The sequence below is a fragment of the Amphiprion ocellaris genome, chromosome 12, assembly GCF_022539595.1.
Source record: "Amphiprion ocellaris isolate individual 3 ecotype Okinawa chromosome 12, ASM2253959v1, whole genome shotgun sequence".
In the NCBI taxonomy this organism is placed as follows: domain Eukaryota; kingdom Metazoa; phylum Chordata; class Actinopteri; family Pomacentridae; genus Amphiprion; species Amphiprion ocellaris.
This window is the reverse complement of record NC_072777.1, coordinates 4287825-4408442: the sequence shown is the minus strand read 5'-3', so window position 1 is coordinate 4408442 and position 120618 is coordinate 4287825. Positions and strand designations below refer to the sequence as shown.

Here is a 120618-nt window from a genome sequence, read left to right as displayed (position 1 = left end):
ATGGATAATAACGCCCAACTATTTAACGTTACTCACTTGTTTGATAGATTCATTATTAATGGTTCGGTCAAACTTTGGATTAGTAGGTAAAAGGTAAAGGGTTACTGTGACATTTTTCAGTGACCGTATGTGAATCTTGATACCCTTTGAGTCATGATAAACACATATTTGTGTTTCATCAGAGCTAATGTGAAGGAGTTAGGAGTTTGGTCAGATAACACACGTGCAGCACACATATCCTGACGATCAATAAAGAGCCTGAGTTAAGAGGCTATTAATGTTGTTCAGTCTTTAACATGGGTTAAATAAATACCGTGTCTACCTGACGATATTTAGCTGCAGCATTTTTCCATCTAGACCCTCCATAAACATTCACTAGTTTAAAATTTAATGCAATCCAATAGAGAAGCTCTACTATAAATTCTACTTTTACAAAGCGTCTACATTTTTCATTTCTGTCACCTTGCTAATCTGTTCTCACAACTTACATTTAATGTTTGCCTTTCTTAACAGACGGTAATTGATGTATTGAATTTATTTGAATTATTTTATCTTGGTTATATGTTAAGGTCAGTTTTTACTACTTTTATTATATGCTTTCATTGTGAAGCACTTTCTAAGTTGGATTTAGAAAGGTGCTATATAAAAAACATTTATTAATATTAGGGTAGACCTGGGAAAGATGCCCCCCTTAAGAACAACGTCTTTAGCTTTTTAAAAATATTAATACATTCTGTACACAAGCAATATGCTTAAGTAAACATATTTAGAAGGTACTTAAATTGTAACAGAGGGGAGCCTTGTATTGTATTATTGCATTGTAATGTATTGGGGAAAATCTAACCTCACAAGTATACAAACTTCTCACTTATGCTTGAAATAACTACATTCTTGATTTTAATATTGCTCTGACTTTAACTGCAACCTGAATCCTAGATAACACATACAGAAATTCTGTTTGACTTTTTTAAAAAACGATTTGACTATTGCCAATTAATTTATAATTGAAGGGCCTGGGGCAAAAATGATGACTTTATTATCAAGATATAATAATAACGTCAAATCAGCTGGTATGTTGAGCCAGTGGTAATGTTAAATTCAAGCTAAATGGCTAGTACTAAAGCAAGCTAATACTGTATAGCATAACATTATTAGCTTAGTATGCTAGTTAGCCTTTTTGACAGATAAAAATAAATTTTTACTGCTGGTTAGCGACTATACTACTGTCATATTTTACACTTTCACTTGATACAGAACATGTTTTGGTAATTTCTGTTAAAATTAATAGATAAACTAAGAAAAAAGTTTGTATATGCATTTTTTAAATAAATAGCCACAGGGGCCTATACTGTACACTTAGAATATTGCATCGTTTTACCTCAAACTCACTTTGTTTGTTTTCCTCAGAGCAGTAAAATGATTTCAATACTATGTAAAGATTAGTATTATCCAGGAAAAAAGAAATTAAAACTGACTAGGAAAGGAAATATGCTGGGTAGCTTCTTACCCCAGTCAACCCTATTCATAGTAATTACAGCAGTTAAACACACACAAAACAAAGGAGCAAATACATTAAAACATTATAAGTATTTTATTTTTTACTCTTTTAAATAACCCTCGTGTTGTCCTGTGGGTCATATTGACCCATCTTAAAGGTTGAAAATGCAGAAAAAAATATATATTTTCACAGTGAAAACTTTTTAACATTTTTGGGAGATTTTTAAACATTTTTTTAGTGGGAAAAAAGAAATGTAAAAAAAATGTTTCTTTACAAATATTCAGCAATTTTTTTTATGAATGTTCTTAAAGAAAATATTAGAAGTTTTACATAGTTTTTATATATATATATATACATATATATATATATATATATATACATATATATATATATATATATATATATATATATATGATTTTTTTTTCTCAAACTTTTAAGGGAAACTTTTAAGGAATTATTGGAAGTTTCTTCCTGAAGTTTTTGCAAATTTTCAGAAATTTTGGGAATTTTTTTTCCGAATTTTTTGATTTTTTTGTCAGAAAAAGGAACAATATTTTGGTGCCCATAAATGAAGACAGCAGGAGGGTTAACATTCTTTTGGGATTTTTTTTTTTTTTTTTTTTTTAAAAGAAATGAGCGTCTTTTATGTGCAGTGTCACACCGGAGCCACTGAGCAGAAAATGGCGCTTGTATTGCCAGCGCTGGTTGCTAAGAAACAAGAAGACGGAAATAGACTTTGAGCGCATGCGTGTGCTTTGACCTCCATATTTGTAGGCGGAATCATGACAGGAAGCGGATTTTGACATTGCAGTTGCGGTTCGGTTAAAGAGGAAGCGGCGGCGGCGGCGGAGAAGACACCAAGAGGCCGCAGGTGGATACCGGCTTCAGTAGCTGATGTGGGAGCGGCCGAGGAAGCGGAGAGGCTGTAAAAACACCGTCAGCGTTAGCTGGTGGTGATGAAGGCAGGTTGTCGGGCTAATTTAACACACTGTCGTATCTCTGTCAGTTCCCTGTTCCGTTGTGTCGAGTCACCCGGGTTAGCTAAGCGCTGCAGACACTCAGGTCACAGCCATGTATTATTTATCCCACGTGGAGCTGTGGAGAACATACTGGGAGTGTGTTTCCAGGCCTTACACGGTGTTCATCTGCTCCCTCACGGCCGCACTGTACTATCTGTGGGGCCGGAAGTGTCAGGTCAGTGGCTGTGGTCAAGACTAGCCGATGACTGCACGTTCATCCGTCTTATCTCACGTTTTTTTAATTTATTTTTTCAATTTTTTTAATGATCATTTTCACTGTATCTGATTCTACACTATTCATTTTTTTCTGACTTCGATTAATTAAATTTTTATATTGCAGAAATTTCTTATTCTACCCCACTTTAATCGTATTTTGCTTTATTTTACTTGTTCAAAATTGTTTTATTTGTCCTTATTTTCCACTATTATTTATCGGATTTAATAAATTACTTTTTATTTTTATCCATTTAATTTTTTAATTCTTAAATTCTTTTTTCTTATTTCGATTAATTAAATTTTTAAACTGCAAAAATTTCTTTTTCTACCCCACTTTTAATCATATTTTGCTTTATTTTGCTTGTTAAAATTTCTTTTATTTGTCCTTATTCTTCACAGTTACTTATTTCATTTAATAAATTTAATAAATTATTTTTTATCCCCCTTTTAAGTACAAAGATCAATATTTTTAAGATACTGATCTTTGTGATTTTTTTTCCTACAAACTCCTAACGTGAGCTTTACTGACTATGTTTAAAAATAATGCTAATAATGTTGTATTATTTATGTAGTTCATATATGAAATGTGACTGCACTTCATCCTACCTAATTAAGGCCTCTCTAATGCTGATTTAAGTCAAAAGAATTAAAAAGATTATGTTTACGACTGCAACTAATAGTCTAACAATCAGTAGATGGTGTACAATATATTATAATGCAGTCGTTAGAAGATTTCCCCGGAAAATTTCCCCTGACATGGGGAGTAATAAAGGATTATCTTGTCTTATTTTTTCTTTGTTGTATTTGTCAAAAACTGCAGCTTTGGAAATAATAATGACAGTTTTCTTTGCAAACTTTGCACAACAGACCTTCAGTGTATGTAATGTTTCATTCACAATTTCATTGTAGTGGTCAAATAATTACAACATTTTCTAAAAGACATGAAAAAAGTTAATAATAATCTAGTACATACAATAAATTATGTTAAAAGTATGATGTATTAAGAAACTGTTAAAATTTAAAAAAATGGCCAAATGATGGTCACAGTGGTCTAATAATTATTTCCAAAGCTGGATGAATATAGTACTAAGCAAAAATTTATGCTCTAAAACTAAAATGAGGATTAATTTCACACAAAGTGCAGAAGAATCTTAAATCAATCATCCAAAATGCTTTAAGCTTCTGCTTACAACTGATCTGCTCTTCAAACGGGTGACAGATGCTTGACATGCTTCCTCGTCTGTCACTTTATTTCAAAAACCCCTGTGCTTTCCGGCATTTCATTTTGTCTCTTCTTCCTCCTCAGATGCCAGCTCTGGTTTGCAGCGAGGCTTTTAGCACATTCCTGCACAAACACTGTCCCGTGGTGGCCGAGCGCTTCAGCCCCACTCCCTGGTGCTGGGGAGGCCGGCTCCAAACCCTGGTCTGTGCCCTCATCAAGTCCAGACCTCCCGTCGCTTATCGCAAGTAGGAAGAAACCCTCTGTCCTTTCACTTTCCAGCTGATAAAACACTACCTGTGATTGTAGTATACAAAGTTACAGTATTCATTTATCTAATTCTAAAGAATGAAATAACCCCAAAACTCACTGACAGTTTGAAAGGCTTGTTGTCTTTACAAAATCGCCAAAATTACACCATTTGTCAGAGGTAGAAACTGTAAAAACACAGATTATGAAGTTTGTGACCAAATCTAAGCTTGAATTCAGATTTATTCATAATCTCTTTATTCTACATGCCTCATACAAAGATTTGCAAAAAATACAATATTTGCTCTATCAGTTAAATGAAACTCGTAATGAAATTATTATTGTTTTTTTATGTTTACGTATCAATGTCCCGTCCTCTTCTTCTCTCAGTGAGCTGATCCGTACAGTTGATGGTGGTCAGATCTCTCTGGACTGGGTGGACAATCAGGCCAGCCACAGCTACCCAGAATCCTCCACCCGCCCCACCGTGCTGATCCTCCCGGGTCTGACGGGGAACAGCCAGCAGCCATACGTGCTTCACGCCATTAACCAGGCCACTCGCCACGGCTACAGGTCAGCGCTGCTCCTCACACGGTTTCTGTCCGGTAATTAAATTAGAAGTTGTCCTCAAGCAGTTATGGAAAAGTTTGGAGAAAGTCTTTTCACCGTAATTTTATTTCCTAGATGTGTGGTCTTCAACAACAGAGGCCTTGGAGGGGAAGAGTTGTTGGTAAGTGTTACGATCACGTAAAGAATGATGAAATTCTCACTGTTAATTCTAAAGTTTCCTTTTCAACAGACTTAATGTACATTCACATTCCAGAGGCTGTTTGTTTTTGGAGATTTTCTTTTTTTTTTTTTTTTTTTTACCAAGTAGATTGATTGAATCTCGACAGAAAACAAAGTGGTCTAACCCACAACCCAAATATAGCGTTACAGTGGTGCTTGGAATGTTAGACTGTTCTTGAAAATACAAAACTTTTAACGCATTTTTCTCAAAAATTAAGAAAGTGGATTAAACCACTCTGCTTCCAAACCCTTCAACTGATCCTCATAGCAACTATTGTCTGTGTAGCGGAAGTCTTGTTTAGTTTATTCCTTTAATAGTGCTCCATTGTTAAAAATATTTAAAGCACATCACTGTACTGGGCGACATGTTGTTTTATTATAATGAATTTGAGCTGACTTGAACGTAATCCAACTACCGTTCCACTATAAATACTTACTGGAGCAACATGTGTATTCATCCACAGCTGAAAATAGTCCCCAACAAATGCACTGTTCCACTCTGTTTTCAGAAATGTTTGTTAAAAACTACTACGCCCAGCTACTATAGAATACTACATTAATTTTGAAGGTACTGAACTGATGCTTTTGGCTTTCAAATGCTAAATCCACTCTGGACAAGTTGGAAAGCACTGAGAGACCCACTAAGGCATTGTTGGTTTTTGGTGTTTTTGTTGACAGAAAGATGAGTATGGACTAAGATCAGCTGTTGTATAAGAGTTCACAGTAACACAAAATGCAGTACTTCATGTAACATACCTCATCTGTCTCTGCTTGCTTGAGACGCCGGTGACCTACTGCGCTGCCAATACCTCTGATCTGGAACGAGTGGTGACCCATGTCAAAGGACTTTACCCCCATGCCCCTGTGCTTGGTGCTGGTGTATCCCTGGGAGGGTGAGTGTAATGGTTTCCACTGGCGAGCTGGGAAAATAGGTCTAGTTTATGCCCAATTTATTTACTTCTATTTTCTCCTCTCTCCTCCCTTGGATTGTCCTCCATCTTTGACACCTTTTCTGTTTATCTCGTGCTCTTCTTTCACCTTCTGCAGCATGGTGTTGTTAAACTATCTGGCCCGTAAGCGCTCAGAGTCGGGGATGGTGGCTGGTATCACCATCTCCGTCCCCTGGGATGCTCAGAAATCATCCGACTCAATGGAAGAACCTCTCAACTGGCTGCTCTTTAACAAGTACCTCACGAGTGGCCTGTGCCGTGCTGTTACCAGGTCAGACGAGTTGCAGTTTCATGACTACGCTTACTTCAGCTAATCGTGGTAGAAGTTTTTTAACATCTCTGTTTCTCACAGGCACAGAAAGATTCTGGAGAAGGTGGTGGATGTTGACTACGTCCTGAAGGTACGACACAGTTTTGTTATTATTATTATGACCACCTGCCTAGTATTGTGTTGGTCCCTGTTATGTCATCAAGAATGCTCTAAATCATTGGGTCTGGACCAGAGGACCTCTCAGGGTGTCCATGGGGTCTGGCAGTGGATCCTTTGGGATCTCTGGCTTGTGCAGTGGGGCCTCTGGGAATCAAACTTGTTCCACTGCATCCTGTTGATGTTTGATCAGAATGGGGTCTAGGAAGTGTGGAGGTCAAATCAACATCTTGGGTGATTGTCATGTTCCTCAAGATGTTCCTGATTGTTTGAGGTTTTTGTGATGTGGTGGGGTGCATTTTCCTGCAGTGACATTTAGGATTTCCATTTGTATGAAGGAGTGTGTTTGTTCTGGGACAATGTTTATTTGAGTATCTAAGTCTCATCAACACAGACGCCAAAATCCAAGGTGTTCCAGCAGAACACCTCATAGTACCAATATCATCAATGTTGTTCACTTCACCAGTCAGTGGTCATAATGTTGTCGCTGATCGGTTTAAATTTGCCTTTTCACTTCGTTGTCAACTCATTTCATGTCCTCTTCTAGGCGCGGACTATCCGTGAGTTTGACGAACGCTTCACGTCTCTGCTGTTTGGTTATAAATCTTGTACGGATTACTACCGTGATGCCAGTCCAGATAAAAAACTCCCCAGAACAGCTGTACCCATCTTGTGTCTAAACGCCGCTGATGACCCCTTCTCTCCCCAAACTGGTGAGTAGATAACAGGAGACATTCAGCATTCTGTTAGACTGTTAACTTTCTATCTGTGGCAGTGTATGCACCACGTGTTAGTCAATGCTTATGAAATCAGTGTCTTGACTATATCTGTTCCTGCTTACTATACAGAATAATGTTTGTTATGTAAAGCTGCATTTTTACATTTGACTGAACAGGGCACTGGTTTCACCTCCTTGCTATGCTATTTTCCTTTTAATGTACAAATCTTTGCATTCAAATCAGATTTCTTCACTTGAATTCATTGCAAAATATGAATGAAATTGTACACAAACTCTTGCTGAACATCTGCTCATCAATAGATAGTTCAAGGTACAGATCTTCTATAAACACTACACATGGGGTGCACAGGGAAGCCTCTAGTCTCCACTCACACAGGTGGGTGACCAAAATTTACTTTGAAGAGTGAAAAAATGGCAGATTTAGTCAATTTGAAAGCCATTAGTTGTATCTACATGGGCTGTATTTTATATACAAAATTTTTCTTCTGTGTGGATAAGCGACACATGCATTTGAAACACAAATATTGCTCTCAATCATGTTTATTTACCTATAAGAAACCAAAATTGTGATTAATATTTGATTAAATGTACAGCCCTAATTTCTGCTAAAACGCAGTGCTGATCATCATGGTGCCAAAGCAGTGTACAGATGGTTTCTTTCATGTAACTGGTTGGGGGAAAAAGACTTATTTTCTTAAGTTTTTTCATACTTTGTACCATATTTTTGGGACTAACTGGTGTGGAAGTAGGGTACCACAGTGGCTTGGTGGTTAGCACTTTTGCCTTGCGGCTAGAAGATTCCCGCTTCACGTCCCAGCCTTTCTGAGCTCTTTCTGCATGGAGTTTGCATGTTCTCCCTATACATGCGTGGGTTTTCTCTGGGTACTCCGGCTTCATGCATTTATTCATGCATTTGTCCATGATATCCTCAGGACAGACAAGAGAACAAATGCATCTGTACTCAAGGAGCTAGGAGTTGAAAAAACACTGGGGGCTAGCATCATCGCAAGGAAACTCAGTAACTATTGGTCATGTTGGACATCACTGCCTTGAGAAAACAGTCATTCAAGGGATGGTTAACAGAAAGAGAATGAGAGGTAGACCCGCAGCGAGTTGGCTTGACCACATCAAAGAGATCACAGAAACTGGAATTGCAGAGGCTACTAGAGCTGCTGCTGACTGTAGACGATGATGCTCTCTCATTCAAACACACTAGCATTTATTTATGCTACATATGCTGTTTGTCCCTATATGTAACCCTGTGATAGACTGCTGACCTGTCCAGGGTGTCCCCTGCCTTCACTGTAAGTCAGCTGGGATAGACTCAAGCCCCCCACGACCCTGATGAGGATTAAGCTGTGTATAAATAATGGATGGATTTATCTCCTATCTGTTCTGTGAAAACACAGCCTGCAGTTCATCCTGGTTCAACCAAAAACGTCCCTGAATTGCAACTGTTTGTTGCAGCTCAGTCACTAACGGCTTCTTGGTTGCACAGAGGAGCACAGAAATTTTGGTTTTCTCAAGGTTTCTTAAGGTAGACTATATGGTTTATTTGAGTGATTTCTTAATCAATTGGCTTCCATAACAGATGAGTAGTTTAAGAATGAGGATTACGCATTGTATAGATGATGGATGGATGGATGGATGGATGGATGGATGGATGGGAGTAATGACTTGTGTTGACCACGTTAATGTTTCCTTATAGAAGAGATTGGATCGACATGGATTTTTGGTCAAAATTCTACTTTAAATGTGATTGGATGAAAAAGAAGTGGCCACAGAGTCTTTAGTTTTTGAGTATTTGGCTAATGTTGGGTGGTAAAGTCGGATTTTTTTGTTGTTTTTTCTATGCTTTTGCTAATATTTCAGTCTCCATAAGCGGTCTTCTGCCTGAGACGGTTCAGCTTTCTGTCTTAATGGTTTGTCGATGCTTATTAAATCTGATTGTTGCTCAATTCCTGCCTTCACAGCCTTCCCAGTGAACATCGTGCAGAACCTGCCTAACGTCGCCCTGCTGCTGACGGCCCACGGCGGACACATCGCCTTCTTGCAGGGTCTGTTTCCGCGAGGTGAGAGCTACATGGAGCGCCTGTTCGGCCAGTTCGTCCAAGCCGTCTTCGAATACCCAAAAGACATCGAGAAAGCCTGCAGCATCAAAGAGGAGCAGACGGGCGAATAGTGCAAAGACCGTAAGCCGCAAAACATACGAAGCCACTGACATTATAGCAGTAGAACAGCAGTTCACGAGAATGCAGTGCTTAGCTTTGCATGCAGTTACCCCAACACGGCAGTCCTGTGTCTTCCTCATGTTTGCAGGGAGATGACCAACTGTATTGTGCAACTCTGCTAATCTACCTCATCATCTCAGGTTCTCTTTAAATAAGCAATCGAAGAAGTAGAAGAAAAAGAAATTAAGCTGTGGAAGCTATGTTGAAGCTATATGTATTTAAGAAACCTTGGAGCATCTGAAAAGCTCAAGACACAATAAGAAAATATAGTATTTTTAAATTATTTATCCCCCCCAAAAACAAAAAACGCTTTTAATTGTATTATTTCCCCCACATTAGCCAGCCGTCCCAGCTGCACATGAAGCACTGTTGTGTGTATAGAAAACAAAACTCATTCCTTGAATACTACACCTTTTTGCTGTTGGAAAAAAAAGAACCAATGAACTGAATGTAAAAACTAGAGCAGTAGTATTGTTGTTGTCCTCTTGATAAAAGTGTGCTATTTCTTTTGCCTCACGCACTACTTTGGTTTTGCCAGATATATTTTCTTTGAGGTGTGTCACTGAAGGTTCAACCTTGCATGCTTTTTCAGTATGCTTCAGTGCAACACTACATAAACAGCACATCGGAGGTAAAAAAGCTGACAATGTTAAAAAAAAAAACTGCAAAGCGTACTGTAGTATTTCAGATATTTGTAAAAATTGTAATATCTGTTGGTTTTTAATTTATCGTCATCTGCCTTTTTTTGTCATCTGTGCACAATGTTTAGGGACCAGATGAAGGAATGTTTATCATGTCAAGATTGTAGCTACTTGATAATGGTTTATTGTGTTTGCAGGAATTTGACTTGAATTTAATCCCATTATTGCACGATCAATTAGAAAATATCTAGTTTATGTGGCTGCTCTAAAGCAGAGGTGTCAAAGTCATCTTGGTTCAGGGGCCACATTCAGCCCAGTTTGATGTCTAGTGGGCTGCACCAGTAAAATCAGAGCATAGTAACCTATGAATAACCATAACTCCAAATTTTCCTTTGTTTTAGTGCAAAAAATTGCATTCTGAAAATGTCCACATGAAAGGAATTATCTTTTCACAAAACATCATGAACAAACTGAAGTTTCTGAAGAAAAATAAGTTCAATTTCAACATTATTATGCCTCAGTTTATCATTTACACATTAAGACTTGTAGATCACAGAGTGTCTATAAGACACAAAACATTTAACTGAATAATACAGCATTTTATTTTATGGTCCATATGACAAGTCAGACAAAAAAAAAGACCAAAAACAAGACAAAAATGTTACAAAAATGAGACACAAAACAACAAAAGCAAGAAACAAAATGACAAAAGAATGAGACAAACGACATGAAACAAAACAAAAAATGAGACAACAAAGTTACAAAGCGACAAAAAAACAACAAAAACAAGACAAAATGTTACAAAAATGAGACACAAAATGACAAAAAAATGGATACACGACACACACGAGACAGAAAAAAGACACAAAACAACAAAAACGAGACAAAAAAACAATTAAGTGAAACAAAATGAGAGAAGTAAGACAAAAAACACAAGTGAGACAAAAAGGAAACACAAATCGACAAAAGCGAGAAAGAAAACGACAAAAGTCAGACAAAAAAACAGGACAAAATATTCCACAAATAAGGCACAAAAGAACAATGAGCAATCTCGTTTTTTACTTGATGGTGAAAACAACTTGTCATGGTCTAGAAATTATTTAAAATTTATAGTTTAAAAATTTACAATTTGCAGTTGGTGTCTTCTCTGTAATTTTTACACTTTACGAAGTCGTCCCACGGGCCGTTTTGGACCCTCTGGAGGGCCGGTTTTGGCCCGTGGGCCGCATGTTTGACACCCCTGTTCTAAAGCTTCTAATCCAACTCTTCTTTTTTTGCCATCTGCGCACATTGTTTAGGGAACAGATGAAGGAATGTTTATCATGTCAAGATTGTAGCGACTTGATAGTATTTTATTGTGTTTGCAGGAGTTTGACTTGACCTGGTCCTTGTGTTTCACCAAGGACCAGGTCAGTATGATGTTGGTGCACTGATGATAAACCCATTTTATGGTGCTATTACCAAATATTATTTTAAAATTCATGTGAATTTTTTTAGCAGAAGCTACTGTTTTAATTGACTCTAAGTGGCTCCACATTAAGAGTCAATTATTAGAATTCTTTTAAAGACCATAGCAGCTAATGTTGCTTATTGTTGGCTTTTAATTAGCAGCATGACTTTTCAGTATAATCAGCTGGTTGTTTACCACATTCACATGCCTTTAGTTGCTCTGTTGGCTGACGTTTTTGTAATCACGGTGCTTTTGCAATATCAATCGAGGTTGTAATTATTTGGGCATTATTCATTGTATCTTTTGGTCATGTTTTATTTAATTGCACTTGAATTAAAGAATGACGGTGATATGACTTAAAATTTCTGCTGGTGACTTTGTATGGTGAGTAAAACACCTGTGCAGATCCACATGAACTCGGTGACACCAGACCGTGATCCGTAGCGATGCCTGGATCACTGGGTTGCTCCTTAATGGAAAAATGCCACGACCCCTCATGCCACTGAGTCTGAGTAAAAATCAGAGGGGGCCTTTTTATCTCGGAGCGGTGGGGTCATTAATGTCGCTGATTAACCAGGAGGATATCAATAATTAACCGTGAACAATAAAAGCCCACGCCCTCTGTCACAATTCTAACCCTCTAACCTCATTTACATTCATTTGCAGCCTGGAAAACATTCAGTGGCGTTTAAGTCTGTGGGGAAAAAATAGAAATCTGCATTTTCCGACTCGGGTAGATAGAATCTGAGTTGACCTGGTTGCCCTCGGTAACTCCAAATAGCTGTTATGTGAATGCAGAGGAAAGAATGTGGGTGCTTTTCTCAGTTTACAGACATATAAAGGTGGAAAAATTCACAAATCTCTCAAAAAACATACACATGGAATATGGATAGGCCTACTGTCATCCTGCTGGGGCAAAAATATGTCCTCGGGTGTCAGTAAAACACCACACTGAGCATGATTTTTACAGTTTTCTCCCCACTCCATCCTGGATTCATCTACCTGGTGTGATGGGAGGAGCCTCAGGTGATGGTTAATGATTCAACACAGCTGCTGAGATTGACAGATACAGAAAGAGGAAGGAGGAAAGATTGAGTGAGAGAGAGAGAGAGAGAGAGAGAGTTAGAGCTGGAGAGAAGTAAAAATAGTAAACCTGAAGACATGGCAGTGTAAGAGGAGAAAGTGCAGCAGCAGAAGAAGAAGGAGAAGGAGAAGAAACAGCAGCAGAAGAAGTAATGCTGGAGAGGTTGCAGAGTGCATGCTTTGTGTCTGCTCGGGTGTTTCCAGACCATCTGCGGGTCAAGCAGAAATTCTATGCAAAGCGAATACTTCTCTACAACTGAAAGTGGATTTGTGAGCAGTTTAGGGTGATTTTTTTATTTATTTTTTTTTGCTTCCTCTGATCCATGCGGCCTTTTTAGGCTGGACTCTTCTTCTCTCCTGATCACACACTGCCTGCAGGTGAGTCCATGCCCCTGTTCAACACAATAGTGTCTCTTATAGTGTGTTTAAAGCACATGTTTGCAGCTTTTGTGTAACATTACAGCATTACACTTGCATATAAAGATGAGGATTTGCAGCTCAGGGTAAGTGTGCATCTTAAACACACCAGTCTAGACTCCTGTTCTCTCCCAGTTTCTATTACAGTACGCCTGATGAGAATTCAGCTGTAGTTACACATGGCCATGAATTAATAATGAAGCAGTATGAAGTGTACGGTACGCTGGCTGTATCAGTGTTAGGGCAGCTAGCATCATGTTCAGCTGAACAGCAGACACAAATACATGTTTTTGTTTTTCGCTAATTTCCCATTTCCTGGCTTCTCCCAGAATCATTCGCTGGATGCTTTTATAATTGTTTGTTCTTGTTACAGTTGATCTAATATGGCTGAAAACATCTCATTGTACTGTTGCTCATAAATAACAAAACGGCGACTACACACCAAGCAGTGCAAACCTGCTTCACCCTTCCCCTCGCCCCAGGCTCAACACTCGGACTAACAGAGGTTTTCCTTCATTAAATGTTCACCGCTAAAGGTTATCATTTCAATCCGCCCAGTTTGTTTTTCCTTTTTGCTGCAAGTTCCTAGAAAGCTCACAAATTGTGTTTGTGCGCAGCTCTGTGTGCTTTGGTGGCAGGTTAATAAAACACCCCCGAGGCAGATCTCACTTCCTCTTGCAGCATGTATGGATCTTTTTTTTCTCCTTTTGGTCTCGGTTATATTCCCTGTAAACCCTCAAAGACCATTAAGCCTTGTCTTTCTTGCAGGACAAGCTTGTTAACACTTAGCACTGCAGTTACATGATCAAAGAAAAAATCAAATTTACATGAACGCTCTAAAGCAGAGGTGTCAAATTCATCTTAGTTCAGGGACAACATTTAGCCCAATTTGATCTCAACTGGGCTGGACCAGTAAAATCAGAGCAAAATAACCGATAAATAACGAAAATTCCACATTTTTCCTTTTTTTAGTGCAAAAGTACAATTCTGAAAATGTATGAAATTATCTTTTTGCAAAACATCATGAACAACCTGAAATTTCTGAAGAAAAATAAGTTGAATTTTAACATTATGCCTCAGTTTATCATTTACACATTACGACTTCCAGATCAGAGTGTCTACAAAGACACAAAACATTTAGTCTCAGGTATCTGGGACTGAATGATACAGTATTTTACTTTATGAGCAAAATGACCAAAGTCAGACCAAAAAAAGACACAAAGTGACAAAAACTGGACAAACAACACAAGCGAGACAAAAACAAGACACAAAACAAGAAAAACGAGAAACAAAATGACAAAACATGAGACAAACGACAAAAGTCAGACAAAAAAGACAAAAAACCCCAAAAACAAGACAAAATATTACAAAAACGAGACACAGAGCGACAAAAAAATGGACAAAAAACACAAGCGAGACAAAAAAAGACACGAAACGAGAAATCGAGACAATAAACAATGAGTAAAGCGAAACACAATATGACAAAAACGAGACAAAAAACACAAGCAAGACAAAAAGGAAACACAACAAAAGACAAAAAAACAACAAAACAAGACAAAATATTACAAAACAAAACAAGACGACAAATGCAAGAAATAAATTGACAAAAAATGGATAAACGACAGAAACAAAACAAAAAAAGAGAAAAATTTGACAAAAAAGTTACAAACCGACACTTATATGGACAAACGACACAAGTGAGACAAAAAAAACCAAAACAACAAAAACGACGAATAAAGTGAAACACAAAATGACAAAAATCAGACAAAAAACACAAGCGAGACAAAAAGGAAACACAAAATGACAAAAACATGAGACAAATGACAAAAGTCAGACAAAAAGCAAGACAAAACATGACAAAAATGAGACACAAAACAACAAGACAATGGACAAACAACACAAGCGACACAAAAACCCCCACAAAATGACAAAAACAAGACAAAAAACTAATAAAGTGAAACACAAAATGACAAAAATAAGACAAAAAAACAACAAAACAAGACAAAATATTACAAAAATGAGACACAAAATGACAAAAGAACAGTGAACAATCTAATATTTTACTTTATAATCAAAACAACTTGTCATTGTCTACAAATGATTTCAAATTTATAGTTTCACAACTTTACAATATGAAGTTAATGTCTTCTCTGTAATTTTTAAACTTTACAAGTCGTCCTGCGGGCCGGATTGGACCCTCTGGAGGGCCGCTTTTGGCCCCCGGGCCGCATGTTTGACAGCCCTGCTCTAAAGCTGCTAATCCAACTCTTTATTCTGCCGTTTTAGGTTCCACTCCCACAGTTTCTGCTCGTCTGCTGTGACTTTATGATTCAGTTTGACATCAGGTCTAATCTCCGTCCAATGTTCAGGGTGAGGCGGCAGTAATAGGGGTCACGTGATTCGTGGCTGATCATCACAAGCAAACAGCTCGTCCGGCTCAGGTTGATTGGATGCATGTGTGTGTGTTAAATAACCTTGTGTTTGTATTGATTGCAGTGTTTTGCCTGTCAACGGAGGCATAAACACGTTTCCAATGGCAGTGAAGGGAAAACATTAAAGAGCTTTTGTAAACCTCAGCGAGGAGAGGCTTTAGATCTGACATGCGGTTAACCTCGTTGTAAATCTCCTGCAGCAGCTAATGAATCTGTCAGTTAACTCCAGTTAGACACACAAGCTTTTGTAGTAGAGGTTGTCTCACATTGTGGTAGCAGCACACAAGTTCAAAGAAGGAAAGTAATAAGCTCACGGGCTGCAAAAACCCAACTGCTAATGAAGGTTTTTACACTTGTTTGACTGGTTTTGTGCCGTTGCATGCTATAGGAACAGCAGCAGATCTTTAGTAAGAGCCTGCAGGGTGTGATGGCATTCAGAAAGCAGCCTGCTGACTGTCCATCATTAGTCTGCATTATTCAGCGGGACTCTTGCTGTGTGCAGGCAGCAGAGTGGAGCTGTGGAAAAAAAGCACAGTTCCAGTTTAAATATGATGTTTGGGGGCTGCTGTATGTAAGTCTTCACACATATCGCCATGTATGCTCGGTGCTCAGATGCATAATTTAAGCTTCATCTCTTCTTCTTGTTGCATCTCCTCCCGTATATCTTCATTTTGAAATCTTCTCTCATGCAGCTATGGAGAAGCAACTGGAGGAGCTGAAGCAGCAGCTGGAGAAGCAATGTTTGATCAACCAGGAGCTGCAGAGGCAAAACAAAGACCTGGGTGAGTACAGCATTATATCACCATAAAGAGTCCTTCTGTTTTATGCCTTATGGCTTCGGTTGGGTGAAATGTGTGAACCGCTGATGACACTCGTGGATGAGGTCCAGCTGTGATGTGACAACACCCAGCTGTCATGAAGCACTGCAATGATTACTGCACCGAAGTACAGACGTAGTTGTACTTATGCACTGTAGTACATGTTAGTAGACTTTTGAAGTGTCCTGGAGGTAACAAGACCAGTCAAAAGTTTGGACACACTTTCTCATTCATTTGAATTATTTCCTACATTGTAGATTAATACTAAAGATGTCAAAACTATAAAAGAATACACATGGAATTATGTAGTAAACTAAAAAGTGTTAAACATTATTAATAAATAAGAACAATAATTAAAATATACAAAAACCGTTGAATGAGGTGTGTCCAAACTTTTGACTGGTAGCGTACATAGACTGTGGAGTAGCTCAGCATGTTTAATAGAACAGAAATAATGTTTTTAATTTTAAAATATAAGCTTATGTTTAGCCAATTCTATTAAGTCTATGTGTGCTGAGTGCATTGGAAAGTGCATAAAAATGCAACAGGCAGCTAATAATACTTAATATTATCGGTCATTCCAGAACTGGAGGACATTTGGGCTTCAAAATTTTTGAAAAATAAACCTTGTCTTTTCCAGTTTTCTGCTCCATATTCATCAATAATAGGTAATAAACTATCTAAGGCTTGATTGGCTCATCTTACACATCAATGGCAGCATTTTTATTCCATGTTTTCTGTGTTGTTTGCTAACCCTACTCTAATCACAGTAACAGGGTTGCTAATCCATGCTAATGTGATCTTTTTCTCAGCAGTAGAAGCTAGATATTTAGCTGCTGTTACTGCTGACCAAGAGGACAAACTGACTGATGGAAAAAAAAGTCAAGAAAAAAATCAAACAAATTTGCCTTCTCTTGATAATATGCATAACAGGGTTGCATGAGGTAGAGTGAGACATCCAGTCAAGGCTGACAATGTTCTGAAAATAAAAGAGAGGACACAGATTTGCTCTACCCATTCTTTTTGAAAACAAGAGATTATTCTCTTGGGACAAGAGACAAATGCCATTTTAGGAAGAACTCCAGACTTCTTTAATGTTTTAAAAAATATTTTCAAACATTCTTTTCTCCTAGTTTTTTTTCCCGATTTGGTCTCAGGACAAATACATTTACACAACAACTGCATGTTTTAGTATTTTGTTCATGGATTATTTGAAATCTGATTGGTGGGACGTAAAATGTCCTCAGCTCTGGAATGACCCTTAATTCTTGGTGGCATACTTTCAACAAGGTTTTGGAAACATTCCTCAGAGACTTTGGTCCTCTAATTCTGGAATGACCCTTATATACTTATGGTGAAATATATGGTAAGAAGAAAAAAATGTGTTTTGTGGTTTTCATGCACTTGAAAAGGTGAAGTTGATTGTTTGCATGCACTCCCACCATAGTAGTAACCATAGTAACTAAAGACTGTAGTGGATTACTGTCATTATTGATGACAATGTCACCAAAACAACAGAAAAATTCTTAGTGCTTGCAAGTTGTGCAGCTAATGTAGCTAACATTTTATTCATGTGCTAACATAACTGCACAAGGGTTTTCTAATCATCAATGAGCCTTTCAACACCATTAGCTAACACAATGTAGCATTAGAACACAGGAGTGATGGTTGCTGGAAATGTTCCTCTGTACCTCTATGGAGATATTCCATTAAAAATCAGCTGTTTCCAGCTACAATAGTCATTTACCACATTAACAATGTCTAGACTGGATCTATCATTCATTTAATGTTATCTTCATTGAAAAAAAACTGCTTTTCTTTCAACAATAAGGACATTTCTAAGTGACCCCAAACTTTTGAACAGTCATGTACATGATATGATAGACAATAGCAAATGTAATGCATTTTTCAGGGGCAACGTTCCAATTTCACGTGTGCTATTTTATTATCATGTGTGATATTGCTTTACTATCTCAGTGTCATTGCCAGTAGTATTTCTCACTTTTCTGTTCTTGTCTTACTTGTTTTATTTTCAGTAATGTATCTGACTTTTCTACTAGGCACTGCATTGTTCAGGTTACGTACTTTCTGAGCAATATCTTGGAAAAGAATTTCCTTGGGGATTAATGAAGTCTCAACTTATTTCAGTCTATCTTGCCTTAGCTTAGCATATGTTTGAGCTGGAAACCAATTCTGAAGAGGAATGATGCAACAGAAAGCCCCACCATCGGATTGATTCCTTTGTTTTGTTACGTCTGAAACCCTGACTGCTTATTGCTCTCATAATACGTTTTGTAGCGTATAAAAAACACCACATGAACATTTATAAGATAAAACACATGATTAGGGTGTTTAAGTTTTGTTATCATTTTCTCTTCACTTTCACATTTACTCACCGTGTCATTAGGTTCAGGCACCAAAACTAAGTGGTTGAATTTATGCAAATGTCACACCTCGAGTTAAAACTAACCCTTTCACTACATTTATGACAAAATGTGACAGAAAAATGCAGTTTAGTTGTGTAGAAATGGAATTTTTGTGAGACTACATTCGTCTTGCTCATACATTTCCTATCGACGCCTGCTATAAAGGGTCCTTGCACTAAATGGCATGTTTTTTGTGATGTTTTGTACGTTGAATTTGTTTCCCCGCTTTTATGTCCACAGAACAACGACTGCAGGAAAAAGAAAAACTTCTGCAAGAGCTGCACAGCCAGTATCATGATCTGGGTAACACGGGCACCAGGAGCAGGGACTCACCTTTCTACATATGCTGTGTGAACTCTAATGGCCATCTTTAACCATCTATTTGTTTTTGTGTGTTTGCCACTGCAGAGTTTCCCTCTCAGAGCGGTAATGAGATTGAACCGGAGGTCAGGAAGAGCCGAGCTGCTGTCATTGCCCCCGAACCAATCCCTGAGACCCTGGAGATTACACGCACCAGGGTCAAGAAGACTGTCAGGTCAGGAACTAATTGCCTCTTGTGTGCATGAGTTATGGATCTGTATGTTGCGTGGGAGCGCCTCGAAATTTCAATGACCTTTACATCAAGATGACTTCTTCCACCTCTTGTCTCTAGCGAGACGAGTCTGATTGTCAAAGCGATCCAGAAGAACGATTTCCTGAGCCGCCTGGACGACGAGCAGATAGCCATGATGGTGGATCTTCTAATGGTTTCCAACTCCAAACCTGGAGACGAAATCATTAAAGAAGGTTCTGAAGGAGACACGATGTACATAGTGGCAGGTGGGACGCGCCTAACCTCTGTGATGGTTGTGTTTGGAGACTTTTATTTAAAAATTCAACATTCTTTTAAAATGTATATGTGGAAAATTTATACCACAGAAAGGATTTTCAAAAGATATTTGCTTCTCTTTTCAGCTGGTGAACTCCTCGTCACGCAGGCCGGCCGAGACCTCCGAACTCTAACCAGTGGTGATATTTTCGGAGAGTTGGCCATTTTGTACAACTGCAAACGGACCGCAACAGTCAAAGGTCAGCCTATGATAACGCCTTCTAGAGGTATTTGCAGATATGGGACATTCCAGAATTGGAGGACGTTTAGGCTTCAAAATTTTTCAAAAATAAACCTTGTCTTCATTTGGATGATGTTCATTTTGTCGTTGACTATCATAGGTTAACGTTATTTCTTTTACACCGACAATCAAAGAAAGGATGGTTTTACGTTAGCTGACATGTTTCAACTGCAGCTGCAGTCTTCTTCAGAGCGTCATCTGACGTGTGCTGACGTGTCCTTTTTATCAGGTGGCTGGTCTGACAGATCTGTCAGAATCTGTCAGATAGGCCACGCCCCCCACCCTCCGGTGGTCTCTGGAGGATGGAGTCCCAGGTATTAGAGGGTGTAGGTCCCCTCGTCCCGCTAAGCAGGCAAGCTGCTAAATGAACCATTATCTCCTGATAATATGAAGTAGAGTGAGACGTTCAATCAAGGCTGACAATGTTCTGAAAATATGAAAATAAGAGAGAACATAGATTTGCTCTGCCCATTCTTTTGGAAAACTGTTTGATAATGTCATTTCCATCATATCATGTGATTCACTGTTTTCTTCTTCTTCTAGCAGATAAAAAGGTTACGCTAATAACGTTGTTGTGGGACACACATTCCATGCATAATAATTATTATTGAAAATATTATGTTGATTATTTTTTTTTTTACCACAATCAGAAGAGACAAAAAAATTGAAAAAAATTATGCAAAAAAAGGAAATCTAAATTTCATTTTAACTGTTTTATGTGATTCAATTTGGTCATCAGGGGGTGGAACAAGAGAAAAATACCATTTTAGGGGGAACTCCAGATTTATTTGGTATTTTTAGAAATATTTTCAAACATTCTTCATTCAGAGTTTTTTTTGTTTGTTTGTTTGTTTGTTTTTTTAGATTTGGCCAAATAAATTTACACAACAACTGCATGTTTTAGTATTTTGTACATGAATTATTTGAAATTTGATCGGTGGGACGTAAAATGACCTCCAATTCTGGAATGACCCATATAGTGGACTTTAGTTTTTAGCATTGATTGATGGGTTGACTTGGGGGTTTTGTGTGTATGGAGGTTTTCTACACATTTCACCATGATGGAAGTATTCAGTGCCTTTACTTTAGCAAAAGTATTTGTTTAAAGTAAAAATACCGCATGGAAAGTCCTACATGAGTAAAAGTACCACCGGTTCACTCTGTTCTCAGCAATAAATTCAGAATTCATCAGAGTTGTTCTTCATTGTCAGGACGATGCATCCACTGTGGTCGTCCTGACCTGGTAGATTTGTGGTCATAGAGCATTTTTTGTGACTGTTTTGTGTCACTGTTGTAATTTAGCCTAATTGTGTAGATGTTCTATGTCTTTGTGGTTGTTTTGCATCTTTTCGTACTATTTTTTGATTCTTTTTGAGCTTCTTTTGGGTTTTTTATGGTCATTCCATGTCTTTTTGTGGTTATTTCATATCTCTTTATGGTTATTTTGTGTTTTTGCGGTCATTTTCTCTCTGTTTGTAATTATTTTGTGTCTTTTTGTGGTGATTATTTTGTGTCTTTTTGTGTCATTTTGACAGTTTTTAATCTTTTTTTGTGGTCATTTAGCCTAATTGTGTTTTATGTCTTTGTGACTGTTTTGCAAATTTTCTTTTTTTTAACTTCTTTTTGAGCCTATTTTGTTTTTTTGTGGTCATTTCGTATTTTTTGTGGTTATTTCATATCTATTTGTGGTCACTTTCTATCATTTTGTGTTCATTTTTGCTTTTCCTTGTGTTAGTTTTTGCCTTTGTTGCAACTTTTTGTCCTCATTTTATGTCGTTTGTAGCTATGTGAGGTGCCATGTACATCCTTTTTGATTCTTTCTGCTTATTTGACTAGCTAGATTTAAACTTATTCTAATACTGACCTCCTCTGGTTAGCTAAAGTGGTAGCATCCTGACACCAATGACCTGAGTCAACCAAGTGTTAAAGGTTTTAACTGAGAACTAAAAGTGGCTCAACTAATGTGAGTATCTTATGAGTAAAAAAATGTTCAATGTGAATTAGACATGGGTGATCATATCTAATTATATGCTCAGTACTGTTTTCTGTTAATTTCAGTCTCTAATCTCATGTTGTAGCAAAGACAGCGGTGCATCTGTGGTTCATGGAGCGACAAACCTACAGAACCATCATCACCAACAAGTCCAAGAAGAAACGAGAGCAACTCATGGGCTTCCTGAAGACGTGAGTTATAACACTCTGAGTTTAATATCCAATCCATTATATCTTTCCTGCTGCTTCTTTTAATGTAACCCTATCGTAGCAGGGTGGGATCACATGTCCCCTTATTCCCAACTAAACTTGGATTTTCTGTCACAGGTCTCGCACCCTGAAGGACCTGAATGACGTCCAGTTGTCCAAAATCATTGACTCCATGGAGGAGGTGAGTACCTGTAATCGTTGTCTCACAGTCACAATAAGAATCCAGTTTGTAGCACACACAAATTCCAACAGTCAGGTCCATCAGTATTTGTACAGCTGCATAATGTTTGTAATTTTGCCTCTGTACACCACCACAGTGGTTTAGAAATGAAGCAATCATGATGAAGTGGAGATTTTCAGCTTTAAGTCGAGGGGTTTAACAGAAATATTGCGTTAACATGAAGGTGTCTCTTGATTGTACACTTTGGCATTGATACACACACCTACTCGATGACTTGACTCAGTGTTGGGAAGTCGTTCTTCCACTGTCTATCAGGCCATTTGGTGCTGCTGATGTCGCTATTACATTCCATCCATCCATCCATCCATCCATTTTCTTCCGCTTATCTGGGGTCAGGTCGTGGTGTCAGCAGACGAAGCAGGTCATTCCAGATGTCCCTCCCCCTGGAGATGTTTTCCAGCTCTTCCTGGGGGATCGCAAAGTGTTCCCAGGCCAGACGAGCTGCATAATCCTTCCAGGGGTTTCTGGGTCTATCCCAGGATCTCCTCCCAGACGGACATGCTCAGAAAACCTCCAGAGGAAGTCTCCCCAGAGGCATCCGAATCAGATGTCCAAACCACGTCAACTGGTTCCTTTCGACAGAAAGGAGCACTGGCTCTACTCCGAGCTCTCTCTGGATGTCTGAGCTCCTCACCCTATCTCTAAGGCTGAGCCCAGCCACCCTACGGAGGAAGCTCATTTCAGCCGCTTGTACCCTTGATTTCATTCTTTTGGTCACTACTCAGAGCTCATGACACTAGGTGAGGGTTGGAACATAGATGGACTGGTAAATCGAGAGCTTTGCCTTGTGGCTCAGCTCACTCTTCACTGCGACAGTTCGGTACAACGCCTGCATTACTGCTGACGCCGCACCAAGCCACCTGCCCATGTCTCGCTCCATTTTCCCATCACTCGTGAACAAGATCCTGATATACGTGAACTCCTTCACTTGGGGAAGCAACTCTCCTCCAACCCTGAGGGAGCAATCCACCGGTTTCTGGCAGAGAGTCATGACCTCGGACTTGGAGGTGTGGCTCCACATCCCGACCGCTTCGCACTCACCTGCAAACCTGCAAACCGCTCCATTGCCGCTGACAGTCATGGTCAGAGGACGCCAACAGAACCACACCATCTGGAAAAAGCAGAGACGTGCATTCTTTCTTTTTTAATAATGTGCCAAATTGGTAATTTGGAGACAACTTTGAGTCTAGTGCTTGACTGCTTCACTTGCTTTGACACCACTTTGAACTGCATGTCAAGGTCTGCCATGATCAACGATTAACACAACATTAATATAATATTAACTCAACAATTAGGTCTCATCTTGATGGCTTCATTTCTGATCCATTGTGGTGGTGCACAGAGGCAGAATTACGAAGGACAGCATCATTGTCTGAATACTGATCTGACTATAGATGGTCACTGAGCCACTGTTGGCATTTTGAATTGTAGTAGCGAGGATCAGAGAGTTTTTGACAGGCTTTTTTAATAAATTCCAGAAAGTAAATCGATGTTTTTACAAACATATTGTGTATCAGTATATGAACCTGACTCATAATGCTCTTGTCTTTAAATTTGTTCCTTTCCAGGTGAAATACCAGGACAAAGACGTTATAGTTCGAGAAGGAGCAGAAGCAAACACTTTCTACATCATCCTCAAAGGAGAGGTAATGTGGTGTCATAATGTGCATAAACCTCTATTTAAATCTGAGGGAGCTCTGTTGTGTGTTTTTACTGTATGTGGATTTATTCTCTGCTTGTGTTTCTCCCTCAGGTCCTGGTGACAAAGAACGTGAATGGGCATCAGAAGCAGATCCGCAGGATGGGAAAAGGGGAGCATTTCGGGGAACAGGCCCTCATACGGTAACCATGGAAACACAACACATGCCTGAGGACATTTGTGAGAAGCTTGTGCAACACCCAGCGCTCGTTACACCTTCCTCAGCCGCTGTCATCTTTCACATTTTGGTTGCAAAACCTGCCAATTATCACTCGCTGCTACTGGAGAAAATCCAAGCCTCTCCACGAAATACAGCAGAAATGCAAATTTTTTAAAAATAATTGCACATTGATACTGAAATAGTCTTTAGTAAGTATGTTGTCTGCCTTCGAATTGTTGAATATGAGGCAGCTTTGCTGTTTTAATAGCAGAATTGTGCAGCTTAGAGAATATATATATCTTTGGAAAACTTATACTCTGTATAACTCTTCTTAATGTGCATATCAGAATTAGCTAAAAATTAAAATTTTACAACAATTTTTAACTCAAATGTTTTTAAACTGTTTACTGTAATTTCACACATTTTTACTATTTGTTAAACTGCATATAAAATCTAGTTTAAAAAAGTATTGATTTTCATGTTAACCCTAAAAAGAAGGCTAAAACTGTAAATTATGTCAATCTGTAGTTTTACAAATTACAAGTTGTTCTGTTGCAATGTTTGATCTTAAAATGACACTATTTTTTAGTGTATTTAAATCAGCAGAAAATATAATTTTTTTACAGATATTTGCTGTAATTTGAAAGAAAAATTCTAATACTAAGAACTGAATGACTGTATTTCTTTAAATGTTATTTAACAGATTTTCCAGTTTTGTCAAAATACCAGTAATATAACAGAAATCAATCATCAATTTACATATTGACTGTAAAAAAGAGAGAAAAGATAGGAAAACAAAACAAAACCAGGCCAAAACAATGTTTGACCTGAAAATTGCACCATTTTACTGTATTTAAATCAGCAAAAAATAGGTTCTAAACATTTTGTCATTTGAAATTTAGAAATATGTATATCAAGTAATAAAAATGGCATTTGTTTTGCCTACCATTTTATAGATTTTCCCTATTTTGTCAAATTACAGATCTATAAAGTATTTATTCCCAACTTGCCTATAAAAACAGAAAACAAACACAATCTGTACTTTAACAATTAGTAATTCGTTCTTGTACAATGTGTGACCATAAAATTAGACTGTTTAAATCAGCTGTAAAATCATTGTTTTACAGATATTTGTTGTTATGTAAACTCCTTTTCCCCCCAGTTTTTAAAAATGACATCACACTTATTTAACATATTTTTTCATATTTACAGTTATTTTATATATAATATTTACAGTGTAATGTGTGTATCCTTTCATATACTGTATTCCTGCTGCAGTATAACTAAATAGTGTATTAAACATGAAGATGTAATTAATTTTAGGGACCTATATTTAGCCCTACTTCATTTTTATGCAGCCAGAAATCTCCTCTTTCCACACATATACAGCAGCTTGGTTGAAAGTGTAACTTCTGCACTGTTTATCCTCTTGCAGGGAGGTCTTGAGAACTGCCACCTGTGCTGCTGATGGCCCTGTCACCTGCTTCTCCATCGACAAGGAGTGAGTCTGACTCTTGACTGTAAATCAAGGCGATATTCTGTTCAGTGAAGCTCTGCACTGACAGCTGCCACTTCCCAGAGAAATCATTCCTCCAGTGGATTTACTTTCTCTCACTGTTGCTTCTGCGCTGTGCTTGCTGTCTGTTGTGTATCGCCACTTGCTGACTCTCGCAGTTTGACAAATGATGCCTTTTGTTTAGGGTGTTTGAAGAGACAATCCCCATTGAGCACCTGGAGCTGTTTGATGAGTACGTATCGCCCAACACTGCTGACTTCTTAACAGTAAATCTTTTACTTGATTTCACTCAGAGCATCCTGACGTCTTTGTTGTTTCCACTTGCAGCTCTAAAGTGATGCAGGAGGCTCAAGCTCCTGAAAAATCAAGGTGAGTGGCTGTTGAAGGGGATGAACGCAAGATAAAAGATGTAACACAATCAACACTAAATAGGAATAAGAACTTTATATTGCACCTTTTACAAAGCGTAGCTACAAAGGCCTTTACAATAAAAACAGTTACGGCAAGAAAAAGAGATCCAAAAGATAAAATATCACACAATGTAATAAGTAAATACAAAAATAGAAGCCATGTACGACAAGTGACTCCTAAGAAGAGATTTAAAGGAGGATACTGAGGTTTTCCACCGCTGAGGGGCCTGAACAGTAAAGACCCAGTAACCTTTTGTGACAAGTTGAGACTTTTGAACTCTTAGTATTGCCCTGTTGGATGATCTCAGACGGAAATAAAGCTCATAGGGATTCAGCAGGTCACAGATATTAAAGAAGCCTGACCAGTCAAGGCTTTGAAAACAAGCAGTAAGATCTTAAAAAAGCAGAAAAACCTCTAGGATTGGGGTAATATGGTCACTTCAGTTGGTGCACGTAAATACCAGGCAGCAGAATTTAGAATCTGCTGTACTTTTTAAATCTTTTGCCCATTGATAGCAGATTGAAGTGCATTATAACAGTCAAGTACAATCTTGACTGTTATAATGTAAGGAAGTGAAAGCATGGATAACCTTTTCTAAGTCTGGTCAGCAGAGAGGAACCTGATCTGGGTTAAATGTCTTATTTGGGCAACTCAAGACTGTACCACTTTGGTCGCCTGAGCATTAAAAGGGAACTCAGGTCAAAAATAACACCTACATTGCATGCCTTTTATCAAACATTACTAATAAAAGGACACAAACGAGAAGAGAGATTGTTAAAACTGGTCTACTTTGATCACTTTACAGCTGCATGAAATCCTTGAACATACAATTTAAGTTCAGCAACTCCTTTTAACATATGGTGGCATCAGACTAACATACATAGAAATGGGTGTCATCTGCATAGCGGTGGGTATCAGTGCCATGTCTACATATGACATGATATGGCCTTGGGGATGCATATACATTGTGAACAAGAGGGGATCCAAAATAGATCCCTGAGGGCCTCCACAGGACTAAGGAGCACAAAAAGAGGAAGAATCTCTAAGTATTACCAAGAAGGAGATGAACCAATAGCATGAATGAGATCCTTGAAATGGTGTGGCTATGAATGACAACTTCTGTCTTTCTCAGTCCCATCTCCACCCTGAGGTTTAAGGATCTGGTTCCTGTCTTATATCAAGAGGGTCGCTACCAAGGAGATCCCGTCACACTTGGAGTTGGAGGATTTGGTCGCGTGGAGCTGGTGGGTCATTTGTTTCGTCTGTATTTCATTTGCTGGAATTGAAATATAAGCATTTATTTGAGATCGAGGTAAAAGCCTAAATTTTTCCTGGTTGAAATACATAAAGATAGCTAACATGAAGGGACTATACACACATTATTGAAAAACATCACTCTTCTTTGGGTTATTTATATTGTCTTTTTACCTTTTCCTTGCTTGGAAAATACAGCAACACCCTCACCCATACATACCAATACACACGTTAATTATAGCAGAAAAAGTTTCCGAGTGATCGTTGTTCTTGTTATTTGAAGATGACCACCATGAATCACGGGAAATATTACGCCATGAAGAAAGTCAGCAAGAAGCACATTGTCGCCAAAAGACAGGAGGAGCACATGCTGTTTGAGAAGAAGATCCTCAAAGCTATTCAGTGCGACTTCATTGTCAGGTATCTACCAACAAAGACACACCGACTGCAGTGTTCTATTAACATTAGACAACAGATGGATGCACAGAGATCTTTGAAATGTTTTCCACTTTCACTGTTTCTAGACTTCACGGAGCTTTCAAAGACACGCGATACATCTACATGGTCATGGAGTTCTGTGGCGGCGGAGAGATCTGGACCAAACTCAAAGAAGTGTGAGAAAAACACTGTGGAGAAAATTACATTTAAGAGTCTCATGTCCTCATTTAGGTGTTTTATCCAATATGACCTGAAATTGTCCAAAAACGATATAAAAACCATCCAAAAAGCTATAAAAATGTTCCAAAATGACAGAAAATAACCCAATATGGCTTGAAATTGTCCAAAAATTTGTAAAAAAAAAATCATCAAAAAAGCTTCTAAAATGGTCCAAAATGACAGAAAAGGATCCAGTATGGCTTGAAATTGTCCAAAAAATGAGTTAAAAAAACATCAAAAAGGCTTTAAAAATGGTCCAAAATGACAGAAAAGTATCCAATATGACTTGAATTTGTCCAAAAATTGTTAAAAACCATCGAGAAAGCTTTAAAATGGTCCAAATTAACAGAAAATGACCCAATATGGCTTGAAATTGTCCAAAAAATTAGTTAAAATCCATCAAGAAAGCCTTAAAAATGGTCCAAAACGACAGAAAATGGTCCAATATGGCTTGACATTGTCTACAAATGAGTTAAAAACCATCAAAAAGGCTTTAAAAATGGTCCATATTGACAAAAAATAATTAAATATGACTTAAAGTTGTCCATAAATGAGTTAAAAATCATCAAAAATGCTTTAAAATGGTCCAGAATGACAGAAAATGGTCCAATATGACTTGAAATTGATATCCACGATATTTAGTAATAATAAATATTCCAGTGCCTGTAACTATCTGGTTGACGTGCCAACACAGGAACAGCATACAGTATAGTCGTGAACTTTTATTTTGAAGGTAATTTATTATTCAAAAAGAGACAAAACACCACATTCTCAACACACACCAGTAGCAATAAAATATTCTTCCATAATATATAAATAAATAAATATGTGTAGTGACATTCTGACATCATGACAGCCACAGTTGGAAGCATATTTTATTGCAGTTGGTGCATGTTGAGATCGGCATTTTAAACACATTAAACAGTAGCTGCCACTATATATGTCGCCAGTAACTCATAGTTTTTAGGAGCTGTTTCTGCTCGAATAAATTAAAAATGGGATAAAAAAAAAAAAAAGACAGAAGGTAATACATTTTTTCAAGTTAAAGCCAGCAGGAGAGGATGTTTATGACTGCAGTAGTTGAACCTCTGACATGTCTGTGATTATTAGTGGACGTTTTGACGAGAACATCGTGGTGTTCTGCACTGCCTGTGTGGTGGAGGCCTACGCTTACCTACATAAGAAGAGCATCATGTACAGAGACCTGAAGCCCGAGAACCTGATGCTGGACGTGAAGGGTTACGTCAAACTGGTGGGTTCTTATCTGGGATGAAACACTGCTTCTTCTGGTACATTACTAAACTGACTTGAGGATCTGTAATCATGATTGGACATTATTTTTCTTTGTCTCAATGAAACCAAAACAGAGATTGTTGTTTTTCCAGGTCAGTCAGTTGACTGCGTTGGTGCTCTTGGCCCTCTGGAAATCTATAATCGACCCTCCTCAAAAAGCTGGGTTTGATTTTTGACAACGCTTTTACATTTGACAAACAAACCAGTTCTGTTGTCAAAACCAGATTCTTTCAGTTGAGGCTGTTGGCCAAAGTAAAGCCCTGTCTGTCCCACAGCAACTTTGAGAGTCATACATGCCTTCATCACATCTAGGCTAGACTACTGCAGCTCTCTGTTTGTGGGTCTTGATCAGACGTCTATTTGTCGCCTCCAGTTGGTACAAAACACTGCTGCCGAACTTCTAGCAGGGACAAAGAAATGGGAGCACATCACTCCAGTTTTAGCCTCACTCCACTGGCTTCCTGTCTGCTTCAGAATTGCTTTTAAGATTGTATTGTTTGTTGTTAAGGTCTTAAATGGGTTGGCACCTTCTTATTTATCTGAGCTTTTACATGTCCATGTTTTATCGCTGAGGTCGACCAATCAGATGGCCCTTGAAGTTCCCAGATCAAGACTCAGAAACCGAGGCAACCAACCCCTTTCTGTGGCTCCGCCCAGTTTGTGGAACCACTTACCTGTTCAAATTAGAACGGCGTTTCTAATGTGAACAAGTAAGTGGTCTCTTGATACCCTCCAGTTCCTACTGAGGCACCCAGATAGCTTAGCTGGTTGAACAGGTGACCCATGAACAGGGGCTATAGTCTCTGCTGCAGCGGCATGGGTTCGATTCCAGCTCACAGCTCTTTGCTGCAGGTCTCCCCTCCATTCTTTTCCCTACTTTCCTGTCTGACTCTATACTAACCTGTCAAATAAAGCCAAACAAAAAACAAAAAAAAAAAGGCCAAGTGCCTACTGAAGAGACATATGTGCTCTCTGGCTTTTAATTGTAGTTGAGTGTTGACATCCTGGTATACATCACTGTCTATCTTGCTCTGTACATTTCCTCACAGATTATGTCTTGTTTTCTATTTTGAGCCTGTAAAGCACTTTTGTCAGCCTTGGTTGTTTTTTAAATGTGCTATATAAATAAAGCTGACTTGACTTTTGCTCCACTTCTTTAGCTCCAAGTACAGATTATATATTCCAGAAGTACAGCGGGGGATGTTTTTCTGTCTGTTTCCATTTATGGGGACTTAATCAGCAGGGTTTCTATACCTACAGGGTGACTTACATGTGATGTGTGTGGGTGTCTGTTTTTGCACAGGTCGACTTTGGTTTTGCTAAGGAGTTGGTACGCGGTGAGAAAACCTACTCGTTTGTTGGCACTCCTGAGTACATGGCGCCAGAGATCATCAAGAACCAGGGACATGACTTTGCAGTCGATTTTTGGTCTCTTGGCATCCTGATCTTTGAGCTGTTGGTGGGAAGGTAATGATGCTAACACTATCCCCAATCCTAATAATATCTTTTATGTTGATAGCTCACAAATTTACATAAATAGACTGAGGTGTTCAATTTCTTTTTATTCTGCAAAAAGCATTTTGTAATAATGGAGCCACATAAATAGCTTTAAAATTAACCAGCAGATGGCAGCAGGGAAGTATGACTGACATCTGCATGTTCAGGTTCCCCAGCAAGAAGTAACTGACTGATACAGTTTTTTTTTTTATTTTTTTATGCCAAACACTCAAAGGATTTATTAACTTCCATCTATTCTCTCTTTTCCAATTTCCTAGCCCTCCCTTTTCCAGCTCAGAGCCCCAGAAGATTTATGCCAAAATTCTGGACGGGGTGCTCAAGTATCCACCTTACTTGAATGAAGCATCCAAGTCCATAATCAGTAAACTGTGCAGGTATGAAAAATATCACCTACTGATGGCAAACAGATGACAATTTTTGATTCTGATAATGCTGCAATGTGTATTCAAATTTACCTCAGTGTGCTGCCTGATATATTTTCTACATTAAGTGGAGGTTTGGGCCTTTCATACAGCATGAATTGTGGAGCAGGTTAATCCACCGTACTATAAGATGCAAATGGATTCTGATGGTTTTTGAATGCACACTTGGAAGGAAGGTGGAAGCTCATGATGAGACTGAATTGTCTGAATGTTTTTGCAGGCCTCGGCCGGGTCAGAGGTTAGGAAACACCAAGAACGGAATCAAAGATGTCCGGCATCACAGGTAACCAATGACAATGTGTCATCCTATACGAGTCCAAAATCATGCTATTGTCTAAGTTGTTTCCTCCTGAGATACAAGGCGTTAACTAATCATCAACACTGTTTGTTGCATTGAGCATTTTTGAATCTGTTTCTATTGCCATACATTAAATGTCTGAGAACACGCAGCCATTCAGTGAAAAGGAAAAGGTAGCACTCTGCAGCCGGCATATATTATGTTTCTTATAAATGTATGCACTACTGTTCAAAAGTTTGGGGTCGCCCAGATAATTTCATGTTTTCCATGAAAACTCACCTTTTATTAATGTACTAACATAACTGCACAAGGGTTTTCTAATCATCAATGAGCCTTTCAACACCATTAGCTAACACAATGTAGCATTAGAACACAGGAGTGATGGTTGCTGGAAATGTTCCTCTGTACCCCTATGGAGATATTCCATTAAAAACCAGCTGTTTCCAGCTAGAATAGTCATTTACCACATTAACAATGTCTAGATTGTATTTCTAATTCATTTCATGTTGTCTTGATTGAAAATAACTACTTTTATTTCAAAAATAAGGACATTTCTAAGTGACCCCAAACCTTTGAACGACAGTGTAAATCTTTACTTGTGGTCATATTCTCTTGTATTCTGTCCCTCAATGTTCCCCCAATTCTGAAAGAGCTTTTCACCTACAGTACTACTAAAAATCATGTTATTTTTGATTCTGTATGTTGGACCTGTAATCCCCATCCTCTCCTCCCTTCAGGTGGTTCAGCAGCATGAACTGGCACAAGCTGCGAGTGGGTCAGCTGGACGCCCCCACACTTCGGCTCATCCGCAAGGCAAGTCCAAACCGGCAGCCGAGGGTTTTTAATGTTACATGAAACTTTTATTGTGACTTAAAGAGAAGAAATCAAAAGAAGACGGCAGTTACAGTGGTAGAGACGATTTTGTGGAGTAGATGTTAAGACTGTGATGGTGTTTGCAAATCTCTAGGTTTTTTAATATTCAAAACAAATTTTGCAAATTCCAATTTAATTTAAAATTAAAAACTTTAGCTATTGTGCCTCACTGGGACTGTGAGGTTTTGCAGAAATATCTCACATCAAACTAGCCAAAAATTGTCCAAAAATGAATTTAAAACCATCAAAAAAGCTTTAAGAATAGTCCAGAATCACAGAAAATGATCTAATATGGCATGAAATTGTCCAAAAAAGAGTTAAAAACCCTCAGAACAGCTTTAAAAAATGATCCAAAATGACACAAAATAGCCCAGTATGGCTTTAAATTGTCTAAAAATGAGTTAAAAATGAGTTAAAACCATCCAGAAAGCTTTAAAAATGGTCCAAAGTGACAGAAAATGATCCAATATGGCTTGAAATTGTCCAAAAATCTGTTAAAAACCATCAAAAAAGCTTTACAAATGGTCCAAAATGTCTAAAATTTAATATATTGACAGCAATGACACAAACTGTTGTTGGAAATAAGTTAAGGGACAGGCTTGACGCTTGATCAGTTATTCTATATTTAGCAGCACTTTTCCCTCCTTCAGGGTCCCTGCTACATCAACTTCGATCGATTCCCTCATGACCAGACGAAGGCTGATGAGGAGTTCTCTGACTGGGATCGTGACTTCTGATTCTGACGTCTCGGTTAAGAGATCGAAGGCCACAGCAGCTGCCTATATCGCATAAATATGGAGCCGAAACAGGGTTAACGCCGTATGATGGTAGAAGGAGCTTCTTAATGAAAAACAAAAACAAAAAAAACAGTCGATTTTATACCGATTTGATTATTAAATCTGCATCTGGAGCTGCAGGGAATCAGCATTTCCTAAATATGTATTGAGGTTCTCCTGTTGCAAAACTGAAACGACCATGTGGATGGATAAGGACCAAAAATATGTAGAGGTGTTAAGACGAGATGTTCTGCCTTCAGATTCAGTGCGAAGGAGATTCGGTGCCTCATAACATTCATGCATATAACACTAATTAGAATATAACCACCCGTCCAACTGCTAATAAAGGCTTTGTCCTACAAAAGGCCAGCTCAGATCAGCACTGATGTCATATTAATAGCCTACTTGTCGGCCATGTTTATTGTTCTTTTAGATCTGTGCTGTTTTAGAGATAAAATGTGCTTATCTGCTCATAGCAAAGCTGTCTAATGCTTTAATATTGATAAAGTTCTTTGCTATACAGTTGCCTCGTGGAGTCATTGTTTGGATGAAAAGATTACAGGACATCCTGATTGGATTTGAGTAAACAAAAGTGTGCTTAAACGCTTGAATCGGCTGAATTTGTATTTACCCAACAACAGATTAGCATCAGATCCCCGGTGTGGAACGGTGCACATGTGTTTTTGCTGCTGTGGACAAATCAGTCTGCAGTATTTGGAGATTAGAGGTGTGATATTGAGCAATACATGAGGGAAATATTGTGCTCATAGTGAGGAAAATGGCCCGTTGCCGCCTGAGGGTTTTACAGGTTTAATCCTACGTGTCTGTCGGCGGCTGCAGCTGATTGTTTGGCTCTGGAAGGTTACAGCTGTTTGGCAGGCAGCAGGTTTTTAAGGCAGGAGGAAGGAGTCATCCTGTTCCCTCCTGTCAGTGCTTGCTGAGATCACTTTTCCACATCAGAAAACAAACTTAACATGAAAGTATTCATATCTTCCAGTGGGAAAAGACACCATGCCAGATGTTTCCTTCCTGCACAAAAAGATAAAACACCTCAAAGTCCAAAATTTAACACATTGACGGCAGTGACAGCAGCGGCTCAGAGGATGCGCAGCATTGGACAAATGTGTTCGCAGCGGTGACTTCCTGCTCTGCTGCATGGAGGATCTAGATTTGTCTGTCTGACAAGTTCATTCTGTATCTTTTGTCAAAAAAGTCCAAAAAAACCTAACAATATATCACGTCATGTGGCAAAATGTAACTTCCTACATACTTCTGTTCTGTCTGTGGCACTCTGGCCCAAGTTTGTTCCTACTGAAGATCAAAAAATTTTAAAAAAAATGTTTCACTAATGTATAATTTAATTTTAAAAAGCCTAAATTATTTCCTCAAGCAGTTTGGCACTGTGGTTTTAAGCAAATATTACTCAAAGATCAATTTTCAGTCTGTAGGGAACTATTTTCAGCTGGATGTTAATATACATTTGTTGCTCCTGTAAGTTTCCATTGTGCAGTATGACGCACTATAATAATAAACTAGAATGCTCGTTTGTTTTTAACAGTTTTTGGACACCAACATACCTTAAACACATGCATGTGTATGGATAAACAGGTCAAACTAACTGACACCAATTTGTCATTAGTTTTGGGATTTTTATGGGAGTTTTTTTGACAAGAACAAAAATATTGATTATATCCAGCTTGTTTTGCTGAATACAAAGAGCAACATGTATGTGTTTGTCTAATACATTTTTCTAAATCAGGTCATTCAGATAGATGTTGCAAATAACAACTGCTACAAATAGGCATGTGTGAGCTGGAAAGCATGAGAACTCGGAGGTAAATGAAAAACGGGGTTTTTATTTCACCCAAAAAATGACAGTTACAAAAATCAATACTAAATTCAGGCCCAAAAAAGCAGTCAAAAGAGCAGAACTTAATTAACCCTCTGATGCACGACATGCGTCAAAAGTGACCCAAATCCAATGGAAAATGAGTATCTCCTGACCCACACTGCACATCAAAGGGTTAAAGCTACTAGCAACAAAATATTTCAGCACCAAATGTACTTATCAAATAACACTGAACAGAAGAGGACATACAACCACTGGCCACTTTATTAGGTACACCCTGTTAGTGAAAGGTTGGTCCCCCTTCTACCTTCAGAACTGCTTTAATTCTTGTTGTCATACTTTCAACAAAGCGTTGGAAACATTCCTCAGAGATTCTGCTCCATATTGACATGATAGCATCACACAGTTGCTGCAGATTTGTCGGCTGAACATCCATGATGCCAATCTCCCGTTCCACCAGATCCCAAAGGTTCTATTGGATTGAGATCTGGTGACTGTGGAGGTCATTGGAGTACAGTGAACTCATTGTCATGTTCAGGAAACTAGTTTGAGATGATTTGAGCTTTGTGACATGGAGCATTATCCTGCTGGAAGTAGCATCAGAAGATGATCCACTGTGGTCATAAAGGGATGGACATGGTTAGCAACAATACTCAGGTAGACTGTGGAGTTTAAACCATGATCAGTTGGTACTAAGGGGCCCAAAGTGTGGAAAGAAAATCTCCCCCACACCATTACACCACCAGCAGCAGCCTGAACCGTTGATACAAGGCAGGATGGATCCATGCTTTCATGTTGTTTACACCAAATTCTGATCATCTGAATGTTGCAGCTGAAATGGAGACTCATCAGACCAGGCAACATTTTTCCATATTGTCCAGTTTTGGTGAACCTGTGCCAATTGTAGCCTCAGTTTCCTGTTCTTAGCTGACAGGAGTAGCACCAGGTGTGGTCTTCTGCTGCTGTAGTCCATCTTCTTCAAGGTTGGACGTGTTGTGTGTTCAGAGATGGTATTCTGCATTTGTTGGTTGTAACCAGTGGTTATTAGAGTTCCTGTTCCCTTTCTATCATCTCCAACCAGTCTGTCCATTCTCCTCTGACCTCTCACATCAACAAGGCATTTTGATCCACACAACTGCTGCTCACTGGATATTTTCTCTTTTTGGGATCATTCTCTGTAAATCCTAGAGATGGTTGTGTGTGAAAATCCCAGTAGATCAGCAGTTTGTGAAATACTCAGACCAACAACCATGCCACATTCAAAGTCACTTAAATCTCCTTTCTTCCCCATTCTGATGCTTAACTTGAACCTCAGCAAGTTGTCTTGACCACTTCTACATGCCTGAATTCATTGAGTTGTGGCTGATTAGCTATTTGTGTTCACATGCAATTCAACAGGTGTACCTAATAAAGTGGGTGGTGAGTGTATACTAGCTATTCAGGGCAGTTCCACATAACAAGGGAAATTTAAAACACCAACACAACAACAAAAAGCACAAAAGAGTACAACTGGTGTACTTAATTAAAAAAAAAAAGAAACAAACCCAACATATATCCAATTACCCAACACAAATCAGATAAACAAATGAATATTTAAATCGAATTCACCTGGTCCACCCCTTGAAGTGGCAGCACTTGGTATTGTCTAGTTGAAAAACCTGCTACTCCTCTGAAGACATCTTTTGCCTGAATCCAGCCAGACGGCACCACAGAGCCGGTAAGCACTGAACTGAAAAACGGAATGCTGAACATGCAAAAGGTACATAACTACACATAGAAGTTAAGTACTTCAACAAATCTAAAGACATCTTGAATGTGTTATTTGTGGTTTTGTATGTGAAATATAAGTGGAAAGTGTTAAATTGGTTCCTGGGGTTGCCGACATTCATGGTTGGATGGCTGCTAGTGCTGGATAGATAAATCCAAAAGTTTAATGGTCTTAGAATGATATGGAGTCGTGCTAAATCCTACCATATATTTCAAAATCTTACCATATATTAAATCATATCTGTTGCATATAACATACACTAGCGTTCAAAAGTTTAGGGTCACCCAGACAATTCCATGTTTTTGATGAAAACTCACACTTTTATCCATGTGCTAACATAACTGCACAAGGGTTTTCTGATCATCAATGAGCCTTTCAACACCATTAGCTAACACAATGTAGCATTAGAACACAGGAGTGATGGTTGCTGGAAATGTTCCTCTGTACCCCTATGGAGATATTCCATTAAAAATCAGCTGTTTCCAGCTAGAATAGTCATTTCCCACATTAACAATGTCTACACTGGATTTATCATTCATTTAATGTTATCTTCATTGAAAAAAAAAAAAACAGCTTTTCTCTCAAATATAAAGACATTTCTAAGTGACTCCAAACTTTTGAACAGCCAAATTGTTGTTAAAAATATTGAGACACTCACATAGGTCACCACAGACTATGATCTCACACAGAAATAAACTTTCTCAGCAGCCTTGAGAGCTCTATAGACTTAACCTGGGCTGGTTAGTGGAGTATGTTGGGGCCAACAGGAAGATCTACAGACACTCTTCAGGGCTGAAAATATACTAATATTTTAATTATGTTAGAACAATTCAAAGAATTTAGCTTCTTGATTTTTGTTTGTACACTGAAGCTAACTTTAAGCTAACAAGCCTTAAGGCTGTGTTACTACCAGATGCTGGAGGCCTTGTGTCCCCGATGGATGTTAAATTATAATCTACCTTTAAAGGCCTTTATTATTTTAGTTTATGCTGCGACTACTTGGTGCATTTTCACAAAATGAACTAGAAAAGCACTCAGAGAGCGCAGTACTCCGCCAAGGCCGTTCATTCCCCCACATGGAATTATCAGAAATGCTGCATTTATTTATTTTAGAAATGCAGCATTTGTTTATTAGTTATTGATGATCAGAAGTCATGTCAACATAGAAAGTAGCCATTTAATATAGATGTACCCACAAACAAAATAACCTCGCGCTGACCACAGGTGTATGTTATGAATGTGTACGTTATGTACGGATACTGAATCACGTGACCTAAATATGTAGCGGGCGGCCAGAATTGATGGAACTCAGAAACACCCCCACAGTTTACTCTGTGTTCCTTGGATCATTTCTGATGGATAAGTCCTGATAAGTCCGCAGCGGTGGATTTGTAGTAGGATCTCAATCATGTGATCATCAGCAGGCAGCTGATGTAGTGTTTACTTGTTGTCATGGTTACAGTGATGCCATGCTGCTATCTCGCAATCATACAGAAATCTTTAACAGATCCGTGGATCCAGACTATAAGCCGCATCGCTGCCAAAATCTAATCACTTGGTCCTTGTGTCATTTCTGATCTTCCCTGAAACTTTCATCCAAATCCGTTTTTGAGTAATGTTGCAAACAGACAAACAGACGGACAAGCATAAGCCAATCGTCACATAACTGTGATTAATGTTTATAAAAAAAAAAGAGGAGGTTGGGGTCAAAAGAGGGTTCATAAAGCACTCTTCCTATGAGCTTTCCTGTGAGTTGAACCAGACTTGCATAGAGCTTTTTTTCGCTAGACTACATTGCAAAGGAAACAGTACCTAATGCATTTATCAGTGTGTGAACGATATCGTGGCCTTAAGGGCAGTTTTTCTTTTTTCTGTGGTCCCAAATGACAGACACAACATTTATTAAGCACTTGATTTAGCTTCAATTTATCATTATTCCTATTAATAAGAACATGAATAATAGGAATCAGAAAATAGATGAAAAATAGCTGCTCCTGCCTGCTTTCATTTCCCCCAAGCATCGAGTTTGTTATTCAGTTTTGCAGCAGCTTGCATTGAGAAAGTTATTAATTTCTTATCTTTGGGTTAAAGTAAGAGAGGTTTCTAAAATATTCCAATGTCACACTTCAGTGGTGATGGCAAGAATAGCGCACGTGCTGGTATTTTTATTACAGCGAGTCGGTGATTAATCCTCCTAATACATAAATCATACATCAATAACGGCCTAATTTCACACATGATCAATGATTGTGAAGATACAGGAAAATAGAAATATGTGGCAGAAAAAGGATATTGTCAATATTTTAGAGTCTTCACATAATTTCATAAATCATGTTTTCAGAGGAGCTCATGTCTTGTTTAGAAGAAGCTGGTAATTATAAGGTATTATTTGAAGGTCATGTAATGTGTTGCACTGTGTGTCTCATGCATTGCATCATGGAGTTCTGGATCCTATGTATCGTATAAGCTTCACCCTTCCTGCTTTTATCTACCCAGAATGTAAATGAGTTGATGGTGAACATTTAAAAGAACCAAACAGTGAATGCATCTCTCATCTAAAAACACCGACAGGGAGACTGAAACAGACATTTCAGAACAGATTCACTGAGAATTTGATGAACAATGAATAAAGCGAAACACAAAATGACAAAACGAGAAACAAAAGGACAAATCACGAGACAAACAACAAAAGTCAGACACAAAACACAAACAGAAACAAAACAATACAAAATATTACAAAAATGAGACACAAAAACGAGAAACAAAAAGACAAAAAAGAGACAAAGGAAACAAAAATGACAAAAAAATGAGACAAAAGTTACAAAGCTACAGCAAAATGGACAAACGACACAGGTGAGAAGAAAAGACAAAACGACAAAAACGAAAAACAAATTGACAAAAACATGAGACAAACGACCAAAGTCAGACAAAAAAACAGCAAAATATTACAAAAACGAGACAAAATGACAAAGGAACAATCTAGTATTTTACTTTATGATCAAAACAACTTGTCAAGGTCTAGAAATTATTTAAATTTATGGTTTTACAATTTGCAGTTAATGTCTTGTCTGTAATTTTTACACTTTATACGGTTGGGGGGGATTGGACCCTCTGGAGGGCCGGTTTTGGCCCACGGGCCGCATGTTTGACAACCCTGGCATAGAGAGAAGCATCTCTGCCAGGTGTAGTCAGAAAGACAGCGAGCATGAGAACACATGGACACAAAAACAAGAGATTTCACACTAGAATCAGCTGATTTATTGTCAGACAGTGAAAGCTCGCAGAGTGTGGCTGGAGAGCTTGTCTTATATATTTATGTATTTATACTGCAGGACTCAGTGCAGGTGAGGAACAGAGCAGGGAGATCAGAAACACAAAAAAACACCACAGGAGCTGCGGTGATGACTAGATGTTCGCTCTGGTTTCCTCTCCTTGAGTTAATTAGACTCGGTGTTAACATCTGCGTTGACTAATTACTGTTTGCACCTGTCGACTTAAGCTCCTCTGCTTTCTCACTGCCATGTTTGATCGCTTATGTTGACTGTTTCTGCATGAGTTTCGTTCCGATAAAAGATTAGCTACCTGGCTTATCTGCACTGATTTTTTTTTTTTATTCCCTGCTTCCCTGGTTTGGTGGGAAAGACTAAAACAATGACAGTGTTTCCGTGTCTTTTACACCAACTTCCATTTATATTTCCTCAAAAGTCTCAATCTGCTCAGATGAAGACTTTTATCCAGCTCTGCATCACATAGTTTATTGGTTCCTGTCTTCAAACCTGCAGACTGCAGAGATGCTGATGTACAGGTTTGTGCTGAGCCTCTCATAAGTGGACTTATGTAACCGCTTCAATCAGCAGTCTGAACCTGACTTCACTGAAATTATTTTTGCTCCTCAAGGAGTTGGTAGAGTGTATAGGAACCACTGTTTCATTTTATATTACAAGCACTCCAAGAAAAGGACACAGCAAATAAACCGCATACTTTATCATTCATCTTGATGGAAGCAATGAAAACCTCAAAGTCACATAAAAACAAGTCCCTGTTTTTTGTATGGGCGATTTAAAACAACACATGTGGAGCCAAAGTGCTTTCCAACACAGAAAAAACATTATAATAATAAAACTTATCTGACTGATTTACACATTAACCTTTAGATGCATAAGCGGGTCAAAAATTACCTGGTGAGGTCGTGTTCTTGTAATATTTTTGTAATGAAAGGTTTTCATTTCATTTTGCAGCTAATCCTCAAAAAACATGTTTTTGAGATCATTCCATTTAAATGTAAGTTGCCTTTAATACTTTTAAAGAAATGTAATATTGATATTTAAACCCCAAGCTCTTTATCACTGACAATATCATACAATAGGTGGTGCACAAACTTGAAAAGCACTCAGAGAGCGCAGTCCTCTGTCAAGGCTGTTCATTCCCCCATATGGCAGAAATGCAGCATTTTTTTTAAATGCAGCATTTGTTTACTAGTTATTGATGATCAGAATCATGGCAACAAAGAATGTGGCCATTTAATATAGATTTATCCACAAACAAAATAACCTTGAGTTAAGCACAGACATGTGTTGTGCATGTGTACGTTATGTACGGATACCGAATTGCGTAACCGAAATATGTAGCGGGCGGCGGGAATTGATGGGACTCAGGAACACCCACACAATTTAATCAATGGTCCCTTGTAAGTCGGGACGGATAAGTCCCGATTAGTCTGCAGTGATTGATTTGTAGTAGGATCACAATCATGTGATCATCAGCAGGCAGCTGACATAGTGTTCACTTGTTGTCATGGTTACAGTGACGCCGTGCCGCTATCTCGCAATGATGCAGAAATCTTTAACAAATCCGTGGATCCAGACTATAAGCCACATCACTTGGTCCTTGTGTCATTTCTGACCTTCCCTGAAAATTTCATCCAAATCCGTTCGTCCGTTTTTGAGTAATATTGTGAACAGACAAGTGTACGCCAATCGTCACATAACTCTGTCGAGGCTCTGTCTCCTTGATGGACTAATTGAAAGGCAACAATCCTAAAATTGATCCTTGTGGTACTCCACAAGTAATCTCGTACTTTACTTTAGAAATAAATTTCTGGCCCACTGAGGGATGGGGAGTGAAAAATTTGTTAATTTTTTTTGACAAATTTGTTGCTGTAATCACAGTAAACACTGAGCAGCATCATCTTGTCACGTTTCTGATGTTCGTGTCTGATTATGTGCAACCAAGTCATAAAAACATTCTGCTGAGCCTCTGAATTGTCATTCTGATATTTACAGCTTGATAAACAGAAGCGTCAACAAATGGTTGGCAAAGTGGCTGTGAAGCTGTCACCTCTAGCTGTGACGTCTAAATCATGTCTGACATTTAAACTAGTATGACTGATTCAGCTAATTGGTAGTTGCTGCTATAATCAACTGTAGTTACACTAACGTTCAAATTTTTGTGGTCATTTAGAAATGTCCTTATATTTGAAAGAAAAGCAGTTTTTTTTTTCAATCAAGATAATACAGTGTAGACATTGTTAATGTGGTAAATGACTATTGTAGCTGGAAACAGCTGATTTTTAATGGAATATCTCCATAGTGGTACAGAGGAACATTTCCAGCAACCATCACTCCTGTGTTCTAATGCTACATTGTGTTAGCTAATGGTGTTGAAAGGCTCATTGATGATTAGAAAACCCTTGTGCAGTTATGTTAGTACATGGATAAAAGTGGAAGTTTTCATGGAGAACATGAAATTGTCTAGGTGACCCCAAACTTTTGAAGACTAGTGTATGAGTACAATTCGATTCTAAAATGAAACACAAAAAGCTGAGTATTGTTGCGTTTTTGATTAAACTGTAAAAACAAGAGCATTGATACTAAAATACAAACAAAAATGAATTAAAGCCACAAGTAAGTCAGGTCGAAGATTTCAGAAAAAAACAGCAGTAAAAAGACTGTTTTTGATAACAAGGGCTGCATTTTATCTCTGAGGAATAATCAGGATGGATGAAGCAGGCACCTGTAGCAGAGTCATTTGGTGATTTAAACCATTAAAGCAATTTTCTTTTTTTAAAAAAAATTGTAGTAAAGTGGGCTCTCCGTCTGGTTTTCTGACAGAGTTCTGTACAAGATCAGCAGTAGAGACACCAGACTGAAGATGTAATAATAGTTCAGCCTGCTGGAGATAAAAGTTGTGTGAGAAATGTTCTGAGTCTGGCCATATTCCTGAACTGATAGAAACACACTTTAGTCGTGGTGCAGTGTGACTTCTAAAATTAAGTCCAGAGTCGATGATAACAAGATTTTTTACCTTTTTGTGCCAGGTAATGTGTGACTGTGTGAAAACCTTCTGTCTCATTCAGATGATATTATATGAATAAAGCAGGGATCTAGTATTTACTTTCCTTCTTTGGGTCGGACTCACACTGCAGGAATTTTAACAGATTTAGAACTACTCTTCACTCTGATCACAGTCATGTTTACACCACAAAACTGGAAAACAATGGTACCTCACTCACTACAGGATATTATTGAGATTATGGAGGTATGGCAATCAGCAAAAAGCTCCACCTCATGTGATTTCATGGTGAACCAAAGAATGAAACACAGGCAACCTACATCTGCCCAAACATATTCTCCTTTAACCTCTGCTGTTGGATTATTGGTGTTACAGCAGGTTGTTGCTCTTCAGGCTTCGTTTTGGTTCCATCTCCATAGGATCATTCATGATTGCTCCCACTGGCACCGGAATCTGAATAATATCTGTGGTGTGTGATGCAGAACTTTATGTCCATAGTTGTAGTGCTTGCAAGTCTGAGATTAGCGGGAAGGATATCTGTGAAGTGTCTATGATGCCGCCTGGTTTTAAAATCTGTCAGGATTTCACAACTCCTGTGGTGATATCCTGGGTTTAGCTGCTAAAGCTTCCACTATGTGTACAGGCATACGTTCACCAACTTTGCCTGCCACTTGGTGCTCTGGAGGTAGTCTACAGTGGGTTTAAGGGAACTTTCTCACAAAGCCAAGAAATTATGCTGATAACTGTGAAACTGAGGCACAACACTGAATTTGCAAGACACGAACCACAAGATAGAACTAGTTACATTATTCCTAAGAGGAACTGCAGAGTCAGTTTTTAATTGTTTTCCAGTTCACTACTACAAGCAACACCTTTCCAATATTCCTTTGATTCATTGTTGAAATCAAAAATAATTTTTCACAAGAGCAGTTTTAAAGGTCCCATATTGTCCCTTTTCAGCAAATTAATAAAACTCTCACATGTCCTCAGAAGAAGTCTTTCAATTTTTGAGTGTAAAACACTTCAAAGATGTTTCATGTCACCATGATTGTAAAATTCCTGCTTTTAGTTCTGTTCTAAACAGACTGTTTCAGTGTCTGTAGCTTTCAGTGCAGCTGAACTTCTGCTGTCCACACCCTCTTCAGGAAGAAAACTCTTACTGTGATGTGAATTTATTTTATTACTCCGCCAAGGAACGGTGGAGTTGTTTGATGATCGGCGTACGTTCGTCCGTCTGTCTGTTAGCAACTTTACTCAAAAATGGACTAATGGATTTGGATGAAATTTTCAGAGAAGGTCGGAAATGACAAAAGGACCAAGTGATTAGATTTTGGCAGTGATGCAGCTTATAGTCTGGATCCACAGATTTGTTAAAGATTTCTGTATCATTGCCAGATAGTGTCACAGCGTCACTGTAACTATGACAACAAGTGAACACTACATCAGCTGCCTGCTGATGATCACATGATTGTGATCCTACTACAAATCCACCACTGCAGACTTATCAGGACCGTCACAGATGATACAAGGAACAGTTGATTAAATTATAGGAATGTTTCTGAGTCCCATCAATTCCCACCGCCCGCTACATATTTCGGTTACGCCATTCGGTATCCATACATAACGTACACATGCATAACACACACCTGTGCTCAGCGCAAAGTGATTTTGTTTGTGGGTACATCTCTTTATTAAATGGCCACATTCTATGTTGCCGTGATTTCTGCCACAAATTTTTTCAAGATTTCATCCGTTGAGCAGCCTTTGAGGAATAGTGCATTCTCTAAGTGCTTATCTTGTTTTTAAAGACATACAGACAATAAAAATAGATTTTACAGGTACCGACAATGTATCATTTCTATTCGTCAGCACACATGGTTATAAATACAGCACCTGAGTAGGTGTAAATGTGTTAGTTGTGTCGCTGTACAGTGAGGAGGGAGGAATTACAAAAGCAAAATACAGTGGCCTTTTCAATCATCCCAGGCAATAAAGAGGCATCTACATGCTGTAGGAAACAGGAGTGCAAAAGTGGTCGGTCACATAATCATAATGTGTTCATAACAGGCTTTGACATGGCGTCTCTGGAAGGTGTAATTAATAGCACTAACAACACAAAGGCTGACGTAGTGTTCTCCCATCAGTCATGGCTTAGTGGGAGCTAAAATGGAACAGAGCTATTATTCAGATCATGCATTTAAAATCAAGATGTCTGATGTAAAAAGGTCTATTCTTAAAATGTTTCCACCTCAGTCTTCAAAATAAGACGACAAAAAATAAGCTGTCACTTCACAGAAATTCTTTTGTGTTCAAGGTGATGCATCTTTTTCAGATTCTACCTACAACATGAACAGCTGTACATTTTTAAAGACTAGTTCACCCATGGATTTCTTCTTTCTATTTTTCTCCCGTTTTTTTTCTGACTTTTTTTGACTCGTGAGATGGCAGCACTTGTTAAAGCAAATGCCCCAAAAAGACACATTTTGCGAGAAACAAAACCAAACAAAGAAGTCATGCGTTGTTTTTACAAAACTGCAAAAGCTGTTCAGGGAGAAGGTGGACGGATGGGTCGACTGAACATTTGCTGTGTCTCCACAAGTTTAAAGTGCTGCAAATAAAGACTGCAAAGAGACAAGAGGACACAGCGAGCCTGGCTTTGTCCAAAGTTATATATAATCAGTTATGTAAGCCTACCACTATCTCCGAAGCTGTAATTGTTCAATCTCATTGCTGTGAGGTTTCCAAGCAACCGATCCAGAGGAACTTGATGAAAAAGGTCATCCAGACAAATCATTATGTTTCCCTAAACCTATTCAAGTTGTGTTTCCTGACTAAATCCAACCAAACATTTAGCTACAGTCTCTCTCTAGTCATTGATTAGTTGAACTCATAAGTAGGGGACACAAAGTCGTCTGTGTGTTACCTAAAAATCTGTTCAGAAATTATAATACAAACATATATGTTCAATCTTGAAACCAACTGGGACAAATAATACTATTTGTCTAATGGCATCAAAGAAAGCTCCACCCTGCAGAATGAAAGGCTTTGCTCCTTAGCTTTGTTCCATCCGAATCCATGTTTTTGAGATTGTCATTGGTACCCTTGAGTTTCAAGGTGGAAATACTTCTTATTTTGCTCATGGTATTTGTTCCAGCATGCGAAGAAGCATCATATGGACATGAAAACAATGTAAAAAACCATGATTTTCACAGAATGGCAAAATTCAAATATACTTCTGCTAATATTACTATAATTAAGACAGTGTGTTTCACTTGTTCAATCATATTTTGTAACTATTCTTTAGTAAATAGAGGTCAGGTGAAGTGATGTCTAAATCTCTTGTTGTCGATGTGAGGTTGCCAAGCAACCATGCCTGCAGAAACTCAGCTGTAAAATCATTGAGAATCTAATTTCTATTCCTTTCTTACTCTTGTTTATCCGGTTTGGACTTAAGGGAGAGTTGACACTTATCCCAGCATACTTTTGCCTGCAGAGATTTTTGAGTTTCCATATCTCTGGAGTTTAGGAAAAAAACCTAACAGCTGTATATAAATGTAGAGAGACTTTATTCTTCAATGTATTTCAGTCTTTCAGGGGACTTTGCATTGCTAAAAATGTCACGAATTACAATCAGTTTTACCTGAGAGAGTTTGTCTATTCCTGATATGTTACCTGTCATGCAGCCTTTCGATCCATATCTGACTCATTTAATTTTATTTTTCTCCCCTCATTGTCAGCGCTGAGGAATGTTACGGTTATAAATAATCACGTAGCTGGAATTTTTCAGGCCGGTAGCAGAAATGGAGGCACAAAGAGACTCAAAGGTTTTCTTCAGATAGAATCTGCAGGTGCATTCAAGCTTTAACACTACACCTTTCAGACCAAGGGCATCTATTGAACTTGCAGAGGTTGGCTATTGCAGAGGGTGAAAGGCATTTAAAACATAGCAGCAGTGACAGCAGTGCAGACTCCACACTGACCTCCCTATCAGCACTGACAGCCCTCAGCTCCTGGGACAGACTGAGCTAAATGCTGCCAGTTTTTAAGGAAAACTGAAGCTGCTCAGAGGGAACAGCTAACATTATCATCAATGTACACTCACCAGCCACTTTATTAGGTACACCAGTTCAATTGCTTGTTAACACAAATAGCTAATCAGCCAGTCACATGGCTGCAGCTCAATGCATTTAGACATGTAGACGTGGTCAAGACAACTTGCTGAAGTTCAAACTGAGCAAGTCTCAAAGGCAGGATTTGTTTTTTGTTTTTTTAGTAAAAAAGAAAAATGCCAAAATTATAGCATTATTTATATAAATCTATGTCTCTATATCTATATTGAGGAAATAGATTTGATTGTTGATTATGAAATGATTATTTTTAAAAGCAAAGCTATCAAGAAATGTGAAGTAGGGCTGCTTTTCTTTATCACTGAATATTTTTGAGGTTTCGACTGACAAGAAATTGAAATATCTCTGTTTGAGCTGTTAGAAATGACCCACTGTAAATCAACAATTCCTCTAGAACAAGATTTGCACCCCATCAGCCACTTTTTTGATCAATCCAACTATTAATTTCTTGAACAAAACGTCAAGTGAGGTCTGGGCCAACAGTCCATCCAGCTCCAGCGCCACCTCAGGGACCAAGACATGCTCCTTGTTTTAGTCCAAAGTAGTTAAGAATGAGGTTTAATTGGGTTGTGCAGTGACAACACACCTTTACATTCACTCATTCACACACTCACATGTGAACGATGGTCATTTTAACACCCTTAAAGTTGAGGTAGGCACCACTTTCAGGATTTATTACAAAAAAATCGCATGCTAACCTTTCAACATTTTGTAATTCAAGTGGTCTGAGAGGAAAACGGAACTCTGCACCTCTTCTTATCTTTGTTTATAGGCTTTAGAAAATCTAGCTAATGGCATAAGATTTTAGTGAATCACAAGGCTTTTCACTACTTAAATGAGATAGTATAAATAACAAAGTCAACGCTAAGAGCAGCATGTGGTGGTGAAATGGATTAGATGGAACAACCTTCACTCTTTGGCCTCGGTTTGCATCCTTAGTGAAGCTTTTAGCTTGAAGTGCACGTTCATGTGGTTAGAAATGGGGCTTAGAACAGAGAGGGGAGAGCTGCAAGTTCACATTACATTTTTTTTTAGATTTTTTATATATTTTTTGCCTTTCTGCTCATTGCAGCTTTAGGCAATCGACCATTAATGTTTTTCTTTCTTCATCGAGGTCAGGCTGAACTGAGACAATCATTTCCTTCCACTTGTCTCAGGCAAATTCACCCAAAAAAAAAAAAAGTTAAGGGCACAGAGGCAACCTGACATCTGTTCTGTCAAATCACAACTGTATCTAATGGAGGAGGAATCTTTCCAAACCTGAGCTTGTGAAGTCAGTTTCAATGCCTCGGGCAAAGACTTTCCGCTGCACAGCCTCTCAGAGATGCTTCAGATCAAACGACAAAGTTGTCCAAAACCCATGTGATGCTGAATATAAAGCAAGCCTCGACTCAGCTTGTATAACAGCATTTAATATCAAAACGATGAATCTGAAAGGAAAACAAGTATTCTTTGTTTTTAGATTGCACCAATATTAGCTAGACACTAAAGAGCCATGTTGGTGGGTCTGCTGTCACTCGGATTTATCAAGGACGCCTCCTCTAACTATATCTATTCATGCTCTGCAGGGAGCATCGAAGCAGTAAAGGTCAGGATGTCATTTATCTTCCCAGCATGAGAGGATATCCTATCTGCAGCAGCCTGGACACAACAGGAAAATGCTGTGAGAATCAGAGAAAGGTCAAAGTTTAAATTTTGCCCAAAGAGCTGCTCTTTGTTGTCAGGTTGACTTTTAGAATTGGTTTTGCGATTATCTCATTCAAAAAGGCAAATCAAGGACACAAAGCAGCGCAAATGGCAGGATTTTTGTTTTGTTTCTTTGTCTGCACAGAGCAACAGGTTCCTCATGAGCAGGTTTGCTGTCCTCCAACAAAGGAAGCTGCAGGAATAGTGTGAAATATGCTTATCTGCCAGCTTGCTGATAGTTTAATGAGGAGATGAATGGGGAAACGGCGACTAGAACCTCTAAAGCTCACTAATTAGCAATGTCTTAGATGACTCAAAAACAAATGTTTGGTGTTTATTGTTAATTAGTGACAGGCTTCCAGAAGGTCACTGCATCCAGCTGTTAGGCTATAGCCCCCCCCCCCCCCCCCCCCCCCAGATGTTGAAACGATCAGGTGTAACATTCTGACCACCTGCCTAATACTGTGTTGGTTCCCTTTAAGCTGCTAAAACTCCTCTGACCCAGTGGGACATGGACACTGGACCTCTGGGGATGTCCTGTGGGTCCTGTGGTTTGCAGAGTGGGACCTACCTAGATCAGGCTTATCCTGGACCATCCCACAGATGCTCAGTAAGATCTGGATCTGGGGATTGTGGAACCAGGGTGAACACCTTAGCTCTGTCGTGTTCACCGGGCCACTCCTGAGCAGTTTTTGCAGTGTGTTGGGGTGCATTGTCATCCTGAGGGTGGCAACTGGCATCAAGGACTGCTGTTGCCATGGAGGGTGGTGCGTTGAGGGGTTGGTTGACCTGCAATGTTTAGGTGGGTGGTACATCCTCACTTCACTGGCTTCTGGTTAGGTACAGGATTGATTTTAACTCTCATGTTGTCCTCATTGACAGGCACCAAAGAATATTGTTTCCTTGTCTGAAAAAAATTCCAAAAATTCAGCAAAAAAATTCCCCAAATTTCAGAAAATTTGCAAAACCTTCAGGAAGAAAATTCCAATAATTCCTTAAAAGTTTACCCTTAAAAGTTTTATTTAAAAAAAAAAAAATCCCCCAAATGTGGCAAGAAAATTCTTGTAAATATTTTCAAAAAATTAGTAAAAATCTTCAAAAAAAATCCTAAAAATATCTAAAGTGATTCCATATATATCAGTAAAACTTCAAATATTTTATTTAAGAACATTCACAAAAAAATCAACCAAAATCCAGCAAAATTCGATGGATTTTGGTTGATTTTTTTTTGTGTGTGAATGTTCTTAAGAAACATTTTTAACATTTCTTTTTTTTCCACCAAAAAATGATCAAGGATTTCCCAAAAATGTTGAAAAAGTGGACATCAGAAGTTTCACTGTGAATTTTTTTTTCGCCACATTTTCAAACTTTAAAATGGGTAAATTTTGACCCGCAGGGCGACAAGAGGTTTAAGATTCTCTCATTTGTTTTTAAGTCTCTGAATGTACTGACCCCAGAATATTTATCTGACCTTGATCAAATAATCCTGAAGGCAAAAGTGTTTTGTCTTTAATTATCATCCCTATAAATAGTAGGGTCCAATCACTCATGCATCTAAGGGTTAAATGCTCTCAAATTTAGCACAACTGGTTGTTTTTATGCTGCTTCCTTTCTCCTAGTGAGCTGTAACACCAAATCAAATCATTGTATTATTCCTTAAGAGTTTTATTGTCTAGACAAGACAATTATTGGGTGCTGAGCATACTGAGCATTGATGGACTTTTAGAGACACTCAGATGACCTTTTGTGTATCGACAGTGACACAAACCCTTTTCAGCTGAGGGTGTCAATACAGCAGCTCAATGGGTGCTGCAGCGGGTGTCTCTGTAAGCGATACAACCAAGCGATACTCTCTGTTTTATCCAGTGTGGCTTCACAAGTGGTCCAAAGCAACTAAATCCAAATGATAAAGTGACAGGAAAAGACTCTGTGAGGTTAATTAAGAGCTCAGTAAACCTGCAGAATTGTACAGTCTGCATACGGACTGTCACATAAAGTCAGTCCACACACACACACAACACACACACACACACACACACACACACACACACACACACACACACATATATAAAACCCACTCGCCCACACACACTGTTGCAGCTGAATGTGTGAGGTAACCTCCCCTCCGCTGTCTCCTTGTACATCTCCAACCCGACACGGTGGAGGTTGCTGGCTGAGTCACCGTTTGTCTCTGATGTCAGACTGCAGACAGAATCGCTAATGAACCGACCAATTTTCCAAGCAGACCTGCTCTGTGGACGCTTTTCTGCAGGATACAAAGCGCTCCTGCTCTGCTGCTGTAAATCACAAGCAGTCTTCTGAGTGCTTCTGAGTGACTGCAAGGACTCACAGCGGTAATTATAGAAAGAGTAGTCCACTTCCTGCTGCATGATCAGAATGAGAAGGGAAGGAAGGAAGGAAGGAAGCAAATATCACCAAATAAAATGATAAAATGTAAATTCTGTACATTAGGGTTGTTTTAAAACCACTCCTGAGCTAAAAGCACATCTGTTGCTTTCTGTGTCTATGTAAAGTCGGTCACCATTCAGCTGTAAATCACACAGGCTCTTGTTTGAAGGACACCGAGTCATGAGCCGTGCCCTTTTAGTGTAACGCAGCATCTGAGGATAGAATGGAATAATACTTTATTGATCCTTCACAAAAATTACTTTGTTACAGCAGCATGTTAACACACAGAAAACCTACAAACCTGACAGAACACCAACACTAACAGTCATCAGTACGACCATATGAATTGAATTTAAAATTTAATTGTTGCTCTGAAAGCTTCTTTAGGGAAAACCGGCTGGTGTTCTGCTTTGAAACAAACTGCTGTTGAGGTCTGTGTTTTTAGGTTTAACCCCACAGTTTCTGAATGAACTGATAGTTATTGTTTTTCCTGATCAATGTGGATGTTATAATTGATGGTAACATTTACTGATCATATAATCAGCATGACAATATAACAGTATAACATTCTGACCACCTGACTAATACTGTGTTGGTCCCTTTATGCTGCTAAAACTCCTCTGACCCAGTGGTTCATCAGAACCTCTGGGGATCCTGTGGATTCTGTGGATCCTGTGGGTTGCAGGGTGGGTCCTACCTAGACCAGGCTGATCCTGGACCATCCCACAGATGCTCAATCAGATCTGGATGTGGGGAGTGTGGAACCCAGGTGAACAGCTTAGCTCTGTCGTGTTCCTCGGACCACTCCTGAGCAGTTTAATTTGTCCTGCTGAGGGAGGCAGCTGGCATCAAGGACTGCTGTTGCCATGGAGACTAGGGGGTTGTTTGTCCTGCAGTGTTTAGGTGGTGGTACATGTCAAACATCCACATGAACGTCAAGGTTTCCCAGCAGAACGTTGCATTAGAACAAGATGATGGATGTTGTTCTCTTCAGCTGTCAGTGGTCAGAATGTTGTGGCTGATCAGTGGATCTGTCTGCCTTTACTCTGACATCCAGAGTTCTACAAAAGTGTAGTATGTGTGCAGTGCAGAAGACATTTACTTTATTGTATGCAGTTTTAGTGGTTCCATCAGAGAAAATCATATCCATATACAGATTTTTATTAATTCCAGGGCTGGTTCAGTAAAGATTATAATAATAACTACATCAGATAATTCTTTGTCGCAGTTGGAATTTTGCAGACTGAGAGGATGGTTGAGAAGGTTTGCAGTTCTTGTTTTAGCAAAATATGTTATAATAGAAGATCTTTATTGTCATTGTACATGAAATTATCTGCAAACCAGCAAAGTGCATCAGTCTGAGGTATCTAAAAATGAAAAAGTAAAGAAAAATGCTTCTAAAGCCAATAATAAACAGAATATTTTGAGGGAATATTCTAAAAAGGAAAGAAAAGCTCCATTCTCACTCCTCTCAGGATAAACTGTCATTAAAATTCACTTTAAATTTAGCTTCAACATGAGATAAAAACATTTACTTTCATTACTGATGTTGTCAAGTTTTAATAAAGTTCATGCTACTTTTATAAAATGATGAAAGTGAATAAATTGTGTTTCTGTGATCTGTGTTTGATTTCTGTCTTTTCTCCTGTCATCCAGATGTTCAGAGGGAGATGATGCCACATCTGGTCCAGCTGATGGAAGGTCTTGAAGTTCTCTGACTGGCCTCGACTGAAGATGGTCGTCTCACTGGATTTAAGGTTCAGATGCTCAGTAACAAACTCCACCAATGAGCCAACAGGGAAGCTTTAGATTTATTAAATGTTGCTATGAAGGTTTCGCTGTTTTTCTTTGTGAATGCAATGAGCTCCAACTGAAACTTGAATTAGAACTTAGAAGTAAATCCTTCCATCTGACAGGATTTAGTTGCATTAATAACCTCATAACATTCTAATTTTTATTCCAGTCTTGGTTGGAAATAGAATCTCTGTATTGATTCAGGTAAAAACTGAACTTCACAGCATGTTGGAGCAAAACAACCAGATGAAAACTGTGATGGTGTTGGATTGTCAGACCGTAATGTTGCAGCTCAAAGCAGCTTTTCTAGCTCAGTTCATTCTGACATTCAGCTATGAATCAACACAGCAGATGGTGATCCATGCTGTGGAAGTCTCACATCTCCTGATTTAATGGAGCTGCTTTGCACTTTTTACACTGTTTATTCACCAACACTTTATTTAATAAAAGTCCCATCTAGTTTTTATGAGGAATGTGATGTTTTAATTTCTCTGTGAATAACTGCAGTCTAATGCAACAGCTGGAATTGTAACATCTGTCCTGATATTGAGCATGAAGTATTGATCAGAATACTTATGGTCAGCAGTCATCCCTGAAGTTTTACATTAAAATCTTTACTTGTCTTGTGAACTTTGGTAAGAAGCAGAAACTTTAGCGTTGCCATGGATACATGAGTGTTAAATTCTGTCCATGTTTCCATTTTGGGAAATTCAGTCCAGCAGATGAGTTTGTTTTTACTGCCAGATACCATTCAGTCTGAGATATTAACAATAAATAAATGTGCATAATGTGGAAATGAACAGATTTTATTTTTATTTATTCCTACAGCTTCTGCATGGAAAGTTCCAGAATGTGGAGGAATTTAGTCTCACAATCACAGACAATAAATATTATCTGAAAGTTAGGTTATTGTTGTTTATCAGCACAATACAAAAAGATTCATGTTAGAAATATTCCAGTTAAGACTCTAGAATATCAGGATTTATGTAAATTTACCTCAATAATATGACTGTTCAGGGTAAGATTGTGCAGTGATATTTATTATGTAAGTTTAGCTGATTAAAATTTATGACTCTGCACTACAGTATTATTTATTATTTAAATTGACATCATTATTATAATATTTAGGGGTCAGAATCTACAGTATTGAGATTAAGAAATCAAACATTCTATAAAATGTAAATACACTGAACTCATTTGAATATATTTAAGTGAGACTCTACAATATTATTTGACACAAATCTATCTAAATTTTAATCATTTTTACTCCAAACATTTAGTGGACTGATTTAAATATTAAAATCACTCCTTTCTAATCCTCTGCTGTACGTTCAAACCTGAGGCCTTAAATAGAAACACACAAGTATCTGATTGAAGGAACTTCTGCAGAGTCCTGGTTCCAGAACATGATGATAGAATTATAGACAAACTTTAACAAAAGCTGCCTGAGAGTTTACAGGTTTTTATGTTGGATTTCTTCAGTAATTTAATGAGTTATCAGCAATAATCAAGTGTTCATTTGATGAACTTCATTTCCTAAAACATCCAGAATTGGAGCTCATATCTTTGGCAGCTGTAAAGTTTCTGCTCCTTCAAAGTTCACAACACAATGAATGAATTCCTGAAACACTCTCAATGCTGGAGAGCGTGTGATGCTGAAGCAGTGACCAGTTTTTCTGTTTCTTCTCTGGAGATGCACAATGAGGGACGTCTGCAGAGACTGAGAAAGAGTCTCACCACATCCTGACATGAGGAAAAAGACTTTATTGAAGACTACAATGAGAAAAACTATCAGACAGCAGACGGCTGCATTCAAGGTGAGCTCTGAACATTTGATCTGGAACAGGAATTCAATAACGGCAGCATGAGCTTCATTTCAGTCTGTAGCTGCTGAATTCATGGATGAATCATCTGGCACTAGAGAGGAAGACCATCAAACATCCACGTCAGCTGATGGAGGTCCAAGAGTCTCACCCAACAAACAACCAACAGAGTGAAGACCTCGAATCTGATTGGATGGCCTCCTATTCTGCCACGTGTGAACAAATGCCTCTAAGCTGATTTGTTTTCTAAAATAAATCTAGTTTGAGTCCTAATCTATGCCTGTGTGTTTGCTTCTTTACACTGCTGTTAACAGTTTAGGCTGTTAGATTGTTCCAGATAAGACAAGTACAAGATTCTTCAGAGCCGTTCTACCACGAGCCTGACAGGAAGAACTCCAACAGCTACTGAATGTTCCTCTGGTTCCGTCAAGGCTACAGGAGGAGTCCTATGAGGACGAGCCGGTCCACCTGATGGTGGCCAGTCACTGCGGTTCAAAGCCAACACCGACTACGTGGACTTCTACTGGACCACATGGAGGCCTTCAAACCGGACCAACAAGTTCAGTGACTCCCCGACTAGTGGGTCTGAGGACGCCGCCGAGCCTCAGCCCAGCCGGCCTCCTGTCTGTGGGTGTTTGAGTGCTGAGAGGTTTGTGGATCCATGTGAACGTTCTGTGTTGAAACAGCAGCTTTGGACTCAGTAACGCTGGGAAAAACCAAGAGCTCCTTTATTTGTGACTTCCACTAAAGAAACTGATGAAAATAAGTTTGCCAGGGTTCTGACTGATAATTAAGATTATTAAATAATGAAATTAATCCTTTAAATATTCCTTTAAACTATCCTTTTAGGTCTACATTTCCTTTACACTGACTTCTTGGTATATGTACAAGTATTTTGGGTGGAATATACCAATAAGCCCAATGTTCAAGGGTTCTTCTGGGAATATACCATTAAACCAACCTTTTAGGTAAATGTTCCAGGATGTTGGGTAGAATATACCATCAGATCAACCTTTTAGGTCTACATTGGAAGATTTTAGAGTAGAATATTTCTCCAAACCATCCTTTAGGTCTACATTCAAGGTGGAATACTCCTTTACACTAAGATTTTTTGGTCTATGTTGAAGGATTTTAGGTGGAATATTCCTTTGAACGAACTTTTTAAGTTTATGTTCAAGGATGTTGGGTCGAATATACCATCAGACCAACCTCAAGGTCTACAGCAGTGAATTTTAGGTGGAATCTACCATTAAACTCACCTTTTAGGTCTACATTGGAGGATTTTAGGTGGAATTTTCTCCCAAACCGTCTTTTAGTCTACATTTAAGGATGTTTAGGATGGTATATTCTTCCAAACCAACTTCTCAGGTCTACATTTCAGGTGGAATATTCCTCCATACTAACTTTTTGTGCTCTGCATTGAAGGATTTTTTCTAAACCACCCTTTCGGGTCTATATTTGAGGTTTTAGGTGGAATATTCCCTTAAACCAACCTAAACTTCATGTTTTGATCATTATCAAGTGAGAAACCTCAATCCAGACTCCTCATAATGACATTTGAGATTTATGCTGCTGTTATTTGTTTAGTCCAGACTAAATGACAGAAATCCACAACTGTAATTTTATTTCAGGACTCGGTTATTAAATGTCAAAACAATCCATGTGACTCTAAAAACTCAACAGCTTTACAAACTCTAAGATTAAACTCTCCACAAGGATCCAAAATAAGTTGGACTTCTACTTTAATTATTCTTCATCTACTTCCTGAAAAGTCTGGTCAATAAAAAAGACAAAAACTAATATTTTCAGCTGAACTAAAGACAGACTTTGTGATTTTTCTGCTCACATGTTGTGTTGTTGTAAACTTCCTCTTTCAAATAAATATCCTCCTAACCCCCTGGAAACCAGCGTTTGTCCTGTTTTTGTGTTGCTCCTCGGCGACCCTAGACAGCCGGGTCATAATGTTTTTTGAGCAACACACCATACTATGACGTTTTTACAATGATGGTTCTACTATGGAACCAGTTTGACATGTTCAGGCGTTCTTTGTGTAAAAACTCAGAGATTTCAGGGATCAGAAGGTGGTTTTCAACTTTCTTTGTTAACTTTCTGCTTCAACTTTAAACTAAATTTCCTTGACTAAGCCAGCCCTTTGGACTTCCAGTAAGCTGTGTTCCTATTGGCTGTCCAGGTGGCTGCTTGGTGTTATCAGGAACACCTGAGCAGCTCCGTGTCTTCCTGCTTTATTTAGCTGTAGACAAACATTTCCTCTGCTTCACCTGAACTGGGTTTGGCTCTGTTGCTGTAGCTTGTTCTTTAGGCGTTGGCTTACAGCTTACAGCAGTAAAATAGGCTTTAATGTGTTTCTTGGTGTGTTTTAGGGCTTTGTACTGGATAGTTGTCTTGGTAAATGTGGTTCTTTAGCCACAGTTAGCACATGGTACTAATGTGTGCAGTGATTAGTGGATTTGGTGCAGCTGAGTTGTGTCTTTATCTTGGCTGTAGTGAGTCTTTAGAGGTTTCTGGTCAGACACATTCTGTATTCTTGTTTGTGAACCAACATTGGTTGTCCAGAAGGTAAGAGTTCCTGTCCTGATTCTCTGTTCTCAGAGGTTCTCTGGTAGGCTGCAGGAGACTTTAGCATTTGGGTTGTGCTAGTTTGGTTTTTGTACGGTTTCATTTGGACGACTATATTGAGGCCCCTCCATGTGGTTTAATGAGGTTTTCTGGAACAGTTCTACAAAGCAACCTGCAGCAGAAGAGACTTTGAGAGTTTTTAGGAAGTTCTGGAGACCAGACTTTAGAGCAGCAGAAACATTTGTCAGCAGTTTGAGCAGGAGAAGGTGAGCTTCAGAGTAGAAATGAGACAGAAACCTTCTTGACCCGTGTGGTGAGGTCCTGTACCAAGAGTTTGAGCAGGTTGTGAAGAGTCTGTAGTTCTTTGGTCTGAAAGCACAAGAAGAGTCGACTCATTAAAGGAGAAAACAGGAGATATTGTTGCTTCTTCTGTCGCTCTGCAGTTTCCAGTTTCCGTAGACTGAATATCGAGTTTATATTTTAAATGATTTCCCATGTGAGCCCAAGAAGACTTCAATAAACTCCCTCCATCCCCTGGACACAAAAAATTTTATTACCATGTTAAATCTTTTTTTTAAAAATATGTTTGTGAGTTTCAATCATAGTTTTAGCATAGTTTTTTTTCTCTTTGCTTGTTTAGTTTTGTCATCTGTGTGAAAGGTGCTAAACAAATAAAGTTGAATTGATAAACTGAATAATTGACTAACTCATGATTGTGACAACAGAAATATTTTCATTGTGGTTTAAGGGTTTGTTTCATTTTTAAGGTTGGGATTAAAATCTTGACAGATAAAAAAGATTAAAGAAATAAACTACATTTAAAAAAACAATTAAATCAAAGGGAAAAAACATTTAATGCAGTCAAACTTTTAAAAAGAAATTTAAACATTAAATACAATTAAATTATATTCAACAAACAAAATATTTAGTTAGATAATTAAACAGTCTACAAAACATATAATTATGAAATTAAACAAAATTTTTTAAACAAAAATATTAAACATTAAAGATGAAATATTTTAGAGAATTAAACATTTAAACACAATTATACAAGAATATTAAACATTTAATAAAACAGACAACATTTAATTTGATTGTTAAACCTTTAAAAGGACAAAACATTTAATTAAAAAATTAAATGTTTAATTTGAAAATTAAATCTTAAAGACAATAAAACTTTAAATAGGAATTAAACAGCATTTAAAAAGAAAATTAAACATCAAAAGGTGGTAAAACATTTAAAAAGAAAAACCTTAATGATTTAATCGAAAAATTAAACATTGGGAAAGAAAAGGAAATTTTTCAAGCAAGCCGATAAAACATTCGAAAAAACAACAAACATTAAAAAGACAAAACATTTCGACATGTCAAATCAGACATTAGAAAAGAATAAAAGGTGAGAAAAGAGCAAAACTAAACATTGAAGAAGAATCAAACTAAAGACAAAACATTTGAAAAGACACCAGTTAGACTTTAGAAGATCAAATTAAACAGAAGAGACAATAAAACGATCAAAAAGAGCAAAAACAGATCAAGATCTTAAAGCGTTTTCTAGTCTGAAATGAAAACATCAAGTTGTTTCTTCAAACATTTCCTTTTTCTATGTTCTTGGTTTGATTGTGGACAGATTTACTAAGAACTCATTTCAGAAAACTGCTTTCCAGATAAAGTCTACTAGTAGTTGAAGGGACTGATCAAACTAATGTTACCTTCTGATCTCCACAAACTTTACTGTTCAGTGAAGAGAATCAAAGTTTGTTGAGGATTTCTAAAAAACCCACAGGTGAAGGTCTGAGAAGAACTCAGATGGATGGTCTAAATGTGAAATCAAGACTCATGGTCACAAGTTTTAAGGCTTCTGTTAACTAGAAAGTTCAAACTAACAGAGAAGTACTGAGAAACTTTTAAAACTTCAGTCCTCAGACTGTCTGAAGGTTCAAACTAACAGAGAACTACTCAAGAATTTTTAGGTTTTCAGTTCTCAGACTGTCTGCAGGTTCAAACTAACAGAGAACTACTGAAGAACTTAGAAGATATCAGTCCTCAGACTGTCTGAAGGTTCAAACTAACAGAGAAGTGCTCAGGAACTTAGAAGATATCAGTCCTTGGACTGTCTGAAGGTTCAAACTAACAGAGATCTACTGTGGGACTTAGAAAATTTCAGCCCTCAGACTGTGTGAAAGCTCAGGTCCTGAGGACTCGGGAGGTGTGGAGGCTTTGGAAAGTCTTGGAAGTGAGGGTTCAACCCTCCAGCACAAAGGCTGAAGCCCAACCTCCTGAGAAAAACGGTCGAGTCAAGACTCGAGTTAAAAAAAAACTCGAAAACGACAAAAAATAGATGATAAATGCGCAAAAAAAAGAAGAATTAGTATCTGAGCGAATAGCTCAGGGGGTTAAGAGGATAGACTCCCAAGCGGAGGGTCGCAGGTTCAAGACCCACCACCGGCAGTTTTCTTTCTTTGTCTTTGTCAGTATTTTGAGAAAATTTAAGAAGTGTCTGGTCTTGAACCAGCGACCTGCAGCTCCATAGGCAAATCCTTAACTCACTGAGCTACAGATCAGATGAAAAGAAATGATTTCGTCGTCCCTTTGGCATCGTAGTTTCTCAAGTGACCACATGGGTGGAGCCAAGGCGGAGTCTGGGTGGAGTCAGGGCGGAGAGGGGGCGGGGAGGTGGGTGGCGGCCTCCCCCCTCTACTCCCCCACCTCCCCACACCACCCACCACACCTTCCCCCGCCCGACAAGTTTTTCGAGTTTCCACGAGTTCTTCGAGTCTCCACAGGTTTTCCCCAGCTTCTGGAGTTTCCACCAGGTCGGAGGCTGAACAAGTTGTCATTAAAAGGTGTTGAAGTCGGCCAGGATGGACTGACTTTTTACAGCGACTAGAAGGAAGACGACTAGAAGTGCAGGTCTTTAACCACCATCCATAAAATCCATGGAGTCGCTCCAGAGAAATGAAGGGAGAGAAACTTTTATCAACCTCCATCCAGATGTTCAACTTGATATCTTTACTTTGACATTTTTAGCACCACAAACCTTTAGTATCACACTTTATTATCATTTATTAGGACTTTAATGGAATCAACCAGCAGATTTAGTTTTTGTTGTCAAACTTTATTCTTGTCGTCGTGGGACTGCAGTATTTAAAACTCTTCCTTCTATTTGACCTCATGTTTATTAGTTTTACTGGAGAAAGTTATTTTAGTTGTCGATTAGTCTCTTAGAAAAACAAATAATAAATTGGATTAGTCAAGAGGTTTAAATTTCTTACTTTGTTATATTTTAAATATGACAAAAAAATATAAAAATAAAGCGTCTTGAGACAATTTGACCTGTATTTAAATAAAATTGAATTAAAATTGTATGTACCTTGTAATGTTGGAGTAATTCAGCCATATATGTTGGAAAACACATTTTCTTTGTCCATTAATCTGTTGATTGTTTTCTCCACTAATTCATTTCTTCTTTTGGTTTAGAAAATGTCAAACCCAAATATATTCAGTTTACTGTCATAAAAACCAAAAAGATTTACATTCATGATGCAGGAATCAGGCAGTTTTTCACTTTTTATCTTAGTTTAGTCAGAAAGATAGTTGATAATGTGTGAATTGTTGCAGCTTGTGAGCCATAAAAGGTTTTAATCTTTGGGGCTGAGTGTCAAAAAACATTTAGAAACAAACATCAACAAAACACTCAACAAAGATTTGAACATCATTAAAGGGAAATCCAACTTTTGCACGACAATGTCAAATTAAAAGACATTTATTTCCAACGTAAATGTGTGATATTCATCCTCTGAAGCTTTCTCTTCACATCATCTTCCACCTGGACTGGTTTGGTCGGGAGCAAGTGCAACAAACAATTGAAAAACTGCACTTTAACATCAATGAATGACACTGAAGTTTAATCTCTACATAAATGAGACTGAGTCTGGATGTGCTGCTCTGTCATTAACTCCTAAGTTTAGGGAAAGTTCAAACAAAAGAGGACAGTTCAGATAAGACTTGAGAATGAGCTTATTCTGAACAAACATCTCAGACTTTCTGAGCTTCAGCACCTCTAGCAAGATATTTTAACAACAAGCAACTCAAGAGATCCAGAAGTTGGAGAGAGTTAGCTTTAGCTGAGCCAAAGAACATGTGGGACACTAACCTAGCAAACATTTCAGACTTTTCTCTGTGAATTCTGAGAAATAATTTACTATTTAATGACAGAGCTACACATCTTAACTCAGTCTCATTAAAACAGACTCTAATTCAGTGTCATCCATCCATATTAAAGTGCAGTTACCCAAAATGTTTGTTGCATGAGCTCCAACAAAACCTGTCCAGGTAGAAGGCCACTTTGACAAACAGGAAGTGGACGATTCCAAGCAGATTTATAGAAGGGGGAACCGGACTGTACTAAGTGTGGTTGAGAGGGGTGTTTTGTGGGTTTTTAAGGCTGATAATGATTATTAGTGAGACATTTGGAGTAGATATTCATTTGCAGTAAATGAAAGTATTTAAAATCTTGGAGTTAAACTTAGGAGAACACAAACTCTAAGAGAAAACTTTGTTGATATGTTTTTGTTTTGTTTACAGATGTTAAGTTAAAGGAGTTTTATTCGTGACGTATAACCAATCAAATCACTCCAGAAGACAGAGCGACCACAGGTAGATTAAGGTTCAGAGCCAAAGTAGCGCCATTTTTAAATGTATTTATGACCGTAAATCAGTAAAAAATAAAATAGTGATAATCAGCTGAGCTGGCCAGGCAGAACTTTGGAGATGTGTTCCAGTGGTTGGTGGATGTGTGGGGAGATAGAGAGGGACCTTTGAATTGTTCACATAGGAAAACAGGGAACCCATTGGTAGTTTTACTTTAGGGTGCTACTGCGGTGTGGTTTTGAGTTTTAAGAGGTGAACAGGAAGAGTTTTTTTTCGTATTGATTATCTTTTACTTTGTTCCTGGTTGGAATGCCCATCAGTGTCAACGTGAAGTTCACTTTTAGTTCTGTTTATTTTTATTTTACTAACACCCATTTGTTTTTAACCCCCTCACATGTTGTGTTGTTGTAAACTTACTCTTTCAAATAAATACTCGTCTAACCCTCTGGAAACCGACGTTTGGACTGTTTTTATGTTGCTCCTCACCTACTTCAGACAGCCGGGACATAACAACGTTTTGTGGACTAAAGGCATTTCTATGACGTTTTTAGAGCGACATGCTAAACTATGATGTTATTAGAGCGACATGCTATACTATGACATTTTTTGGATGACATGCTATACTATGATGTTTTTTGGACGACATGCTATACTATGATAATTTTTGGTTGGCATGCTATACTATGATGGCACGTTTTTACATGCCATTTTTTTTTCGACATAGCGTTTTTTCGCGCCAAAATTCATGATGATTTTTTTTTTTTGATATTTGTTTTTAACGGCCTCCTTTAGATTATTTCATCATATGGCACGTTTTTACAACATGTTGAAAAATGACATTTTTCGACATAGTATACTATGGCGTTTTTTCGCGCCAAAATTCATGATTTTTTTTCCAAAGAAAACCTTTCTGGAGTGTTTTTCACAGCCTGCTTTACATTATTTCATCATATGGCACATTTTTACAACATGTTGAAAAATGACATTTTTCGACATAGTATACTATGGCGTTTTTTTTTGCGCCAAAATTAATGATTTTTTTTCAAAGAAAACCTTTCTGGAATGTTTTTCACGGCCTCCTTTACATTATTTCATCATGTGGCACGTTTTTAAAACATGTTGAAAAATCCCATTATTTTTAGACATAGTATACTATGGCGTTTTTTTGCGCCAAAATTCATGATGATTTTTGTTTCAAAGAAAACCTTTCTGGAGTGTTTTTCACAGCCTCCTTTACATTATTTCATCATATGGCATGTTTTCACAACATGTTGAAAAATCCCATTTTCATTTGACATAGTATACTATGGGGGTTTTTTTGCGCCAAAATTCATGATTTTTTTTCAAAGAAAACCTTTCTGGAATGTTTTTCACGGCCTGCTTTACATTATTTCATCATATGGCACATTTTTACAACATGTTGAAAAATCCCATTATTTTTAGACATAGTATAATATGGCGTTTTTTTGCGCCAAAATTCATGGTGATTTTTTTTTCAAAGAAAACCTTTCTGCAGTGTTTTTCATGGCCTCCTTTACATTATTTCATCATATGGCATGTTTTCACAACATGTTGAAAAATGATATTTTTCGACATAGTATACTATGGCGTTTTTTTGCGCCAAAATTCATGATGATTTTTTTTTCAAAGAAAACCTTTCTGGAGTGTTTTTAACGGCCTTCTTTACATTATTTCATCATATGGCACGTTTTTACAACATGTTGAAAAATGATATTTTTCGACATAGTATACTATGGCGTTTTTCGCGCCAAAATTCATGATGATTTTTTTTTCAAAGAAAACCTTTCTGGAGTGTTTTTCACAGCCTGCTTTACATTATTTCATCATGTGGCACGTTTTTACAACATGTTGAAAAATCAAATTTTTTTTCGACATAGTATACTATGGCGTTTTTTTGCGCCAAAATTCATGATTTAAAAAAAAAAAAAAAAAAAAAACTTTCTGGAGTGTTTTTCACAGCCTGCTTTACATTATTTCATCATATGGCACATTTTTACAACATGTTGAAAAATGACATTTTTCGACATAGTATACTATGGCGTTTTTCGCGCCAAAATTCATGATGATTTTTTTTCAAAGAAAACCTTTCTGGAGTGTTTTTCACAGCCTGCTTTACATTATTGACCTATGTCTGAACCTATAAAAGTGTGTTCTAAACTGTGGTTACACTTTGTGGAGATGGACTTATTTCAGCTGAGTCATCTTCCAAGCAAATCCATGGTGCTTGTTTGATCCTGGTTTCCTTTGTAATAATAAACTTTTGTTACACAATCAAGCCCGTATCAGCAGAGCTTCTTTTCTTCACCTGCACGTTATTGGTGTTTGAGAAACCACAACGGGAACCAGGGATCTTCTTGCTGCATGGCAACAGTGGTATCCACCAAGGCTCTGTGCAGCCCTGAAGACAAGCTATAAATCCTTTTATCAGACAAATGGTGAAAAGCGAAACCTTCCGTTTCAAATTTGTGTGGTAAAGATGCACAAGTAAAGTGATGGAGCCAAATCAGTGATTCGTAGTAATCTTCTTAGTCCAATCTGTGCTTGTGATCCATCAAGAACATTTTGTAACTTCTGACTCACATCAGTTTGTCAGGCATAATCCATTATCAGGCTGTCATTGTGTGATTACACTCCTCCTGTGACACTTACTGTTGAGCTGCATGGGACCACAGGTTGTTTTTCTGGCTCGATCGAACACAGTCTAATTTGTTCAGAAAAATACGGCTATTCTGGCAGAAATCAGCAAGAGAAATTATTCACAACACTACAAAGTGGTGATAATGCACTGCAGTCCAGACAGGAGACGGATTAAAGGAAAAACCGACATTAAGTGTCTGAGTGAGGTGAAGGGCTGCAACATGCTGCCAGAACAGCTTCAGCACAGCTTGGAATTGATCCTCCAAGTCTCTGGAACTGAAATTGAGACTGGAGCAAAACTCTTCCAGATGATGTTCCCTTGTTTCAGATGGTGATGGAGAGTGCTGTCTAACGCATCTGTGCATTCAGTTCTGCTGACTGTGAGGACCATAACTTATGATTGTCATCCTGATCAAACCATTCAGCTCCATGGAACGAAGCTTTGTTATTCTGGAAGAGTTCACTTCCATCAGGATAGAAATGTTTCACCATAGAATAAAGTCGATCACTCAGTACAACTTTAGATTATTCTGCTGTGGTCCCTCCTTCTACACACTGTGCGATTTTAACAGTCTTAGAAGTTCACAGCTTGCCACACTGTACGACATGAATCTAATAGTCTTTGGCCACGACGTGAAGTTTGCTGTGTGCAAATTGCACGATGAAAACGCAGCTGAATCTCAGTCTGCGATGTACGTGAGTCGACGTGAATGCGCAATAAGTGTGCGCCGTCCATCCATGAAAAATAAACAACGGAAGCATAAACGGAGCTCCTACAATCACAGGGAAACCAGCAAAACATGGACGGATTTAATTTTTATCTATTTAATAACATAAACTATGTATTTACAGCGGTGTTTGTGTGTGTTTGCTAGCCGCTAATGTTAAGTTGCTAACCTGGGAGCTGCACTTCCGTTATGTCCTTCCATACTACGTCCTTCTCTGTCCGGTTGTGGTTCGAGCTGGAGGACACGTCAAAAAGGCGTCTGCTGCCACAACTCTACTAGACTGTCTTCTTGGTTTAAATCCCACATACTTGTTTTGATGTGTTTTTCCATTGTTGCCACAAATCATCTATTTGGGATAAGCGCCAGTGTCGCGCTGATCAGTACGTCAATTCATTCTGCATTTCTATTGGTTAGTTAGTTGTAGGTCGCAGCAGCATCACACTGAGACGATCAACCCAAATTTCTGACAGTCAGAATTTATCGCAGCTTGTCTTTGGTCACCATGATAACGGCCATCCTTGAACCTGTCTCACTGTGCGACGTAGGACCACCGATTTACGGCCACGACCAAAGATATCGCCACGATGCTCTCGCGATTGCCATCTTTCATCTGGGATGGCCAAAAATCGCGCAGTGTAGTGGCCTTAAGGGGATAAATCGACCAGATTTCCACATTGCAAAGGTTCAGCATTAAGACCTGAACTGCTCTCGGTGCTCACCACTCATTAAAAATGTGGTGCATTTTGAGATGCATTGCCTGCATGATCAGACTTTGCTTTCAATGATATGCACCATTTTCCTCCATTTACCTTTAGGCATGCATTGATGTTTCCAGACAATTGTATACCAATGTAAAAGTATACCAATGAAACTATGAGTTTTGGGTTTTTTTTTTTATACAAATCTGATCTAGCTTCTAAACTTTTGGCCTGTAGTGTACATAGTATGTGGAGCCCCTATTTTTTCCTGTATTGGTAACACCTGTGGGCACTTGGATAAATGTTGTGCATCTTGATTCCAAGTTTTTTTTTTTTTTTTAAGTTTATAAAAATCTAATAAATTCAACTTTCATTTTTTTTCTTTTTTATGATTTAAGGCATAACGACTGTTATACAGCACAAAAGACTTTTTTTTTTTTTAGGTCTCTTTACCTCGAGCCATGGTTGTGCTGTTTCCATGGAGGTGCAGGAAAAATTAGACCACAGTGAATAAAAATCCAACAGACAGAGAAAGAAATGCCCAGAAACTGCTCGGAGTTCAGAGTTAATGCACTCATTTCACAACAACAAAGAAACAGTGACCTTCAGTTTTTATTTCATAGAAAATATTTTATTCTAAACTTTCAGAAAAGTGAGTCATGATTAGAAGTGACATACCAACATTAACATATTAACATACTAGAAACATATGATGCTCTGCTGTTATTTAACCCAAAGCAAAGCCTGGAATAACAGCCGCATCTGATCTATAAACACTGGAAGTAACGTTTAAAGTAGCATGCAATACTTGCTGAAATGATGTTAAAAAATGTGCATCTGTGCACACGACCCCTTTAATTATATTTTTCACAGTTACACAACCGTTCAAAAGTCTGGGGTCACCCAGACAATTTCATGTTTTCCATGAAACTCACACTTTTATCCATGTACTAACATAATTGCACAAGGGTTTTCTAATCATCAATGAGCCTTTCAACACCATTAGCTAACACAATGTAGCATTAGAACACAGGAGTGATGGTTGCTGGAAATGTTCCTCTGTACCTCTATGGAGATATTCCATTAAAAATCAGCTGTTTCCAGCTAGAATAGTCATTTACCACATTAACTATGTCTAGACTGGATTTATGATTCGTTTAATGTTATCTTCTGCTTTTCTTTCAAAAATAAGAACATTTCTAAGTGACCCCAGACTTTTGACAATACTGTATGTTTATTGGAAATTGGAAAATGACAGAAGAAACAGTGAATTTGTCCTTTCTTCTCTTCTCACAATCGTCTCATGCATACAGTTTAGGCAAATGATTAAATCCACACCAAAGCTGTGGCTCATAAAAACAATTTCTGATACCATTGATACATTTAGTATAATTTTCTGAAACCCTTTAATCTACTCTAATTTCTGAATCTTGTGATATTTGAATCAATGAGGGCCAGAGCTTGTTTTCACAGCATCTGCTCTGAGCTATTCAAGCTCCTTTGCAAACATTAATCACAACATTAAACGATGAATGTGCTTACATTCGCAATGAACGCCGTCATGAATGGGTAGATACATTCAACACGCTTCAGCTGGGAGTTTTGATTTGAGCCACAGACTTAATTAAAATCTGTCACCTTGGGAGAATAAAGAGGATGCCATGTGAAAAATGCTTGTGTGAGCGGATATGAAATGAGTTTCCTCAAACCCTCGATGCACACACATTCCTTATTGCACATGCACGCCCACTGTCACAATCATGCACGCTTGTCCACGTGGGTGGGCTTCCGCAGCCTGACATATTACGCAACACTTCATCGACAACCCTCTTTGAGTTACTGCGGCGCTGACAGGCTGTCAATCACACGGCTGACTGGGAATAAGCAATACGACGACCTTTAGGGGGCTTCGCTTTGAGCAGCTACACTGAGGCTGGGTGGGATTTCCTCAGGCGCCTCAGCTTTAATGTACTCGTCTTTGCTTTCCAGTCTATTGCAGGTCAATACAACATACAGTAAATGTGCAGCTTCTATTGATTGCTTCACAGAAACGCAGCAAAGACAAACCAACGTACTGATGCTTTCAGAAACCTCCTCATTTTTATCGTACGAGTTCTCGGTGACTCCTCTTTGACTTGATTGAACGAGACAGCTGTTGACCTTACAGTCAGGCTCTGCACGAATCACCGCTCCTGGTGAGGACAACCTTTCAAGAAAACCATGAGCTTCAGTGCTGAGAAAGAGCTCAAACCTGCTAGTAATGGCACGGATTGTGTTGCACTGAGTGATTTTGAATCATGTACAAAGTTTGATGGTAAAGTCCTGCTAGTTTTAAGCCTGAGATCAACCAGCAAAACAAAGAATGTCTTAAAGACTTTAGTAATGAGTGAACTGATTGGTAGGGTTAGTTAGCAGTAGGATTTATTAGTTTTATTTAAAAATGTATATGAAAAATTTCTTTCAGAATTAGTTATATGGGTCATTCCAGAATTGGAGGATATTTTATGTCCCACCCAACAAATTTCATATAATCCATGTATGAAATACTAAAACATGCAGTTGTTGTGTAAATGTTCTTGTCCTGAGACCAAATCTAAAAAAAAAAAATATAGGAGTAAACAATGTTTGAAAATAGTTTTAACATACCAAACAAGTCTGGAGTTCCCTCTAAAATGTCATTTTTCTCTTGTCCCACCCCCTGATGACCAAACTGAATCTCAAATAAAATTGTTAAAATTAAATTTAAATCTCCTTTTTTGGCATTATTTTTTTCATTGATGCCTCTTGTAATTGTGGGAACATTTTTTTTCAATCTAAATGATATTTTAAATAATAATTACTATGCATGGAACGCATGTCCCACAACAACCGTTAGCAGAACATTTTAGCTGATAGAAGAAGAAAACAGTGAATCGCATGAAACGCTGGAATTAACATCAAACAGTTTTCCTAAAGAATGGGTAGAGCAAAGCTCTTCTATTTTTAATATTTTCATCACATGGTCAGCCTTGATTGAATGTCTCACTCTACCTCATATTATCAGGATCAGACTAATTCTTTTGACGTTTTCCATCAGTCAGTTTGTCCTCTTGGTCAGCAGTAACAGCAGCTAAATATCTAGCTTCTACTGCTGAGAAAAAGATCACATTAGCATGGATTAGCAACCCTGTTACTGTGATTAGAGTAGGGTTAGCAAACAACACAGAAAACATGGAATAAAAATGCTACCATTGATGTGGAAGCTGAGCCAATCAAGCCTTTGATAGTTTATTACCTATTATAGATGAATATATAGCAGAAAATTGTAAAAGGTTTTTTTTCCAAAAATTTTGAAGCCCAAATGTCCTCCAATTGTGGAATGACCCATATATATTATTTGGTAATTTAGGCTAACAGTGCTGTTTTTTGTAAAATTGAATTTAAAATCTTCAGGTATGCATATTTATACAAAATGTCAGGTCACATTTGTTGACTGTCATTTCCTCTGGTCTCTTAGATGAGTAATTAATTAATAAGGTCACATATTTCACACCTGCTATGTGTTGGGTGTAAAAATTTAGTCGCAATCATCTTTTTTTTTGAGACCAAGTTCATTTGTTGTGACCTCTTTTAATTTAGTAATGTATAAAATGCCACTTTGTAAGCACTTAAGTTACAAATAAACTGAGTTCACCAAGAGCTGGTGCCAATGGCTTCTGTTGTATATTTAAGGAGTAAAATTATACAGAATCATGTTGCCCTGAAATGTGCTTATAAAGCAAAAATGTATTAGATTTTAAACACAAAACATACGATAAACATACCTCTACAGACTCATAAATTATACAGATATTTGGCATACAGTAGCACAGGACACACGGTGTGCGAGTCACACTGTATTAGAGTGTTTTGCGATGCTACAGATGATAAATGGCACTGTCAAATCTACTGAGAATACTACAGCATATCTTGCTGGATAAATGCACTGAATAAAATCCATAAAAGATGCACAATCCAAACCAGTTAACTGGGAGACACCAAAAAATTGACATAAAATGCAATCCATCCTTGTAGAAATACCCTAGACAAAACTGGACTAACTTAAAAAACAATGTAAGTGTGACATAAATGGCGCCTGAATGACACTGCGACCATTTTCTTGATTTCCAATCAACACATAACTACAGCAGAGGTGCACTTTAGTGTCAAATGATTTTAAACTGCATCAACTCTTAATAATCGTATTATTTTCCATTTGAACAGTGGAGCACTTCCTCTTATGAACAATCAAAAACAGACACTTGACACATAGCAAACTTGAAAATAAAGGCTTCACAGTAGAAAGTCAATGCAACGAACATTGAAACTAAACCGAGTGCATCTGTAAATTTCAATAACTTGGTGATAAAGTGACACGCTGGAACTCTCTCAGCTTTGGAAAATAATTGCCTGAACATCTGATTGTGAGACAAGATGAGACAAAACAAAAATAAGTTTGGTTCAGATGGGCTCCAGTATGTTTAGTATGAACCTAGCCAGACTACCACAGTGGATGCACAGTCCTGACAGTCAAGCACAGGGTTGGCTGGATGAGTGCTAAAGGGGTTGGAAAGAGGAAATTTATATTTTGCACCATGAAGTCCTGTGGATATCACAAAATACTGGCTGGCAAGATGACTCCCAGTCTGCAGAAGCTTGGCAGAAGAGGAATATTCCAGTGTGCTTATGACCTACAGTACACTGCCAAAATCACACAAGAGTTTCTAAAGAAGAAAAAAGTATGACCTGAACAAGTATGTCTCAAGACGTACACCCAGTAGAACAAGCTGTATAAAGAGAAAGATAAAGCAACAAAAGCCTTCCAGCAAAGAACAGCTGAAAAAAAATAGTCTCTGAAGAAGAGAGATTTATGTAACACTGGTGTCTTCTTTGCAGAGGATGATTACCCTGGACAAACAAAGAATAGAGGAAAAAAAAGGAAGATTTGAATCTCAGTCATTAAAGGTGTGTTGACTTTTGTTGCACCATTTTCTTACTTTGAGGAATTTATTCTTAAAATACTAAATCTAAACTGCTAGTTTAGAATTTTACGTAAGAGCAAATACCTGTTTAACATAGATTCACTGCAGTTACTATAAGGTGACAGGATGTTGACACATTTAGCATTTAAGTGATCCAGAGTCGCTGCAATTTACACAGTAAATGAAGGTTTCTGATGGTATACATTCAGTATTGGCAAGACGTAACAAACCTCGTCTTTATCAGCTGAGGAAACGCTTCTCGGCTAGCTCGAGCAGGAAAAGCAGTAAGGTAGAGATATGCCTCCAAGCTGCAGAGATTGCACTGCTATGGTACCACACATGCCAGGGGTTTATTTGGAACAGAAAATAATAGCGTTGATGCACCAAGCTCAATGTTTCCAGGAAAAAAAACAACTAACATTTGGTTCGACTTCAAGAAACCCTGCAGATCGGGATTTAGAAATAACATACAGGACTGGGGATGCTTTGATCAGACTGCAAACCTATTTCTTCTTCTTTCAGGAAAGCAGGCTCATTACTTTGGTATAGGGGGGGAAGTGGGGTTTGATCAGCAAGCCTGGCACTGTGTGGTTAATGCAACTGTCCCAGCACATCGAGATGGGTGATGAATTCCTAAAATGTTAGAATAAGAGGTGATATTTTCCCAAATCTTATCTCAAGCAACAGTTTCTCCACTCAGTTGTCATGCATACTATAGATTCCTCTTGAAATTAGTTAAATAAAAGTCTCATCCTAAATAAGTCTTTATTACTGCTGGGCTCAAATATAACAAGTATGAGTGGACATACAAAGCGTTGCTCATTCTTACATGCGTCGTCGTCCTCTACCCTCACATGTTCACTGTGGTTTTCAGTAAGGCACAATTGGATTATTCCTTAGGATGAGAAGCTGAATTTCAGTTATGAGGGAACTAAGATGTCGACATTCGTCTCTTCAGTGAGGGCAGACTGACCGGCAAATGCAAGGCATATAAATTTATACTGCGAGAAGTGTAAACCGAAAGACAAAAGTGACATTCCTTTGTGTTAGCGCAGGACACCAAAAACCAGTGTTCACTGTCGACGATGCAGTGTTTTATGCCAGTGAGGATCCTTCTTATCTGATGCAGATTTCAGGGCCTCTGGAAAGAGATGAGAACAGATACATCTATTGCTTCCCAAGTTGGATGAATGTATTCAGGTCTGCATGTTTTACAGGGTACATGAGAGGAGGTGGTCCAGTGTGTTGCCTCCTCTGTGTCCCTTCCTGTTCGTAAGTCTGTTGCCTCTGATGCATTCATTTGTTCCAGTCTGGATCATGCTTTTGATTTGGCTCAGTCACTCGCACAGCTGTCGATCGTGTTGCAGGGATGACTCCTTTCATAGAATGAGTGCACATGAAGGTACGCAGCTCGATGACTGATTATTGGAGCACAATCTACTTAATGAACGCGTACCTCATCAGTGATCCTCAGTCAAGAAGCACAAAAGTGTTTGAAATCTCTGTCCACTATCTATGTGTTTTACTCAGCTCCATAAATCTTATTTTCACGCTGTTCCTCATTTGAGATTTTCGATGATGGCGATCTCCCGCCGATCAGCGCATTCTGGGCTGAGGCCGTTCAGATAGAGGCTGCCGTTCCTGGTCAGGGCTCCTGGTGTAGGACTGAGGGAGAGGCTCAGGCTGGGGTAAGCATCTCTGTCCTCATACAGGTTGGCTGACAGCGTCCTCTTGCCAGGGGTCATTTCCTGGTTGATGGACGCATTGATACCCAGCTCGGATGACAGCTTGCGCTTGATGGATGCAGCACGCTGGAACTTGTCATAGATGTCGACGCTGAGGCGCCTGCGGGTCTCTTTGAACTCGGCCGACACGTTTGCTGTCCACTCGGCTGCATGTGCACGAAACTCCCCGACCTGCAGAAACAGAAAGAAGACTGATGTCAACAGGGGATCGAGCACAACATGTTCTTCATCACTGATGTGTTGCTACATATACATCTGCTGCTAGAAGAGACTGTCTGTTTGTTTCTATCTGGTTAGCATGTGTGATAAAATACAGTAGCGTGTTGCTGCCACGTCAGAAAAGCTGATGTTTGGTGGTGCTGGTAAAAGAGAGGGGTCAGATCCACGAATTCACAGCTAATACAACAATTTTCTTTGATAGTTGTTGATTAATTTTCTGTTGATTAATTGATGAACCAACTGATGTTATGAAATAACTCGTATGCAGCCCCTTTGCACAGATTGCACAGGTAGTGATGATTGTAAGAATAAAATAATCAAATAAAAGATAATTGATAAATCTAACTTTAATGGCTGCAATATTCAAACAGCAAGGCAGATTCCAATTATTCCAATTATATATGGACTCTTGTTAGTTTCTTTTCCTCCGCTTAGCAATATGCTTAAATTCAGCGGGTCACATTAGAACATGAGAAGTTTATCATTATAAGAAGAAGTATTTTCATGTTATGTACTACAGCAACATACTATGTACACCGGTCAGGCATAACATCATGACCACCTGCCAAATATTGTGTTGGTCCCACTTATGTGGTCGAACCATTGGGTCTGGACCAGAGGACCTCTCAGGGTGTTCTATGGAGTCTGGAACCAGGATGTTGGCAGTGGATCTTTTGGGTTCTCTGGGTTGTGCAGTGGGGTCTCTGGGAATCAAACTTGTTCCAATGCATCCTGTTGATGATGGATCAGAATGGGGTCTAGGAAGTTTGGAGGTCAAGTCAACATCTTGGGTGATTGTCATGTTCCCCAAGATGTTCCTGATTGTTTATTGTTTTTGCGATGTGGTGATGTACATTTTCCTGCAGTGGCATTTAGGACTTCCAAGGAGTGTGTTTGTTCTGGGACAACATTTATTTGGATGTCTAAGTCTCATCAACACGGACGCCAAAATCCAAGGTTTTCCAGCAGAACATCACATAGTACCAATATGATCAATGTGATTCACTTCACCTGTCAGTGGTCATAATGTTGTGGCTGATCGGTGTATATTATTATTTCAAATATATCAAATTATAATATGATGCTATATTGTGATATTCACGTTGGACTGAGTGGTGCAGAGAACATATTATTTGAGAAATATGTTTGTTTTACATATTACAAGTTCATCTTTACGCCTGTGTTGAGACACCATGAATTGTTTGTGTTAAGTCATGTAACCTTGGAGCCTTCAGTGGTCCTTCAGCTGCTCAGTGACTGGTCAATATATACTTACATTTACATAATTATCTCTCCACGTCTTAACCCAGGCAGGAAGTAGAACTTAACCAAAGCATGTAATTGAGACATATTCCTCATTCAAACATGACTTTCATTTTATAATAGTTACGGTAAACACATTAAAATGACATCTGTTTTATGTTGTAATGATAAACCATCTCATGGATTAACTGTTAGATGCAAAAGTTCAAACAATCTATATCTGCAGTTGCTTTGATGTATGGAATTATAACTTAATGACATTTCTGAGTTTTCTCTACTTCCTGCCATGGCTGTGCTGTTTCCATCGAGGTACAAAACTTTATATTGCAGTAAAAAATGAGTCCACTGTGAAAAAAATGTGACGGGAGCAAAAAGGAAAAAACTCAAACTGTCATGGTGTGTCACAAGACAACATGATTTGTAAAATAATTACGAGCTATCATATCCGCGCACAATTCCCGTCTTTCCTTTTGAATGTATTCATTGTCAGACAGAGCGGGTTAATAGAAGTGACCTCCCAAATGTCAACTGCTGACCAAGTATTAATGGAACTCGCTCTTGTGATCATAAATACCACGTCCATTAATTTGTTCAGACCACTGTTTCCCTCGAGCATTCCTCCACATGTCCTGCCCGCCCTCCAATTAGCGCTGCCCCTGAAAGTACTTCATAACCTTCATCTATTATTTGCAGTAAATGGTCATCCGTCATCCCAGGCGAAAGGCAGATGTGGAGATTTATGGAGGGGAAAAGAAGAGAAACTTGTACCAGAGGAGATCGTTTTTGAAATTGATGTGGTGAGATGTCATTTAGCGTGTGAATAAGTAACATGAACAACTCTTTTAAGCAACAATGCTCATTTAGTCTATTTAAAAAAGGAATAAAAGTAGAAAAATATTTAGGGATTGTAGGTGAATTTTAGAAGTTCGTGCTGTGATTTCTACTGTCTAACAGCAAGCTAGCGATTGCATTTCAGGCTGCAGACATAATCTTCCCCAATCATCACTTGCCTGTTGAGATAAGTGCAGAAGCTTCAGGCAATAAATATGAAATTACCTTTTTAAAGTTCAGCAGAGTGTGACCCTTTGGTGCGACTATATACTGTACCTGATCGGCTCTGTGTTTGTTTGGGGTTTTTGAAAGGTGACAGCAGAGAGAGAAGCAAATACATCACTGATTCAGCCTTCATAATGCATTAGGCCTCTCTCTTCAGGCTGGTTATTTATTTATTAGACTCCGAGGTGTGCCTGCTTAGAGCACTTGAATTGAAATTTATGACATGAGTGATTGCATGCGTGTGCACATCGGAGCAAAAAACGCCACCCGCTTTCCTATCCGTCTTCTCACTTTCCCTCGTCCTCATCCCTTCCCCCAACCTCTAGAAACCTTCTCCCTCAGTAATGTAATTCTCCTCAGAGCTCACAGCCTCCACAACTGCACTCCTAATTATGCCCGTGGAAGGATTCCCACTGCAGACGTCCATACAGCCCCTCCAAGCCTTCTTTATGATCCATAGGATAAAGAAATAAGATGAGCCTGTGGTCGGTTTATGCAGGAGGGCGCATGTGTGGCTCTCTGTAGCTTTTTACATGTAAATAATGAACCTGCCAGAACAGTGAGGTATCTTATTACTCAGCACCAGCCAGTGCAAACACACCAAATATTTCATCCAAATCCTGCATGAGATGGCATTGACTTCACGGGGAAAAGACAGGATGGAGATTCATCACTTCAGATTTATGCCTTGCAGAGTGAACTGGAAAACACTGAGGTATTACTCAGGCACCATGAGGGGAGTCAGGCTGCTGCAGAGGTGCGAAGGGTTCAACGTTAAGCAGCAGCTGCAGCATCAGAGTGAAGAGGTCTAATGCATGTAGAGAGGCATTACAAACTCTGATGTGATGCTTTCTTTAACCTTCTGTACCTCCAAACATGGGCAGGATTGAAACACATGGCATCTTTAATATAATTACCAGGAACGATCAAAAAGCAAGCATTAAAGTTTTAACTCTCTGACAGTATTTCAAAAAATGTCATTCTGTTGGGAACCAAATTGAAACTTAAGCTATGATATCTAATCAAAATCACTTTATTTTTGGTATTAAAAAAAATGCATATAATAAGTGTATAATAAAATCTGCACTCCTAGATGCAACTATTAAACAGTTACTGAAAAATAAAATAAGAATACAGGGACGTATTGGCTAAACTGGGCTGAACTGCAGGCTGTGTCTACACAGAGCAGATAGAGGACAGGATGGAAACAAAAGAAACAAGAAGCACGTCAACTAAGCCACGAGTACAAAACCAGGAATGGTGCATCATCAGCAGTGAACAATGAACCCACAATGAGTTACCATGTGAAAGGAACAAAAAAAGGCCTAGAAACTGCTTAGGGGCTCAGAGGGTTAAATATGAAAGAACAAGACATGTTTGAACCATACAGCTAAAGTTAAAGACACGTTCTCAGCTGTTTAACATACTGTATGTACACTACTGTTCAAAAGTTTGGGGTCACTTAGAAATGTCCTTATTTTTGAAGGCAAGGCATTTTTTTTTTCAATGAAAATAACATTAAATGAATGATAGATCCAGTCTAGACATTGTTAATGTGGTAAATGACTGTTCTAGCTGGAAACGGCTGATTTTTAATGGAATATCTCCATAGGGGTACAGAGGAACATTTCCAGCAACCATCACTCCTGTGTTCTAATGCTACACTGTGTTAGCTAATGGTGTTGAAAGGCTCATTGATGATTAGAAAACCCTTGTGCATTATTGTACCACGTGAATAAAAGTGTGTTTTCATGGAAAACCCGAAATTGTCAGTAAAATAGCGTTACTTTTAAACCGACAACTCAACAAGGAAAGTATGGTTTCCTTTTTGAGTTGCTTGCCCGCTTCCTGATCTCAATGACCATCGAGATCAGAAGCTACAACTAAATTGTCTGGGTGACCCCAAACTTTTGAAAAGGTAGTGTACACATATACTTGTATAATGCACACCGTTTAGCAGGTTGCAGTGCTGCTTTCAGTATGGGCATCTATGATTTTCAAAAGGCACCTTTTTGAAACTTTCTTAAACAAAAAATCACTTTATGGTGCAACCAATTGAATAAGCAAAGGTTTGCAAGTAAGGCAGGATTTGAATTTCTTTCTCCAGGTCTTCCTATATCTCCTGCCTCCATCGCTTCCATTTGAGGACTGGCTGTTATCTGTTATTCCCACTTGGGCTTAATCGCATCACAATTCCACAGATATCCTAGACAAGACTGGATTACAAATGACCAGGAGCCTCGAAGCCCAAGAGCAGTAAGGTCTGTGAAAGTTTGATAATGAATTTGTAATGTTGGTAAAATATTGACTTTGGAGTGTTTTACATAGTTGTACAATCTTCTCACCGTGCTTTATAGAGGGGAAAACTGTGATTTTAGCCTCTTCATAACAGCATTTTAACTTATATAGTACACCACTTGGTAGATTGATAAGAGCCAATCAGCAAATCTTTTGCCTTGAGCTTCTATAAAAGTTAATCTTGCCATGTTTCGGGAGATTAGGGAGACAGAGATGTGCAAAATTACAAGCACAGTGTTCCTCAACTGCTGTATGTCAGAATAAAAAAAAACAAAAACAAAAAGCAAATCTGTCAGTATGCCGACTCTAATGGGGACAATGCTAACTACAACTTTGGTTCATCATTGTATAAGAACCTATGACCCAGTTAAGAGTCTCTATCTGCTTACTCATTAACAGTGACAAAATCTTGTGACGCAAGGGGCTGACTGGTTGATTCTTGGAAAGCACAAGTAGTAACTCTTGCCAGTTTGTGTGCTGGACACTGCTTATCATGTGCCCAGTGAAAAAACATAACCCTGTACTTTTCCTATTAGTCAAGAATAATGATTTTGGACTTAAATGTCTTACTTGTGGGGAAAAGTTGATATTTTCCTGGATGGCTGGATCACTAGATTCATCACTAAGACCAAGAAAATGTCAGTGAGCACTGACAATTTAACATAAAGCTACAAACAGACAATCACTGACTCCCAAAATTCTCCCTATCTGTCTTTATATCAAGATAATGCTCAGTTTGTCCTTATTTAATAGAAAAAGGTTTCTTATCTCCCATGTGCATGACCTTAATGTTACGTAGCACTTACCTCTTCTTTAGTTTTCTTGGAGATGACCCGAAACCAGTCTCCAATCATGCTGAGCACTGCAGCAAAGTACGCCAAACCCACCAGGATCCAGAACCACACCCCGGGCTTGTAATAGTCGAGATAATTAAGACTCTCTGACCCACCTGCCGAACAAAGGACCCAACAAGTGTGTTATAAAAGGTTCTTACATCCTCTTGGGCTACTTACTGAACCTTATCAATGTGAGAAAAAGCAAGCAGGATTTATTTTAGTCTGAGTATCATGAATGAAGGCCTGATACACTGAGTCAAATGAAATCTTTCCTTCACTTTTATCCTCGTATCATTCAATGAGCCTCAGTATTTCTCTTTTAGTCAGTAGTCTTTCTGCTGTAGCATGGCCTTTAATTGCCCCTGTGCGTCTGAGTCCGTTTAAAGTGGAACTACTTTAGTCATGTGTAGAATGTGTTATTATTGATGATGTTGCTGCTCTAATACTATACAAAGCCTTGTAATGGGTCTGACAATCCATATGTGCCTTTCACTGTACATTACTGATCACATGTCCTTCTTCAAGGCAAAATAATTAATTAACTTGGTGTTATCAGTCATATAATCAATAACCTTATTTCTGGCACTAAAAATAAACTGAGGATGATGTGACACCATTTAACTGTAAGTATGTCGTTATATAAACCTTCAAAAGAATATTTATGATAAGAGATGTTTGAATTTAACCCTCTGAATCCCAAAATCCACTGATGGGTTTGAAAGTCACGCCATATTTAAAAAATAAAACAATCTCCAAAAAACACCATTCACCAGAGACATGTAAACAGACAGACTGGTGACTTTCGTTAATGTGTGATGACATGTTCTGCCCAGTAAATTAATTAAATCTATGTGTCTGAAAAATAAAATGTTAGCTCTAACCAAATTCTGTAAAACCGAATAAAAATTAAAAGAGGTTGATGCAACTGTGAAGTCATTAGTAAATCAGCTGTGACCTACAGTCAAGTGACAAACACTGCAGGCTATGTTTACAACCAACAGATTGGACACAAATTAAAAATGTAAATAGTGAAATATTTATAATCAAGTCACCATTTTTTCTAGTGTTGGTAACAGTTGTGGGAACTTGGAAAAATCGTATGTTGTTTCCAGTTTTTACTTTTGTAAAATAATAAATAGAATAAATCAAACTTTTTATATGATTTTTGAAAAAAGCAAAGAAAGAGAAACTTAAAAATGTCTTTGTGTCCTGCACAAAAGTTTCTCTTTCCTTCTAGCCATAGTTTTGTTGTTTCCCTAGAGGTGCAGGACTTTTGCTGTGGAAAATGAGCCTAGAGTGAATAAAACATGAGGCAGCAGCATAAAATGCCCGGGAGCCCCTTGAACAGAGGGTTAATAAAAAACAGCCTGAGTTGCCATTATCCTGAATTTTACGAACTTAAATGAGATTTGTAGCAGGTTAGCAGGTAAACCACAGAAACACTGACCTCTGCAGGAGTTCACAGAATATAATGAACTAGATACACTACCAGTCAAAAGTTTGGACACACCTTCTCGTGCATTGTTTTTTCTTTATTCTTTTTACTACTTTCTACATTGTAGATATATACTGAAGACATCAACACTATGAAGCAAGATAAAGGGAATTATGTAGCAAACAAACAATTTTGAAATATCTCTAAATATGTTTTATATTTTAGATTCTTCAAAGTAGCCACCTTTTGCTTTGATTACTGCTTTACACACTCTTGGCATTCTCTCAGTGAGTTTCATGAGGTAGAACCTGAAATGGTTTCCACTTCACAGGTGTTCCTTGTCAAGGATATTTTGTGGAATTTCTTGCCTTCTTAATGGGGATGGGACCATCAGTTGTGTTGTACAGAAGTCAGGTTGGTACACAGCTGACAGCCCTATTTGACAACTGTTAGAATCCATATTATGGCAAGAACCAATCAGCTAAGTAAAGAGAAACAACAGTCCATCATTACTTTAAGAACTGAAGGTCAGTCAGTCTGGAAAATTGCAAAAACTTTGAATGTATCCCCAAGTCCAGTTGCAAAAACCATTAGGCGCTACAACGAAACTGGCTCACATGAAGACCACCCAAATAAAGGAAGACCAAGAGTTTCCTGGGGCGGGAAAGGTGACGTACATTGGAAAACCATTTCAGGTTCTACCTCATGAAGCTCATCCAGAGAAGGCCAAGAGTGTGCAAAGCAGTCATCAAATCAAAGGGTGACTATTTTGAAGAATGAAAAATATAAAACGTTTTGATTTCTTTCACATTTTTTGTTTACTAAATAATTCTACATGTGTTCATTCATAGTTTTGATGCCTTCAGTGAGAATCTACAATGTAAGTAGTCATTAAAATAAAGAAAAAAAATTAAATGGGATGGTGTGTCCAAACTCTTGACTGGTAATGTATCTGGGTTGAGCCACATACAGATATTTATATATGAGCAACACAGGAAAAGATGTTTTGAAATGATAATAGATCTTGCCATGATAACCCAAGCTGGAATCTATGTTCCATCAGCTGCATGGATTTATCCAACATCACCCTCTGATGTAAGTAAAGTCCCTGTGCCAATATTATCTTCAGTACATGTACGAGCCACATCAGGTCCTGTTATTGTCTGTGCCTTTCAGTGACTTCTTAAACTATCAGCTGGGATCCAACAGCACAGCCAGTCTGCTCAGTGTGCAGTTAGATAACCATCCATTGCAGCACCAGTTAAACTAACAGGAGTCCAGGCTGATTAGTTTACTGTAACAACTGGGGGTTGGCACAGGTGGTGTAATCTAATCTATAATCATTAGGCCTGCTCAGGGAAGTTTAATCTAGCAGCTAAGTGTTTGTGATTTTTCCCATCTGCCTCTTCCTTGTTATCTGCCAAGCAGGTCAAATTAAGCTAACAGCACCTGCTGCACACACACAAACTGACACGCACACCGTGACTTCAGAGGACATGGACTTGCATTTATTTCCTGCAGACTTACTTTGACTTTACACAAACCTTAAACCATGTACCCTCAATTATGAGGACTTGATTTTCATCCCCATTAGAAAGACACATCCCCATGAAGTGACTGTGTAAATGCATTTGGGTCCTTATAATGTAAGTAACACAAACACAGTCAAAAAAATGAGCACATGCCTCTTATTTTTTTTCTATCTCACATACACAGCCTGTATGAGGAAAATGTGTGCAGTCAGTTTTTGATTATTTACCCTCAATGCTAAAGATGTTGCTTCTAAAATTTTGAAATGAAATTACAACAAATTAGTGATAGAAATAGTGCGACATTTTGGGAAATGCAGTACGCTTATTCAGTTTCTTTAGTTAGATGGATTTGTGATTACCTCTCTCATATCTGTATGCTAAATATGAATTTGAGGCTAGCAGCTGGTTAGCTTAATTTTGCATCAAACTGTGAAAAGGGGAGACAGTTGAGCTATGTCTGAAGATTAAAATAAAGCCATAAAAGTAAACTGTTTATTCATGATTACTTTTTCATGATAGTAATCACTCCCGGTCAAGAAGTAGTCCACCATGGTAACATTTCACAAAATGGTACAGGGAATTAATGAATTCTTAATAAGCAGTTCCTTAATACCTCATGACTGAACACTAGATAATGCTGTGTCGCTACAGAACAGACTGAGAGACGCTATATTAAGGCATCATTAGGTAGCGATTAAGTCATAAATATCTGCAAAACAGAAAAACAATCAGTTCTTTCATAGTCTAATTAACTCTCAAACATCTGGTGGTTAGCGCAAACTACTCCTTTATTACTAATTAACCTTATGAACCCCAGTTCTATGCTTTCTTTTTTTGCTCCTGTCACATTTTCACTTAGTGTGGGCAAATTTTTCATTGCAATATAAAGTCCTGCACTTCTATGGAAACATCACAACACTGGCTAGAAGTAGAGAGAACACTTGAGCTGCATAACAAAGTTAGAATTCTATAAATCAGAAAAGATTAATATCTTTGATTACATATTTTATTTTACTAACATTTTTAAATCCTGGAATCAATATATAATACAATTTTTTTCTGCAAGTGTTACCAATACTGGAAAAAAAGTAAATTCTATATTCTATAAATATTTTTCTATTTACGTTTTCAATTTGTTTCCAGATTATTACTAAGGAATGTGGCGAAGTTATGTGACGATCGGCGTTGGTTTGTCTGTCTGTCGGTTAGCAACATTACTCAAAAATGGACTAACAGATTTGGATGAAGTTTTCAGGGAAGGTCAGAAATGACACAAGGACCAAGTGATTAGATTTTGGCAGTGATGTGGCTTATAGTCTGGATCCACGGAGTTGTTTAACATTTTTGTATCATTGCGAGATAGCGGCACGGCGTCACTGTAACTATGACCGCAAGTGAACTACATCACATGATTGCGATCCTACAACAAATCGACAACTGCGGACCACGAATTGTTTAAAGGTTTCATCTGTCGGAAATCATACAATGATTAAGCAGGCTTGGCGGAATACTGCGCGCTCTGAGTGCTTATCTTGTAATTATATTTATTAACTGTTTAAAAGGTGTGGCTGCCATGTGTCACATTGCATCTAATGGCTCTTTCATGTATGAAATATGTCTGAAATTTATCGTATTTCACACAGTGTTATTTGCCGAAAACTCAGATTAATATTGATTTTAATGTACTATTATGATCTGAGCAAGAAAATTCATAACCTGTTTGAGGTTTTTTTGGCAGTAATAAGTTTAGATTTGTGGAGTGTTAAACATAGTGCAGTGATAGAGTTGCATAAGAAAAACTGTGAGAGTACAAGTATCATAAAGTGGAGCACAGAGCAGGCCAGTGGGTGGCTCATCACTGCTGTGCACATCTTTGAGTCTGGCTCGCTGAAGAATCCTTCAGCTATAAATACACTGATTCTAAACGAGGTGCCAGACATAAAAATGAAAGACGGCCTATAAATACAAAAGGCGATCAAGTGACCTTTTTCTCCGGCGACAAAGTCTCCAAAGCCGATGGTGGTGAGGGTGATGACAACAAAGTAGATGGACTCCAGTGTGCTCCAGCCTTCGATCTGCTGGAAGATGACCGCTGGCAGGGCCACGAAGATGAGGCACCCGAACAGGATGAAGAGCAGCGTGGAGATGACACGGATCTTCGTCTGGCTGACTTTCCACTTCTGTACAGGGGATAGATGATGTCCAGATAAAGAAAATTAGCTTTTGAAATACACTAGCGTTCAAAAGTTTGGGGTCACCCAGTCAATTTCATGTTTTCCATGAAAACTCACACTTTTATCCATGTGCTAACATAAATGCACAAGGGTTTTCTAATCATCAATGAGCCTTTCAACACCATTAGCTAACATAATGTAGCATTAGAACACAGGAGTGATGGTTGCTGGAAATGTTCCTCTGTACCTCTATGGAGATATTCCATTAAAAATCAGCTGTTTCCAGCTAGTGTGTATGTGTGTGTGTGTGTGTGTGTGTGTGTTTGTGTGTCGAGCTAGAGAGAGCTGGGAACGGCGGCTAATTCTGGAGCTAAGTGATAGGTTTTTAGTAGCCTGTGTGAAGGCTCAATAAACGATGAGAGGACCAGATAAAGTCTCACTCCATCACAGAGGGTCGATACAAAATGTTGCACTGTTTTTACAACTTGACCGATGTTTGTCTATGTTTCGCCCTGTTCTGAGCGTTTTATTATATCTAATTTCACTTCCATGGAGATGGCTTTCCTTTTCCTCGAAGCACTGCCATCAGAAGAGTCTGACTTACACTTGGGAGCCATAATGAAGGGCAAAAAGTTAGAATGTAGCACAATTCAATACATAATGATGAAACAGCGTAGGTCGAGGACATTGTAAACCAAGTACCCTCTGTAATTTAATGTTATCTACATTGAAAAAAAACTGCTTTTCTTTCAAAAAGAAGAACATTTCTAAGTGAGTCCAAACTTTTGAACAGTAGTGTCAGTATCTGTGGATGCCACAAACAATTTAAACACACAGAGAGCAGTGCAGCAGCTATGAATGCAAACCATGAGCCTGGATTTCAGTAGGCAGAATGGTTTGATGTTATGGCATTGACATTGCTTTTATCTAAATACTGTCGTGAAGCATTGCGTCTTCCTGTCACAATAGTTAATTGCCCAACATTGACATTTCTTCTGTTCAGTCCACAGTTATCCTTGTAGGAAATGAATGCTGAAATTAACTTGAAAACAAGCCGCCCCCCCCTCCCTTTGCCTGATTTCCCACAGGCGTTTATTCTTTTTGCTCACTAAACACTGTGATGACTCATTTCCTTCGACCTCCTTCTAGGAGCACATTTTATGTTTTCTTACATCTCAAACGTCAAGCTGCGAAGTTCATGTGACATAACTTTTGCCGTCAGATGGTCCGCCCACCCACAAGAGGTGACACATGACTTTAACGGACCTCACATGTGCTGTAATACCAACGACTTACCCAATAATCCACATGCAGTCATAGTAGCAGATATCCTAATGGATTCATTACGGTTACAGCTTGAGCTGCCGGCTGTAAATATGCGAATTTCAATTTCTCTTCACGGTTACAGTATATTACAGTAGATCCTTCATGCTGCTGTTTTCTGTGCTGCCTTTCCACTTGAGGTGACTGTTTTCCAGCGGTTCCCTGTGCATCATGCCCTTTTCCTTTCACGTTACGTAAGCCCAAAGCACAGTGCCTCTGAGGGGAACTATAAAGATCAAGCCAAGCTCAGATCAGTGTGTCTATGAGGTCTTATGTCCTTGTTGAACCGCACAGAGCAGTGGAGCATATAGAGTTTAAGGTGATCTACAGTTAACCTTACAAATCAGCTGAACACTGAACATTATTGTATTCCAAAGGGACTGGTGGAGCTGAGGTTGTTCTTCAGCATTTTGACTGTACAGCAGGAGGTAGCCTTGCATTGTTCAAATAAGCTTACAACCTCTCTCTTCCTCCCCGGGGAGCAACAGAGGCAGCAATAAATCAAAATCATAATTAACGTGTTCTGGCCAAGTATCCGGATCTTGAAAAATTGCTGTTGTCAGTGCTTTCATACTGAAACTGGAGGCTATTAACTGAAATCAGTGACTGTTTTAGGGGCCTCTATTATCATTTTATCTGACTTTTATCCAAGAAGTAGAACTACTTGACATTTTTCAGCACTATTGGAAACATGACTGCACTTATATACAACATTTGGTGAAAATATGTTTATCTTGGGCCCAAGTGAATTATACCTTGAATCAATGGTGACATAATACTTGTTCAGCAAAAAGGAAGTAGACTTTTGTTATTACAAAACACAGGTAATCAACAAATCTTACAAGTTGCACAGTGTTGCCACTGAATCTTTACAGTATTTCATCTGTATTCATGAAACATCAGGTTTTGTTTAGGCACTTGGTCAAATTCAGGAAAAGACCAGTATCTACAATAATACTAAAAAGTCAACACTGATGTGTAGCAAAAGAGATTATATGTACACTTTGGAACTTTTATCCAAATCCACAATCTATTCCTAAACTGAATCATTCAACATAGCCAAGCTTTCTTTGAGCTAGCTAACTTGACAAAGCCTAAAACCCCAAATCATAAAATGGGTATGATAAGGGTGGTTATTAGCTTTGTTTGTCTGCAGCAGGCTTTGTGCAAGCTGTCATAGAAGACCAATTATTTCACTTTTTGTGTGTGTCGCCCAGTCCAGTCAAGAGGAACAGGTTGTAATGGAGAGCTATGAAGAACGTAAGAACAAATCTAATGCAGCACAAAGCACTGTTACTCTGTGTATATTTATTTTACCGCTCAGTGCTCTCAATACAGGTGCATATTTTCACCAGGACAGCTGCACATAAGAGCTCTTAAACCTCTAATTTTTTTCATTTAAACATGATATTGAACAAATGCATTTAGGTCTGACCCTGCTCAGTTATGAAAACACTTTAGTTTTTGGTCAAAGACGAGACCAGACAGGAGGAAAGTCTTCGGCCGTCCCTGTTTTTGTCATATATAATCCTGACCAAGTTGCACAGAGCAGCTGCTTAGCGGTAAGGTTGGCGTTTCCAGGCAAATTTTAATGACTAGCCATCAACCAGACTGTTCTTCGTAGTCCATCTATATTCTCCGTGTTCCACGTGGTTGTGAGCATGTGTAAATCGTATGTACTTGTAAGTGACAGAAGTCAATGTGTGACTTCCATCATTACAGTCCCACCATCTGTGCTGCTGCTGGTTCGCTCCACAAACAAGGATGATGATGGTGAGGCAATGAAAACACCAACAGTAATTTACTGAACTGAGCTTTCAGTAGTGAAACAAACTGCATTTTAGATCACTCTTCAGGAGTCTGTTGACATGGCAACCCCCTGAAACTGCATCCACACACAGTTAAGTACAGGCTGCAGAAGTCTGAGCCAAAAGCAAACCTCACACTTGTGAATCTTCTACTGTAAAGCTTAGAGGAACAGCTACAGTAAATCAGCTATGTAGCTGCCTTTGCATTGTCAGATGTGGCAGTTCTGTGAAACTGAAGGAGCTCATTGCACACAAATATGCATTCACCTGAGAGTTTGGTTAGGTGCTGTGATTCTGTTTGCGTCCATCACATGCTGCACTTCTTAACACGATGCTTTCAATACCGAACTTGACAGATGTATTTTGATTTTAGGTACACAATAAATTCAAAAATTTAAAACTTAAACCATATACCGATCAGGCATCACATTATGACCACCTGCCTACTATTGTTATATTACTATTGTTAATTAGTGACAGGCTTCCAGAAGGTCACTGCATCCAGCTGTTAGGCTATAGTACCCCTCCCCAAAATACATTTTGTAAAATACAGATTCTGTTAGTTAAATTATTAAACAAACAAGATGCAACGTGTTAAATTCAGATTTCCTTTTAGAATGGCAATGTCTGTCCAGAAAAAGCTCAAGAACCACTGGATGCATTAGTATGAGCCTTTGTCCAGTCATTCATGGTCCTAATAATTTTGTCTACTGACCGAGTTTTCCCTTATGAGGCTGACATTTTTGTTTTTTAATGCCATGTCTTGACAGCTATTGAATGAAGTGTCCTCAGATGTAGACACCGATCAGGCATAAGATTATGACCACCTGCCTAATATTGCGTTGGTCCCCTTTAAGGTGCTAAAACTCCTCTGATCCAGTGGGACATGGACACAGGACCTCTAGGGATGTCCTGTGGTACCAGGATGGTACCAGTGAATTCTGAGGGTCCTGTGGTTTGCAGAGTGGGACCTACCTAGATCAGGCTTATCCTGGACCATCCCACAGATGCTCAAAAAGATCTGGATCTGGTGAGTGTGGAACCAGGGTGAACACCTTAGCTCTATCGTGTTCCCCGGGCCACTCCTTGCAGTATGTCCAGGTGCATTGTCCTGCTGAGGGTGGCAACTGGCATCAAGGACTGCTGTTGCCATAGAGGGTTGAGGGTTGAGGGGTTGGTTGACCTGCACTGTTTAGGTGGGTGGTACATGTCAAACATCCACATGAATGTCAGGACTCAAGGTTTCCCAGCAGAACGTTGCACTATGACAAGATGATCGATGTTATTCACTGCACCTGTGAGTGGTCATAATGTTGCGGCTGATTGGTGTATGTGATTCCTTGTATCCATGGCAAAGACAAAAACAAGCTTACATAACCAAAGGAGCTCACCACGATCATCTTTTCTACTCTGGCGATGCCCTTTCCAAAAATGGTCCCCAGCTGGTCACCGACACCAGCCAGTAAGATTCCAAACAGGGGAATTCCCAGCAGAGCGTAGATTATACAGAAGATCCTGCCTCCTTCTGTGTGCGGAGAGATGTTCCCAAATCCTGAGAGAAATGAGACACAGGAAGAAAAAAGAGCAGAACATGTACCATTTAATCCAAACTGCCAGTATAAATTAACTGCAACATACTGACGTAGTGCCGTCGTGCATGTTGTCGGACTAATCTCCTGTGAGTATGGCATTTTAAAAAGTGCCTGATGACACTTTTACAGGGGTCAAATGTTGGAATCAGTCTCCGCTTTCCAGCTATGAAATGTGGTTTATGATTGTGAATTGTTCTACTGTATGAATTGAATATTATCAAACAAAAAAAAAAGTTAATGTTCAGTGGTATAACTGAATTTAGAGGGCTTTATTTTAAAATAGTAGGTGTTACATAACTGAGAGCTCAACTTTGCCTCTTCACTGGAAGGTACAGACTTTCATTGCTGTATTTATTTTCTATGGTGTTGCAATATTAACTACCGGTCAAAAGTTTGAAAGTTGATGTCACACACTGAGGAACCATCCTTTCTCCTACTGGATGGCGTACAAAAATCCTGCATGATGAATCAAAGATTTCAAATTTTGATTCGTCAGTCCATAAACCTTCTTCCAGTCTTCAGTAGTCCATTGTCGGTGTTTCATGGCCCAGGCAAGCCTTTTTCTTATCCTGACGTCTTAGCAATGTCTTTCTTGTTGCAACCTTGACCTGTCAAACCTGCAACTCCAAGTCTTCTCTTCACATAACCTGCTTTATTGTCCGTTTTATTTTAAATGGGACCATATTTTACAAAAGCAACGTCACGCTGCATTCAAAAAGGCAAAAAAAACAGCAGTAGAAACCCAAAACCCATTAGGAAAATGTTCACAGAGGTAGCAAATCAGAGAAGTCGTGTAATTCTCTCATAGACTTCCATAGTCTGACTTCTTTTTGCAAACAGAGGAGTTGCCCCCTACTGGCCATTCTGAATCGGCTTTATTTTTCAGATGGTGAGGCTACATGCATCTCTTATATACACTCTGTGCTCATAACTAGATGTCACATGAACACCAGACCTTTACTTCCAGTAGAGGTTTGCTGTGGTATGGCAGAGCTGCTGTGTAGCTGACCAGGGTTTAATATTAGACATCCTAGGTTTCATTATAGTCTCAAGTATCAGGGTTTATACATGCCTGTTTTTTTGCACCATATTTCTGAAGGAATTTATTTTGTTTTATTTAGAGGAATAAATAATTCATATCTTTCTTTTAATTTTAGCATGCACATTGGGCTGTGTCCTGCTCTTTTTACGAGGCCGGCACAGAAAGTCTACAGCCTGCTGCTCTGATTGTGGCTGTAATCATATTGTTATGATTACAGCTGTGTGATGCTTAATGCATGTAATAATAGCTACAGTAACACATTACGATGTGCTACGTATTCCTAAGCTCCTGTCATACACAACAGAAGCACTGCAGATTCAAAGAATTGTAAGGGAAAGCAAAAATTTCATGTGATGTAACACAAAAGAAAATCCCCATTGCATTGCTTCATTACGGGACCAAAAAACTAAACTTGCCAGACGGGAAAATTTTTCCGCAAAGCTCAGCTGTGCTATGATTGCTGATAGGCACACAAGAATAGCTTTGAGAGATTTCAGTAGTGAGAAATGAAGCGGTGTAAAGGCTCAGACTCCGACTGGAGTTTATTATTCACACCCTCTGTTCTCTAGCTACTCCGACATGAATGAAGAATGAAAAAAATTAATCCATACGCCGAAGTGCATGGAGGCCTTTGTATGTAGAGTTTCTCATATGGAAAGATCAATACGACTCCATCAGAGGTCCACTGCCTTTCATCTTCTCTCCAGACCCATCATCTCCTATGCAGCCAGAAAATGAGGCGTTGAGCAAAAACCTAAGAGACGTATGGCTCACATGAACCCGACTCCACACACGCAACAACATACAGGATGAGTTTCATTATTTAACGTTTCATAAGGCGTCTGCATAATGAACTACTCCCACTTTTCTTTATTAATGCTGTCATCTGTCTCCGGATAGGGCCTGCAGGGTGCCTTCTAATGACTTTCCAGTCTCGCACTGGAGCAGGGTCACACCTAATGTGAGGAAATTGTCAATCAAGTCTCAGTATTTTCATGATTACATCCAATGGGAGACAGGATTTTAACACGTCTGGGTGAACAAACGACAAGCAAATGGACACCCTCTAATTTAAAGCTGCACTTTATTCAATTCTTTCTGAATCAAACGCATTAATCATTGTTTCTATTCTCAGTTTTGAATGTTATGTCAAAGTCAGACAAGCTTAGAGGGGCTCTGTGAACGAGTTTTACATGTATGTACTGAGATACAACTGTGGGTTTCACTTGGGAATTTTGTCACCCAGTTGTGAATAATCACAGTCAATAATAGACAAGTACAGCACTTAATGCGTGGGTGGGTGAGTGGGTGGGAATTTGATTTAACAAGCATGAATTGAAGCATTCGAGCACTTAGCAGCTCCATATTCTGTCCTGCTTCCATAGTTTTCTCTTGCAGGACTCCAATCAAAGGTTAAACACCAATTACTCTCCAGGTCCTTCAGTTAGTCCCACACTTGGCTATAACATTGCCTGCATGAATAATACATTAACCACAGGATTTCCTCAGTACGGGCCCCAGATCACATCATTAATGACACCACAGAGCAGGTTACGTAACGATCACGTGCAGGAACATGTCAGGGTTTCTACGATCTCTTGAAGGAACGAAGGCAATCGTAAGAGACAATAAAAGCCCGACAACTTCTTTCCTCACTCATTAAATGATGGTAGGGGAAAAAAACAGCAGAAGAAGTTTAACTGTACGACGTCGTTAGCTTCAGTTAGACACATTAGCCCGATTCAGAGGCTGCATCCTTCGAAGGCTGCATTTGGAAGCCAACAAAGGCTGTCCCATTTCATTAACCCTTAGATCAGGGGTGTCAAACATGTGGCTCACAGGCTAAAACCGGCCCTCCAGAGGGTCCAATCCAGCCCGCAGGACGACTTTATAAAGTATAAAAATTCCAGAGAAGACATTAACTGTAGATTGTAAATTTGTAAAACTAAAAATTTTAAATAATTTCTAGACCATGACAAGTTGTTGTGATTGTAAAGTAAAATATTACATCGCTCATTGCTGTTTTGTCATTTTGTGTCTCTTTTTTGTAATACTTTGTCTTGTTTTTGTCTTCTTTTGCTTGATTTTTGTCGTTTGTCTCATGTTTTTGTTGTTTCATTTCTCGCTTTTGTCGTTATACTTTTCCTTTTTGTCTCGCTTGTGTTTTTTGTCTTATTTTGGTCATTTTGTCTTGCTTTATTCGTTGTTTTGTGTATCTTTTTTGTTGTTTTGTGTTTTTTCATCTCGCTCGTGTTGTCTATTTTTTTGTTGTTTTGTTTCTTGCTTTTGTCATTTTTTCTTGTTTGTGTCATTTATGTAATTTTTTGTCTTGCTTTTGTCATTTTTTTGTCCCTTTCTACCTTTTTTATCACATTTTTGCCTCTTTTTTGTTTTGTTTCATGTTCTGTCTCATTTTTGTCATTTTGTTTCTCGCTTTTGTCGTTTTCTCACTTTTGTCGTTTTGTGTCTCATTTTTGTAATATTTTGTCTTGTTTTTGTTGTTTTTTGTCTTTTTTTTGTCTGACTTTTGTCATTTTGATCATAAAGTAAAATACTATATCATTCAGTTCCAGATACCTGTGACTAAGTTGTAATGTGTAAATGATAAACTGCGGTATAATTTGTTGAAATTGAATTTATTTTTCTTAAGAAATTTCGGTTTGCTAATAATGTTTTGTAAAAAGATAGTTCATTAAATGTAAACTTTTTTGCACTAAAACTCTGGAGTTGTCATTACTTGTAGGTTATTATGCTGTGATTTTACAGGTAAAATTACTTATAAAAATGACTGAAAACCTGCAGAATGACATGAGGGGGTTAGTCATTTTACTGGTAGTCGATAGGAGCAAACAAGAAGTCTGTTGTAGGTGCAGTGTGTCTCATTTAAAAAACACTCAGACGCAGCCTCTGAAATGGGACACTACCGTGTTGGTTTTGTTGGGATTTTTTGTTTCAAACATTGCCATGGTGGGTTTAAGTGGCATTAAAGTAAACCTCTACGGAAAACAGTGATGTCCCTACCGTTTGACACACAGGAAGGATGTTGGTTCGATTTCACATTCAGATTGGAGCATAAAGTCTACAGAAAGTGTGTTTTCTTTTCATGCTACTGTTCTCTAGAAACAACCTTATAATAGAGTACATCAGGGGTCAGGTTCGTAGGAAAGAATAATAATCTTCTCAAGCTACAACTGAACAAAATTTAGACCATAAAATATTACAGAAATTATAGAAAACTCAGTTTGGATTTTTTGTGGGTTTGACCACTCTGTTTCTAACCCCCTCAATTATTCTCTTCTTCTCAGCTGTTTTATTTTTATGGACATCTCAGCTTGTAATGACCATAGGGCAAAGTGAATTTGACGTGTTTTGTAATTTTGGTTCACCAGCGGTGTTTTGTGCTATCTGTTTTGGAATATTGGTGCTGAAAAGTGGAAGCAGCCTTCTCCAGGGTGTTTGTCATCGAACAAGGAGAGCAGGCAATACTTCTGGAGCTCAGAGAGACTGAGTTTAGAGACAAAGTTGACACTCAAGAGGTCATCCAAGCTATCAGGAGAATATCACAGGAGCTGCGGCCTTTAGAGAGGAAATAAAGCTTTCTATTACCCCTGCTAGATCAGAATATCTACTACAGAAAGTCTAAAAGCATGTAAATGTTTGATTTGCAGTCTAGAGAAAGTTTTAATGCCAGTTTGAGGAAGTAGCTTTCACCAAATTGGTCCACACAGCTTCAAATAGTCACTAATGCATGCCTATCTGTTAAAACGACGCCACGCAGCTCAGACTTCTGCCTTGTTGAAAATGATGCATAAAAATTAGTAGATCTGACCCAGCAAGATCGCCATAAAAACTTTTACAGAAAAGTGACCGGGATGCTCATTCAGACATGAAATTGATGCATTTCTGTAAGAAGCTGCCAGAGAGAAATTTAACTGGAATGGTGTGTCCTTTTTTCAAGATTCTAAAGAGTTGGTAAATCACATGAAAGAAAATTTGCACTTCCTTCATAGAGCTGATGTGGATGGACATTGGGGTGCAGTTACCTAAAGCACAACACAACACTGCTGCTTAGTTTTCTAATTCATCCACATTTAGCTCCAGCACAAGTTACATCATGTCAGAACGCTTTATACAGAAATACAGTGACGTAATGTCGACATAGAGAGGATCAGGAACCTGCAGGTTTCCCATTCTGCCTCACTTCTTCATGCCTATGTCAAATCTCGTGTCCGTTAAGCCTCAGCTCTTTTGGTTTGGCAGTTAATAAAAAGTTAATTCTTGGTTCTTTGGTTGTGCATCCCACCACACCAAAGTGACAAGAAGGCACCTCCGCGGAATACAAAGTCAATGGAGAGCGATGAGCGGCTTTCCCCTCCAGTGTGTTTGTGACTTAATTGCGGTTTGCCTCTAAAGATGAAACAAAGAGGGGTCGGGGAGAGGATTTTCTTCAGTAATGTGCATCCAATTAAAGATCTCCACATAGACAAATCAGTCTGTTGATATGAATTCATGCTCAACCACCTCCAGCTGACCTAAACAAAGCTGCGAGATTACACAAAACTGTCCTGTCTGGCATCCATTCTGAGACTTGCATTTCTTAATAGGCTGTTCACTGACAAAAAAACATATATAATAGCACATAAAAACCACACAATGGCTTTAGGAATAGCTTTTCTAAAATATGATTTCTTTGCACAGCAGCATAAAGATCACAGAACATTTTGTACCAATCAGGCAAAATTATGAAGATTGCCAATAGGCAGCACTGAAATTACAGTTTTTTTTATCATGAACAAGCATCAAAGGTAATACACACAAAACACCACCTGAGATTTCTGCTGCAAAATCAAAGCTCGAGCACTCTGCTATGTACCAAATAAAACCCCACCTTACTTCTTTTCAGAGGAGACGGCCTTGAGGGTGTTTGAGTTTTCCCAAAAAAAGTAAACTAAAAAGAAATGTGTCTTCTCTGAATCAAAGCATCTGTTCAGCTGAAGGTTCAGTTCATTACAGGACAAAACACCTGATTTCTTCAAGTCAGTAAACCCATCATTTTTAAAGAGAACGCTCAATTTCTGCAAATCACAGGAGTGGAAAAACAGACTCAATCTTAGATGAGCAGAGGGAAAACTAACAGTGTAGCTTTTACTTTTTGACTACGAATGCACACCTGTATGAAAATCAGACACTACTGTTCAAAAGTTTGGGGTCACTTAGAAATGTCCTTATTTTTGAAAGAAAAGCATTTTTTTTCAATGAACATAACATTAAATGAATGATAAATCCAGTCTAGACATTGTTAATGTGGTAAATGACTATTGTAGCTGGAAACAGCTGATTTTTAATGGAATATCTCCATAGAGGTACAGAGGAACATTTCCAGCAACCATCACTCCTGTGTTCTAATGCTACATTGTGTTAGCTAATGGTGCTGAAAGGCTCATTGATGACTAGAAAACCCTTGTGCAGTTATGTTAGTACATGAATAAAAGTGTGAGTTTTCATGGAAAACATGAAATTGCCTGGGTGAGCCCAAACTTTTGACTGGTAGTGTATATATTCTTATTTTGCACCATGAAGTCCTGTGGATATATCAAAATACTGACTGGCAAGATGACTCCCAGTCTGCAGAAGCTTGGCAGAAGAGGAATATTCCAGTGTGCTTATGACCTACAGTACACTGCCAAAATCACACAAGACTTTCTAAAGAAGAAAAAAGTGAAAACTATGACCAGAGCAAGTATCTCTCTAGATGTAAATCCAGTAGAACAAGCTGTATAAAGACAAAGATAAAGCAACAAAACCCTTCTAGCAAAGAACAGCTGAAAAAAAATAGTCTCTGAAGAAGAGAGATTTATATAACACTGGTGTCTTCTTTGCAGAGGATGATTACCCTGGACAAACAAAGAATAGAGGGAAAAAAGGATTTGAATCTCAGTCATTAAAGGTGTGTTGACGTTTGTTGCACCATTTTCTTACTTTGGGGAATTTATTCTTAAAATACTAAATCTAAAGTGCTAGTTTCGAATTTTACATAAGAGCAAATACCTGCTGTTTAACTTAGATTTGATGCAGTTACTATAAGGCAGTGTTTCTCAAATAGTGGGGCGCGCCCCCCTAGGGGGGCGCAGAGGCATGTCAGGGGGGGCGCGGGCGACTGGGAGGAAAAGGTCCTTCAACACGGAACTAGTTAGCTGAACTATTGTTTTAACGTCGGCCTGTTTTTCGCGGCGTACAACAATACTGAAATTGTGCTGGCCCATAGACTGTATAAAAAAATATGAATAATAATGATCTTCTATATATATCTATGGTGTATGCGCTGGCCGTTCAGACTCCAGAGAACAGGAGAACGCATCGTTAATGTGCAGTCAGAACACCAGCGTACTCGATCACGTCACATACTCGGCTCATCTCCTCTGATTATTTTTTACCAGCAATGTCAAACATACGGCCTGTGGGCCAAAACCGGCCCACCAGACGGTCCATTGCGGCCCGCGGGGACGACTTTACAAATGATAAAAATCACAACAACATTAACTGTAAATTGTAAATTTGTAAAACTGTAAATTTAAAATAATTTCTAGAACTTGACAAGTTGTTCTGATCATGAAGTAAAATACTAGATTGTTCAGTTCCAGATACCTGTGACTGAATGTTTTGTGTTTTTGTAGATAAACTGTTATCTGGCAGTTACAATGCATGTGTAAATGATGAACTGAGGCATAACAGGCTACTGTTGATATTGAACTTGTTTTCCTTAAGAAATTTCAGATTCATAATATTTTGTAAAAAGATAGTTCATTAAATGTGAATATTTTCAGAATGTACTTTTTTTGAACTAAAACAAAGGGGAAAAGTTGGAGTTTTGGTTATTTATAGGTTATTATGCTGTGATTTTACTGGTGGGGCTCACTGGAGATCAGATTGGGGTTTATGTTATGAGTTTGACACCCCTGATCTTTACTGTGAAAAACAACAAAATGGAATCAGATAAAATAACACAGCCCTGCATATTCATGTTTTCACAGTTTATATATATATATATATATATATATATATATATATATGCACAAAGTTATTGGGGGGGCACGAAAGTTTTTTGTCCTCTGAAGGGGGGCCCGACAGAAAAAATTTGAGAATCACTGCTATAAGGTGACACAATTTTCACTCCTGTGTTCTAATGCTACATTGTGTTAGCTAATGGTGTTGAAAGGCTCATTGATGACTAGAAAACCCTTGTGCAGTTATGTTAGTACATGAATAAAAGTGTGAGTTTTCATGGAAAACATGAAATTGCCTGGGTGAGCCCAAACTTTTGACTGGTAGTGTATATATTCTTATTTTGCACCATGAAGTCCTGTGGATATATCAAAATACTGACTGGCAAGATGACTCCCAGTCTGCAGAAGCTTGGCAGAAGAGGAATATTCCAGTGTGCTTATGACCTACAGTACACTGCCAAAATCACACAAGACTTTCTAAAGAAGAAAAAAGTGAAAACTATGACCAGAGCAAGTATCTCTCTAGATGTAAATCCAGTAGAACAAGCTGTATAAAGACAAAGATAAAGCAACAAAACCCTTCTAGCAAAGAACAGCTGAAAAAAAATAGTCTCTGAAGAAGAGAGATTTATATAACACTGGTGTCTTCTTTGCAGAGGATGATTACCCTGGACAAACAAAGAATAGAGGGAAAAAAGGATTTGAATCTCAGTCATTAAAGGTGTGTTGACGTTTGTTGCACCATTTTCTTACTTTGGGGAATTTATTCTTAAAATACTAAATCTAAAGTGCTAGTTTCGAATTTTACATAAGAGCAAATACCTGCTGTTTAACTTAGATTTGATGCAGTTACTATAAGGCAGTGTTTCTCAAATAGTGGGGCGCGCCCCCCTAGGGGGGCGCAGAGGCATGTCAGGGGGGGCGCGGGCGACTGGGAGGAAAAGGTCCTTCAACACGGAACTAGTTAGCTGAACTATTGTTTTAACGTCGGCCTGTTTTTCGCGGCGTACAACAATACTGAAATTGTGCTGGCCCATAGACTGTATAAAAAAATATGAATAATAATGATCTTCTATATATATCTATGGTGTATGCGCTGGCCGTTCAGACTCCAGAGAACAGGAGAACGCATCGTTAATGTGCAGTCAGAACACCAGCGTACTCGATCACGTCACATACTCGGCTCATCTCCTCTGATTATTTTTTACCAGCAATGTCAAACATACGGCCTGTGGGCCAAAACCGGCCCACCAGACGGTCCATTGCGGCCCGCGGGGACGACTTTACAAATGATAAAAATCACAACAACATTAACTGTAAATTGTAAATTTGTAAAACTGTAAATTTAAAATAATTTCTAGAACTTGACAAGTTGTTCTGATCATGAAGTAAAATACTAGATTGTTCAGTTCCAGATACCTGTGACTGAATGTTTTGTGTTTTTGTAGATAAACTGTTATCTGGCAGTTACAATGCATGTGTAAATGATGAACTGAGGCATAACAGGCTACTGTTGATATTGAACTTGTTTTCCTTAAGAAATTTCAGATTCATAATATTTTGTAAAAAGATAGTTCATTAAATGTGAATATTTTCAGAATGTACTTTTTTTGAACTAAAACAAAGGGGAAAAGTTGGAGTTTTGGTTATTTATAGGTTATTATGCTGTGATTTTACTGGTGGGGCTCACTGGAGATCAGATTGGGGTTTATGTTATGAGTTTGACACCCCTGATCTTTACTGTGAAAAACAACAAAATGGAATCAGATAAAATAACACAGCCCTGCATATTCATGTTTTCACAGTTTATATATATATATATATATATATATATATATATATATATATATATATATATATGCACAAAGTTATTGGGGGGGCACGAAAGTTTTTTGTCCTCTGAAGGGGGGCCCGACAGAAAAAATTTGAGAATCACTGCTATAAGGTGACACAATTTTCACTCCTGTGTTCTAATGCTACATTGTGTTAGCTAATGGTGTTGAAAGGCTCATTGATGACTAGAAAACCCTTGTGCAGTTATGTTAGTACATGAATAAAAGTGTGAGTTTTCATGGAAAACATGAAATTGCCTGGGTGAGCCCAAACTTTTGACTGGTAGTGTATATATTCTTATTTTGCACCATGAAGTCCTGTGGATATATCAAAATACTGACTGGCAAGATGACTCCCAGTCTGCAGAAGCTTGGCAGAAGAGGAATATTCCAGTGTGCTTATGACCTACAGTACACTGCCAAAATCACACAAGACTTTCTAAAGAAGAAAAAAGTGAAAACTATGACCAGAGCAAGTATCTCTCTAGATGTAAATCCAGTAGAACAAGCTGTATAAAGACAAAGATAAAGCAACAAAACCCTTCTAGCAAAGAACAGCTGAAAAAAAATAGTCTCTGAAGAAGAGAGATTTATGTAACACTGGTGTCTTCTTTGCAGAGGATGATTAAGGTGGACAAACAAAGAATAGAGGGAAAAAAGGATTTGAATCTCAGTCATTAAAGGTGTGTTGACGTTTGTTGCACCATTTTCTTACTTTGAGGAATTTATTCTTAAAATACTAAATCTAAACTGCTAGTTTCGAATTTTACATAAGAGCAAATACCTGCTGTTTAACTTAGATTTGATGCAGTTACTATAAGGTGACACAATTTTCACTCCTGTGTTCTAATGCTATATTGTGTTAGCTAATGGTATTGAAAGGCTAATTGATGATTAGAAAACCTTTGTGCAGTTATGTTAGCACATGAATAAAAGTGTGAGTTTTCATGGAAAACACGAAACTGTCTGTGTAACCCCAAACCTTTGAATGGTAGTATATTTTACCACCAAATCCATTTATTGCAATGTGATGCAACCGCAGCATAACACTGTGCGACGTGAAAATGAGCTCTGAACGAGCCTCGGAGACATGAAGTGAAGCCCAGCAGCTCCCGAAGCAGACGAGCTGATATGTTAAGGCCTGCTTGGACAGCCAGGAAGATTAGACATGTGTGTGTGGTTATGCTGCCAGTTTTTTTGCAATTCTGCTGCACTGCACCAAAACCTAGAGATCTGGAGACGGTGCTGTAGAAGAATAAGCAAGTTCAGCTTGATTCCTGAACATGATGGACAATACTCTAACAAAAAACAAAACAAGCTCACTAATTTTCCAACCAGAGAGCAAAAATCATTTGGTTAAAACTTCGGGTGCTACATTTTCTCTGGGCTCTGACAGGGAGCTGGAGATGTGAAATGGCACCCTACAGCTGATTGAACAGACCCTGCGATCTGTCAAGGTCCACTAGGAAGAGCCAGATGAGCTGTTAGGCTCGCTGTGTGTGTGAGAGCTGTTGCTTTTTTCCTGATTAGTGAGCTCTTACAGCTGGAGGTGACAGAGAGAAGAGAGAGATGGTGTAAAAGAGACGATGGAAAAGGGAAGCGAGTTAGAGTTTCAGCCTCTGGCTTTCTGATAGACCGACATGCTATCATTAACATTTCATTTGCATGTTCGACATCCGTTCTTGTGATGGAGCAGGAGATTAGGTGTGATACAGAGATCAGTACCTAACCCTGATGACACTTCAAAACTTGCAAATAGGGTCAAAGATGATTTATTCAGGACAAATTTACTGATTGCACAGATTAGACGAGTGCTGTGCTACAAGATGAGGCAACAGCGAGTGTTAAACCACTTGTTTAAGCCCTATTCAGCAGTGGTTTGGGCTCATTGTACTGAGCTGATATGCAGGTTGCAGATCTAGTTCCTTACTCAGTGACCTATTATCTGTTGAATTAATGGGTTTTGTTCTGATGAGGACAAATACACACTACCGCTCAAAAGTTTGGGGTCACCCAGACAATTTCATGTTTTCCATGAAAACACACACTTTTATTCATGAGCTAACATAATTGCACAAGGGTTTTCTAATCATCATGGATTCGAAAGAGGGTTTATTGTTCAGGAATGGATGGCAGGAGCTTCAGTTACAAAGACTGCTCAGCTGACTCGCCACTCTATCACCAGTTAACCCTCCTGTTGTCTTCACTTATGTGCACCCAAAAAGATTGTTTCTTTGTCTGAAAAAAATTCAAAAATGTAGCAAAAAAAAATCCCCAAATTTCTGAAAATCTGCAAAACCTTCAACAAGGAAAATCCAATAATTCCTAAAAGTTTCCCTTAAAAGTTTAATTTAAAAAAAATCCCCAAATTTGGCAAGAAAATTCTTGTAAATATTTTCAAAAAATGAGTAAAAATCTTCAAAAAAATCCTAAAAATATCTAAAGTGATTACATATATATCAATAAAACTTCTAATATTTTCTTTAAGAAAATTCACAAAAAAAATCTACCAAAATCCAGTAACAGCTGGATTTTGGTAGATTTTTTTGTGAATGTTCTTAAACATTTTTAGCTTTTCTTTTTTCCCACCAAAAATTTTTCAAAGATTTCCCAAAAATGTTGAAAATGTGGACATCAGAAGTTTCACTGTGAAAATATATAATTTCTTCCACATTTTCAAACTTTAAAACGGGTCAATTTTGACGAGCAGGACAACAAAAGGGTTAACCTCAGCATGTTTTTGGTCTGTGGGAGGAAGGCAGAGAACCTGGAAAAACCCACACATGCACCAGGAGAACATGCAAACTCAACACAGAAAGATCCCAGGCCCAATCTTCTGCTAACCACCGAGCCGCTGTGCAGCTCTGTGCAAGAATCCCATGGTGCCTTTGCAAGTTTTGTGCAAACAGAACAATGTAAAAGCAGCATTCAACCAGAAATGTTTTTACATTTTTGAAGACAAGTGTTTTTACATTGAGACAATACTTTCAAAGCACTGCATGCAGCCACTGACTTGTTGTCAGATGTTTTTACAGCTGAGTAAGAAACTGCTCTTCTTACCGATGGTGGTGATAACAGTCCCAGCAAAGAAAAAGGAGGAACTGAGGTCCCAAAGGCTCGTCTGATTGGATGAATTTCCTGATGGGTTCACACCTGCTCGGACTGCTGAAACCACTTGCTGCAGCAGGAAGAAAGAAAGAAAGAAAAGTGGCACATTATACAGTGTCCCTCAGTGGGAGTACGGTACAAGGTTGGCTGAGAAACAGTCAGAGATTAGTGGTGTGCATCAACCTTCTTGGGGAATAGATGACAGCCGAGGAAAACATCCGACTAAAACTAATTAGGAGCTGTGAGAAAAAGATGAGGAGCAAGTGTCGCTTTCACAAAACACATGATGTTTTGAGTAATTGTTGTCCTTACAAAAGAGCAAAGGCTTGTCATAAGTTAGTCAACTCAGTGCTTTTGGAAATATGACGTGTTTTAATTAATTTACGCTAGGGCTGGGCGATAAATCGATTTTATCGATTAATTCGAGTTTGTACTTAATGTCGATTTGTTTTAATGAAAATCGATTTTCTCGTCAACATCCGCCACCAACACCTTCCCGCTGGGCTCCCGTAGTTCAGAGTGCGCCCCCCCCCATCGTTTTTTTTTAGGCCATATCGCCCAGCCCTAATTTACACATTTTTGAAATGCATCCAAAGCTAAGGATGTAGAGGCGCAAATCCTCAATACATTCTCATTCATTGGTTTCACAAACTAAAAAGAATAAGAGTAATATTTAAGCCCATAGACGGTCCTAAGCAGCATTTAATCATTGTGCATGATCACTTACACAATTTTGCACAGTGCAGCCCAACATGTAGATTTGGATGTTTGCATGAAATATGTTCAGATTTTAACACTGTGGGTGTTGCTGACTGCCCTCGCCCTGCTGGCAAAACGCATATGGGGTAAACAAGGCCAGATGGAGAGCAGAGGCCTGGTATCACTGCCTTTCTTTATTCCTGTTTATTCATTCCAAAGCCTGTACAGAAACAGAAAAGTGTTTGAACTGTTGCTAGAAGAAGGGTAACATTTAAATCAGAGTGATGGCACCACATAGCTACTGCAGTGGGCTTGTCCGGTAGACATACGGTGGTGAGATGTCAGTCATGAGGTAGCCACGCCTTAAAAGACATCCTGCTTTGTCATCTATTTTATTCTACATTCAACCACATTTTACAAACTGAACATCATGCTGTGTTGAACAAGGCTTCAACCTAGCAAATGAGACTCATCAACTTATTAGGAAGATGTTTAGTGAGGCAATAAAACATGTGAGACCTATTTTCTCATAGACTTGTATGCAACCTGTCATCTTTTGGATTCACCCCCTGCTGGCCATGTAGAAAGAAAGCAGGTTTAAGTAATTTCTAGCTTCAGTTTTCAGATCTGGAGGCTATATCCATCTCTTAAATACAGTTTCTGATTTGCCCCAAAGCACCATTATATACCCCAATAAGCCACAATATTGCCACCGTGTAATGACAAGTGAAAAACAGTGATCATCTCGTTGCAGTACAATGTTCTGCTGGGAAACTGTGGATCTTTCAAGTTATGTGGATAGTATTATGACAAGCAACATCTATCCAAATACTGCTGCAGACAATAACCCCCATTTTTTAATATCATACAACCTAATAATTGCCTGTTCTCCTGACTAACCAGACTGTTAGTTAAAGTCAAACCCTTAGCAAACCATTCCTCAACATACATCTCCTTTCTTTTGTCACACTTTAAAGGCTTTGAATGGAAAAAAGACAAAAAAAAGAACAAAACTAATGCTGAATGCTACCATCTTAGTTGACAGTCACACCAACAACCATGCCATGTTCAAAGTCAGTCAAATCCCCTTTCTTCTCCATTCTGATGCTTAGTTTGAACTTCAGCAAGTTGTCTTGACCACGTCTACATGTATAAATGCATTGAGTTGCAGTCATGTGATTGGCTGATTAGCTATTTGTGTTGACAAGCAATTGAACAGGTGTACCTAATAAAGTGGCTGGTGAGTGTAGGCTAATGTGAGCAGTCCTTTCCGAGGCTTCATTGGAATTTTAAAAGCGCAGTCCTGTGTGGTAACCACAGTAAAGTTATTAGAAATAGCATAACTTTTGCCTTTATCCTACAAGTCTTTTAGTCTTGGTCTTATTGATTGAAAATGACTCATTTTGCCCTTTTTTTCTAAGTTCCAACTACAGTGAGAATCCCTTATGACCCATGAAAAGCCAGCTGTAGAGTTTTTCAGTTAACCAATATGTGCCCTGCTAGAAAGGCTAGTGAACGATAAACTGCACTGAATGCTGGATTAACCTGATATCTCCAGGTCGCCAGGTCTCAAAAGGCTCAGACCAATCCAGCGCAATTTACCGCAGTAAGGCGAAAGTTTTCTTTCGTTAAGTGGTTTCTCAAGATCTCAACAGAATCATTACTGAGACAAACGAAAGAGAAAAGCTCTTCGATGTCAAGGGAGCAGCAGACACAGCTATAGAACAGATGCTGATAAATTGCAGAGGAGCTGCACTAAAGCATTTATTCCCCTGTGTATGTTGTGTATATGTGGGATTTTTTTCCTTTTTTGTCCAATTCAAGTCCCATTAAAAAAGCTCTTGTGTGATGCACCTTATTAACTGTAAGACTTCTATCAGTAGGGAAGAGCTTTTTTGTGGCTCTCCATTATTATCTGCATTGTAAATGAATAAAACTCTCAGAATAAAACAGCAATAACACAACAATGTTCATAAGAGTCTGCACATGTGACAAACACACGGTTTTTCCTTAATTTACTGCAAAAAACTACAGTTCCTCAAACGGCCACAAGAGACTGACTCCAAAAGCGAGATCTCTGTGTAAAAAAGCCCAACTTTACAGCTGAAATAAATACGTTTACAAGCCGGTGCAACAATGGTTTCAGCTTCTAGAGCTATTTTGCATGTTCGTGACAACTGTACTGGGGGTGGATTTTAAATCAACTCACCCGTTTGAATTGTATGAAGGCTTAAAGTTATGCATAATTAGGTGCGTGGTTGCAGTAAGTAACAGGTGGGTGGCCTGAATGAACAGTTTATGCTCTCATTTTTGCTTTACAGTTTTGCTTTTGACTGTCAGGATGGCAGTAGATCGAGCTTAAAACTGCTTAAAAGCACGAAGGGTTTGTCCATTTTTAGATCCAGTCGATGCTGGACACAGACATGACACCAAATGAATGCTAATGTTGCTTCTTGTCTGCTGGATGTGTAAATAGGCAGCTGTTTGCTAACACTTTAAACCTACTGAGACACTTCTGTAACATTAACATTGTGTTTGTACTTGTTATTGATGAGCAAACGAGAATGAGACAGCGTCAAAAGACAGAAATTGATTTGATTACACGCATGCAGCGGATTCAAATGTATTCAGAGGCAAAGTAATCAAAACAAGAATGACCAAAGGTGGACCAATCAATAGCTCAGGGTTTTTTATCTATTCCAGCTTCCAAGTAAAACAAAGGAGAGGCTTCAGAGGTAAAACTCTACATCCACCGTGCCTCTAGAAAAACATCATTTAGCAAATCGTGCAATCAGACAGGCTTGGCTCAGGCAGCTCCTTTTGTTTCCCTGTCAAGTGGGCTTATTAATTCCCTACTTTTTGGCGCTCAGCTATATGCAAACCAACGTACGATAAGACAGGATGATGTGGAGACCACACCGGCTCTCTGCAAGCTCAGCCAGGAGAGACTGAATCGTCTGAGGCTTTTTGACATCACTCACTTTTTTAATTACTCCCTTTGAGAGCGCATCTCTCCTCGGTCCCCTGCTGGCTGGCTTTTGATCAGCGGGAGCCTGCAAAAGGTGCCTGTATGTGTGTTTGTATACATAATTAAGTCAAAGTGGAGGAGGGAGACACCTGTGTTGAAGCTACGTATCAATAAATCATCAGAAGAGGAGTTGTTGCTTTAAAGGCTGCTGAACTCAATGCGCCGATGGATGATTGCCAGAGCTGTTTGGCTGAACTGTAATCTAGTAAAACCGCCACAAAAAGAAGATTTATATTGAGGCAACGCTGTGGAAACTACCTCACAATTAGCCTGATGGTATTAAATAAAAACATTAAAGGGAGTTTAAATGTCTCCCGGAGGTAAATTGCATCATTCTCTTAAGGTTAAGTTCTCGAGTTCTGAATTAATCCAATTAATTCTCCAGTTTGTTTCTGCAGTCCAGAGCTGTGATACTCAAAGTGTTTGTTTTTTTTTCAGCAGTAATGAGCACAGTCCTTTCCTCAGTGGAAACATTAGTGAGTCATATTTCACCCGAAGACCAACATTCAATCGGCTTAAAAGACTCTTGAGGACAGTTTTCCGCTTAGTTAACTTAGAGATGGACACCTGAGAGGTAGCTTGCATTCTAGAATCAGGGTCACCCGGTGCAGGAGACCTAGTTTTTGGCAAAGGTAAGCACCCTCCTACGAAAGGACACATCACACTTTGGTTCATCGGTTTTACGATAGGTGATGCTTTTACTCATAAGATGATCTAATTTAATAATCTGAGGTTCAACAGAAGTAAATACATCACTTAAATGTCATTACTTCTAAGTTGAACAGTTAGGCAATTCCACTTATAGTAAATCTAAACGTTTTTTTATTTTAACTAGTGGTGAGACGGGACTTTAAAGAATTATCTAATTAATTAGAGGCTTTGTAATTAATTCATTGCGATCAATCACATTTTTGCCAAATTAACAGTATTTGACGCAATAAGCAACATTTTTCAATTCAAAGGAATTTGGATGGATGACTGAATCGATGAATAGACATATATGTAAACTTAAACAACAAAAATGTTTGTTTCATTTATATTTCTGTGCATTTTTCATGTCTACTACATTCACAGATTACTGCAAACTGAGACCACAATTATAGGGATTATATTTAACATTTTAAGACTTCTTGTAAACTCAAGCATTTTCAGTATCTTGAAAAGTGGTCTATTGTGGGATGGCGACACCGTTTGCTGGTACCAGGACTGTCGAAGGGTTGTGTTCGTTGTATCTTGTTAAGGTACTCATTTGCATAAAGTAGTTTAACTTATGTGAATACGGTGCAGAAATTAGGGAACTGAGAAAGGCACGATAAATGCGTTATTTTTTCTGTAGTTAGTTAATCTGACTTAACGCATTAAAGTCCCAACCCTAATTTTAACAAATTAAAAATACAGCCCCCTCAGTAGAAACTCAGTGCAACAAAAGTCTGTACTCTTTTCTTAACTATTTTTTCAAAACTTGAGCCATCTGCCAAGTTTTGAAAAAAAAATGCTGCTCTGTACTTTCTCTTAAACTACCCCAAAGGTGCTCTGTTGGATTAAAACCAGGCGACACTCTTTGCCAAGCGACCGTCTTCACTTTTTTTTCTTCTACAGAATCTTTTGTGTGCTGTGGATTGCTATCATGCCAGAACATTTCTCTTCTGCCAAGCTTCTGCAGACTGGGAGCTGAATCCTGAACAAATTTATCTGGGTCTCATTTGACCAACATTCATCAGGCTTCTTTTCATGTTCTTCAGCAAAGTTCCATCTTGCAGTTTTGTGATTAAGAGGAAGCAGGAGTGTGTTTCTTACACACCGTCTATAAAGACTGAAGTTACACTACATTCTTCACACTGTCTGAGCTGTCTTCTTACACTTGTCTGTTTTTCAGGCTGTAAAAGTAGTTCAGTGTCCGTTGTGTCACTTTAGAAGGACGGACGCTGTAGCGTTGATTAGTGGTACTGTAGCTCCTTCTATACCTCCTGATAATCATACACCATCTGCTACCAGCCCCCGTTCATTAAAAAACACCTCATTTCCATAGAGTAGGTGGGTTCTGAGGATTATTCAATAATAAATACATGTCAGCGGCGGTCAGGTTGAATATACTTCATAAAGATTACATGTACTGTACGTGAACGAATAAAGTTTTCAGTATGACGACAGCTACAATCAAATTACAACTTCTCAGAGACTCAGAAAGCGTTCAGCTGCTTCATATCCACCGCAAACATAACTGAATGTCATATTCATTCATATTTAACCAATAGCCTTACCCACAAATATTAGTCTTTCACTTGCTCAAACCCTGACATATCCAATATTAAAACCCCATGAGCTGGAACACTGAATGAACATTAATTATTCCAAGCCTTCAGTGGGGCTGAAATATACAGTAAAGCATACATAATTTACATTTCCTTGTAGATAAAGGTGGACAGGATCTATAAACTTGAAGGTCTTACACTGTGTAAAAACTGAACTTTTTAAAAAGAGATTTTTAAAAAATATATTAATAATAATTTTTTTTATTTTTATTTATATATATATATATATATATATATATATATGTTTGAAAAATGGTAAATCAATTAACTGTTTTCCTATTTTATAAAATCAGAGAAAAAGAGTATTCATTTACATTTTAACTGTAAAATAAGAGGACAAAATTGTAAATAATATCCACAACGACAACAAAAAAATCTATATTTTTCCAAATAGTCACTTGTGGTTTTACAAAGTGTGGCTGTAAAATTACTGTTTTGCTGTATTTAGTTACAAAATATAATTATTTTATAGATATTGGCCATTATTTCCCCCATTTTGTACAGTTTTAAAACATTACAGTATTGTATGTTTTTTTTTTCTTATTTCCAGATTTCCCCTTTTTGTTTTACATTGTATACAGTAATGCTGGGAATATTCTCTCTGTAAGGAACGTGTCCTTAAAAAAAAAAAGGATTGCTTTTTATTTAAAGATTTGTTCTTTGAAAGGCTCAACTACACTAGTGACCGATGTTCTGCCATAATTAATAATGTAATGTTTTAAATCTGAACCTGTTGTAGTTGACAATTGAACACTCAATATATACCATGCCACTATACAAAAGCTATTTGATTCATGTTTTTTAAAGTTTAATTAGTTTCCATTTTGTGGGTTTATTCTATTTTAATGCATGTATTGGATTTTTGCCGATATTGCAGTATTTTCTAAGTCTTTTGATTGATTGCTTATACTGATGTAGCACCCCAGCACCCGTAATTTAAGACTACGACGACTTTTTAGAAGTAGTGGTAATTTAGGATACTGGGGTGTTTGGGTTCGTACTAATAAAGGTAACTACCCTAAGGTTTACCTGATGTGGAGTAGACTTGCCTTGCTTACAAGACTTCAAACCTTTAGGTCTATCCACAGTTCATACATGCTAATTGGAATAACTGACCCCCAACACCTTGGTTATAGTTAAAAGAAATAAAAATACGTTAATGTTTTAAATAGCAAAAAAAATTGTTCCCTTCAATTTGATAATTTTTAAACACAAAATAACTCAAAATAATACCTTTCAAACTGAATACCTTCCCTTGAAATTAAATTAGTAACTAACACAAAACGTTTCCCTTTAAATATTTAAGGGTACCTTAAACAAACTCACAAAGGAATACCTTCAAACGTGTCACATGACATGAATGATAGCTTAAGTCACTTAGTCTGCTTCATCTTTTATTTAAATTTCGTTTGAGATTTCCAGCTTTGATGTTTTAGGGGTTTGGAAGGACCTGCGCCAGAGTCTGTGCCTGAAATGTCAAAGAGCACAGTCAGAAATATGGATATTGTGTTTTTGTTTTGATTTACAAACTCGATGCCAATCCCTAATGCTTTTTACCAATGCTGAGTCCAAACTGATGTTTATTCATCTTGTATTTTAAACATCAGTACTCGGTGTCCCCTGGTCGTCTGTTGGCAAGATTATGCCAAAATTACCCAGCTGAATTTAATGAAACTTGATGGAGTGGTGGAACATGGGCACATGAAGAATCCATAAAATTTTGGGGAAGATCCAGATTTTCAAAATTCTGAGATTGGACCTTGACTTTTGTTTAAGTCTGCCCTCCCGACGTTCACTTCTTGTTACGATATGTTTCACAGCTACATATCCGTATTCTGAGTATTAAGTGACTCAACAGAGTGGTTCCAAGTCCAGAGTTCCAGTTTGTGGTTGGCTTCGTCTTCACAGTTTGGAACCAAGACCCTCCAAATGAGCAGCGTGACATGATGCATGTAACACGGGAAACAGTGTCATCAGATCAAAACAAACACTAACAAGCTTTTTCTGACAACACTGACTGATCCACACATGGGCTAATGTTAGCAACATTTTGCTAACATTACAAGTATCATAATCACAAACAAAATATTGCATGACGGCGTGTCTGGAGAAAAAGCTCATTCCAAGATTGAACGAGTTCAAGAACCAGGAAGTCAATCAATACTCCCCACAATAAAGCCCTCTGTAGGACATTAGATCTTATTAATGGAACCATATTTTATATTTAAAAAAAAGAGACCACCTGTACGTTTATCAGAAAGCAGAAATTAAATGAGTGAGAACAAAATTAATGGCTGCATTTTGGACTGTTGGAAGGCGGTTTAGAGAGGACTGATTTAAACAGGTAAAAAGGGCATTACAGTAATCTAAAGGAGATGAAATAAAAGCGTGTAAAATCATCTCCAATTCCACCCTGGATACTGTGGATTTTAATTTAGCTTTATTGCACAGATGGAAGAAACAGGAAAGTGTCAGCTGCAAACAATCATGTAGCCCTTTGATGCGCAGTGTGGGTCATGAGATACCCATTTTCCATTGGATTTGGGCCTCTTTTGACCCATGTTGCACATCAAAGGGTTAAAATCGACTGGGATTGAATGAGTAATGTAACTGACTATCATTAGCATACAAATGATACACTAAAATAGCTAATTATCTGTCCAGGAGGCAGCAAATAAAGTGAAAACAGTATTGGACCCAGGACAGTATCCTGTGGGACACCACATGACAGAGGGGCTGTGTGGGACATGAACTGAAGAGAGAAGATGTGTGTTAATAACAGATGGCAGAAGCTTCCGCCTACCTTGACCAGGTCCTCCAGCTCAGAGGAGTTCACACAGGCGTGCATGGCCAAGAATTCCAGTTTTTCAGCAAGAATGGCCAGTTTCTGGGAGCTTTCATGAGGCTGCTCCAGAGCTTTGAACACTGTCGCCCCAATGATGAGGTACAGCACCACCAGGAAGAAGATGGCCGACACAGTTTTCCACCTCATGACAGTGGTCCGGGTGTCGCACTCATCCTCCGGAGTGTTCAGCACCACTGGTTTGGCCGAGAATGACAGGCGAGGCTTGGAGTTGTGGGCGGCAGACTTTGGGTCAAGAAGGTCAGGTGCGGCCACTGCAAGGACAGAAGTGATTTACGGCGATCAATTTCTTTGAACTTGTTCAACTCTCTTCCAGTCATTCGTCACATCACTCTCTTTCCCTCTGATTAGTATTGTATTTCCAGTAAATAAATCAACAATGCCAATCAATCAGTCCATCAATCAATCAGTCAGTCTGTCAGTGCTGCTGTTTCCTCTGTCAAAGACTGAAAAAGGCACCATTCAGGATTAATTCAATTTAAGATTAGCAATTATGTTAATGAGTTTTTTCCAGGCAAGGTGACATTTTACATTATCTTGTTTGTCCAACCAACAGTCCAAAAATTAAATATTCAGTGTAAAATGATATAAGAGAGGTGCGAATCAGGGAATATTTAATATTTCTGCTTATAAATGACTTAATTAGCTGCTAATTATATTTCTGTCATAACCAATTCACTGTGTTTCTATTCTATGTAAGTGAATAATAATTAAAATCATTTGAGTAATAACAGACACCTCAGTAAAGTTCTTAACCAACTTTCCTTTATTCTTGAATATTAATGGATATTCATTTTCATTATTCAGTGTCCAGCTGTTAAGTTATTCATATTAAACTCATAAAGGGTTCCAGGACTGATGTAATCTGAACTATTCTTTATGAAAGCTTCAACACACCATCTGTAAAATACAAATGAATGCAATCATTTTCAGCCATGCGTTTCTATTTGAATAACCAACAGGCCTTTCTGAATACTCAGTTCAGGTATTCAAAACTCTGTACTCATTCGAGTAGTAGGAGTAAATGTGAAGTAAAGTGTTGATCATTTTCCGTTGCTTTAAATTCACACCATGACTAATTCATTTAGAGTTGACAAGCTGTTTTCTTCCTCAACCTCAACTACTGTGATATTCTGCTCTAGTGACAAGTTCATTTCCTCATTGAGATGGAAAGTTTGTGACCAACATGCAGCTACACGAATTAAATGTCCCTTTGGGACATAATGGATGCAGGACGGAGATGAATGGATCAGGCAGGCAAAAAGATTTTTTCTCCAGTGTGCAAACGAGGACATAAGATATGAAATGAGAACTGACTGAATGCTCTATGCACGTATTCAATGCATAGTAAATATGTAAAGTTTTGTCTTGCATTACTTAAAACCTTTCAATCAAAGACAGTACAGTGATACATGTTGTAATGTTACCTGCGGTTGCAGTTATCGTGTTCTTAAAGGTCCCATATAATGAAAATCTCATTTTTTTTATTGTGTTTTGTCTTTAAAACTTACTTGCAAAAAAAGCTGTTGAACACCTTGACAGACTGCAAAAACTAAAAGCAAAAAAATGCCTGTTGCACCCGTATAATGAAGACAACATAGAAAAGAATGAAGTAAGACACCGGGAAAGACCAAAAAAGAAGGAAGGTCACAGAAATGGCATGAACAATAATGACGAAGAGAATTACGAGGAGGAAGAAGAAGAGGTGGATGAGGATACAGCTGGCTGAGACAAGGGAACCAATGAAGATGTAGGACAGCTGCAAACATTGACAAGTTGCAGTGTCATTTTTGGCTGCCTGTAGAGCCATTTAGGTCTTTCTTTCTCTTGATTCCCAAAGGAATAAAACCAGCCATTGATTCAGAATTCCAGTTAGGAAAATTGGGATGTCATGCTTGGAAGATGGGGATTCTATTCCAAACACTGTGAGGTTGGAATGGATGAGCTTACACAGTGGAAAAGGACACAGCTTGTAGGGGGCAAAGGGGATATATTCTGGTTTTTTTTTTCTTCTGACCTTGCCGTCTACTGCCTGTAGACACCAAGGTCCTATTATCACACTGGAACTTGTTTTATGACTCTTATCCAGGTTGTTTTCACCTGACTAGATCATTGCTTGTGTTGTATCTACTCTCAGATGTACATCGCTTTGGATAAAAGCGTCTGAAATTGAAATGGTGTGAATCTTAGTTATGCTCAGTACAAAAATCGCACAATTTGGCACGAGTAAAAACATGAAATCATCACTTTATGAAACTGCTTATAAAACTCTTAAAAGTCCATTTTTAAAAAAGCACAGATATACAAGGTAAAAACATGTTAAAATGTCCTTTCTGTTGAAATAATTGATCCAAAGACAATAAAAAAAATAAAGTGCTACAGCTCCCAATCAATCCACTCACACCAGTCTGCATTAATACATACTGACTTATTTTAATAACTATATTTCAAAACCTGAATTCATGAAGCTAAAACCAAACTTTCGCCCTCCCACTTCTTGAAATGAAACTGTAGAAACTGTAAATATAAATACATTTACTTCTGACACTGATGAAAGAATTGACTGAAAAGCAGCCCATTCGTGATGGAGCCATTTCCAAGCTGATTCTTTACACCACTAAAATACAGATTTTATGGTTCAATTCAATTTTATTCATATACTGCCAATTCACAACATACAGCAGGGCTATTCAATTAAAAATTCACTGGGGCTGGATGTTCAGACTAAGAACATGAGCTGGGCCGGATGTTTTTAGCAGACACTGAGCAAAGTTAACCATTTAAAATAAACACAAACAAGATAAGATAACAAAGACACTGGATGTTTATTAACGTATTGCCACATCCAACAGGACATAAACATAATAGAAGAGCAGTACTTAAACTAAACCTGTGCTGAAATACTGCTTCTTTAAATTTTACATTTCAAACACACAACTTCAACACATTTTGATAGGTAAATATAAGCACAGGTTAAGGTGCATATGAACATAAAAACTAAGTGCAGATTAGAAACACCATCTTTTGTTTTGGTTACATCTGAAAGTGCATTAAAAAGTAACTTGGTTAACAGTAACTTTTCAGAACTTGAGACATTTTTCTTCTTTTGAAATAACAAAAAACAGAGTTTGTCCCTGTCCATATTTGGTCTCATCTGAGACAGTCACATCTTCAGTGCATATAATCAAAAAAAATAAACAGTAGGCACAGTGATAGTTACTATCCCTTTGAAACGAAATAAAGCTGACATCAAAGTGCATAATAAAGTGCAAAGAAGTGAAATAACTGTCAAAACAAAATGTATTTCTTAAATATTAAACTTATAATAAGTGAACAGAAAATAGTCACATAAATACATAAAACTACCTTTAGTGTCTGCTACAGCACGCTGCTTTGTTGCACTTACCATGTCTCGAAGACATCTGTGGCCAGAATGTTTGACGTGTCAGACCTGTTTGATAGCAGATGTCACACTCGTCTTAACTTTATCGTCCGTTAAAACTTCATCCACGACATCCAACATGCAGTCCTTCACAGTTTCTGAGTCTGTGAACAGCCTCTTTTTCGTGGCCCTTTCCTGAGCTGTGCAGGTCCGCTTCATTGTAGTACAGCTCCGGTTGTAAGATGCAGTCAAACTCTGAATTATAGCTGCTCTCTCATGACATCCCTCGGGAAAGTTTGTCCGAAACGCGGCATGTTTTTCAACGTGGTGTCTTCGGACATTATAATCTTTCAGCGCTGCAAAGCACTCGTTGCAGAGTAAACACATTGGTTTGACGTTCGGACTTGGTGGTAAATAAATAAATACTTGTCAGTCCACGCAGGATTAAACCGACGGTTTTCCTCACCGATTTGTCGTTTCAGGATAGAAAAAGACATGCTGCTATTTTCGCCTGTATAGAACTGCTAATGTTAACTTTTCAAACGCGCCTCCTCAACACAATGCATTGTGGGTTAGTTGCTAGGTTACGGCGTGTTGCATTCAATGTTCGCAATAATGTTGGAATTTTTGAAAGAACTTGTCGTCTCGAGGGTTGCTTTCGGGCCGCATGTGGCCCGCGGGCCGCTAGTTGAATAGGGCTGCTTTAGATGGTTGGAAAGGGGTCATCGGGGGGTGGGCCAGTTGTGAGGGGCCCGCGGGCCGGATGTGGCCCGCGGGCCGCCAATTGAATAGGCCCGACATACAGTATGTCATCTCACAGCACTTAGCATAGTGAGGTGCAGACTGAGAGAACACAACAATCCAAAGTTGCCCTTGGATTCTCCATGAGCGACGGTGGGAAGGAACCAATTAACCACTGTGCTGTAATTCTGTCACTATTTCCACGTAAAATGATTGGTCAGAATGAAAGAGGCAGCAGAAAGTCCTGGTCTCACACATTCACTTATCTGTGTCGGCTGCTGTGGCAGTTTTGCTCTGTGTTGTCGATCACAAAGGCAGAGAGAGTCTTCTTCCTGAAGGGGGCGTGGACAGCAGCAGTTCAGCTGCATTTCAAGCTAAGTAGCTTGTTTGGAGCAAGTTACAGCCAGGAAGGGTGAAGTGAACTGTGTTTGTGGAAATTTGGATTGAAGTTTAGGGTCACTCAGAAATGTCCTTATTTTTCAAAGAAAAGCATTTTTTTTTTTTTTTTTTTTAGTGAAGATGATATTAAATGAATCAGAAATCCAGTGTAGACATTGTTAATGTGGTAAATGACTATTCTAGCTGGAAACAGCTGATTTTTAATGGAATTAGATTAGAAAACCCTTGTGCAGTTATGTTAGCACATGAATATAAGTGAATCTTCAGGAACCTGGCTGACCCTAAACTTTTGAACTGTAGTGCAAATTACACTTTTAAAGTGTTATTTGTGGGCCATAAATATTGCCAGGATTCTGGTATGAGAGTTGATCCAGAGGTATAAAGTGTTTTGCCTGCATGCTGGTTATGAAATTAGAAAGAAAACACAGACTTGTTCTTTGAAATTGTAACTCAATATGAAGAAAAAAAACAACATAAAGTAGCCCCTATTTGTATTTCTTCCACAAGGGACCAGTAGAACTGCATGCGCACCAATCATCTACAATTATTTTCCAACATTAACCACATTACTGTTCTCTGTAGCTTCTAAGTTGGATCTAATAATTGCGTCTTATTACTACCTGGATTCTGCTAATTAAGGCTCCTTCACAATAAAAGTATGGAAATGTTACGTTTGTGCAAAATCATTAAATTAATGTAGAAATGTATTTATAAAACATAGTCCAAATGTATATATAGACATTAAAGCCACAATAGAACATACGTCTGCTACTACACCTCTGCCTGCAGGGTTGTAGTGATTTTTTTTAGTTGTTTTTGTCCCCACAGAACAAATGCACGCAGCAAATGAATAGAAGCTCATTAAAAATTAAACATTCTTCTGTCACAATCCCATTTCCCAGACAGCTTGCTACAGTACATGCAATTACATAACCACCCCATGAGGTCCTACTCGCCAGTGTTGTACAGTAAACAACTTGTGGAGAAGCTAACTCTGAAATAATCCAGAACAAAATAGAAATTATGTTTTTATATGGTTTTTTAGAGCGATTTTAGTTGTACAATTACATAACTGCTGCGTGCATTTTGGTTATTTCTATCATTTAAATGGGTTTATTGAATTTAAATTAAATGCATGCATGGAAAATGTCCATTAAAAGCTGTCATCAAAGGATTTTTAAATATGAATAATTTTGCGCAAGAGATTAAATTACAAAATTTCACACAAATACCACTGGAAATGCTGTATCATATTATAATATCCAGTATTTTTTAACATCTCCACTCTATGGAAAGCAAACTTAACAAGTCATCTGCAGTCAGCATCATTGGCACTTACTTCTCTACCATCTCTTCTCTCTTTGTTTCCTCATGGAAGGATCTTTTTCTCCAAGAAAGCGCAAATAATGCTCTCCTACTGGAGTCGCTTTTTGCCTCCGGTGCTGCCACCAAGGGACGTGTCCGCTCTCCACATGGTCTCTGCGAGCTGCGCTTCCCTCCACTTCACAGTCTCCGGAGAAAATACATCCAGGACATCGCGTACCCACCAGAAGAAGCGCTAAGACGGAGCGTAAAAGAACCAAGAAGAGCAAATCGCTTCCAAGAAACCCATCCAGGTGTTGGGACACATTGCGTCCTGTGCGCAACTTCTGGGGAGGTTTTGGATCGTTCAGGTCAGAAGAGGCACTTTATCAGTGTGACACGCTGGATGCGCTGCGCTACGCTGCCTACTGCGCATGGTGCGGACGCTGTGCGCTCTGGTTTGGAGAGAGAGGACGAGGGAGAGAGAGAGGCTGCTGGCTGCTCAGCACTCCAGAGACTTTCTTTGCTGCAATATTTCACAGAACAATGGGTGAACACGATGTTTACTGTGCGTCAAACCTCCTTCCAGCGGAGAGGTGGATTGCGCAAAAAGAGCTGTTTCTCAGAATCAAGGTATCTCCATTTGCGCAGCAGGGATATACATCATGCAGCTGCATGTTTCATCTAAAGAGTCAAACCACAAATGTGCACAGTATTTCTCCTTGGCAGACTGAACACCTATGTACTGTTTTACCCAAGAACACAGAGACACAAGCATCCACAAAGTGACTCCAGGGTGTTTTTTACATCATTAATTTCACTCAAAAGCACCTTGTGGAGCTCAATATACCCTGTATTAACCATTGGTTGGCCCACCTTTGTGCTGTTTTGACTCAAGGATTCTGCCTGAGGGAGAAAATAGAGAGCTTTGTCCTTGCTGGACCAGTAATTCAAACTGGTGACATCCCAGTCACAAGCACACATCTCACCTCTAGGCGACAGCCAGCTTATCAGTAAGCAGAGGCAGACCTCAGGTTGCAGCGCCACATCCTCTGTTGCAGCGCATTAATTACATTCATTTGAATTACTGAGACAGTCTATAGGGTTTATTTCCCTGGTGTTGCTTGTTATTCACCTTGACATGAACGTGTGACCATGAAAGAAAACCAACTGAAGCTGACCAGGACTTTCAGTAATTTGATGGTCAGCTGCTGTTCAGCTGCTTTTGTCCTTGTGAGGGTGTGGGAGTGAGAAAGGGTGTGTCTGTGCAGAGATGTCCACAATATTGATTGCATTTGCATGATCCACTGCTGCTAATTGAATGGATGGACTTGTGCAACTTGTGCTGTTTTTCATTGGTGCCCTGACACACTGAATTTCACTGCTGCAATTAGATCAATCTATTACAAAGGTGCCTTTGGAGCCAAAGAGTGCTTTTGTTCCCCTTGTCAGCATATTAATAAAAACCTCACATGTCCCCAGAATGTGTCTTTCACTTTTTTGTCTCATAACACCACAAAGATGGTTCATTTCATCTTGCCTGTGTAGCCGTTGGTTTTAGTCCTGTTTTAAATGGACTGTTTCAGAGGCTGCTGTCCACATCCCCTTCAGGAAGAAAACTCTCAGCAGCCAACATAAAGTGATGAGTGTTTGAGACGAGGACTTTCTTTTAACTTCCTCTCTGAGTGATCATTGTCCAAGAAAATATCACTGAAATCTCAGCACAGTTGTTGTTTTTAACTAATGTGTTTGGTGTTGCAGTTATAAAATCAGTAGCTTAGCGATGCAGAGCAGTAGCCTGGAAACGGCTCTGAAGTGACTGCTTTTTATCATTTAGTCTTATTGGGCTGTGTCTCTCTCACTGTCTAAACTCATTCTATTGTCTGACAACAAAAATGATGTAAATAACATCTTTATTGAGAATTTGTCTGTTTTAAAATGTAGTATGTGTGAGCACAGAGAGCAGGAGAGAAGTAAACAGATGGAAACATCAGTTGAAGCACAATTGCCAACACAAATGTTTACTGGTTTTGAATTGGTCTTAAACCACTCTTTGCATTACAGTTTCCACAAAGCCCTGACTAGTAAGCATGTGATCAAAGCTAATGATAGCGTTATCCACGCAACATGCTAGCACTGATGATTTTCCTATTGTGGTGACATTACCATCAATAGTATTCCACCAAGGCTGCTCAGTCATTGAATGATTTCCAACCGATAAGTCCACAGCGCTGGATTTGTAGTAGGATCACAATCATGTGATTTCAGCAGGCAGCTGATATAGTGTTCACTTGTTGCCATAGTTACAGTGACGCCATGCTGCTATCTCACAATGATACAGAAATCTTTAACAAATCCATGGATCCAGACTATAAGCTGCATCAATGTCAAAATCTAATCACTTGGCCCTCATACCATTTTTGACCTTCCTTGAAAATTTCATCCAAATTTGTTTTTGAGTAATGTTGCAAACAGACAGACAGACAGACAGGCAGACAGACAGACAGACAGACAGACAGACAGACAGACACACTGATCGTCACATAACTCTGCCTCCTTTGTGGAGTAATAAACCTGGTAGACTGTGAGGCAGCCATTCGGTCACAATTCAGTGAGGGGCCAGGATTAATAAAAAGTTTAAACTAGACAATGATCGGTTCCTCAGCTGGCACACAGCAGGTCAGAAAAATTGTCACTGAATTACAAAGCTGAGAGTCGATCTAGTTGTGGGGAGGCTCGAGAAACAGCCGAAGCAAACGTCTTCATGTCTTAGCATCTTTTGCTTTACACCTCAAAGTTTATCACAACTACAAAACAGAATAAAAATGGATTTCCACCATCTGTGGCCTTTAATAATTCACTTGTTTTTTTTTCAGTTCATGTTCGGTTCTGCCTCTCTGCCACCGTCTGTCTGTCTGAGGACAGGAACACAGTGAAGCCCCAAAACTAATTATTTTATCCAAATCCAAGCCCCAGTGCTGATGACACTTCAGTCTAATGATATCTCAGGAAAAGTGTCTCTTCTGCAAGAGGAAGAAAAAGGAAAATAATAGAAATATAAGCATCTGTACTCCACCTCTTAAAAAAATGCCACAATAAATCCTCGATCACGGTACATTTTTTGTCTTTTTCTTCTCTTCTCTTACTCTTTTATTATTCTGTATCAGTGAAGAATCCAATCTGCACTCACATCCTTGAAGGATGGCAGATTTTTTCGGTAGGAGTCTTACAGAGAAAAAAGTCATGGCTTCATCTTTTATCTTCCTCAGTGGATGCTGACAGTAAAGATGTGTGTGTTGGATGGCTTCAGACCAATACTTCCCTCCATCATTTCAAACGATAGTTAGTTAGTTAGTTATATAACAATAGTAAACTAGAAAAGCACTCACAGAGCGCAGTACTCCACCAAGCTCTGCTCAGTTACATCTTTTCCAAAAATCTTGAAAAAATTACATAGAATGTGTCCATATAATATAGATGTACCCACAAACAAAATGACCTTGCGCTGAGCACAGGCGTGTGTTATGCATGTGTATGTTATGTACAGTTACCGAATCACGTGACCTAAATATGTAGTGGTGGGAATTGATGGGACTCTGAAACACCCCCAGAATTTAATCAGTTGTTCCTTGTATAATTTCTAATGGATAAGTCCTGAGAAGTCAGCAGCAGTGGATTTGTAGCAGGATCACAATCATGTGATCATCAGCAGGCAGCTGACATAGTGTTCATTGGTGTCATAGTTACAGTGATGCCGTGCTGCTATCTCACAATGATACAGAAATCAGTGCAAGAAGACTTTTGTGTTCACTCTTACAGCCAACAGCAGAACATTTGCTGTACTTCACAGTTAACAAAAGCAGCTCGAGAAAGTAAACTAGAAAAGCAGTCAGAAAGCGCAGTACTCCGCCAAGGCTGCTCAGTCGTATCATTTCCAACGGCTGAAATATTGTGGATCCAGACTATAAGCCGCATCACTGCCAAAACCTAATCACATGGTCCTTGTGTCATTTCTGACCTTCCCTGAAAATTTCATCCAAATCTGTTAGTCTGTTTTTGAGTAATGCTGCTAACAGACAGACAGACAGACAGACGGACAGACGGACGGACAGATGAACGTACACCAATTGTCACATAACTCCACCGTCCCTTGGTGGAGTGATTATTCCTGCGGTCAGTTTGAAGTCTTTATTTGATTTGTTTCCAAGTTCTTTTCCACCTTTGGAACACTCACGCTGTCCATAAGACAGGCCATGATAAGTTAAACAGCTTTGCTTAATCCTAAATTCTGGTCTTTTATTTTTGACTCTGTGTTTCCACATCTCTCCCACATCCAGTCATGCTGCTGCTGTGCAGTGAAGAGGTCAAATAGATGCCATTTATTTGTCCCAATAATAACCTTAATGTCACCCAAAGGTCCAGAGGGTTTTGACTGGTGATGTGAGTGCTGGATTTGCTTACGTTGCTATGGTTACCGTTGTACTGTAACTGCAGTTGCGGATGCTACAGCTGCAAACCTGTTCGCTCAAGACTT

The 120618-nt window shown here is 38.6% G+C and overlaps 3 protein-coding genes across 8 annotated transcripts; 2 read left to right on the top strand and 1 right to left on the bottom strand.

The window, feature by feature from the left end:
* Window positions 1-2299: 2299 nt before the first annotated feature.
* LOC111568228 (phospholipase ABHD3-like) lies at window positions 2300-11783 on the top strand. Of its 2 annotated transcripts, none has more exons than XM_023269764.3 (9): window positions 2300-2460; window positions 4040-4200; window positions 4592-4774; window positions 4886-4931; window positions 5771-5883; window positions 6038-6211; window positions 6293-6341; window positions 6915-7080; window positions 9080-11783. In XM_023269764.3, the coding sequence occupies exons 1-9, from the start codon at window positions 2455-2457 to the stop codon at window positions 9286-9288; spliced, it is 1107 nt and encodes a 368-aa protein (XP_023125532.1). In that variant the 5' UTR covers window positions 2300-2454; the 3' UTR covers window positions 9289-11783. The 2 variants fall into 2 exon arrangements, with proteins under 2 accessions (XP_023125532.1, XP_023125534.1); XM_023269766.3 differs by having other exon boundaries at window positions 2300-2692.
* A 1072-nt stretch (window positions 11784-12855) lies between these two features.
* On the top strand, window positions 12856-58055 carry prkg3 (protein kinase cGMP-dependent 3). 5 transcript variants are annotated; one of them, XR_008603515.1, is made up of 23 exons: window positions 12856-12889; window positions 16053-16142; window positions 18845-18907; window positions 19013-19139; window positions 19257-19423; window positions 19559-19672; window positions 21792-21897; window positions 22033-22096; window positions 23725-23802; window positions 23910-23998; window positions 25451-25516; window positions 25716-25763; window positions 25859-25900; window positions 27075-27186; window positions 27480-27616; window positions 27721-27810; window positions 28964-29105; window positions 30450-30613; window positions 30922-31038; window positions 31307-31369; window positions 32122-32197; window positions 52820-54774; window positions 55212-58055. XR_008603515.1 is itself a non-coding variant. In XM_055015909.1 (22 exons), exons 2-22 carry the CDS (start codon window positions 16055-16057, stop codon window positions 52835-52837), a joined length of 1971 nt encoding a protein of 656 aa, XP_054871884.1. In that variant the 5' UTR covers window positions 12856-12889; window positions 16053-16054; the 3' UTR covers window positions 52838-55053. The 5 variants fall into 5 exon arrangements, 2 of the variants coding, with proteins under 2 accessions (XP_054871884.1, XP_023125538.2); XR_008603514.1 differs by lacking the exon at window positions 55212-58055 and adding an exon at window positions 54879-55053; XR_008603513.1 differs by lacking the exon at window positions 55212-58055 and adding an exon at window positions 54838-55053.
* An 8629-nt stretch (window positions 58056-66684) lies between these two features.
* On the bottom strand, window positions 66685-116561 carry LOC111568229 (potassium channel subfamily K member 2). Its single transcript, XM_023269767.3, has 7 exons — window positions 116122-116561; window positions 110201-110514; window positions 101311-101428; window positions 88172-88332; window positions 83460-83655; window positions 78479-78621; window positions 66685-73007 (listed from the first exon to the last, which is right to left on the bottom strand). Coding segments are annotated over exons 1-7 (1290 nt in total). The 5' UTR covers window positions 116123-116561; the 3' UTR covers window positions 66685-72650.
* Between the last annotated feature and the right edge of the window lie 4057 nt (window positions 116562-120618).

Bases quoted from the DNA above. Each gene is read 5' to 3' on its own strand.
- LOC111568228 (XM_023269766.3), top strand. From the start codon at position 2,570: ATGTATTATTTATCCCACGTGGAGCTGTGGAGAACATACTGGGAGTGT. The intron at 5,884-6,037 runs GTGAGTGTAATG...CACCTTCTGCAG, and splicing joins GCTGGTGTATCCCTGGGAGG to CATGGTGTTGTTAAACTATC. The intron at 6,342-6,914 runs GTACGACACAGT...GTCCTCTTCTAG, and splicing joins ATGTTGACTACGTCCTGAAG to GCGCGGACTATCCGTGAGTT.
- prkg3 (XM_023269770.3), top strand. From the start codon at position 16,055: ATGGAGAAGCAACTGGAGGAGCTGAAGCAGCAGCTGGAGAAGCAATGT. The intron at 18,908-19,012 runs GTAACACGGGCA...TTGCCACTGCAG, and splicing joins CAGCCAGTATCATGATCTGG to AGTTTCCCTCTCAGAGCGGT. The intron at 23,999-25,450 runs GTAACCATGGAA...ATCCTCTTGCAG, and splicing joins GGGGAACAGGCCCTCATACG to GGAGGTCTTGAGAACTGCCA.
- LOC111568229 (XM_023269767.3), bottom strand. The intron at 101,429-110,200 runs GTAGGCGGAAGC...TTCCTGCTGCAG, and splicing joins AGCTGGAGGACCTGGTCAAG to CAAGTGGTTTCAGCAGTCCG. The intron at 83,656-88,171 runs GTGAGCTCCTTT...TCCCCTGTACAG, and splicing joins GAGTAGAAAAGATGATCGTG to AAGTGGAAAGTCAGCCAGAC.